Consider the following 144,179-nt stretch of genomic DNA (forward strand, 5'->3'; position numbering starts at 1 on the left):
AAGTTTTCTTTACAAAATTATTTATCTATTTCCAATACTTTATCTATTTTCTAATCTCATTGAATTTCGACAATTTCAATTATTATTATTTCTATTGTTGTTATTATTATTATTATTATTATTATTATTATTATTATTATTATTATTATTATTAAAATTATTATCATTATTATTATTTTTATTATTATTATTACTATTATTCTAATATTTATATTATTATTATTATTATTATTATTATTATTATTATTTTTATTATTATTATTATTATTTCTAATATTATTATTATTGTTTTTTTTCTAGGTGTCCTTTATACCAATGTCCGGTAGGGAAGGAAATCGGTTATGCGAAGGATCGATTTGTAAAGAGGAAGGATCCTGAGGAAATTCTTATACATGATAAGATCCTCTTTTATATCAAATATTTTCCTAAACTAAAAATGTCGCTCTTGTGAACTTAAAAAGATACAAGATCGCCTCTTTTCTGTTATTGAAATTTCGAATTCCGCAAAGATAAATAAATAACATTAGCATTAACTCAACTAAACCATTGTCCGAATTCTCGTTTGCTCGTGAAATTTCGCGAAATTGACGAGAAGTTACGTTTTTCAAAAATACAAAGTAAAATAAAATAAAATTCTTATCTCGAAAAAAAGAGATATTTACTTATAAATAGATAAATTCTAGTTTTTCAGCTCAAATTAACTCAATTGGAGAGTGCTCAAATTTACATTTTCTCTAATATTGTCTTTCATTATCTTTTTATAAAATGTAAAATATAAAATGTATAAGTTTGTGTTGAAATTAATTATTATTAATTTTCGGTAATTTATAAAATAATACATATAGTAATATATGTTGTATAGTAATAATTAATTTCCAGAGAATTGATTTTTAAAAATCAATATCAAAACATGGTACTTTTTACTACAGATTCGAATTGTACGTGAAAAAATAAGAAACTTTTGTATCAAACGTTTTTTCTCAAAGTGCCTCTGTCAATCTTAAAATTGACCTTGAAAGTAACTGTGATAAAATATCAATTTGTCAATCTTAAAGTTGACAATTTCATATTTCATCACAGTTACTTTCAAGGTCAATTTTAAGATTGACAGAGGCACTTTGAGAAAAAACGATTGATACAAAAGTTTCTTATTTTTTCACGTACGATTCGAATCTGTAATAAAAGTACCATGTTCGCCTAAAAAAAATTAACTTCCGATCCGGATGACGTATTTCCGATCGGAATCAAAAGTTGAAAATATCACCATTTGATAAAGCGTACCCGATTAACTTCAAAATTGTTCGCAATTTTTGATAAAAGTCATTTATTTTCATTTTAAAAGGGATATACGGGTGGTCTAAGACACCCTGTATATATATATAGTGTTACGTCCCTGATGTTCGTGATCGTCAAGTCGGCATTGCAAACGAACATCTGATTGTCAAAGCTTGTTAAGAGGAGAAGAACAGCTGAGTCGAGAGATAGCTGTCAAGCTATCCGGACGCGTTTTCATATACGAGCCATTATTGTGTTATTAATCTGTTGTTCGTGTGTGTTCTGTGTTCGCATTAAAGTTCCTGTGTGTTTTCTAAAAGTGTTTACTTATTTAACGCGATCCGCGGCAGCCGTTCTGTTTGGTGCGTGTCTTCGATATTGTCTACGGAGTGGGGGTAGATTTCTATCCCTACTCCTTCTAATAGAGCATCGAGACTCGGGACTCGCTCGTTCTCGAGCCTCTATTCTCGATAACAGCGCTCCCGATAATCTGAGTCTCGAGAATCCAGTCTCGCTGTCGAGAACGAGCGGGAGTGAGAGCAGATTTGCACGCCTCTAATATATATATATATATATATATATATATATATATATATATATATACATATAAATTAATATCAGTTCGCGATAAGTACATCAGAAATAGTAGAGTGAGAAAAACAACTAACTGAGGATTCAACGGGAACCGATTGAGTGCAAACATTTACGAAAAATGCAACTTATGTTTGGAACAATTTTATGTGTTTTATTGAAAGGTTTAGTACTGACAAAGGCAACTATCACGCCGGAGGATTATATCACTTCAAACAACCTCCAGAAAGAAAGTGTTTCCATTTGTCCGAATTTAAATTTCATGCAGGTAAGAGATATTTTTCGCTTGATTAGGAAACAATTGAATGTTATTGCAGTTAGTAGTGTAACTAAAAATGAATGATAATAAATTATATATTCTACTTATAATAAGATAAAACAATTCAATATGAAAGAAAAAAGTATGTACGATGTCGTAAAAAAAAGATGGATAAAGTTTCGAAATTTTGTTTACAAATGGATGTTATATAGTATATTAAATTTAATTAAAACGGTATTTTAAAATTTGACTGTATTATTTTGTCTCCTCTCTCTCTCTCTCTCTCTCTCTCTCTCTCTTTCTATATATATAATAATTATTTCTAAAAATAACAATTTTTAAAATTAATGAAGTTTTCTGTCTACTATCTGCCACATTAATATATACATACGATGGCACTTCAACAGATTTTTATGTCATTTTTCTTCAATTTTTAAAATTTCTTTATTTTTCTAGATATTTATAATAATATTTATTGATATATAGTAAGATTTACTAATGTAGATTTTATTTTATGAAATTAATTTAGAAAGTTAGCATCATTTGTTTGTGTTAAGAATAATTATATAACGGCACAGAGCTACTAAATGTCGAGAGAGAAAATCTGTTTAATAAAAAAGCCATTCATCAAACATTCTTCAAGTTGTATCTATTAACGCTAATATTTCGATCGACAATATATTCAATAACAGTCACTAAAATTTATATTAATTTTCATTGTACAAATATCCATTTATATACAATTATATCCACATATTTTTATGGAGGCATTATCGGTTTATACTATCGGTTTATACTATCATTTCCAGGATTTGTTTGTGTTAAAAATATATCGACATTCGAGAAAAAACTTGACAAGGTAATAAATAAAAGAATTTATATAATTCTATAATTAATATTTAATAACTGTAAAGAAACAATATTTTTAACCTTTTTATTTTTGAAGTACAAACATTAATAAAACTTTAGTAATATCGGCAAATTTTTGAAAAGAAATATGAGTTACGGTAAAATTGAGAAGAGTTAACTAACCTATCGTGAGAAAGAAGCAAATCGTTAGACAAAATTGTTTTAATAATTGCAAAGAGCTACATTTTCGCTTGTACTATTTGCTGAAAGCTGTTATGAATCCTTATTGACTCTCGTTAACCTATTGATTGATTTTATTTTTGACATGAGTTATGTTTGATATACAAGATGTCTTTAAAAAAATAAATAAATAATAGATTTACGATATGAATAAAACTACATCACATTCAATTTATATCATTTAGGAATGGTATATATCAAACCGTGAATTATTAAGCAAACAAAAAACGAATGGCAATTTTTCGTTTAATTTTATAATTTAACATTAAAAGCACCAGAAACAACCGCTTCAACGATATTTACCTAATTCTTTTCGTATATTTATACTTTATGAAGGATATTTCAATGTCTGAGAAAAGTGATTATCATAAACTAAATTTCAAATCTGACCGGAGTCATTCTGATAGTACTGTGAGAAATGAGCGAGAAGTCGATGAAGTTATACTTGCAAATATTTCTATCATCCCAGAATCTATCGGTAAGTTGCAAAAAATTGCATAAAACATTAATAACAAAATTTATGACGAAAAACTGTAAATGTAATTTAAATTGAAGAGAGAGTGGCAATCAAATCTAAAAATATCTTCCAGTAGTGAGAAGAATATAAATTCTAATTCCAGAAAGAAATAGAAAAGCATAATATAAACATAACATTGTACATAAAAATTGTCATAATTTAAGGTAAAGTCAATTTTATTAATTTGATACTTTGTTTTAAAGCAGTCGCAAATGTTATACTTCTGATTTCTTAAGCTATAGGAATTTTTCGAAAAGTACTTGTCACTATATTAAAAGTTATTTATCCGTTCTTGCCATGAATTATCGATTATTTTTCTAAATCTTAAATGACGCAAAAAATTCTTAATTAAATAAAATAATTAATTTTTAAAGGTCAATAATGTGCTAATTTCCATATTTTGTAGTTTACATTTATTTTTTCTCTTTCCTTAATTTTCACATTAAATTGTTTTTTTTTTATTTACTGAGATAATCCACTTAATCTTATATATAATTATGTTAATATGTACGATCTTAAAATCTCTAGAAAGCAATTTGAACAAGCCAACATCTCTCAGAGCATTTGTACAATTCGACAGTCAATTCACAGAAAAAGTAAACGATATTATTGTGACATTGAGGTAAGGAATCTAAATTCTCAGTTTGTATTCTTTCATTTTTCTTTCTTTTTCTTAAATTCAACGACATAAATATATAAAAATATTAATCCTGTTATAATTTTGTTAAATATAAAATGAATAAAATTTTATGTTTTTACAGATGGAACCAACCTGAATTTACCGATGAAATATTACAAGGGTATACAGTGCAATGTTTTTTCATCGAAGACTTAAAAGAGATTCAAACCTGCGACGATAAAAATATCACAACTACAAAATTGGAGCACACGGTGCACAATCTAATATCTAACACGACATATTATTTTCGAGTACGTGCGCATACTAAAATTGTTGCTGGTCCTTACACGGATTTAATCAATGTGTCGACTACACATGAAAATCCAATACCTAAATTATTACTCACAACGAATCTAGGTATGGAAATATTGGACATGGATTTAAACATTACTAATTTCAGAGTAATATCAGAGTACGTATACTGATGAAAAAAAATAGTTTTAATTATCGTAAATTATTTTTAACACTAACTATAAAGTTAAAGTTATTATTATTATGCACAAGTTTATTATTATCAACATTATAGTAGTAATAACTATAAAATTAGAAATCTCAACTATAATTTTTTACTATACAATTATAGTTCCTTTTTTTCCAGATCAGTAATAAAATATACCTCCTTTTTTCAGATCAGTATCACAAGCCGCTTATTCGATACAGGAACATAGAATTTATTGGCTAACAGAAGGAGACCTAATGGCATTGAAGATTAATGAAAATAATATCACAAAAATAGCTAGCTTTGATAATTATACATTTAATTATCCATATGATCTCTGCATTGACTGGGTAGCAAGAAATTTATATTTCAGCTATTACAGGTCAGGCTACTATTATATTCTAAAGTTCGACTTAACAATGTGGGAAAATGGCATAATTAAATTTGATGAGATTTTCAAATCAGAAATTGCTAATTACGGTATAAATATATCACCGTCTATGAGGTACGTTTACTACCGTCCACGTGAAAAAATAATTTACCATTAAAGATTTATGCAAATTTGTACTTTTTATATAATTTTATGTGGTTTTATAATTAAGATCATAAGTAAAAAAAATAATAAGTTATAATACAATTATAAGAATTTCGAATTTTTACTACATACAAGTTTCTGTTTGTGTTAAAATAATGTTTTATAATGAATAAAATAATTATATATTTTTTAGAATTTTATATTCCCTATTATACAATTCGATGAATGATACATGTTATATGATGCAATATCATTTCGATGGAAAAAATGAGCAAATTGTTCAGATAAATTCATCCTTTTGCCTATTTCGTCATACGTTTCTTTTTAGTCATATAATTGATAACATGTATAATGAGGAGCCGTTAATTTACTGGTTTAATGATGAGCACATATTTGTGACAGACATTAACGTTTCCATGTGCAATACGATTTTACACAAGGAAAACATAAGTGATAACGTCCAATTCCAATCTATGACGATTGACAAAACAAACATTTACATTTTAGCAACTTATTATTCGATTCGATATAATGTCTACGTTTTGAAAAAGAAATATGCAAGTCTCAAGAGCGTAAATGCCGAATATGTTGAAAAGATAATAATAGGCTCACCTAAAAAGACGTTTCTTCATAAAATTTACGCTTTTGATAAAACTTTACAACCATATCCTCCAATGAGATGCCTGACACCTGACGAAAAAGTTTACAATTTTGAGAATATGAATGCAACGGCAAACAGCATCATTGTAAATCTTCCGGAGCCGGTTGTAAAGAGTGGATGCAAAAAATATAATTTACCAACTACTATATATACTATCTCCGTAAGCTGTTTAGACAACAATCTCAACAAGTCTGAGAAATTCAATGTGCAGACATACGAGCGATATTACGAAATTCAGAACTTAACACCATTTACAGAGTACAAGTTAAAGTTTACTTTAAGCAATTTTTACTTTAATCAATTATCAATAAATCCATTCGATTCGAATGTGATACCAATAAAAACTAATTCAGGCAAGCTTAATGCACCAGAAAACATAAGTGTTCTAGCTTTGACGTCTACTATAGCAGTAGTTCATTGGATGCCACCCAAGAAGATGAACTGCGTGGCCGTGACCTACGAAGTGCATTGGAAGTCAGTTACGTTAGTGAACGGCACGCAACAAAAGAGCAAAATTATCAATGTGCCGAAACGTATGGCAGACGGCAGATTTTTCACAAAGATTAACTTGTCGCTACCAGTACAAGATTACTTGATATACGTGCGTGTGTATCCAATTAATTTCAGCGATTTGTACAACGAGAAGTTAAGCAAGATCGTTCACATATACTCAGATCCAAACAATATTACTTTGAGCGGGGTGAACATAAATAGCATAAACATTTCATGGATCTCAAACATTAATCTGACGATCTTTTTTACACTAGAGTACAAAGATATTGCAGCAGAAAAGTGGCTAACAATGGATTATATTAAAATGAATTATAACACTGAAGTAATATACCATGTTAAAAATTTACAATCGGAAACTTTATACAAGTTTCGCTTGATATTGAGATACCTCGAATATGAGGAAAATTTTATATGGCCGGCTGATGAAAGATTTATTTTTTCAACACGTGGTAGCAAACGTGGTAAGCAAATGAAAATACCCATACAGCACAAAAAGGTTGCCGATATATTGAAGAATAATTTCATTGAAACATTGCAATATTGCAAATCGATTGCGAAACTCTGCTGAGTTATTGTTATAAGATTGTGATGAAGTTAAGCTGTCCACTTTTTGCAATGAAATATTGTAGCAATATTACAGTGTAATATATTGGAAAGAATACAATGTTATTGCAACCATATTTTTGATTTTGATGGGTGAATATCTTGGAAACATTTGATTAAATTAAAAAGCTTGATATAAATAGAAGTTTGCAATATTTAAGATAATCATATTTAAGATAATATATTGCAATTATTATAATGAAATAAAGGTCCGTTAGATAAAATCAATAAAAAATTAGTTAAAAGGCTACAAGGACCAACGCAATGGTGGAAATATGCAAAAAATAATAAAACGGTTATTACAATAAAATAACCATATGAAAATGTTTATTTAATTTGAACATGACAAACGCCGCGTTTCAATCCAATTCGGATCCTTTTCAATGTCGACTAACAAAGAGAATAATAAACATTAAGATAAAATTAGAATTAACGGTCATAGGAGAAATGTAAATAAGTTTCGGAACAACGCAAAGTCAAAAAATCGGAAGCAAATATATGTACAATAACGGAAAAATTTAAACCGTCAATCACAAAAAAGGAAAGAACGCATCGCATTAACGTATCGTCACAGAAAACCCGAAAGCTCGTACCGCATACCACCAGTATACCGTTAAAAACGAGATGATCCTCTCCAAAAAAACCGGAAGGAAAACCCACATACAGGTCCATGACCATTTCCAAAAGAAAAAACAGTCAAAGATGCATAAATCGATGACCAGTTGGAAACTTGATGGTCCAAATATGTGCGAGTAAAATCTTAAAAATCTGACACTCTAAAAAAGAAAAACAAGACAGAGCAATAATTTAACAAACAATCCGGAAACTACTTAAGAGAAACATTCATATAAAGCAAGAGTAAAGTTAATATAATAAAATCACATACCGGTCTCTAAATTTGAAAGTGATCTCAAATCAAAAAATCGAACACAAAGGGAGAGCAAGTTAAGCACAACTTAACGTTCCAATCAACAGAGTCGAACTGAGGCACATGGGGATCACATATAGCACAGAACGCGAAACATCAAAAAGAGGGGGGGGAAGGGGGAGAGAGAGAGAAGGGAAAGGAAGGAGAGGAACAAAACGTCACAGAAGGAAAGAAGACAGAACGAAGGAAAAACTTCAAATAATTACTGCGAACATTTTTTTATAATGGGCAAATACATCTTATCCAAGAATTCGGTATCGCTCTGAATGTTAAGGCCATGGTTCTGACCAGAGATATGTAACATCTCAGCAATTAGCCTCTTTTTATATCTAGGTTCCTCCTCCAAAATGGAAACATTCTCCCAATCAAACTCATGTCCGTTCAATCTATGAAGAGACACAACTGAGAGAGAACCAGAAGATTTATTAATATCAGAACGATGTTCTTTAATTCTGGTCAGTAACTTCCTTTTAGTTTGCCCCACATATGAAGCATGGTTTCAACAAAAGAATTATAGCTACTAAATGTAAAATTTTTTTCTTGAGGGAATGCAAAAGAGTCAACTTGGTTCCGCAACATTTATTTAAATTTACCGATAACGTGATTTCATTTTTTGATGACAATTCAACTTCTTTATACAAAAACTTTGTGCGTGGTTCTATTAGGCGGTTGTTACAGATTGAAATTTATGACGCGTTCAGATTGTTACGATTTCTACAACATAATGTACTGCGATGCTCTAAGATTCTGTTTAGACGGGTCCCGGTTCGTATTCTTAATGAATTTATCAGGAGACAACGTTCCTCTCTTAATCATTTTAATATTGTGGAAAATAAGAGAATCAATAACAAACTAAAATGGATCGCTAAAAAACAGTCGGATTTCCTTCGTCCTAACGTACCTCTTATCAAATATTTTTGTTCCGTCCCCCCCCATCCTCCCATGAATCCTTACAAGCGAAAGTTAAGATCTTTTACAGGTTCTTGCCCTCATGAACAGCACCCCCTTCCCACATTTTCCTTCTCACCCACTCCTCAACCTCCCTCTCATACTCCTTTTAATGTACATATTAATCCCAAGAATTTTCACATGAAAGATAATTTATCCCTTGTTAATTCGGTTAATAACAATTGGTTTGTAAATTTGTCCAAGACCGATATTCCTCAGGAAGTTCAATCCCTCTTACAATTGGGAGAGAAATTTTGTTTGCGTTCCCTTCCTAATTCGCAACATTTTGTATTCGATTTCATTAAAAATATTGAACATAATATCTCCAGTTTGGATCGGGAAACGGCTAACAATATTAGATGTTTGTCAGTCCAGACTCTTAATAAATGTCTATTATCCCCTCCTCATTTTTCAGATCTGGACTCTCGTTTGCTATCCTTAACTAAAATTACAAAAAAATTCCTTTCCGACCATCCTGACATCATTGTCACAAAAGCCGATAAGGGGAATGTAACTGTTTCTCTTGATAAGACCGAATATTTTGACAAGATGCATGACCTCCTATCAGACCGGAACACGTACATGGTAGTGAACCGCGACCCGACGAATAGAGTCATCTCCCAGTTGAGGGAGTTGTTACAGCGTTGGCGTAAAAATGATTACATCTCTAACGGTACTTATAGAGCGCTATTGAGTACAGATGGGATCTTACCGCGTGCCTACGGACTGCCAAAGATCCATAAGAAAGATTGCCCGTTACGTATCATCATCTCTTGTATTAACAGCCCTCTTTATTCGCTAGCGTCTTTCCTTCACAACATGTTAGACAAAAATTTACCTAATCCGAATAGCCATATTGCGAATAGCTTTGAATTGATTAAAAGACTTAACAATGTGTTCTTAGATGATTGGTACGATTTGGTCTCATTGGATGTGGAGAGTCTTTTCACTAATGTTCCATTAGATTTGGTTATTGGAGGAATTGCTAAAAGATGGCATTTAATTAAAAACAACATCAACATTCCTTATAAAGAATTTTTGATTGCTTTAAATCTTATTATGGACTCCACCTACTTCCAATTTGACAATGTCATATATAAACAGATTTTTGGCACTCCCATGGGATCTCCTCTCTCCCCGATCTTAGCGAATATTATTATGTCTGATTTGGAAGACAGAGCAATTTCATCTCTTCCTGTTTCCCTTCCCTTTTATGTTCGCTACGTTGATGATATTGTTCTTGCTGCTCCTAAACAATACATCCAACATATTTTCCAGGTTTTTAATTCGCTTCACAATAGACTACGGTTTACCATTGAATATTCAAACAACAACAGTATAAATTTCCTGGACACAACTATCATAATCAACAATAACTATATTGAATTTAATTGGTATAGGAAACCGACTTTTTCAGGAAGATTTCTATCATTTTTCTCACACCATCCTCTGTCACATAAAAAAGGAGTTATCATTGGATTGACTGATAGAATTTTTAAACTGTCACATCCACGGTTTCATAATGAGAATTTTTCTTTTATTATTTCGACTTTATTAGGCAATGGTTATCCTATTAAATTTATTTTTCACACTATTTCTCAAAGATTAAAGTTTTTAATCTCTGACGTGAACAATAACGAAACTGCTCTCACTCAATCCTCCTCCTCTCTTATTCCTTTCTTCACCATTCCTTTTTCCTCAAGTTTTCCAAGAGGTTTTGTTTCCAACATCAAGAGTTATGCGAACAGAAGATTGGCATATACAGTCAATAACAAATTAAAATCCCTTATTAGACTGTACAAGGATCCGGTATCTAAATTCCACCACGCGAATGTCATTTATAAAATTAGTTGTTTAGACTGTGATGCTTCATATGTGGGGCAAACTAAAAGGAAGTTACTGACCAGAATTAAAGAACATCGTTCTGATATTAATAAATCTTCTGGTTCTCTCTCAGTTGTGTCTCTTCATAGATTGAACGGACATGAGTTTGATTGGGAGAATGTTTCCATTTTGGAGGAGGAACCTAGATATAAAAAGAGGCTAATTGCTGAGATGTTACATATCTCTGGTCAGAACCATGGCCTTAACATTCAGAGCGATACCGAATTCTTGGATAAGATGTATTTGCCCATTATAAAAAAATGTTCGCAGTAATTATTTGAAATTTTTCCTTCGTTCTGTCTTCTTTCCTTCTGTGACGTTTTGTTCCTCTCCTTCCTTTCCCTTCTCTCTCTCTCCCCCTTCCCCCCCCTCTTTTTGATGTTTCGCGTTCTGTGCTATATGTGATCCCCATGTGCCTCAGTTCGACTCTGTTGATTGGAACGTTAAGTTGTGCTTAACTTGCTCTCCCTTTGTGTTCGATTTTTTGATTTGAGATCACTTTCAAATTTAGAGACCGGTATGTGATTTTATTATATTAACTTTACTCTTGCTTTATATGAATGTTTCTCTTAAGTAGTTTCCGGATTGTTTGTTAAATTATTGCTCTGTCTTGTTTTTCTTTTTTAGAGTGTCAGATTTTTAAGATTTTACTCGCACATATTTGGACCATCAAGTTTCCAACTGGTCATCGATTTATGCATCTTTGACTGTTTTTTCTTTTGGAAATGGTCATGGACCTGTATGTGGGTTTTCCTTCCGGTTTTTTTGGAGAGGATCATCTCGTTTTTAACGGTATACTGGTGGTATGCGGTACGAGCTTTCGGGTTTTCTGTGACGATACGTTAATGCGATGCGTTTTTTCCTTTTTTGTGATTGACGGTTTAAATTTTTCCGTTATTGTACATATATTTGCTTCCGATTTTTTGACTTTGCGTTGTTCCGAAACTTATTTACATTTCTCCTATGACCGTTAATTCTAATTTTATCTTAATGTTTATTATTCTCTTTGTTAGTCGACATTGAAAAGGATCCGAATTGGATTGAAACGCGGCGTTTGTCATGTTCAAATTAAATAAACATTTTCATATGGTTATTTTATTGTAATAACCGTTTTATTATTTTTTGCATATTTCCACCATTGCGTTGGTCCTTGTAGCCTTTTAACTAATTTTTTATTGATAATATATTGCAAAATTATATTTAAAAAATATTATCATATAACATAAAATGTTATATTTTTATACAGAATTACTTTAAACTTTTACTTACGAATCACTTTCTTTATTTTTAATGTTTTTTATACTCTTATAATGGGATATATATATATACAGGGTGTCCGATTCCTAAGTGACCAAACGAAAAGTAGTGGTAGATTGGATCAAATTGAGGAGAAAAGATCTCTACCATTTTGCAAAATTCGCAACAATTATTAAAAAATAAGCAAAAATGTTTCTTTGCATGAGAAGCGCTAGATCGCTCGCAGTGTCCGATTAATGAGTGATCAAACGAAAAGTGGTGGTAGATTGGGTCAAACTGGAAAGACAAGTCCTCTACCATTTTGCAAAATTCGCAATAATTATTAAGTTATAGGGAAAAATGTCTCAGCGCATGAGAAGCGATCTGTCTACCGCTTTTTATACTCTGAGACATTTTTGCCTATAACTTAATAATTATTGCGAATTTTGCAATATGGTAGAGAACTTTTCTTTTCAGTTTGACCCAATCTATCACCACTTTTCGTTTGATCCCTTAATAATCACACACTACAAGCGGTTTACCATTTCTCATGTATCGAGACATTTTTTCTTATTTTTTAATAATTATTGCAAATTTTGCAAAATGGTAGAGGAATTTTCTTCTCAGTTTGACCCAATCTACTACTACTTTTGGTCACTTAGGAATCGGAAACCTGTATATACATATATGTGGAATAGGCCTATGGGGGAAACCACTATAAAAAAAGCGCACCATGCTATCTACCGCAAGGTGGTGTGGAAATGATAGCGCATCATTTTCTCGCCACTAAAAGGACGGGTCATTTTTCGGCGCGGTATTGCGATATATCGCAGGCCACCATCATGTCTCGGAGAGCGATCCCATCGCTTCGCCGCGCCCATCGCTTCGCCGCGCGCCTAGTATAGGATTACAGTAGGACGACTCTCGTCGCCGCGCGCTTCTACTCACGCAGATTGGCCGATATTCTTTATTTAATTTTTCGTTAATTATTGCGAATATCACAGTACAAGTCCTTCCTTCTTAATTTGATCCAATCTACCTCCTTACTTCGTATGGGCTAAAATTTCCATGACGCCCTGTATAGATACTATTATATCTATCATTATATTTTTCTATGCATTTTTATGTATTTCTTTACATGCAAATATATATAATTATAACTGATCTTTAAAATTTTTAAATAAAAATGTAATTAGTAATGTTTAATTAATTCTACAACTGTAATGTTTACATATATACATATATATATATATATATATATATATATGTATATATATATAAATATAAACATTACAGTTATAGAATTAATTAAACATTACTAATTACATTTTTATTTAAAAATTTTAAAGATCCGTTATAATTATATATATTTGCATGTAAAAAAATACATAAAAATGCATAGAAAAATATAATGATAGATATAATAGTATCTATACAGGGCGTCATGGAAATTTTAGCCCATACGAAGTAAGGAGGTAGATTGGCTCAAATTAAGAAGGAAGGACTTGTACTGTTTTGTGATATTCGCAATAATTAACGAAAAATTAAATAAAGAATATCGGCCAATCTGCGTGAGTAGAAGCGCGCGGCGACGAGAGTCGCCCTACTGTAATCCTATACTAGGCGCGCGGCGAAGCGATGGGCGGATCGCTCTCCGAGACATGATGGTGGCCTGCGATATATCGCAATACCGCGCCGAAAAATGACCCGTCCTTTTAGTGGCGAGAAAATGATGCGCTATCATTTCCACACCACCTTGCGGTAGATAGCATGGTGCGCTTTTTTATAGTGGTTTCCCCCATAGGCCTATTCCACTCTCAATTTAAATATTTGTGAAAATTGTTCAAAATGCCGTTACTGTACGCTGAATGTATCGTAAATGTAAAAAATTGATGATGACAGTACATTCGCAAAAATTGATCCGTGGTTGAAAATCCCTCGATAAAATGTGTTGCACACGTTGCTAATGATACGGGCGTAATCCGTTACACGTAAAGCGTGATGTACCGCGTATCGCGAAAAACCAAATTCATGTGCCACAGGACGCACGCTAGTTCCAGGATTTTCATAAAATGCTTCGAGAATCCTTTCTTCATCTCGTACACGAAGACACACTGCTGGACCGGTTATCCCGATATTATGCACGATACCCAGTTTCACATAATTATTAAACAACACGTAAAACTGTACGTCCACTTGGTTTTTGTGCACGCCTGGAAAATCATTCCACGTAAATTACGGCAGCGCGATAAGTATTTTCTCCCGCTAGCCCGTATGCCACAATCATATCCGTATATTCCTGCAGAGTACACTTCGTTTTCACTGTTAATTTACTACGCGAACACAAGTTTTTTACTAAAACTGTCTGAGCTCTCGCAGGCTGTTGCCAGAGTGCATTCGCTAGCAGCACGCAACTACAGCTGAGCGGACATGTGAGTGTAATCATAATGCGCAGGTGCCGAGCTCACACGTACGCTTACACTCGCATGTCCGCTCAGCTGTAGTTGCGTGCGTATGCACTCTGGCAACAGCCTGCGAGAGCTCAGACAGTTTTAGTAAAAAACTTGTGTTCGCGTAGTAAATTAACAGTGAAAATGAAGTGTACTCTGCAGGAATATACGGATATGATTGTTGCATACGGGCTAGCGGGAGAAAATACTTATCGCGCGGCCGCAATTTACGTGGAATGATTTCCCGGGCGTACACGAAAACCAAGTGGACGTACAATATTACGTGTTGTGCAATAATTATGTGAAACTGGGTGTCGTGCATAATATCGGGATAACCGGTCCAGCAGTGCGTCTTCGTGTACGAGATGAAGAAAGGATTTTGGAAGCATTTAATCCTGGAACTAGCGTGCGTCATGTGGCACACGAATTTGGTTTTTCGCGATACGCAGTACATCACGCTTTGTGTGTAATGGATTACGTCCGTATCATTACCAACGTGTGTAACACATTTTATCGAGGGATTTTCAACCACGGATCAATTTTTGTGAAGGTACTGTCATAATCAATTTTTTACATTTACGATACATTCAGCGTACAGTAACGGCATTTTGAACAAATTTTCACAAATATTTAAATTGAGAGTGGAATAGGCCTATGGGGGAAACCACTATAAAAAAAGCGCACCATGCTATCTACGGCAAGGTGGTGTGGAAATGATAGCGCATCATTTTCTCGCCACTAAAAGGACGGGTCATTTTTCGGCGCGGTATTGCGATATATCGCACGCCATCATCATGTCTCGGAGAGCAATCCGACCATCGCTTCGCCACGCGCCTAGTATAAGATTACAGTGGGACGACTCTCGTCGCCGCGCGCTTCTACTCACGCAGATTGGCCGATATTCTTTATTTAATTTTTCGTTAATTATTGCGAATATCACAAAACAGTACAAGTCCTTCCTTCTTAATTTGAGCCAATCTCCCTCCTTACTTCGTATGGATCAAAATTTTCCTGACACCCTGTATTTTAATAAAAAAATAGCAATGCTTATCTTTAGCTTAGAATTATATTTACTCCACTGATATTATTACTGTGCCATTATTTCATTTGACTTCTGCAAAAAAGTAAAATTCATCGGATATATACAAATATAAAAAAATATATTATTACATTATTTCCATAGATAAATTAAAGAGTGTTATAGTTTTAAAATGTTTCTAAAATATAAATATCATATTACTAATGTCTAATTCATACTTTGTTAGTTTATATTTCTACAATGTTTCCGTAATGTTGCATTGCAATTTGTAATATTGCAATATTGTTACAAAGTAATTGTAACGTTCTGTGCTGCATAGATATTATATTATTATTCGCTAATTTTTTTAGATATAAATAGAACAAAAATTTTAAAAAATTAAATTTTGTAATAAAGTTATAAGTAAAAATAAATTTGTAAAAACGTACACACACGAAGATATTAAAATTATATTTTTGCTTAATATAGATATTCCGAGCACTCCTGGAATAATAGCAGAAAAATATTACTTATTATTGATGTTAAGTTTTATCGTTATAGTTACTATAATCTGCGTCTGCTACTTTTATCGTTGTAAGTATATTTGATGTAGATATCGACTTCAATTGTAGATTGTACGTATGTATATATCTGATATAATATCTAAACATTTACTGAAAATAGTAATTTACTTATATAAAACTAAACGAATAAATTTACCAAGAAGCAATAGATTTTATAATACATATTATTACATAATTAACTCGAAATTTTATAACAGTGCATCGCAGAGGTAATAATGAACAACTTTTGTCTTCAACGATGACCGATATGGAACTGGCGATTCTACATGAAGTACCTTACCGAAACGCTCAATTCAATAGGATTTATAATCCTATATTACATTGTAATCCGGATGAATGTGCGATAACTATAATCGCACGTAAACAAATTACATTTACAAAACGTCTTGGTAGCGGCGCATTCGGAATGGTAAAATTAATTTTTTCAAGCAATGTTACAAATTTATTTCTGGATCAACAAAACAGATATGTATTTTCTAATAAAGATATAAATTACATAAATTTTTATAATAGATTATAAGTAATATAAAATTTAGATGAGACAACAATCATGCACTTTATTATACATTTTTCGTTGAATTATTTAATATAAAGTAAAATATAATATTACTTGACATTAAACTATATACATTTTCTAATGAAGTACGCATATAAATTTGTGTGAAATATTTCGCAGGTGTTTCAAGGAAATGTGAAGAACTTAGAAAGATCGGGCACAGAGATATCCGTTGCAATAAAAACGCTTCGGAAAGATGCTTCTTCCCATGAGAAAAAGAAATTGTTAGAGGAAGCCAAGCTTATGAATCATTTTCGACACAAACATATATTAAGATTGTTGGCCGTTTGTTTAGATGGGGATTCTCCGTTACTAGTGTTGGAATTGATGGAAACTGGTGATCTGTTAAAATATTTGAGAGATTGTCGAAATTTGCAAGCGTCAGATTCGCATGCTCTGCGTTTACAAGATTTGCTCGCCATGTGCGAAGATGTTGCGCGAGGTTGTTGCTACTTGGAAGAGTTGCGTTTCGTACATAGAGATCTAGCGTGTCGCAATTGTTTAGTATCTTCGAGAAATCGCGAGAATCGTGTCATTAAAATAGGAGATTTTGGACTAGCTAGAGATATCTACAAGGATGATTATTATCGCGTGGTAAATACAATTATGAAAAAATTTAATGATTAAAAAATGAATTCTTTTGAAAAACTTTCCATTTTTTTATCATAATAGTATCGTGCATTGTTTCTTTAAGTAATATAGAAAATATAAATATTTTTTTTTATATAAAGCAAGAAATAAATGAACGTTTTTGATTTTGCACAAATTCTAAAAATGAACAACTCGAATCAGAAAATTAAATTTTTGTTTAAATCATGTTTTAGAAAGAAGAACGTTGGTTTCCTATTCGCTGGATGGCACCCGAATCTTTGATGATTGAAATATTTACTTCTCAAAGCGATATTTGGTCATTTGGGGTATTAATGTGGGAAATTACATCGTTGGGTGAGAAACCTTATATTGCCAAGACTGATGAAGAAGTGATAAATTATGTACGTGCTGGAGGCAGGTTGCCGATGACTCTTAACTGTCCGTCACCCTTGTACCAGTTGATGCTACGTTGCTGGAGTACAGCGGATGCTAGACCAAATTTCAAATTTTGTCTGAAAAATATTATAGCATTAAGAGAGAACATGGAAGATGCCTTATTGAGTCCAGTCGATACTATTTAGCCAATATAATTACATTAATGTTGATGTTATTTTCCAAACGATTCAATAAATCTTAATGTAGGAAATATATTTCTAGAATATTTCTAAATTGATTCTGTAATTTTCAGATTTAATCTTAATATGAGATTAATCAATAAGAATAAAAGAAATTTTTTAATCTTACCTTCCATAAAATTTTGATTATTATTAAAAAATATTACATCCGTTTTCATGATTGTACAAAATCAAATAATATAATGATATATCTAATTTGTGTTTTTGAGTAATCGAAGCCAAATCTAATGATTGCGATTATATACAGGGTGTCAGTGAAATTTTAGCCCATACGAAGTAAGGAGGTAGATTGGCTCAAATTAAGAAGGAAGGACTTGTACTGTTTTGTGATATTCGTAATAATTAACGAAAAATTAAATAGAGAATATCGGCCAATCTGCGTGAGTAGAAGCGCGCGGCGACGAGAGTCGTCCCACTGTAATCTTATACTAGGCGCGCGGCGAAGCGATGGGCGGATCGCTCTCCGAGACATGATGGTGGCGTGCGATATATCGCAATACCGCGCCGAAAAATGACCCGTTCTTTTAGTGGCGAGAAAATGATGCGCTATCATTTCCACACCACCTTGCGGTAGATAGCATGGTGCGCTTTTTTTATAGTGGTTTCCCCCATAGGCCTATTCCACTCTCAATTTAAATATTTGTGAAAATTTGTTCAAAATGCCGTTACTGTACGCTGAATGTATCGTAAATGTAAAAAATTGATGATGACAGTACCTTCACAAAAATTGATCCGTGGTTGAAAATCCCTCGATAAAATGTATTGCACATGTTGGTAATGATACGGGCGTAATGCGTTACACGTAAAGCGTGATGTACCGCGTATCGCGAAAAACCAAATTCATGTGCCACAGGACGCACGCTAGTTCCAGGATTTTCAAAAAATGCTTCGAGAATCCTTTCTTCATCTCGTACACGAACACACACTGCTGGACCGGTTATCCCGATATTATGCACGATATCCAGTTTCACATAATTATTGCACAACACGTAAAACTGTACGTCCACTTGGTTTTCGTGCACGCCCGGAAAATCATTCCACGTAAATTACGGCCGCGCGATAAGTATTTTCTCCCGCTAGCCCGTATGCCACAATCATATCCGTATATTCCTGCAGAGTACACTTCATTTTCACTGTTAATTTACTGCGCGAACACAAGTTTTTTACTAAAACCGTCTGAGCTCTCGCAGGCTGTTGCCAGAGTGCATTCGCTAGCAGCACGCAACTACATCTGAGCGGACATGTGAGTGTAATCATAATGCGCAGGCGCCGAGCTCACACGTACGCTTACACTCGCATGTCCGCTCAGCTGTAGTTGCGTGCGTATGCACTCTGGCAACAGCCTGCGAGAGCTCAGACAGTTTTAGTAAAAAACTTGTGTTCGCGTAGTAAATTAACAGTGAAAATGAAGTGTACTCTGCAGGAATATACGGATATGATTGTGGCATACGGGCTAGCGGGAGACAATACTTATCGCGCGGCCGTAATTTACGTGGAATGATTTTCCAGGCGTGCACAAAAACCAAGTGGACGTACAGTTTTACGTGTTGTTTAATAATTATGTGAAACTGGGTATCGTGCATAATATCGGGATAACCGGTCCAGCAGTGCGTCTTCGTGTACGAGATGAAGAAAGGATTCTCGAAGCATTTTATGAAAATCCTGGAACTAGCGTGCGTCCTGTGGCACATGAATTTGGTTTTTCACGATACGCGGTACATCACGCTTTACGTTTAACGGATTACGCCCGTATCATTACCAACGTGTGCAACACATTTTATCGAGGGATCTTCAACCACGGATCAATTTTTGTGAATGTACTGTCATCATCAATTTTTTACATTTACGATACATTCAGCGTATAGTAACGGCATTTAGAACAATTTTCACAAATATTTAAATTGAGAGTGGAATAGGCCTATGGGGGAAACCACTATAAAAAAAGCGCACGATGCTATCTACCGCAAGGTGGTGTGGAAATGATAACGCATCATTTTCTCGCCACTAAAAGGACGGGTCATTTTTCGGCGCGGTATTGCGATATATCGCACGCCACCATCATGTCTCGGAGAGCGATCCGCCCACCGCTTCGCCGCGCGCCTAGTATAAGATTACAGTTGGACGACTCTCGTCGCCGCGCGCTTCTACTCACGCAGATTGGCCGATATTCTTTATTTAATTTTTCGTTATTTATTGCGCATATCACAAAACAGTACAAATCCTTCCTTCTTAATTTCAGCCAATCTACCTCCTTACTTTGCGTGAAATTTCCATGACTCCCGGTATATTCAAATTATTTTGATTATAAAAGTATGCAGTTGTAATAATGAACTATACTTATTGCTCTATCTCCACTAACTATATTTAATAAAGCTAATAATGTATAATATTTACACACAATTACGGTCTATCATTTCGAAAGATCACCAAATACTGACAACGTTTTATAGATATGTATGATATTATGCATTATAAAATATATTAAATAACATATGAGATTATATAAACCATTTCATAATCGATACACAGATACAACGATGCAATAATCTGGCGAGCACATTTTGCCGAATAATTCTAATCTTCATACTACAGTATACTAATAATCATATATCCACAAGTTATAAATTTTAAGTAAAAGTAAAGGTGGATAGAATTATTGCACGGAAATCACAAATATTTTAATATTTTAAATAATACTATATATCAAATAAAATAGGAGTACTGCTCATCAGATTCCGCGCCTTATTGGCTGTTATTTGTCAATTTTTAATTATCTTTAATTATAGAATTGTGTAACACATTGCACATGACGAGCTCTAAATCATCGAATCGAAATTGGAAATCGCTGTTGTGAGTACTGTTGTGAAAATTCAAGTTAGTTTATCAATTATAAAGTTTGACTAGTTAAGATTAAGTTGTATTCACAAAAATTTATTGGCACATATATTAAAAAAGAATTCTACATATATATATATATATATATGTGTGTGTATTCTTCTATATTCCAATATATTTTATTTTTTCATAATACAATATTAACATTGCACTTTCAATCTTATAATATCTACAATATCTACAATATGTACAATATCACAATATCCTCATAGAAAATAAGTTAAAAAATTATTTATGTATAATTTTAAAATACGTATATTACAAATCCTAAATTTTGTTGTACACCCTACCGATCAGAAAGTACTTCGTACATAATGGCGATATCAGTTGGATAATTTTTTGACAAGTTTTTGGTTGGTGCGTAACGAGTGCCTTCGAAATGAGAAAAGTATCGTCTCTACATTATTTATCCATTTTGTTGAACAACTTGATACAGTATCTAAAATAAAAAAAATATATTTTATATATTTATGCGCATGCATAGAGATGAAAAATGATATAAAATATATACAGGGTGTTAGAAAAGTCTGGAAACGGTCAAATATCTCGAAAACGAAACGTTTCTGAGAAAAATGTTTCAAACCAAAGTTATAGGATTTCAAAAGGTCTATTTACTGGCGCTATGAGTTTAACCTTGGGTGGCGTCGCCAAGGTCAGAGCAAGGTCACCTAGAATTTTTTAAACGGGACCCCCTATTTTTTATTACTTATTCTTGTAGCTTATCTCGAGAGCTTTCCAAAACACTATAATAAAGTATTTCTTCATTGACTACTTTTCGAGTTATGAGGCTTGAAATAATTTCTTAATTTTATATAAACCATAAAATATCTAGTAAAATATTCATTTTTCGATTATCTTACCTCAATACTTTTATATACTAAATAATGAGAGTAATCAATTGGTGTAAAGAAAAAACATAGTTGTTTTTAAGAAAAAATATGTAATTTGCAATTAACAACTCCATATATTTTCTTAAAAACAACTGTATGTTTTCTTTACAACAATTGATTATTCTCATTATTTTGTACATAAAAGTATTAAGGCAAGATAATCGAAAAATGAATGTTTTACTAGATATTTTATGGTTTATATAAAATTAAGAAATTATTTCAAGCCTCATAACTCGAAAAGTACTCAATGAAGAAATACTTTATTCTAATGTTTTGGAAAGCTCTCGAGATAAGCTACAAGAATAAGTAATAAAAAATAGAGGGTCCCATTTAAAAAATTCTAGGTAACCTTGCTCTGACCTTGGCGACGCCACTGAAGGTTAAACTCATAGCGCCAGTAAATAGATCTTTTGAAATCCTACAACTTTGGTTCGAAACATTTTTCTCAGAAACGTTTCGTTTTCGAGATATTTGATCGTTTCTAGACTTTTCTAACACCCTGTATATAGAGTGTCAGGCAATTTTTGACCTTTACGAAGTAAGAAGGTAGATTGGCTCAAATTAAGAAGGAAGGTACTATACTATTTTGCGATATTCGCAATAATTATCGAAAAATTAATTAAAGAAGATCGGCCAATGCGCGTGGCTAGAAGCACACGACGGCGAAGGCGGTCTAACTGTAACATAATAGCGGCGCGTGGCGAAGCGGTGATTGGGGAGGGGAGGAGCGATGAGTGTGTAAGCGCGTGGCGAAGGCTCCTCCCCTCCCCAATCACCGCTTCGTCGCGCGCCGCCATTATGTTACAGTCAGACCGCCTTCGCCGTCGTGTGCTTCGAGCCACGCGCATTGGCCGATCTTCTTTAATTAATTTTTCGTTAATTATTGCGAATATCGCAAAATAGTATAGTAGCTTCCTTCTTAATTTGAGCCAATCTACCTTCACACTTCGGGACTGTCAAAATTTCCCTGCCACCCTGTGTATATAGAAATAAGATACAATATACAGGGTGTTTCTAAAACTATGTCGGAGATTTTAAGGGCGTATTCTAGGGATCAAAATAAGAAAAAAAGTTCATATAAACATGGGTCCAAAAATGCTTTTCCTCCGAGTTATAGCCTCCTAAAGTTGAGGGAAAAAATCGAAAAATAAAGCATAAAAATAAAGCTCATTATTAATTATTACGCTGTGCAAAACCTTAACGTTCTATGAAAAAGTCTCCGAGAGTTACAATACATTTTTCGATTTTTTCCCTCAACTTTAGGGGGCTATAACTCGGAGGAAAAGCATTTTTGGACCCATGTTTATATGAACTTTTTTCTTATTTTAACCCCTAGAATACATCCTTAAAATCTCCGACATAGTTTTAGAAACACCCTGTATATATGAATATTTTATATCTATTTCTACAATAAAAAGTACATGAGCTAGCATTGTGAGGTTTGGATCAAAAATACATTCCGCATATATTATTGACCCAAACCTTGCAATGCTGGCGATTGTTTTTTTTACCGTAGAAATAAGATAACAATATATATATATATTGCATCTTATTTCTACGGTACTAGAGGGGAGGAACGATATATAAGAGCTGAAGAGATAATTTACAATTTGTCTGATTGTCGCCTTCGCTTCCTGATATTTTTCTAAGCAAGAGACAAGACGATGAAGCTCCACGTGATCTTGTTGCTGGTAGGCGTGTTCGTTCACGCTATACTAAGTAAGTTTGCGATGAACTTGATGATTAAAGAGATATTGGAGAAGAGATGCAAATCCGGATTCCACGAAATTAAAAATATATCGTATTTTACGTGATAGAGCTGCTTAAGATTTCGTGAACGATTTGGAGAAGCGAGATTCTGTCCTTTAAATAAATATTCCGAAAACGAATGTTATAAGGCTAATGATGCTTCCAGCGTATGAGTGAATGATGCCGATTGATGCCGATTGATACGATTTTATTTATTCTAGAATTTTATTTACATAGGTGACTGTCCGTTTGGGAACGAGACTCTAAGTGTGGGTAAACACATTCGTGAATGCTCAACGGTCACTTGTTTTACTGATACTACAATAATGATGATTTTGTGTGTGAGTCCAAGTTTTATTTCTCAAATTATTTCTTCTTCAAATATCTCCTCGTTACACCTATAGAGATACGAGATACTTTGTAATATCCTGAAAGAAAAAAATCGCGTCGCTTTTAATTGATGCTTTCGATCGTTTAATTATCTATTCAAGCAAGCCGATTATTACATAACGATCTTTTGATAACCGGTTATCCCGACCTTCAACTTTGCAATTGATTGCAAATCGATTTTTATGAAATGCGCGACAATAATAATTGATACACGATTGATCATCTAATTTAAAAAAGAAATAAAAAAAAAAAAGCAATCGAGAAGAGTCTACTTGAGTTTGCAATGCAGAGAAAGTACATGATTTCCAGAACATGATTTATTTGCCCACAAATCAAAGAGACTACAGTTTATTTTAGCTATACTGCAATAAGACGGTTATTTACGAAATGTAAGAGATATTTTGTGTATTATTTAATATTTGCAAATTTCACATCTTTTTCTTCTGTGTGGCAATAGATATAATAACACTAATGATATATATCTCTATTATATCTTTAATAATAATTATATCTTTAATAAATATTATACCTTTAATAATAAATAAAATTTTCTTTACAAAATTATTTGTTTATTTTCAATCTTACTTTATTTATTTTCTGATCCCATTGAATTTCGACAGTGTTCAATTATTATTATGTTTTTCCCAGGTGTCCCGTACGTCCATGTCGGGAACAAATCGGTTGGAAATAATTGGATCTCAGCAAGCCTTACCCAGAGTGTTGCGCAGAACCGATTTGTAAGGATGAGCCCCAAGGAAACTCTGATGTATAATATAAGACCCTCTTTTATATCAAATATTCTCGCAAAATAAAAATATCGTTCTCGTCTGAAACCTAAAAAGACACAAGATCGCTCTTTCCTTGCTTGCCTATTATTTATGGAAACTGAAGAAAAGTGCCTCTCGTCGCTTATAATATTTTTAGTTCGCATCATCATCGCATTTCAGATTTTTTGCGATTTCTTCGCGCGACGAGTAACGCAAAAAGACTTTCCTCTTTTTATTTACTCGCAAATTTTGCAAATCTAAATAAAAAACATTAGCTTTAACTCAAATAAACCATTTTCACGAAAGTAAAAAGAAGCTACAGCGTCTTTAAAATAAAAGTAGAATAAAACAAAATGAAAGTCTTGTCTCGAATAAAGAAGGGATATTTATTTATAAGATAGATAAGTTCGGCTTTTTAATTCAAATCAATTGGAGAATATATCGATTTTTACATCGTTTGTATTTTCTCTAGTTGCCTTTCATTCTCTCGGATTGATAACAGTTTCCCCAGCAAGAGAAATTTTGCAGACCGACTGCTTTGCAAAAAAACTAAATGTTGTTAGAGTCACTTTAGATCGAATTTAATCTCTATCAATGTAGCTTCTAGGAATCGTAAGTTTAGTAGAGAAAACATCATCATGTTATTTTTCATGTAATTTAGAATTTATCTGTAATTTTTCCTGAATAAATCCTCGTTAAATGGAACAAAGTAAAACGGTAGCACGATGATCACTGTAGTTCGCTAAATTTAAAATTAATTTGTACATACGTGTTTAGAAAATAATAGTCCATGTGAGAGAGAAATTCAATCGGATTTTGTTATATTAATCAACGCAAAAAGATTCGGAGTTATGTAATCGTAATCGGATCGTCCGATGATTTGTCCGACGCAAATCTATTTCAGGAATTGACGGATCAAAAATTAGTGTGGACGTTCTTTTTGATGAATTCGAATATTACGACACATTTAGCACCGATATTTTATGCACACGTTGCGCAAGAAGTATGCGATGTCAATAAGAGATAATATTATAATATTATAATAGATTTTTTTGTATATCGACTATTTTTTTATTAGAGGACCGAGAGATCGCGGGACAAGGAGATCTCCGAAACTTGGAAAATCTAATCTGGTCATTTATCCATAGCATTAATCCATAGCTACGTGTTTTGCTTCTATAAACTTTTTCTGATGAGAAACTATTTTCTATGGGAGATCCTGCACACAGCGGTTGCACTTTAAAAAAATTAATGACACATGGGATTATCGATACTGGATTTTAGCGATCTTCCTGCTTCATTGTCATAAAATGTCAAAAATGAGTTTGAGTTGAAATTAATTGTTATTAATTTTTGAGAATTTGTAGAATAATATATACTAATAATTAATTTCTAGAGAATTGATTTTTACGAGTAATGAAAATAATATATATACTAGATAATTGAAATATTATATTATAAGATTAAAAATTAAAGTGTCTTTTAAAATTTATCTTGCGATTTTCTCGATTATAGACGAGATGATTATATATATAACATTCTCTTACTAATATAAATCTTATAATCTCCTGAAGTATTTATCTTGATTTGGTAATTAAAGGGATTCTTTTCGAGAATAATTCAAGTTACTAATAATAAATAAAATCGTAAAATTCATCGATCGAAGTATAAGATATTTGTATAATTTGTCAAATTCTAATTACAGGAATGTATCAGATGATCTTCTTTCTCTCTTTCTCGAGAAATTCTATTAAATCGATTGGATGAATTAAAGAAGAGACGCGATGAGGGCAAGCATAGAGAAATTTTTCTTCCTTAGAAATTCTGTCATCCCTCCACATCTTCATTCATCCAATTTATTCACGGGATGAAAAAGAACGATATAGAGAAAAATATATATCTATTGCATGAATAAGGCGAGACTCTCACATAATTATGTTACGAATATAAACTAATTATGTTCGTTGTGTATCGAATAAACGTTGAGAATTAAAATATTGCATATTTTATTGTAATCTTCATCGATGAGTACGATGAAATCTACAGTGTGGCACATAAAAAAAAAGAATAATTAAAATCTAGCTAGTAGAATAATAAATACCGAAAGCAAGAAGCAAAATTCTTCATTTCTTACCAACTGCATACTACCTATCTTATCAATATAAGATTCTTTATGGTTTGTAGAACAATTTTGATATATAATAATAAAATATAAATAAAATTTATATACAGGGTGTCCCAGGTATCGTCCGTCAAAAAAAAACCATAAGTAGAGCTCGCTAAACTAAAAAGTCCTATACCATTTTGCAAACAACCACGTAAAATTTCGAGATATTAATTAAAAAAGATAGGCTAATAAGCGCGCAGTTGGCGTGATTAGGCAGTCGGCCATTTTAGCAAGGACGATGCGAAGTGATCGAATCGTATTTTTATGACATTTCCACGCGGTTTTGTAAGAAATTTTAATCACTTTCTAGTCAAATAATTATTTTTCAAATAAGGACCATATTGATTTTTAAATGGGCCACCCTGTATATATATATATATATATATATATATATATATATATATATATACAAAGTGTCCCAGGTATCGTCCGTCAAAAAAAAACCATAAGTAGAGCTCGCTAAACTGAACTAAAAAGTCCTATACCATTTTGCAAACAATCACGTAAAATTATATATATATATATATATATATATATATATATATACAGGGTGGCCCATTTTAATCCATTCAGTCGAATATCTCGGAAACCAAGCCCGGGAGAGAAAAATATTTCAGACAAAAGTTGTTTGGTTTCGAGGGGGCCGTAAGGTGGTACCATTGGTTTGACCTTGAAGAGTTATTTGAAGGTCACATGAAGGTCACCTTCAATTTCTTAAATGGAACCTACTATTTGTCATTGCATATTCTTGTAGCTTATCTCGAGAGCTTTCCAAAACACTATAATAAAGTATTTCTTCATTGAGTACTTTTCGAGTTATGAGGCTTGAAATAATTTCTTAATTTTACATAAACCGTAAAATATCTTGTAAAATATTCATTTTTCGATTATCTTACCTTCATACTTTTACGTACAAAATAATGAGAGGAATCAATTGGTGTAAAGAAAACACATAGTTGTTTTGAAGAAAAAATATATAATTTGCAATTAACAATTCCATATTTTTTCTTAAAAACAACTATGTGTTTTCTTTACACTTTAATTGATTTCTCTCATTATTTTGTACATAAAAGTATTAAGGTAAGATAATCGAAAAATGAATATTTTACAAGATATTTTACGGTTCATGTAAAATTAAGAAATGATTTCAAGCCTCATAACTCGGAAAGTACTTAATGTAAACTAACTTAATTATAGTGTTTTGGAAAGCTCTCGGGATGAGCTACAAGAATGTGAAAAATATATAGGGTGTTCCATTTAAAAAAATTGAAGTGACCTTCACGTGACCTTCAAATGACTCTTCAAGGTCAAACCAATGGTACCATCTTATGGCCTCCTCGAAACCAAACAACTTTTGTCTGAAACATTTTTCTCTAAAATGCTTAGTTTTTGAAAGAAAAGGGGTGTACGGGTGGTCTAGGACACCCTGTATATATATATATATAAAATAATGCAACACGTTGCAAATAGTTGATAAAGATCATATAATGAGTGATTCTAGTGGGATAATTAAATTCCACATTTATAAGGCAAAGTTCTTTGCATTCTTCGTATTTTCTTGATGTTTAGTATATGTACATTTCCATTTCTTGTTCGACAAGATTAAAGAGATAAAAATACGTTTATGTAAATATTATTGGCTTCTCAACCTTAATAAATTTTCGCTGGAGATGTCATCTCATAAATATAGATAATTATAGCTGTTTTTCAATTAAGCATAATTTCCGTATGTATTCCTCACCCAAGCCTTGCAATGCCTGCACTTGTTCTTTTTTATCAGAGAAATAAAAAACAACATGTTTGTATAGGGTGTTTCTTAAGTGCGAAAAATTTTAGGAGATGATTCTTTGTCAAAAATTAAGGGGGATTTTTCATATAATCATATACTCCTACATCCCTTCCTGTGGAGTTACACTCCTCCAAAAATGGGGGTGAAAATTAGATTTTTATTTTTTTCTCAAATTTGGAACAAGTTAAAGAAACGAAATTAGGTGGATATTTTCTACTAGTAAAAAGATTATTTATTAATAGTTTTTCAGCCTCCGGTATTGTTATAAGGTGATGAAACTAGAAACTCTTATTCAATTTTTTATTAAAACTTTTTAATGGGCCGGAATATAATCATCTAAAAATATGCATTAAAAAGTTTGATTTATTTAGAAACTTTTTTATTTCTTTTATTTTTTTCATAAAATCAGTAGTTTTCAAAAAAAAAAAATAAAGTACGTTATCGTGCACAGCACTATGCTAAATAACATAGGTTTCGAATTATGAGAAGTTAAATTTTAAAATAAAAATAAAATTAGAATAAATGTTGGAAAAATTGGAACAAAAACAAAATTATAATAAAGACTTAGAAACCTAAAAAATAAAAACTTAATTTTTACCCCCATTTTTGGAGGAGTGTAACTCGACAGGGAGGGATGTAGGAGTATATGTTTATATGAAAAATCCCCCTTAATTTTCGACAAGAATTATCTCCTAAAATTTTTCACTTATTATGAAACACCCTGTATATATAGAGGGGAGGGACAATATATAAGAGCTGAACAGATATTTTACAATTAGTCTGATTGTCGCCTCCGCTTCCTGATGTCTTTCTAAGTAAGAAAAAAAAAGATGATAAAGAACCGTTTAACAATCTTGTTGCTGGTATGCGTGTTCGCTTATACCGTGCTGGGTAAGTTTGCGATAATTTGATGATAGAATAATATAATGAAGAAGAGATACTGATCTCCAGATGGGGCGAAATTCTAATTTATAAGTTAATTTATAATTCTAATTTCTAATTTCTAATTAATATGTTGCACGAGTGGACGATGACTTTCTACGATAGGATTTTATTTACATTAACTGTCTGTTTGAGAACAAGACTCTAAGTGTGGGTAAACACATTCGTCGATGCTTACGAATCACTTGCACCGCGCAGGGTACAATATTAATACTCGCGTAACTCCAAGTTTTATCTGTCAAATTAATTCTTCTTAAAATATCTCTCCTCGTTACATCAAGACTTTATGATATCCTGAAAGAAAAAATCGCGTTGCTTTTAATTGATGTTTTCGAGCGTTTATGTCTCTATTCAAGAAACTGATTCTTATATAACGAACTCTTGATAACCGGTTATCCCAACCTTCCACTTTGCAATTGATTGCAAAAATAGATTTCCCCGAAATGCGCGACAACGATAATTGATACACGATTGATCATCTAATTTAAAAAAATTAAAAAAAATATAATCGAGAAGAGTCTACTTGAGATTGCGACGCAGAGAAAGTATATGATTTCTAGAGCACGATTTATTTGTCAATAAATTAAAGAGATTATGGTTTATTTGGTTATACTGCAACAAGATACTCTGTGAAATAAGAGAGATATCTTATATATTATTTAACATTTACAAATTTTACATCTTTCTCTTCTAATAAATATAATAACACTAATGATATCTCTATATTTAATAATAAATAAAGTTTTCTTTACAAAATTATTTATCTATTTCCAATACTTTATCTATTTTCTAATCTCATTGAATTTCGATAATTTCAATTATTATTATTTCTATTAATATTATTATTATTATTATTATTATTATTATTATTATTATTATTATTATTAAAATTATTATTATTATTATTTTTATTTTTATTATTATTATTACTATTATTCTAATATTTATATTATTATTATTATTATTATTATTTCTAATATTATTATTATTGTTTTTTTCCAGGTGTCCTTTATACTAATGTCCGGTAGGGAAGGAAATCGGTTATCGTGACGTGGATCCCAGCAAGCCTTACCCAGAGTGCTACGAAGGACCGATTTGTAAAGAGGAAGGATTCTAAGGAAATTCTTATACATGATAAGATCCTCTTTTATATCAAATATTTTCCTAAACTAAAAATGTCGGTCTTGTAAACTTAAAAAGATACAAGATCGCCTCTTTTCTGTTATTGAAATTGCGAATTCCGTAAAGATAAATAAATAACATTAGCATTAACTCAACTAAACCATTGTCCGAATTCCCGTTTGCTCGTGAAATTTCGCGAAATTGACGAGAAGTTACAACGTTTTTCAAAAATACAAAGTAAAATAAAATAAAATTCTTATCTCGAAAAAAAGAGATATTTACTTATAAATAGATAAATTCTAGTTTTTCAGCTCAAATCAACTCAATTGGAGAGTGCTCAAATTTACATTTTCTCTAATATTGTCTTCCATTATCTTTTTATAAAATGTAAAATATAAAATGTTTAAGTTTGTGTTGAAATTAATTATTATTAATTTTCGGTAATTTATAAAATAATACATATAGTAATATATGTTGTATAGTAATAATTAATTTCCAGAGAATTGATTTTTAAAAATCAATATCAAAACATGGTACTTTTTACTACAGATTCGAATTGTACGTGAAAAAATAAGAAACTTTTGTATCAAACGTTTTTTCTCAAAGTGCCTCTGTCAATCTTAAAATTGACTTTGAAAGTAACTGTGATGAAATATCAATTTGTCAATCTTAAAATTGACAATTTCATATTTCATCACAGTTACCTTCAAGGTTAATTTTAAGATTGACAGAGGCACTTTGAGCAAAAACGTTTGATACAAAAGTTTCTTATTTTTTCACGTACGATTCGAATCTGTAATAAAAAGTACCATGTTCGCCTAAAAAAATTTAACTTCCGATCCGGATGGCGTATTTCCGGTCGGAATCAAAAGTTGAAAATATCACTATTTGATAAAGCGTACCCGATTTACTTCAAAATTGTTTGCAATTTTTGATAAAAGCCATTTATTTTCATTTTAAAAGGGATATACGGGTGGACTGGGACACCCTGTATATATATATAGTGTTACGTCCCTGATGTTCGTGATCATCAAGTCGGCATTGCAAACGAACATCTGATTGTTAAAGGTTGTTAAGAGGAGAAGAACAGATGAGTCGAGAGATAGCTGTCAAGCTATCCGGACGCGTTTTCATATACGAGCCATTATTGTGTTATTAATCTGTTGTTCGTGTGTGTTCTGTGTTCGCATTAAAGTTCTTGTGTGTTTTCTAAAAGTGTTTACTTATTTAACGCGATCCGCGACAGCCGTTCCCTTTGGTGCGTGTCTTCGATATATCTCGAAGTCCTCGCCCCGGACGGAACAATATACACGCACACACGCGCGCGCACACGCACACGCGCACACACACGCGCGCGCACACACACACACACACACACACACACACACAAACACACACACACACACATTTATATATATATATATATATATATATATATATATATATATTGTTACGTCCGGGGCGAGGACTTCGAGATATATCAAAGACGCGCACCAAATGAATATATATATATATATATATATATATATATATATATATATACAGGGTGAGCCATTTTAATTAACGCACGCAATTATTTCGGAAACAAAGCATTTTAGAGAAAAATGTTTCAGACAAAAGTTTTATGGTTTCGAGGGGGCCATAAGATGGTATCATTGATTTGACCTTGAAGAGTTATTTGAAGGTCACATGAAGGTCACCTTCAATTTCTTAAATGGAACCTACTATTTGTCATTGCATATTCTTGTAGCTTATCTCGAGAGCTTTCCAAAACACTATAATTAAATACCTTTTCGTTAAGTACTTTTTGAGTTATGAGGCTTGAAATAATTTCTTAATTTTACATAAACCGTAAAATATCTTGTAAAATATTTATTTTTCGATTATCTTACCTTAATACTTTTATGTACAAAATAATGAGAGGAATCAATTGGTGTAAAGAAAAAACATAGTTGTTTTTAAGAAAAAATATATAATTTCCAATTAACAATTCCATATTTTTTCTTAAAAACAACTATGTGTTTTCTTTACACCAATTGATTCCTCTCATTATTTTGTACATAAAAGTATTAAGATAAGATAATCGAAAAATGAATATTTTACAAGATATTTTACGGTTTATGTAAAATTAAGAAATTATTTCAAGCCTCATAACTCAAAAAGTACTTAACGAAAAGGTACTTAATTATAGTGTTTTGGAAAGCTCTCGAGATAAGCTACAAGAATGTGCAAAAGCATATAGGGTGTCCCATTTAAAAAGTTGGAGGTGACCTTCACATAACCTTGACAACGCTATTCGAGGTCATAATAATGTTGCTGTGTAATGCGCCACATGAAACCCTATAACTTTTGTATGAAACATTTTTTTTTTAAATGCGTATTTTTCGAAATATTAAGGGGTTTCCACACTTTTGCTAAACCCTGTATATATATATATATATATATATATATATATATATATATATATTTATATATACAGGGTGTCCCATGACTGAAGGTCCATACTTTAAGGGCGTATTGCTGATGCCATTTAGAGTAAAAAAGATCTAATAAACATATGTCCGCAAATGCTTACTAACAGAAATACAAGTATTGAAAATTGAATATTTAAAAAGAGAAAGACATTTAGAGAGAAAAGGAAAGAAAGATATTTAATTTAATTTGTTCATTTACAAATTCTGTTCAAAATGACATCCTGCAGATTCAATACAAAGTCTTGCCTAAAAGTGCCCTGCGTAAAAGTGATCTAACAGCTTGCTCCACCATTCCAGGAGAGAACTAGACTAGATTCACTAGACTGATCGAAAGTGTAAACGATACTAAACTAACCGAAAATGTAAACAAAATCAGACCCACAGAAAATGTAAACAATACCAGGCTGATAAAAATGTAAACAATAACAGACTAATAGAAAATGTTTCACATATTTATATTAACTTTCAATGCTTGTATTTCTGTTAGGAAGCATTTGCGGACATATATGTAGGATATTTTGGTGTAAGGATGTAAAATGGAATAGAATACTTTTTAGGGCAAATGACTGTTATTTATTAGTTGGATTACAGGATTAATACGAACAAAGAGATACGCTCGTCTAACGTACGTCTTCGCGCTCTCGCAACGACACAGAGACTACTCGTATCGCGGACCGAAAAATGCTCGGGCGACCTATCTGTTTATACCTAACTCAAGTGCTCGGGTGGTCTATCTGTTTATTTCTAGGAAAATACTCAAGCACTTGGGCAGCCCTACGGATTCACTCTCCTTCACTCGGCCGTCCTGCTCATACATTCGTCCCGAATGTCTCCGTCATCACTGTCTTCACTTTCCGATGAATTAGTGTTGACCCATAGCTTTATATTGTCGGCTGATGTTGACGTTCGTTGGGGACCTTCTCCATCGCCGACTCTCTGTACCACAAATCGTTGATTACGCAGAACTCGAATGATCTCGTAAGGGCCAAGATATTTGTGAACGACTTTTAATCTCGGACCTTGTTGAGTGCGTTTGATGGCGACTAAATCTCCTTCACGATAACTTGAAGCCTGTCGCCTTTTCTTGTTATAAGTGTGTTTATTCTCACGCTGGATTTTTGCTATATTTTCGCTCGCTTGGGCTCGCAGTTCGTCACGCTTGTCTTGGAATGACTCAACCCATTCCTTTTCGAGCCACTCTTTGATATCTGGAAAATCTTTAAGCCGTGGACGTATTCCCAAAAGAAGTTTGAACGGCGACATGCCGATGCTTCGATGTATAGTTGCGTTTAGACATTGCTGAGCAGCATCCAAATATTTATACCACTCATCAGATTTTGGTGCAGCTAATTTTGTCAATAATGATATGAGCGTCCGGTTGAGGCGCTCAACTTGTCCGTTAGCTCTGGGAACTCCCGTCGTTATTAAAGAATGCTCTATATTTTCGTCACGACAATACTCTCTAAATTCATTCGACGTGAATGCTGTACCTCTGTCGGAAATAATCCTTCGTGGATTGCAGAAAATTGCAGCTTGTTTTTTAAGGCGTACAATAACTTCAGCTGTGCCTGTAGATCTGGTAGCATACAGCCATGTGAATTTTGAAAAAGCGTCAATCACAGCAAATATATATTGATATGACTTCTTAGTAGAGGGTAGAGGTCCTAAGTGGTCGATATGCAACGTATCTAAAGGAACAATTCCTTTCTCGATCGGATTTAACAAGCCTTCTTGTTTTCCATGTTTTCTCTCCGCCAGAATGCATGCAACGCAATTTCGTATAACCTTTTCAACTCGTTGTCGCAAATTCGGGATCCAGTAATCAGTACGCACAAGGGCTTCAGTCTTTCCAGCTGAAAAATGTCCGCGCTCGTGAGCTCGTCGTATGAGCTGTGTCTGCATTCTCTTCGGTACTACAAGTTGGACATCACCGCCGGATTCTCTATAAACTAGATCACCTCGTATTATGTAATCTTTCGTTTTGATCTGCATTATTAGATCTCGGAGCTTTCTCACGCTGTCGTCCTCCTCTTGAGCCTTTCGCAAACGAGCCGTCAAACCAGCTTCCGACTCATCGATCACAAAGCAGACCGGAAGTGGATTCCGACTGAGTGCGTCGACGTGTATCATTCTTTTTCCTGGCCGATGCTCTATACAATAATTAAACTCCTCCAAAAGTAACGCCCATCGAGCAACACGCACGCAAAGATCTTTCTTATTCATAGTGAGAGCGAACGCGCGACAATCAGTAACAATCGTAAAAGCGATACCTAATAAGTAAACGCGAAACTTCTTCAACGCCTTTATTATCGCTAAAACTTCCAGTTCGTAACTAGCATATTTCGACTCCGCAGGAGTAGTTTTACCGCTAGAGTAATAAACGGGGTGAAAGTTCTGATCTTCACTACTTCGTTGCAGTAAAATCGCACCGTACCCTAGCGCAGAAGCATCCGTGTGCAACTCCGTCTCCGCTCCACTTCGATACAAATATAACACCGGTTTTTCACTCATTATATTTTTAAGCCGCACGAACGCATTTTTCTCAGCCTCTCCAAAATAAAATTTAGTGTTTGCTCGCAGCAGATTCGTCAAGGGTCGCGCAATAATAGAATACCCAGGGATAAATTTACGAAAGTACCCACTTAACCCAAGAAAACTCTGTACCTGCTTGGCATTCGTAAGATTCGGAAATCGCCGAACCGCTTCTGTTTTACGATCTGAAGGACGGACGCAACCGTTACTAATTACGTGGCCCAAAAACTCGACTGTAGTTTGCATGAAGCAACATTTTTTCCAATTAATTATAAGACCCGCTTCACTAGCTGTCGCTAAAACTTTTTTAAGATTCTTTATGCCGCTCTCAATGTCGTCAGACGGAACAATTAAGTCATCCATATAAGCTAAAACTATTTTTTCTCGTATAAGATCTCTAAATATCATGTTAACGAATCGCTGAAATACTGCCGGCGAATTGCAAAGACCGAAAGGAACTCGCAAGAATTCGTAATGACCGTCCGGTACAATAAACGCAGTATATTTTTGACTCGACTTGTCCATCCGCACATGGAAAAATCCATTTTTGAGGTCGAGTGTACTAAAGACACGAGCGTCCTGCAATAAATCTAACTGGTCCTCGATCAACGGCAACGGATATCTATCTTTAACAATTTTCTTATTCACCATCCGATAGTCAACACATAATCTATAAGAGTCATCTTTTTTTCGAACGAGTACCACTGGACTAGCATAGTCAGAGGTAGATGGCTGAACAATTCCATCCGTAATCCATTGATCAATCTGCGTATTAACTATCTCTTTTTCAGATGCGGATAAACGTCTCGCGGATTGATATACGGGTTCTTCATCTTTAAGTACAAGTTTCATCGTTATGTCCGGCTCACGCGTCTTATTCGGCCTGTAATTACTTACGAGATTTTCTATCGCTAAACGTTGATCGGAATTTTTAACGTGCGAAACGTCTATGAGATCCGCTCGATGCACCTCGTGGTTAGCTACGTCAATCTTTAATACCTCGGGTACGCTATCTTCGCATCCCGCGTCTGCATACGTCGCTTCCGATAACGGACTAATAGTTACTTCTTCGACGCCTTTAAGATTAACATTAGTCATGTTTAAAAAGCTCGTTCCTATCAATAGCTTATACCGGAGCAGATTATTTGAAACTACATGTACGCAAATCGGATATGAATGCCCGTCTACAATGATTTCTGTTTGAAACCCTCCTAACGTCACATTATTGCTCGAACCCACGCCGTCGAAATATATTTCGCCTAAACTTAATCGAGGAGATCCAAGCTTAACATGTTCATCCGCGCGAATTAAGGTAACGTCGCTTGCTGAATCTATCACCGCCTCAATCTCGCAACCGTTAAGCAGAACATTTTTAAAATATTTACAAGGCGAAACCCCCGTCACCGCGCAACTTTCTTTATTCGCGTTCGTCTTCTCGGAGCATTTCGACGCGATATGCCCACGCTCGCCACATTTAAAGCATTTAGCGCCTCGCTCTTTTGTCGGACAGCTTGCACTTACATGATCGCGCTCGCCGCAATTAAAACAACGTACCACTTTAGTCGAATGCTTTTTGTTTCCTCCACCGTTAACAGTCTCTTTTCGCTCGCCTTTATTTTGATTACCATTTCGTTTGTTCGATGTCGATGATCCTGGTGTGCCTGCTCGGTCTCGAAGAGTTACCTTCTCAAATGCTTCTAGCAATCCATCTGTTGTCGTAAATCGTTGTATACGCGCCTGGTTTTGAAGTGCCTCGTCTGGAATGCCTTCAATCACGTACTCAAGTATCTCGCTGTCGTCGATCGGTACTCGGTTGCCCATAATGATTTTCTCATGGAAATATTCGTGGAAAGTCTCGTCTTTCTTCCACATACGTTCTTCAAATTTTCTCCGAATTACCACCTTGCTCTGTCGACGATGAAACATAGCTGTCAGCTCGTCCAGAAGACGATCAAATGTCATCGCAATGTATTCCGGTTTGGAATGTAGCCACTCGAGTGCTTTTCCTTTAAGCCGCATGCCCACAAGTATTTTCGCAGTATCGTCTTCCAATTTATATGTCGCTTTGAGTAGCTTGACTTGCTTTTCCCAAATCTCATAATCACTAGATTGACCGCTGAAATTACTGAGCAAATCCGCTATTGCCGTAATATTTGCTCGCGGCTGACCAGCCAAAACATTGTTGTTCGCGGCAGCAATGCTATGCGTCGATTGTTGTCGACTTTCGTCTTCTGCAACTGGCTCGGTATATACTCCTCGTCGCATTGCTTCTATTTCAAGACGTGCCAATGCTAACTCACGCTCTAACAACTCTCTCTCTCTTCTATATAAATCGATCTCTCGTTGCTGTGGATTAATCGTTAGCTGCGCATTTGACGTGCCAGCTCCTTGTAAAGAATCCCCGACATCTTCATCATCTTCTCGTCTATCGTCCAACCACGCTCCCGATGGATCAGCTTCCATTATGCGCGAGATTAATTCGGTTTTCGTGCCGAAACTGGACAAACCACGCGCTGACAGCAACTCTTTTAAGGCAGCTACCGTGAGTTTATTCAGATCTCTCATCTCTACACTACTCGAACACTTTCTCGTCCTCTATATCTCTCTCTTCCACACAATACAACGCGATATCCCGCGGACACACTGCGGAACCTTCTTGAAGACGATCGAATGCTCGAATATTCTTGTTCGAAAACTCTCTCGCACACTATTCGAAGATCTCTCGTCCTTTGTCTCTCTCTCTTTCGCACAACTCACAACACTGCTCGCGGAAACTTCTCGAAAATGCCCGATTAAATGTTCAAATATTCCATTGACTCGTTATTATCCCGTTATGCACCGTTATTATCCCGTTATTATCCGTTATCATCCCGGCTGAGCCCCCAAATTGTAGGATATTTTGGTGTAAGGATGTAAAATGGAATAGAATACTTTTTAGGGCAAATGACTGTTATTTATTAGTTGGATTATAGGATTAATACGAACAAAGAGATCTCGTCTAACGTACGTCTTCGCGCTCTCGCAACGACACAGAGACTACTCGTATCGCGGACCGAAAAATGCTCGGGCGACCTATCTGTTTATACCTAACTCAAGTGCTCGGGTGGTCTATCTGTTTATTTCTAGGAAAATACTCAAGCACTTGGGCAGCCCTACGGATTCACTCTCCTTCATATATATTGGACTTTTTTACTCCAAATGGCATCAGCAACACGCCCTTAAAGTATGGACCTTCAGACATGGGATACCCTGTATATATATATATATATATATATATATATATATATATATATATATATATATATATAAATTAATATCAGTTCGCGATAAGTACATCAGAATTAGTAGAGTGAGAAAAACAACTAACTGAGGATTCAACGGGAACCGATTGAGTGCAAACGTTTACGAAAAATGCAAATTATGTTTGGAACAATTTTATGTGTTTTATTGAAAGGTTTAGTACTGACAAAGGCAACTATCACGCCGGAGGATTATACCACTTCAAACAACTTCCAGAAAGAAAGTGTTTCCATTTGTCCGAATTTAAATTTCACGCAGGTAAGAGATATTTTTCGCTTGATTAGGAAACAATTGAATGTTATTGCAGTTAGTAGTGTAACTAAAAATGAATGATAATAAATTATATATTCTACTTATAATAAGACAAAACAATTCAGTATGAAAGAAAAAAGTATGTACGATGTCGTAAAAAAAAGATGGATAAAGTTTCGAAATTTTGTTTACAAATGGATGTTATATAGTGTATTAAATTTAATTAAAACGGTATTTTAAAATTTGACTGTATTATTTTGTCTCCTCTCTCTCTCTCTCTCTCTCTCTTTCTCTCTTTCTATATATATAATAATTATTTCTAAAAATAACAATTTTTAAATTAATGAAGTTTTCTGTCTACTATCTGCTACATTAATATATACATACGATGGCACTTCAACAGATTATTATGTCATTTTTCTTCAATTTTTAAAATTTCTTTATTCTTCTAGATATTTATAATAATATTTATTGATATATAGTAAAATTTACTAATGTAGATTTTATTTTATGAAATTAATTTAGAAAGTTAGCATCATTTGTTTGTATTAAGAATAATTATATAACGGCACAGAGCTACTAAATGTCGAGATAGAAAATCTGTCTAATAAAAAGGCCATTCATCAAACATTCTTCAAATTGTATCTATTAACGCTAATATTTCGATCGATAATATATTCAATAACAGTCACTAAAATTTATATTAATTTTCATTGTACATATATCCATTTATATACAATTATATCCACATATTTTTATGGAGGCATTATCGTTTTATACTATCGGTTTATACTATCATTTCCAGGATTTGTTTGTGTTAAAAATATAATGACATTCGAGAAAAAACTTTACAACTTAATAAATAAAAGAATTTATATAATTCTATAATTAATATTTAATAACTGTAAAGAAACAATATTTTTAACCTTTTTATTTTTGAAGTACAAACATTAATAAAACTTTAGTAATATCGGCAAATTTTTGAAAAGAAATATGAGTTACGGTAAAATTGAGAAGAGTTAACTAACCTATCGTGAGAAAGAATCAAATCGTTAGACAAAATTGTTTTAATAATTGCAAAGAGCTACACTTTCGCTTGTACTATTTGCTAAAAGCTGTTATGAATCCTTATTGACTCTCGTTAACCTATTGATTGATTTTATTTTTGACATGAGTTATGTTTGATATACAAGATGTCTTTAAAAAAATAAATAAATAATAGATTTACGATATGAATAAAACTACATCACATTCAATTTATATCATTTAGGAATGGTATATATCAAACCGTGTATTATTAAGCAAACAAAAAACGACTGGCAATTTTTCGTATTTTATAATTTATCATTAAAAGCACCAGAAACAACCGCTTCAACGATATTCATTTAATTCTCTTCGTATGTTATACTTTATGAAGGATATTTCAATGTCCGAGAAAAGTGATCATCATATACTAAATTTCAAATCTGACCGGAGTCATTCTGATAGTATGACTGTGAGGAATAAGCGAGAAGTCGATGAAGTTACACTTGCAAATATTTCTATCATTCCAGAATCTATCGGTAAGTTGCAAAAAAATGCATAAAACATTAATAACAAAATCTATGATGAAAAACTGTAAATGTAATTTAAATTCAAGAGACAGTGGAAATCAGATTTAAAAATATCTTCCAGTAGTGAGAAGAATATAAATTCTATTCCATCCAAAAAGGAAATAGAAAAGCATAATATAAATATAACATTGTACACAAAAATTGTCATAATTTAAGGTAAAGTCAATTTTATTAATTTGCTACTCTGTTTTAAAGCAGTCGCAAATATTATACTTCTAATTTCTTAAGCTGTAGGAATTTTTCGAAAAGTACTTTATTAAAAGTTATTTATTCGTTTTTGCCATGAATTAACGATTACTTTTCTAAAATCATCTTAAATGACGCAAAAAATTCTTATATTATGTTTTTAAAAGTCAATACTGTGCTAATTTCCATATTTTGTACATTTATTTTTTCTCTTTTCTTAATTTTCATATTAAATTGTTCTTTTTCTGATTTACTGAGATAATCCACTTAATCTTATATATAATTATGTTAATATGTATGATCTTCAAATCTCTAGAAAGCAGATTGAGCAAGCCAACATCTCTCAGAGCATTTGTACAATTCGACAGTCAATTCACAGAAAAAGTAAACGACATTTTTGTGACATTGAGGTAAGGAATCTAAATTCTCAGTTTGTATTCTTTCTTTCATTTTTCTCCCTTTTTCTTAAATTCAACGACATAAATATATCAAAATGTTAATTCCGTTATAATTTTGTTAAATATAAAATGACTAAAATTTTATTTTTTTACAGATGGAACCATCCTGAATTTACCGATGAAATAATACAAGGGTACACAGTGCAATGTTTTTTCATCGAGGACTTAAAAGAGATTCAAACCTGCGACGATGAAAATATCACAACTACAAAATTGGAGTACACGGTGCACAATCTAACATCTAACACGACATATTATTTTCGAGTACGTGCGCATACTAAAATTGTTGCTGGTCCTTACACGGATTTAATCAATGTGTCGACTACACATGAAAATCCAATACCTAAATTATTAGTCACAACGGATCTACGAATGGAAATATTGGACGTGGATTTAAACATTACTAATTTCTTAATGTCAGGGTACGTATACTGATAAAAAAAGTAGTTATAATTATCTCATAAATTATTTTTAGCACTAACTATAAAATTAAAGTTATTATTATTATGCACAAGTTCATTATTATCAATATTATAGTAGTAATAACTATAAAATTAGAAATCTCAACTATAAATTTTTTACTATACAATTATAGTTCCTTTTTTTCAGATTTTTAAGAAATGCCGCTTATTCGATAGAAGAACATAGAATTTATTGGTATACCGGAAATGTCCTGAAAACGTTGAAGATTAATGAAAATAAAACCACAATAATAGCTAGCTTTGATCATGATCTACTTGATATCTGCATTGACTGGGTAGCAAGAAATCTATATATAACCTATCAAGACTTAGACGACTACTTTTATATTGTAAAGTTCGACTTAACAATGTGGGAAAATGGCATAATTAAATTTGATGAGATTTTCAAAGCAAAAATTTCTAATTACTATTTAAATGTATCACCGTCTACGGGGTACGTTTACTACCGTTCAGCTGAAAAAAAAATTTTCCATTAAAGATTTACGCAAATTTGTAATTTTTCTATAATTTTACGTGATTTTATAATTAAGATCATAAGTAAAAAAAATAATAAGTTCTTATATAATTATAAGAATTTCGAAATTATACTACATACAAGTTTCTGCTTTTGTTAAAATATTGTTTTATAATGAGTAAAATAATTATATATTTTTTAGAATTTTATATTCCCTATCATACAATGTGATGAATGATACATATGATATGATGCAATATCATCTCGATGGAAAAAATGAGCAAATTGTTCAGATAAATCCATCCTTTTGCCTATTTCATTATATGAATTCTTATCGTGATATGATAATTGATAACATGAATAATGAGGAGCCGTTAATTTATTGGTTAATTGGTAATCACATATTTGTGACAGACATTAACGTTTTTATGTGCAATAGGATTTTACACAAAAAAAACATAAGTGATAACATCCACTTCCAATCTATGACAATTGACAAAACAAACATTTACATTTTAACATATAAATGGGATTATTATCGATATATATACGTTTTGAAAAAGAAATATGTTAGTCTCAAGAGCGTAAATGCAGCCGAATATGTTGAAAAGATAATAATAAACGCAGGTGAATATTTCCTTTATGAAATTTACGCTTTTGATAGATCTTTACAACCATATCCTCCAATGAAATGCCTGACACCTGACGAGTTTTATAATTTTGAGAATGTGAATGCAACGGCAAACAGCATTGTTGTGAATCTTCCGGAGCTGGTTGTAAAGAGTGGATGCAAAAAATATAATTTACCAACTACATTATATACTATCTCCGTAAGCTGTTTAGACAACAATCTCAACAAGTCTGAGAAATTCAATGTGCAGACGTACGAGCGATATTACGAGATTCAGAACTTAACACCATTTACAGAGTACAAGTTGAAGTTTACTTTAAGCAATTTTTACTTTGATCAATTATCAATAAATCCATTCGATTCGAATGTGATACCAATAAAAACTAATTCGGGCAAGCTTAATGCACCAGAAAACGTAAGTGTTCTAGCTTTGACGCCTAGTATAGCAGTAGTTCATTGGATGCCACTCAAGAAAGTGAACTGCGTGGCCGTGACCTACGAAGTGCATTGGAAGTCAGTTACATTAGTGAACGGCACGCAACAAAAGAGCAAAATTATCAATGTGCCGAAACGTATGGCAGACGGCAGATTTTTCACAAAGATTAACTTGTCGCTACCAGTACAAGATTACTTGATGTACGTGCGTGTGTATCCAATTAATTTCAGCGATTTGTACAACGAGAGGTTAAGCAAGATCGTTCACATATACTCAGAACCAAGCAATATTACTTTGAGCGGGGTCAACATAAATAGCATGAACATTTCATGGATCTCAAACATTAATCTGACGATCCTTTTTACACTAGAGTACAAAGATATTGCAGCAGAAAAGTGGCAAACAATGAATTATTTTAAAATGAATTATAACTCTGAAGTAATATACCTTGTCAAAAATTTACATTCGGGAACTTTCTACAAGTTTCGCTTGATATTGAGATACCTCGAATATGAGGAAAATTTTATATGGCCGGCTGATGAAAGATTTATTTTTTCAACACTTGGTAAGCAAACGAAGATACCCATACAGCACAATAAGATTGCAGACATATTGAAGAATAATTTCATTGAAACATTGCAATATTGCAAATCGATTGGGAAACTCTGCTGAGTTATTGTTATAAGATTGTGATAAAGTTAAGCTGTCCACTTTTTGCAATAAAATATTGTAGCAATATTACAGTGTAATATATTGGAAAGAATGCAATGTTATTGCAACCATATTTTTGTTTTTGATGGGTGAATATCTTGGAAACATTTAATTAAATTAAAAAGCTTGATATAAATAGAAGTTTGGAATATTTAAGGTAATCATATATAAGATAATATATTGCAAAATTATATTTAAAGAAAAATTATCATATAACATAAAATGTTATATTTTTATACAAAATTATTTTAAACTTTTAATTAGTCACTTTAACGAGTCACTTTTTTTAATTTAAATGTTTTTTATACTCTTATAATGAGGTACATATAAATATATATATATATATATATATATATATATATATATATATATATATACATAAACATTATAGCTATAGAATTAATTAAACATTACTAATTATATTTTTATTTAAAAATTTTAAAGATCCGTTATAATTATATATATTTGCATGTGAAAAATACATAAAAACGCATAGAAAAATATATAATGATAGATATAATAATAATATCTATTCTTAATATAATAAAAAGATATATTATCTTTGAAGATTAATATCGTATTCATACATGAAGTGAAAATATATCATAAAATATATGGTAACATTGATGTAAAATGTTATCTATATTTTAATAAAGAAATAGCAATACTTATCTTTATCTTAGAATTATATTTACTCGACTGATATTATTACTGTGCCATTATTTCATTTGACTTCTGCAAAAAAGTAAAATTCATCGCATATATACAAATAAAAAAAATATATTATTACATTATTTTTATAGATAAATTGAAGAGTGTTATAGTTTTAAAATGTTTCTAAAATATAAATATCATATTACTAATGTCTAATTCATACTTTGTTAATTTATATTTCTACAATGTTTCCGTAATGTTGCATTGCAATTTGTAATATTGCAATATTGTTGCAAAGTAGTTGTAATATTCTGTGCTGCATAGATATTATATTATTATTCGCTAATTTTTTTAGATATAAATAGGCTTAAAATTTAAAAGAATTAAATTTTGTAATAAAGTTATAAGTAAAAATAAATTTGTAAAAACATACACACGAAGATATTAAAATTATATTTTTGCTTAATATAGATATTCCGAGCACTCCTGGAATAATAGCGAAAAAATATTACTTATTATTCATGTTAAGTTTTATCGTTATAGTTACTATAATCTGCGTCTGCTACTTTTATCGTTGTAAGTATATTTGATGTAGGTATCGACTTGAATTGTAGATTATACATATGTATATATCTGATATAATATCTAAACATTTACTGAAAATAGTAATTTAATTATATAAAACTAAACGAATAAACTTACTAAAAAGCAATAGATTTTATAATACATATTATTACATAATTAACTCGAAATTTTATAACAGTGTATCGTCAATGCAGAGGTAATAACGAACAACTTTTATCTTCAACAATGACCGATGTAGAACTGGCGATTCTACATGAAGTACCTTACCGAAACGCTCAATTCAATAGGATTTACAATCCTATATTACATTGTAATCCGGATGAATGTGCGATAACTAAAATCGCACGTAAACAAATTACATTAACAAAACTTCTTGGTAGCGGCGCATTCGGAATGGTAAAAATTAATTTTTCAAGCAATGTTTCAAATTAATTGTTGGATCAACAAAACAAATATGTATTTTCTAATAAAGATATAAATTACATAAATTTTTATAATAGATTATAAGTAATATAAAATTTAGATGAGACAACAAACATGCACTTTATTATATATTTTTCATTGAATTATTTAATATAAAGTAAAATATAATATTACTTGACATTACACTATGACTTGACTATACATTTTCTAATGAAGTACGCATGTAAATTTGTGTGAAATATTTCGCAGGTGTTTCAAGGAAATGTGAAGAACTTAGAAAGATCGGGCACAGAGATATCCGTTGCAATAAAAACGCTTCGGAAAGATGCTTCTTCCCATGAGAAAAAGAAATTGTTAGAGGAAGCCAAGCTTATGAATCATTTTCGACACAAACATATATTAAGATTGTTGGCCGTTTGTTTAGATGGGGATTCTCCTTTACTAGTGTTGGAATTGATGGAAACTGGTGATCTGTTAAAATATTTGAGAGATTGTCGAAATTTGCAAGCGTCAGATTCGCCTGCTTTGCGTTTGCAGGATTTGCTCGCCATGTGCGAAGATGTTGCGCGAGGTTGTTGCTACTTGGAAGAGTTGCGTTTCGTACATAGAGATCTAGCGTGTCGCAATTGTTTGGTATCTTCGAGAAATCGCGAGAATCGTGTCATCAAAATTGGAGATTTTGGACTAGCTAGAGATATCTACAAGGATGATTATTATCGCATGGTATACAGTTATTTATTATCGCATGGTATACAGTTATTAAAAAAATTAATGATTAAAAAATGAATTCTTTTGAAAATACTTTGCATTTTTTTATCATAATAATATCGTGCATTGTTTCTTTAAGTAATATAGAATATAAATAGTTTTTATTTATATAATGCAAAAGATAAATGAACGTTTTTTTCATTTTGCACATGTTCTAAAATTGAACAACTTGAATCAGAAAATTAAATTTTTGTTTAAATCATGTTTTAGAAAGGAGAACGTTGGTTTCCTATTCGCTGGATGGCACCCGAATCTTTGATGATTAAAATATTTACTTCTCAAAGCGATGTTTGGTCATTTGGTGTATTAATGTGGGAAATTACATCGTTGGGTGAGAAACCTTATATTGCCAAGACTGATAAAGAAGTGATAAATCATGTACGTGCTGGAGGCAGGTTGCCGATGACTCTTAACTGTCCGTCACCATTGTACCAGTTGATGCTACGTTGCTGGAGTACAGCGGATGCTAGACCAAATTTCAAATTTTGTCTGGAAAATATTATAGCATTAAAAAAGAACATGGAAGATGCCTTACTGAGTCCAGTCGATATTATTGAGCCGATATAATTAAATTAATGTTTATCTTTTTTTCCAAACGATTCAATAAATGTAGGAAAAATAATTCTAGAATATTTCTAAATTGATTCTGTTATTTATAGGTTTAATCTTAATATTAGATTTATCAATGAAGGTAAAAGAAATTTTTTAATCTTACCTCCCATAAAATTTTGATTATTAAAAAATATCACATCCGTTTTCATAATTGTAAACAACGTAATATAATGATATATCTAATTTGTGTTTTTGAGTAATGGAAGCGAAACCTAATAATTGCGATTATATATATATATATGTATAAACAATATTTTTTTTAACATGGAAATATAATTAATTTTCGACATTATATATAACCGATAATTACAAACTGATTGTAAAATTTATGAGTGAAAGAGGAAACGCGAGTAATGTCCTCTATAATTAGTTGTGAATATATAAATATAATAATATAATTATTTTTGAATTATTTTATAACAGTTATCATGTATGAATTTTTACATCATTCGGAATAAGTATATATTTATATTTTATCTTTATATTTAATGATTTACTATATATTTAAATTATATTGATGATTGCAAAAGTATGCAGTTGTAAAAATGAACTATACTTATTGCTCTATCTCCACTATATTTAATAAAGCTGATAATGTATAATATTTACACACAATTACGGTCTATCATTTCGAAAAATCACCAAATACTGACAACGTTTTATATATATGTATGATATGCATTATAAATAATATTAAATAACATATGAGATTATATAAACCATTTCATAATCGATGCACAGATACAACGATGCAGTAATCTGGCGAGCACATTTTCTCGAATAATTCTAATCTTTATACTACAGTATATTAATAACCATAAATCCACAAGTTATAAATCTTAAGTAAAAATAAAGATGGATAGAATTATTGCGCGGAAATCACAAACATTTTAATATTTTAAATAATACTACATATTAAATGAAATAGGAGTACCGCTCATCAGATTCCACGCCTTATTGGCTGTTATTTGTCAATTTTTAATTATCTTTAATTATAGAATTATGTAACACATTGCACATGATGAGCACTAAATCATCGAGTCGAAATTGAAAATCGCTGTTGTAAGTACTGTTGTGGAAATTCAAGTTAGTTTATCAATTAAAAAGTTTGACTAGTTAAGATTAAGCTGCATTCACAAAAATTTATTGGCACATATATGAAAAAAGAATTCTTCATATATTATTCTATATTCTAATATATTTCATTTTTTCATAATACAATATTAACATTGCACTTTTAATCTTATAATATCTACAATATCTACAATATGTACAATATCACAATATCCTCATAGAAAAAAAGTTAAAAAATTATTTATGTATAATTTTAAAATACGTATATTACAAATCCTAAATTTTATTGTACACATTACCGATCAGTAAGTACTTCGTGCATAATAGCGATATCAGTTGGATAATTTTTTGACAAGTTTTCGGTTGGTGCTTAATGGGTGCCTTCGAAATGAGAAAAAGTATCGTCCTATCTCTACATTATTTATCCATTTTGGTGGACAACTTGATCTAGTATTTAAAATAAAAAAAATATATTTTATATATTTATGCGCATGCATAAAGAGATGAAAAATGATATAAAATATATATAATTTATATTATTTATAAGAGAGAATGCTACTAATATCTTATACATACCTTGTGGTGCCCTAGACAGCAGACTTTTCATAATATGTTCATAATGAGCTCATTTTTTTGACCTCTTTATGATTTGCGTTAAATGAATTCAAGATGTGATCTAAAAATATTATTTTTTAAGCTCTTGAACACTAAATCATAAGCAGCTGATTATGAGTTCCCATATATGAACCTGTTATAACATTCATACAGTGGTCAGAAAAATATCATTTTGATATCAGAAATGTGGCACCTATTTCTTTGCTTGCCGCTACGCGGCGAGTCACTCTTAATTTAACTCGTATTCAATATTTATCATGAAATGTATATAAAGAACTAGTAATTAACACATAAGATTTAAAGTATATTTTTTCCTTTTATGAGCAGTAATGCCAGAAAGAGGACACACTGCTCACACGCATACAAGCAGAGAGAGCCACATACATGTGCTACGCAGCATAATTGTGTGTGAATCGCATCCTCTTCCTGATATAACTATTTATCAGTTTAATTTCTGACAAACTGAATATAAAATAATTTAAAATAATTTAAAATAATTATAGAAATATTTAGAAAATCATTAAAAACCTATTATAAATTGCATGAATTTTCTTAATTACCGAAATGTTTACAATTTGCAATAATGTGCACAACTAACTTTTCTACGATCTCGTCCTCAGAATAAAAGTTCATAATACTATTCTTAAAGAATCTTAAAGAACTCATTATGACCAGCTCACAAAGTGTCCAGGTGGCGCATAAGATCACAATCCGAGCACCTTAGCATCACTTTTTGAAAAAAATTGAGGAACTCATAAAAATTTATGTAATTCATAAAGAGCTATTATAAGATGTCTCCGTGCTGTCTGGGGCATAACATACTATATTATTTTTCGCAAGAATAATATAGTGCGGTTGATAGATAAATCTGAAATTGTAATAAATCTGATTTGTAAGTATAACATTTGCGGAAGCACGTGTGCCGAGTTTTACAGCATTCGCTGAGATGTGGAGCTACAGATTTTAATTCTTTTTGTACGAACACAGCTTTACATTTGTAATTCCACCCAATTATCACACCAGTATGAGGATTACATTTCTCAGTCAAAGGCAAATATATGGTTTCGGTGAATGCGTTACGATCATAATAGTATGTTTAATTTTTTTCTTTATTTCCGGTTTACTCCTCACGATGTTAAGTCTATCCTGTATATAACAAATATCGTCAGAGAGAAGACTGAGAGATGTCATGGCCTGCTTTTAGGTGCTTCCCTGAAAGCGATACTCTCTCTATGGACATTGAAAACGTGGACATGAACTACAAAGCCAATGTTTATGAATGTTCTCAGAGGGTAATATATAATGTGCACAATTTCTGGTTTTGTTCCGTGCTATGTGCACGAAATGTCGGTAGCACCAGTGCTGTATAACAAGATACTTATGTATGTAAATTGATAGTAAATAAATTATTCAATCGCGAAAGATACTGTAATATTTAAAGATGAAATAAATATTTTTCTATATTCATTGTCATATTTATATCTTTTTATTTACAAAACACAAAATGCCTGCTGTGGGATAAAAACATTTTTAACCGTATTTCTATAAACCTTCTTAATTAACGGTAAACTGATCTTTGATATTTATCAATCATTTTTTTAATTATTTAAAAATTTAATTATTAATACATGTATAGAATTTGTCAAATTAATCACTGATTCTTCTAAAGTTTTTATAATTAAGACTCGAAATATATAGATGTTGCAAAATATTTTAAGTCTCTTCCTTTATATAAAATATAAAGAATTCATATGTTCCATTTTAATATAGCTAACATTATTTTTATATATTTTTATTATAATTTTCATACCAGCATAATATTTTTATGCTTAATACTTTATATAATACAATGTACTAAATTATAAAATTTAATATAATTACAAAATAGTATTACTATTAATAAATAGGTTGTATGCATACTGTCTTTTAGTTTCTAATCATTTCCAATCACTATACATTTCTATCCAATATATTCTCTTCTTCGAGTTCTTGGATTATTATGGTTTTGTATTCCTTTGTGTTAACATCATAAAGATTACCATCACTTGTCATGCTTATTCCTTCCTATGGAGTCCATTGGAATACTTTCTTTGTTCTCAGGTATAGATATTCAAATCACTGTAGTTGCCTTTTTCTATTTTCTCGATTATTGTCTCTTTTTCTTTCATTTTATTCAAAAATATTAAGATAATATAATATATATTTATATAATTTTGGTATTTCTATTAGTCTGACTCTTCCCCTTCGACTTGTCCGGCATGTCTGACCCTACCGGTAACTACGGCCGATATTCATAATTCACTCTTATCTTTAAGATCGTTTTAAGTAAGTTGGAATATAACTATTTTACTAACTAAACAAATGGAATCTTAAAAAGCGATCTAAGATCATACTTAAAATGATCTTAACTATAAGAATAATCTATATGAATATCGGCGTACATTACCACCGGCATAGGTCTCACGAGAGTACTCAAACCTCCCCACCTGGCAAATGCCTTCGTTAAGGTTAGAGAAACATCAAGGAGAAAAATATTTTTTTATTTCTTTTTCATTTTATTTTTATTTTCTTTTAATACAGAGTTTCAAATCAGAAAATATAATACACATATGAAATATATATTACATAATTATAATATATGCAACGTAAATTACAATTAATTTGCAATTACATAAAAAACACATTACAAAATAAATTACAAATTAAATTATTAACTAACATAAAAAATATTAACATAAACATACTAACATAAACATATAAAATTATTAATTAACATAAAAATAATTACATTACAAATATATATATTACAAAATATATGACAAAATATAATACAAATTTAATATAAAATATAATTTGAAATTTAATACAAAATAATTTATTACATGGAATAATTTATTACACGAAAATGTCCAAAATATACGTGTGATATAAAATTTACTAAAAATTTTTACATAGTCTAGACGAGACTGATCAGCAAAGATTAATTACACGACATTTATTATTAATAATGAAGGAGAGTGAGTCCGTAGGGCTGCCCAAGTGCTTGAGTATTTTCCTAGAAATAAACAGATAGACCACCCGAGCACTTGAGTTAGGTATAAACAGATAGGTCGCCCGAGCATTTTTCGGTCCGCGATACGAGTAGTCTCTGTGTCGTTGCGAGAGCGCGAAGACGTACGTTAGACGAGCGTATCTCTTTGTTCGTATTAATCCTGTAATCCAACGAATAAATAACAGTCATTTGCCTTAAAAAGTATTCTATTCCATTTTACATCCTTACACCAAAATATCCTACAATTTGGGGGCTCGTCCGGGATGATAACGGATAATAACGGGATAATAACGGTGCATAACGGGATAATAACGAGTCAATGGAATATTTGAACATTTAATCGGGCATTTTCGAGAAGTTTCCGCGAGCAGTGTTGTGAGTTGTGCGAAAGAGAGAGAGACAAAGGACGAGAGATTTTCGAATAGTGTGCGAGAGAGTTTTCGAACAAGAATATTCGAGCATTCGATCGTCTTCAAGAAGGTTCCGCAGTGTGTCCGCGGGATATCGCGTTGTATTGTGTAGAAGAGAGAGATATAGAGGACGAGAAAGTGTTCGAGTAGTGTAGAGATGAGAGATCTGAATAAACTCACGGTAGCTGCCTTAAAAGAGTTGCTGTCAGCGCGTGGTTTGTCCAGTTTCGGCACGAAAACCGAATTAATCTCGCGCATAATGGAAGCTGATCCATCGGGAGCGTGGTTGGACGATAGACGAGAAGATGATGAAGATGTCGGGGATTCTTTACAAGGAGCTGGCATGTCAAATGCGCAGCTAACGATTAATCCACGGCAACGAGAGATCGATTTATATAGAAGAGAGAGAGAGTTGTTAGAGCGTGAGTTAGCATTGGCACGTCTTGAAATAGAAGCAATGCGACGAGGAGTATATACCGAGCCAGTTGCAGAAGACGAAAGTCGACAACAATCGACGCATAGCATTGCTGCCGCGAACAACAATGTTTTGGTCGGTCAGCCGCGAGCAAATATTATTATATACGGCAATAGCGGATTTGCTCAGTAATTTCAGCGGTCAATCTAGTGATTATGAGATTTGGGAAAAGCAAGTCAAGCTACTCAAAGCGACATATAAATTGGAAGACGATACTGCGAAAATACTTGTGGGCATGCGGCTTAAAGGAAAAGCACTCGAGTGGCTACATTCCAAACCGGAATACATTGCGATGACATTTGATCGTCTTCTGGACGAGCTGAGAGCTATGTTTCATCGTCGACAGAGCAAGGTGGTAATTCGGAAAAAATTTGAAGAACGTATGTGGAAGAAAGACGAGACTTTTCACGAATATTTCCATGAGAAAATCATTATGGGCAACCGAGTACCGATCGACGACAGCGAGATACTTGAGTACGTGATTGAAGGCATTCCAGACGAGGCACTTCAAAACCAGACGCGTATACAACGATTTACGACAACAGATGGATTGCTAGAAGCATTTGAGAAGGTAACTCTTCGAGACCGAGCAGGCACACCAGGATCATCGACATCGAACAAACGAAATGGTAATCAAAATAAAGGCGAGCGAAAAGAGACTGTTAACGGTGGAGGAAACAAAAAGCATTCGACTAAAGTTGTACGTTGTTTTAATTGCGGCGAGCGCGATCATGTAAGTGCAAGCTGTCCGACAAAAGAGCGAGGCGCTAAATGCTTTAAATGTGGCGAGCGTGGGCATATCGCGTCGAAATGCTCCGAGAAGACGAACGCGAATAAAGAAAGTTGCGCGGTGACGGGGGTTTCGCCTTGTAAATATTTTAAAAATGTTCTGCTTAACGGTTGCGAGATTGAGGCGGTGATAGATTCAGCAAGCGACGTTACCTTAATTCGCGCGGATGAACATGTTAAGCTTGGATCTCCTCGATTAAGTTTAGGCGAAATATATTTCGACGGCGTGGGTTCGAGCAATAATGTGACGTTAGGAGGGTTTCAAACAGAAATCATTGTAGACGGGCATTCATATCCGATTTGCGTACATGTAGTTTCAAATAATCTGCTCCGGTATAAGCTATTGATAGGAACGAGCTTTTTAAACATGACTAATGTTAACCTTAAAGGCGTCGAAGAAGTAACTATTAGTCCGTTATCGGAAGCGACGTATGCAGACGCGGGATGCGAAGATAGCGTACCCGAGGTATTAAAAATTGACGTAGCTAACAACGAGGTGCATCGAGCGGATCTCATAGACGTTTCGCACGTTAAAAATTCCGATCAACGTTTAGCGATAGAAAATCTCGTAAGTAATTACAGGCCGAATAAGACGCGTGAGCCGGACATAACGATGAAACTTGTACTTAAAGATGAAGAACCCGTATATCAATCCGCGAGACGTTTATCCGCATCTGAAAAAGAGATAGTTAATACGCAAATTGATCAATGGATTACGAATGGAATTGTTCAGCCATCTACCTCTGACTATGCTAGTCCAGTGGTACTCGTTCGAAAAAAAGATGACTCTTATAGATTATGCGTTGACTATCGGATGGTGAATAAGAAAATTGTTAAAGATAGATATCCGTTGCCGTTGATCGAGGACCAGTTAGATTTATTGCAGGACGCTCGTGTCTTTAGTACACTCGACCTCAAAAATGGATTTTTCCATGTGCGGATGGACAAGTCGAGTCAAAAATATACTGCGTTTATTGTACCGGACGGTCATTACGAATTCTTGCGAGTTCCTTTCGGTCTTTGCAATTCGCCGGCAGTATTTCAGCGATTCGTTAACACGATATTTAGAGATCTTATACGAGAAAAAATAGTTTTAGCTTATATGGATGATTTAATTGTTCCGTCTGACGACATTGAGAGCGGCATAAAGAATCTTAAAAAAGTTTTAGCGACAGCTAGTGAAGCGGGTCTTTTAATTAATTGGAAAAAATGTTGCTTCATGCAAACTACAGTCGAGTTTTTGGGCCACGTAATTAGCAACGGTTGCGTCCGTCCTTCAGATCGTAAAACAGAAGCGGTTCGGCGATTTCCGAATCTTACGAATGCCAAGCAGGTACAGAGTTTTCTTGGGTTAAGTGGGTACTTTCGTAAATTTATCCCTGGGTATTCTACTATTGCGCGACCCTTGACGAATCTGCTGCGAGCAAACACTAAATTTTATTTTGGAGAGGCTGAGAAAAATGCGTTCGTGCGGCTTAAAAATATAATGAGTGAAAAACCGGTGTTATATTTGTATCGAAGTGGAGCGGAGACGGAGTTGCACACGGATGCTTCTGCGCTAGGGTACGGTGCGATTTTACTGCAACGAAGTAGTGAAGATCAGAACTTTCACCCCGTTTATTACTCTAGCGTAAAACTACTCCTGCGGAGTCGAAATATGCTAGTTACGAACTGGAAGTTTTAGCGATAATAAAGGCGTTGAAGAAGTTTCGCGTTTACTTATTAGGTATCGCTTTTACGATTGTTACTGATTGTCGCGCGTTCGCTCTCACTATGAATAAGAAAGATCTTTGCGTGCGTGTTGCTCGATGGGCGTTACTTTTGGAGGAGTTTAATTATTGTATAGAGCATCGGCCAGGAAAAAGAATGATACACGTCGACGCACTCAGTCGGAATCCACTTCCGGTCTGCTTTGTGATCGATGAGTCGGAAGCTGGTCTGACGGCTCGTTTGCGAAAGGCTCAAGAGGAGGACGACAGCGTGGAAAGCTCCGAGATCTAATAATGCAGAACAAAACGAAAGATTACATAATACGAGGTGATCTAGTTTATAGAGAATCCGGCGGTGATGTCCAACTTGTAGTACCGAAGAGAATGCACACAGCTCATACGACGAGCTCACGAGCGCGGACATTTTTCAGCTGGAAAGACTGAAGCCCTTGTGCGTACTGATTACTGGATCCCGAATTTGCGACAACGAGTTGAAAAGGTTATACGAAATTGCGTTGCATGCATTCTGGCGGAGAGAAAACATGGAAAACAAGAAGGCTTGTTAAATCCGATCGAGAAAGGAATTGTTCCTTTAGATACGTTGCATATCGACCACTTAGGACCTCTACCCTCTACTAAGAAGTCATATCAATATATATTTGCTGTGATTGACGCTTTTTCAAAATTCACATGGCTGTATGCTACCAGATCTACAGGCACAGCTGAAGTTATTGTACGCCTTAAAAAACAAGCTGCAATTTTCTGCAATCTACGACGGATTATTTCCGACAGAGGTACAGCATTCACGTCGAATGAATTTAGAAAGTATTGTCGTGACGAAAATATAGAGCATTCTTTAATAACGACGGGAGTTCCCAGAGCTAACGGACAAGTTGCGCGCCTCAACGGACGCTCATACCATTATTGACAAAATTAGCTGCACCAAAATCTGATGAGTGGTATAAATATTTGGATGCTACTCAGCAATGTCTAAACGCAACTATACATCGAAGTATCGGCATGTCGCCGTTCAAACTTCTTTTGGGAATATGTCCACGGCTTAAAGATTTTCCGGATATCAAAGAGTGGCTCGAAAAAGAATGGGTTGAGTCATTCCAAGACAAGCGTGACGAACTGCGAGCCCAAGCGAGCGAGAATATAGCAAAAATCCAGCGTGAGAATAAACACACTTATAACAAAAGGCGACAGGCTTCAAGTTATCGTGAAGGAGATTTGGTCGCCATCAAACGCACTCAACAAGGTCCGAGATTAAAAGTCGTTCACAAATATCTTGGCCCTTACGAGATCATTCGAGTTCTGCGTAATCAACGATTTGTGGTACAGAGAGTCGGCGATGGAGAAGGTCCCCAACGAACGTCAACATCAGCCGACAATATAAAGCTATGGGTCAACACTAATTCATCGGAAAGTGAAGACAGTGATGACGGAGACATTCGGGACGAATGTATGAGCAGGACGGCCGAGTGAAGGAGAGTGAGTCCGTAGGGCTGCCCAAGTGCTTGAGTATTTTCCTAGAAATAAACAGATAGACCACCCGAGCACTTGAGTTAGATATAAACGGATAGGTCGTCCGAGCATTTTTCGGTCCGCGATACGAGTAGTCTCTGTGTCGTTGCGAGAGCGCGAAGACGTACGTTAGACGAGCGTATCTCTTTGTTCGTATTAATCCTGTAATCCAACGAATAAATAACAGTCATTTGCCTTAAAAAGTATTCTATTCCATTTTACATCCTTACACCAAAATATCCTACAATAATAGGTATGCAATAATAGAATTTAATAAGTTTTATGCAACGTAAATTATCGTGATCAAAAGAGTCATTAATAAAATTATTGACCGTTTCTTCGATTGTAAAAGAAAGTATTTGCATTACTGGCGCATTTTGTATAGATTATCAAAGGAAATAATCAAAATGAAAAGATAGAATAAACTTCGAAATCAACAATTAAATTACTAAATAAATCGCGATTTAAAATTCGCGAGAAAACACGACGAATAAATAAATCGACAATAATCAGAATATTCGATTACGAGATACGCATAATTTTTATAATATGATAATCGAAACCATCAATAGATACGCGTGCGATATAATTATTATCACACAAATGATGACAGACGAAGATATTTTGGCAAACATTTGTGATCCGAATTGTTTATGAACATAAAATTCACTGTCCGATTTATTTGCGATTAATACGCGACTTTATACGAATTTCTCGATTGAGAACAAAATATATATCCTATTTCGCGCATGATTAGCTGAATAAGATGAAATGAGCTCTATAAGTTTAAAATATAATTAAAAATCGCGTTGTGGCCACGTTTAATAGAAAATAACGGAACGAATGATTTTCAAAATCATCTATATATATTCAAAGTCTCTCTAATAATCGATGTAATTGTAGAGTTTAATAAGATTTAAATAATGTAAAGAATCACGTTTAAATAAGATTTAAATAATGTAAAGAATCACGTTAAGTCATTAATAAAGTTATCGATCGTCTTTTAAATTATAGAAGAAAATATTTGCACTACCAGCATTTTACACAAACTATTAAAAACAATATTCAAAGACGTGGAAAGGTAAACAAAGCTTCAATGTATAAGTCAACGATTAAATTGTAAGATAAATCGCGATTTAAAATTCCCGAGAAAACGCGAAGAATAAATAAATCGATAATATTCGGAATATCCGATTGTGATATGTATACCTTTTATAATATAATAATCGAAGCGCTTCAATAGACATTATAATCGCGCGCGATATAATTATCACAAAATGCGAAGATATTTTGACAGACAATTTGATGTCTGTAATATTTATGAATACAGTACTCACTGTCCGAGTCAATTGCGAATCTTTATAAGATAAATCGCGACTCGAATTCTCGAGAAAACGCGACGAATAAATAAGTCGATAATATGCGGAATATTTGATCGCAATACGTATAATTTTGATAATATAATAAACGAAGCTCTCTTCAATAGACACGTGCGCGATATAATTATTATCACGTAAATATAGAAAATCGAAAATATTTCGACAAACATTTGAGGTCTGTAATGTTTGGGAATATGCAATTCACCGACCGATTTACTTGCGAATTTTTATAAGATAAATTGCGATTTAAAATTCACGATAAAACGCGACGAATAAATAAATCGATAATATTCAAAATATTCAATTGCAGATACGCGAGTGACATACCGGTAATCCGATAAAAAGAGGAGCGATCTTAAAAATGGAGAACGATTAACATCTTGTTTCTACATCAGATTTCGCAAGATCAATCTGCGAAGAAAGGTTAAGTGATCCATTAAACGTCGAGAACTTCACTGTGGGAGGGAACGAATCCTAGATTATTCCCGATAGCAATGATTTCAGTAATAAATCAACGACAATTATCCCTCGTCATTATCTTCAATTCACGAAATTGATATGCACATCAGAAAACATGGTCTTCCATTATTAAGAAATATATTTCTTTATTGAAAATTAAATGGATATAATGACCTCTTTTATTGAAATGTGATTACGAACGATTATATTTATAAATAATAAAATACATGCATTATTGGAGTTTGTGTTAAATGTGCGAACACATATAATTTGGGGTACCGTTCGCGCGCGCGAGACGAATCGAATACGATCTCAGCAAGATATAAAAAATTTCAATTCGAACAGTGTGCAAAATAAAATAAATCGTTTAAATTAATAATTTCTTTTCTTTTAATTAATATCTTACTGATATAAGAGTACCCATTCGATTCGTCTCGAAATTTTTAAGTATTCGCACATTTTATGTAACATTCATGTATAATTTCGCGTATATATAATATATAATATTAATAAATATTATAAAAATATTTTGTGCATGTATTTTATTATACTTATATATAAAATGGTACATACCTAAAAATTAATATTTCCAAATTAATATTTCCATACCGTGCAGGTATTGGACATCCATCGCCAAAATGGCGATGGATGTCCAATACCTGCACGGTTTCTTAAAAGAAACTAAAAATTAATGTTAATATCCCCAGCACCTAGAAATAATTTTTCAAAAAAGACAAATTATATTAATTAAAAATATATTCGTTCGTAATCATTTTTATCAAAAAGTTAATAAAAACTAATTATAATATGAAATTACTTGAAAAATAGAAATTTATACACAACGCCATATCCATATTTAATCTATTATTAAATATTTCTGGCATTAGGCAATAATAATACCAATCCTAATAATGACATAACATTTTTAACGAAGAAAAGAATAGATGCATTTCTCTCACATCTAAATATATATTATTTAAATTAATTCGACTTTAAAGAAGCGTATGGCGTTCGTCGTCGAATGACTACCGAAGTCATTGCTGTCGGGAAATTGCCAGGAAATCCTGGGATTAATTCCATTCCTACAATAAAAATCCCCAATTTTCAACAGGGCATCGAACTAGACGTCACGAATGGATCTCACAAGAACCGGTGAGAAATAATTCTCCATGATGAAAATCGTTTCGACTCCTCGGCGGTACGAGCCACGCAACTTTCATTCACGTTTATTTAACGGAAGGAACAACGATAACTCTTTTATTAAAACGACAATCTCGTCTAAGAACGCGAAAAGAACGCGGGAAAAACACGGTGATTTCGCAATCGTAATTTATTAATTTATTTATGAATATTTTCCGATACGAAATTCGTAAATACAAATATAACTGAAAAAAACAAATTATTAAATTCATAATAATTAACTCGCGATTCTATAATATCGAAGGTGATCGTTAAATTTTGTAAAACTAATATTTAATCGTTGACTTATCACATCGAATCTTCACACTCTTATTCGATAATTCTTTATATTTAATTAGCAATATTTAGGAATATTATCTGACGAGAAGGACAGCGATAAAATTCTTTTGTTAAAACGGTAATTTTGTATGAGAACTTGTATTAAAAATTTTATATTTGATCGCGCGATGATATACTTAATATGTATAAATTTAATAATTAGAGATTTGGCTCAAGTAATCAAAAAATTAAAAAGAAAATAGCATAAGAGCCAACGCGCGGTAGTTAAAGTGCAGAGAAGCAACAACACTTCTTTCTTTTTTCAATATTAGTTTATTAAAAAACACATTATAATAACAAAAAGCGAACGTTTCGGATCATCTTTTGATCCTTCTTCAGCGCGATGTTAACAATATATATTACAGATAGTGACGCGTTACGTTAAACGAATTTGTTTTCGACGCGTAGGTGACGCTAAATTGCATCCCGCGGAGGTCTAGTGAGCGCTCTGCTTCCAACAATCAATTAAATATACTATAGTTATGCTATGCGACGTCACAGCAGATCTAACAAATCGAGTAAAAATAATAAAATAAATACCGAAAGATATTACACGTGAATAAGCTTTTTTGCTTAAATTAATAGTTAGAAGCATGGCTCACCAGATTCCGCGCTTCTTACAATTAATAATATAGTATGCCACTGTGCGCCTCATGTCGATTCGAGATTCGATGACGAACTGTATAAATATGTCCTCGGTTGTCAGGACTAAAGACAGGTAAACATGGACTCAACCAAGGACATGCGCAGTTGACTCAACGATAACAAACATACCGACGCGTGAACGAACGCCTCATATTTTCGATAAATTATCGATTATCGTCGCAAATGTATGATGCAAGCCCTCTGTATCACTCTGCAAGTTCAAGCTATTATTTTGGCGCTTGATAAACAGCATTTCAGAGACAAGCCTTTTGCCCAACGAGGACTCCCTGTCCAAAATCTTAGATTCTTCCCAATTAAAATCATGACCGAATTCCAGTCTGTGATTAGTTATAACCGAAGGTTGTGACGTATTTCGTCGAATGTGATTTCGGTGTTCAGAAATTCGTTTTTTTAACTGTCTGCTAGTTTGGCCGACATATGACGCATCGCAATCATTGCACGAGACTTTATACACTACATTGTTACACGAATCTTTTGGCATTATGTCTTTATGAACCTTGACAAAATTACGAAGTTTATTTAAGCCAAAATATGATAAGCCTTCCGCTCTCGATTTGGTTGATGGGTGATTCATTAATCTTTCCTCCGCCGACATTCCGGGGAGGTCCAAGGCCTGTTACAACTAGAGGATAATTTTTGCTTACCAATTGGAAGTAATGAAAAGGCAATAGTTGAAATGGTCAAAAATATTGAACATAACATTAGAAGGCTTCCGATTGGTGATCAAATTACTATCAGGAACCCAATAATTAATAAGATAGCTGGCCACTCTTTTGGTGTGTCGGAGGAGGATGAGACACTTATTTGCGCGGCAAACTTTACAAAAAAATTCCTACGGGAAAATCCCAACGGATTTTTACAAGAGCGGATAAGGGAAATATCACGGTTGCCCTTGACAGGGAAATTGATTTAAAAAAGATGACAGATATGTTTAGTGACGAAAGCACCTATTTGATTTTAAGTAAAAATCCGATTAGGAAAATGATTAATGGTCTCCATGAGTTGCTAGTGAGATGGAAAAATCATAACTACATTTTCGATATGACTTACAAGCGTTTGAACTGCACTGATGGTGTGTTACCGAGAGCCTATGGATTACCAAAAGTTCATAAACCGAACTGCCCATTTAGGGTGATTGTCTCCTCAATCAACACTCCCCTATAATTAAAATACCAATTAGCTGCATTTTTACATAACATCATCTATGACGCTATCCCCAGGGCACATAGTCATGTTGCCAATAGCTTTGAATTAGTCAAAAAACTATCAGATGTACAGTTAAATGACCACTTTAAATTACTATCATTGGATGTTGTTTCGCTTTTTACTAACATCCCATTAGATTTAGCGTTGGATAGCGTCTCAGAAAGATGGTGTTTAATAAAAGAAAAGTGTAGCATTCCCCGCGACGAATTCTTGACTGCAGTTTGGTTTATATTAAATTCTACTTTCTTCACTTTTAATGGAAAAATATACCAACAAACATTCGGAACTCCCATGGGCTCTCCCCTATCCCCCATCATTGCCGATATCACTCTGCAAGATTTGGAAAATAAAGCAATTGGACGAGTTCCCTTCAATCTACCATTCTATTATAGGTATGTGGATGATATAGCTTTGGCGGCTCCCTCTTCTATGTTCAATGAGGTCTTGGGTATCTACAACTCTTTTCACCCAAGGCTTCAGTTCACATTGGAGGAGGGAGTTGATAATAAACTTAATTTTCTTGATGTTACGATAATCGTAAACAATAATTTAATTGAATTCGATTGGTATCACAAACCTACTTTTTCCGGGAGATATCTAAATTATAAGTCGAATCATCCACTATGCCATAAGAGGGGAACAATCGTAGGATTGGTGGATCGTGCCTTTTTATTATCGCATCCGAGATTCCATCAAAAAAAGAGCTGATAGTCGGCGTCCTCTTGGACAATTTTACATTTTCCATGTAATACGAGAACGTCTGAAGTTGCTATTGGCCTTGAATCGGACAGGCTTGGAGCCCGACGAGGACCACCCTGAGAAAAGACCCTCTTCATATTTTACAATTCCATACATTCCAACGTTTTCGGAACAATTTAAGCGAGTTCTTCGTAATCATGACACGGGAGTTTCTTATTTTTTGGCTTAAATAAACTTCGTAATTTTATCAAGTCCATAAAGACATAATGCGAAAAGATTCGTGTAACAATGTAGTGTATAAAGTCTCGTGCAATGATTGCGATGCGTCATACGTCGGCCAAACTAGCAAACAGTTAAAAAAACGAATTTCTGAACACCGAAATCACATTCGACGAAATACGTCACAACCTTCGGTTATAACTAATCACAGACTGGAATTCGGTCATGCTTTTAATTGGGAAGAATCAGAGATTTTGGACAGGGAGTCCTCGTTGGGCAAAAGGCTTGTCTCTGAAATGCTGTTTATCAAGCGCCAAAAAAATAGCTTGAACTTGCAGAGTGATACAGAGGGCTTGCATCATACATTTGCGACGATAATCGATAATTTATCGAAAATATGAGGCGTTCGTTCACGCGTCGGTATGTTTGTTATCGTTGAGTCAACTGCGCATGTCCTTGGTTGAGTCCATGTTTACCTGTCTTTAGTCCTGACAACCGAGGACATATTTATACAGTTCGTCATCGAATCTCGAATCGACATGAGGCGCACAGCGGCATACTATATTATTAATTGTAAAAAGCGCGGAATCTGGTGAGCCATGCTTCTAACTATTAATTTAAGCAAAAAAGCTTATTCACGTGTAATATCTTTCGGTATTTATTTTATTATTTTTACTCGATTTGTTAGATCTGCTGTGACGTCGCATAGCATAACTATAGTATATTTAATTGATTGTTGGAAGCAGAGCGCTTACTAGACCTCCGCGGGATGCAATTTAGCGTCACCTACGCGTCGAAAACAAATTCGTTTAATGTAACGCGTCACTATCTGTAATATATATTGTTAACATCGCGTTGAAGAAGGATCAAAAGATGATTCGAAACGTTCGCTTTTTGTTATTATAATGTGTTTTTTAATAAACTAATATTGAAAAAAGAAAGAAGTGTTGTTGCTTCTCTGCGCTCCAACTACCGCGCGTTGGCTCTTATGCCATTTTCTTTTTAATTTTTTATATATTTTTCATTGAATTATTTAATATAAAGTAAAGTATAATATTACTTGACATTTTAAACTATACATTTTCTAATGAAGTGCGCATGTAAATTTGTGTGAAATATTTCGCAGGTGTTTCAAGGAAATTTGAAGAACTTAGAAAAATCGGGCACAGAGATATCCGTTGCAATAAAAACGCTTCGAAAAGATGCTTCTTCCCATGAGAAAAAAAAATGGTTAGAGGAAGCCAAGCTTATGAATCATTTTCGACACAAACATATATTAAGATTGTTGGCCGTTTGTTTAGATGGGGATTCTCCGTTACTAGTGTTAGAATTGATGGAAACTAGTGATCTGTTAAAATATTTGAGAGAATGTCGAAATTTGCAAGCGTCAGATTCGCTTGCTCTGCGTTTGCAAGATTTGCTCGCCATGTGCGAAGATGTTGCGCGAGGTTGTTGCTACTTGGAAGAGTTGCGTTTCGTACATAGAGATCTAGCGTGTCGCAATTGTTTAGTATCTTCGAGAAATCGGGAGAATCGTGTCATCAAAATTGGAGATTTTGGACTATCTAGAGATATCTACAAAAATGATTATTATCGTGTGGTAAATACAATTATGAAAAAAATTTAATGACTAGAAAATGAATTCTTTCGAAAATACTTTCCATTTTTTTATCATAATAGTATCCTGCATTGTTTCTTTAAGTAATATGTTAGGTGTATAACTAAGTTCCCGCCGTCTTTTTACTTGAAAAATACATTTATTTTAATAAGAAAATGAACAAATATATTAATCAAAATGTAATCCTTTGTTTTCTATGACTTTTCCCATCTTTTTTGCAAAAGTTGGATTCCGCGACGATAGAACGACTTGTTTTTTTAAGCAATCCATTGATCGTGTTACGTCTAGACCCTTAAAAAGTCGGGCCGTCTGGAAGGACGCAACCTACTTACTCGGTGACACACTTTTCGGGCGTGTGTATAGATCGGGTCGAGCGCACTGTCAGGGGCCTGGCACAGGTCAGTGACCAGAATGGTCCCTTTAACTCTGTGAGTGTCCTAGGCCGTTACGCTCGTCGGTCCCTTTTCGGTAAGAGAATCGAATCTCTTTTACTCGGGACGGGACCCTGTGCGATTTCGGACTTCAAGGAATGAGAACGGGTAGCAAAATTAAATGAAGGTTTTATTATAAATTATCATTTATTCAATAATTAGTCGTTTGAGCGATATGAAATATGTTTACATAAAAATCCTTACTAAAAATACAAAATATAGTTGAAAATTTTTATATGTGTGTTGTTTTGTATGTGTGAGGGAATTTCCGCGGGTGTTACATTGGTTCGGAGGACGTCAGCCAGGAATAAAAGTGATAAATCTAATCTTAAGTATTAACCCTGGCTGGAGATTATTACAATTTTGTTTCTTTTAATTTAAAATTTGCTATCTAAACAGGTACATTATATGTGGGGAAGAAAAAGGGGAGGGGGGAGCACAAAAGGTCAAGGATTTTCAAATTGGATAGTGGACGGAGGGAATTTCTTCCACAGGGCTTGTATAGGAACTCCTAATGGAAGGTGGGAGCCAGGGAGATGCCAAGCAATTATAGCATCGGGAGGGGCAGTGGTAAGGTAGTGAAGGACCGTGGTCAACAGGACCGGGGCCCACACGGAAAGTTCCTTTGGGAATGGGGAAGTCGATGAGGGGAAACTGTGATAGGAAATAACTTAGAGAGTGAGGAGGGAGAGGTTCAGGAGTTTCAGGGGTGTCAGGATGTTCCGACGGGGAATCGGGAGGGAAGTCGAAATCGGGGGAATCTTGTTCAAGGTCGGGAAGATCTCTCGCTAAATCTCCCAGAGCCTCGCTGAATTCAGAAAACTCCGAGGAGGTGGAAGGGGAAGGAGAGTCTGAGTCGAGGGTGATGACAGGTATGGGAGGGGTACGCTCCCGGACAGGAGGTGAGGGGGAACGAGGAGGTTCGGGAGAAGGCAAAGGAGAGGGTTCGAATACAAGGGTTGATGAAATAGCTGGGGAAGGAGAAAATTCTGGTGGGGTCGGGGTAGGAGATCTGGGGGGTGAACCAGACGACGGCGCGGGGCCTGGAATAGGTGTACCGGGGGAGGTCGAGGAATGCCCTGGGGATGAGATTGGAGAATAATTCGGAATACGTGGTGAGGAAGAGGGGTTAGGTGTGTGTGTGTTAGTGTCGAGTTTATTACTGCTAACGGGCGCGTCAATATTATCTAAGGTATCGCCATTAATAGGTTTAGGTAAAGATTGAGCTTGTATCCGTCTGTTCAGCCGATTCCGCCACCGCAACGCTGCCCGCCGTTTACCGGTGGGAGGCACTAATAATAATTTTGACGCTGAATATCTTACTGATTTGATGTTAGATTAGCTACTATAAAATACACTGTTATCATTGGGAAAAGATGGATAAGCCTTAGGCAAAATGATAATTCGTTCCGAAAGATTTTACTCTTAAGTTTAAATTGGTCATACAAATAAAGAGATAGTTAAGTAATAAATAGAAGGGAAATGAAATGAATTAACGTGACTCGAAAATGGTTTCAAATAAAGGTTTGAAATTTAGGAGAAATTCGGATTAGGATTTGTTCGCGAATCGCCTTGCGGAGATTCCCGGCGAACGGGGAATTGTTCGCGAATCGCCTTGCGGAGATTCCCGGCGAACGAGGAATTGTTCGCGAATCGCCTTGCGGAGATTCCCGGCGAACGAGGGATTGTTCGCGAATCGCCTTGCGGAGATTCCCGGCGAACGAGGAATTGTTCGCGAATCGCCTTGCGGAGATTCCCGGCGAACGGGGAATTGTTCGCGAATCGCCTTGCGGAGATTCCCGGCGAACGAGGGATTATGATGGGTGGATTAGAAAGGGGAGTGGGACAAAGAAAAGTAAAAATGATTATTGACTAAAAAAAAAACTTATTTCTCAAAGCTGGATGTAGAATATTTCTTTCGTTTACCTATCGGTCTAGGATCATTCCCAACGACAACCAGTTACAAAGTTAACACGAAAGGGGGAAGACAATAAAATTAAATTAGACTTACTAATTATAGCGAGCGTTGAAATATGTAAACAAAATTCAGCTCGGCCGGACTTGGAGGCGCAAGTGTCCAATTGCTGGCAGCAGAGGAGGAAGGGCTCGGTTGATCCGCAGTGTACCTCACTCACTTCACTTAATTTATTGTGAGATTTAGCCGCACGTGAACAGTTTGTTTAGAGATCGCACTTTTAGAATATATATATATTCTTTGTTTTTATTGTATGTGAACTGGAGAAAAGTATAACCGGCGAGAGAATCTTTCTAGTAAGACTGTGAGTAAAGACTCTGAACTTGCACTGAAGAGCTGGCGTGATATTTTTTAAAGAATGAACTGTGTACTATGAACTGTAAACTGAAGTGTGTCCGCGTCTTCGGCTCGCGAGTTTTAAGGATTTTACTCCTCCTCCCTTCTGGATGGTGGGGAATCTTTTTAGGCGAATGAAATGATTTCTATTACTCCCTTCCTAAGGTCAAGGAGCTTGATTTTTTAAAAGGAGAGGGGTCTCTTAAGATTTTAATTGGTTAAGCCCTTTGGCTCGAGACTTAGCTCCATCCAGTAGAGAGTGGGAGTGAGCTGATTATCTTATCGCTTGATGATTTGGCAATTCGGAGAACGCTTGAGGGTGGCCTGTCGAACGAGCGCACGTGCACTATCAATTTCGAAAGGTTTTGTCTTACGTTTATTATTTGTCACTCTTCCGAGGACCAGATCTTTATTTTGAAAATTCTTTAGATAGAGAGGCTTGGAACATAAAGCCGTACCAATAGATACGGGACAGTTAGAATTTCTCATAACAACTTTTCATCATATAACTCGTAAATTTATTTAGAGTTTCGTTAACGCTATCTCGACTGGCCATTCTCAGTATTAGATTTGTTAAAGTTTAATGACGATACCCGCGGGTGAGGTTGCGTTCTTCTAAGTGCTATCTTTATTTCTAAGAAGAATCGCTTTGCATTCCGAATGCAAGTCGATCCTTGATTTCCTTCTTCCACGAAATCGTTTCGAGGAAAGAAAAGAATCGTGGAGTCCACCGGACGTAACAATCGTTTGATGATGCATTTTTGGACTTCTTCGTAATTAGAGAAGTGTGTATCGGCGAGCACGTATTGCATTGATAGGAAAAGGTGATAATCCGATGGGGCCAAGTCTGGGGAATAGGCGGTTGCGGGAGAACTTCGCATTCGAGCTCCAATAGTGTTTCTTTTATGAATCTTGCAACATGAAGTCGCGCGTCGTCATGCATAAGAATCACTTTACGTCAATTACTGGCCTTTTTCGCATCAATTCATCATTCAATCAGTATAATTGTTGTTGGTAGCGGTCAGCCGTGACTGTTTCAGAAATCAATCGATGAGCTTCAGCTGCAATTTTATTTAAATCAAAGCAGTGAGGAAGTATATGTCGAAGAAACAACTCATCACGTTTCATTTTAAATCGATTCAAAAAATATCTCTTTCACATAAAATGAATCTTTGCGCACTCAATTTTATTGACAAATGACTAACTTCACTACATTTGCAGCTGGAGCCATTTAATTATGAACGGCGGGAACTTAGTTATACACCTAATAGAATATAAATAATTTTTATTTATATATAGCAAGAGATAAATGAACGTTTTTTATTTTGCACATATTCTAAAAATGAACAACTTGAACCAGAAAATTAAATTTTTGTTAAAATCATGTCCAGAAAGGAGAAGGTTTGTTTCTTATTCGCTGAATGGCGCCCGAATCTTTGATGATCAGAATATTTACTTCTCAAAGCGATGTTTGGTCATTTGGGATATTAATGTGGGAAATTACATCGTTGGGTAAGCAACCTTATATTGCCAAGACTGATGAAGAAGTGATAAATTATGTACTTGCTGGAGGCAGGTTGCCGATAACTCTTAACTGTCCGTCACCATTGTACCAGTTGATGCTACGTTGCTGGAGTGCAGCGGATGCTAGACCAAATTTCAAATTTTATCTGAAAAATATTATAGCATTAAGAAAGAACATAGAAGATGCCTTACTGAGTCCAGTCGATACTATTTAGCTGATATAATTAAATTAATGTTTATCTTATTTTCCAAACGATTCAATAAATCTTAATGTAGAAAAAATATTTCTAGAATATTTCTAAATTGATTCTGTTATTTTTAGGTTTAATCTTAATATTATATATATTAATGAAAATAAATGAAATTTTGTAATCTTACCCTCCATAAAATTTTGATTATTATTAAATAATATCACATCCGTTTTCATGATTGTACAAAATCAAATAATATAAAGATATATCTAATTTGTGTTTTTGAGTAATCGAAGCGAAATTTAATGATTGCGATTATAATATATATGTATAAACAATATTTTTTTCAACATGAGAATATAATTAATTTTCGACATTATATATAACCGATAATTACAAACTGATTGTAAAATTTATGAGTGAAACGCGAATAATATCCTCTATAATTACTTGTGAATATATAAATATAATAATATATTTATTTTTGAATTTATAACAGTTATCATGTATGAATTTTTTACATCATTCGAGATAAGTATATACATATATTTTATCTTTTTATTTAATGACTTACTATATATTCAAATTATATTGATGATTATAAAAGTATGCAGTTGTAAAAATAAACTACATTTATTGTTCTATCTCCAATAACGATTTAATAAAGCTAATAATGTATAAATATATATTCACACACAAGTACGGTCTATCATTTCGAAAAAATTCTTGCACGTACATATATCTTTGTTGGTGAGTAAAAAGTTTTTATAAATTTGTAAAATGTTTGAAAATACATTTATTATTATGCATGAATTTAAAAAGAGACCGTTATATTAATGTTTATATTATTAAAAATATTCTTATGCAGAATGTCTCTTTAACAATATAGAAACATTTTTGAAAATAATAATGTATATCATTTAATATATGAATAGACTAAATATGTCACAAAAGGAGACCGAAGCATCATAGAATTATTTTCAATTATATTTCACGTAATTAAAGTGTTTATCACATTTTTTTGGAAATAATGTAATTGATTTATAGCGGGAGAAAGGGGGAATTTGATTGGATGCACTAACGCACACTGGTGCATAATAAAGACTGTCGTATATAAAATTACAATAGTAGAATTAAAATAATAAAGTAATTAATATTATAAATTTTTTTATTATATTATATTATATATTAATTATATTCTATTCTATAATTCAATATTAACTAAAGTTATATTATATAAGTTATTATATTATAAGATTATTCAATGCCAATAATGATAATAATAGCTTGTACAATTAATTATATTATTTATTTTAATTATATATGTGCTACTGTAAATTTTTACTTATTTATACTAGTACAAAACCGGTGCGGCGTTACGTATCGCTTGATTCAAACTGCATTATGTGAATGTACAGAAAACGTATAAATCATTTTTTTTTATACCCATTATTACTTTTCTTATAATCAGAATACTTTTTTATATAGTAAACATGCCTCTTATGCCAAAGAGAAGATACTCAGAAATAAATTAATATATAAATATAATATATATAATAAATTAATATAAAAAGTTTATAATAAAATTCATTAAACAATTATATATACATATAATTATTTTTATTTATACATAGAATTATTTTTGTTTTATACATATATAACTTTTTTGTTAAACAATTTTTAAAGATTTTAATTCTTTTTAAAATAACGCGAGTATCTCCGCGGAGAAATATACATTACAACGGAAGCAACTAATAAAACGTCATGGCAACACATGATCAGATTGATCATTCGAAGTCAGTTACAATTGTGATCGCTAGCCAAAACGCACTACCGCGTTACTTATTGTTTGATTCAAACTGCATCATATGAATATCACAAAAAATTGTGTACAAATAGTGGATTTTGAAAAGCACACGTAGTAACACAATCGTACGAACGAATTGTCATAATTACATATTTAATAAAACCAAAGATATAATAAATATTTAAGTGAATTCGATTACACGCTGCGTGTGCTTGAATATGGCTGAAAATGTTACAAGAACTATAATTCTATAACTTCTTTGATAGTTTGTAATTTGATTGTGGTTATCTTTTTATCAACGTTTTTCTACTATAATATTAATGAAAAAGGAAAGCTGATAATAATTATATTCCTCTGTTCGCTATACAATCAAATGATCATTTTGTATCATTTTGCATTGTCATTTGTTCTCCTAAAAAAAAATAGAAATTATTTATTTACTAAGAATTCCCTAATTTAATCTTAAGATATATATTGTGATCGCGACCGTAAAGAGAAATCTAAAAGCATAATATTAGAAGATAATAACTTGCGATTTTTTAAAGCTGAATTTTAAGGAATTTATCAAAAATATATGTATATATATGAATTAATATCAATTCGATTAACACATCAGAATTAGTAGAGTGAGAAAAAAACTAATTGAGGATTCAACGGAAACCGATTGAGTGCAAACGTTTACGAAAAATGCAAATTATGTTTGGAACAATTTTATGTGTTTTATTGAAAGGTTTAGTATTGACAAAGGCAACTATCACGTCGAAGGATTATACCACTTCAAATAACCTCCAGAAAGAAAGTGTTTCCATATGTCCGAAGTTAAATTTCACGCAGGTAAGAGATATTTTTCGCTTGATTAAGAAACAGTTGAATGTTATTGCAGTTAGTAGTGTAACTAAAAATGAATGATAATAAATTATATATTCTACGTATAATAAGATAAGATAAAATAAAACAATTCAATATGAAAGAAAAAAGTATGTACGATGTAAAAAAAGGATGGATAAAGTTTCGAAATTTTGATTATAAATGGATATTATATAGTATATTAAGTTTAATTAAAACGGTATTTTAATATTTGACTGTATTATTTTGTCTCTCTCTCCATATATATATATATATATATATATATATATATATATATATATATATATATATATAATTATTATTTCTAAAAATAACAATTTTTACAATTAACGAAGTTTTCTGTCTACTATCTGCTACATTAATATATACATACGATGGCACTTCAACAGATTTTTGTTATTTTTCTTCAATTTTTAAAATTTCTTTATTTTCCTAGATATATATAATAATATTTATTGATATATAGTAAGCTTTATACTAATGTAGATTTTATTTTATGAAATTAATTTAGAAAGTTAGCATCATTTCTTTGTGTTAACGATAATTATATAACGGAACAGAGCTGTTAAATATCGAGATAGAAAATCTGTTTAATAAAAAAATCATTCATCAAACATTCTTGAAATTGTAGGGGAAGTTCCCCTAGCGCCGGACGTCACCTAGTACCGGATATATGTCATATCTATGCGAATAAAAACGCGATTGGGTGATTATTTCGATGATAGGGCGGAAAGAGTATAGTGATCCACGTGCAGGATGCGACACACTCCAGATTTGCATACGCAAGCTAAGAGGACTGTTAATCGATGCATTTGAAGATAAAACGTTGCATTGTATAATTTAGAAACAGATCACACTTATGAAGATTTGTTGTCTACAATACGTTCTTATATTATGAAGTATTTTGATAAATAGTTTTCAAATATCTATGTGCTTTTTGCATAAAGTAAACTAGTTTTTACGAATTCGTTATTTTTTAATACATTTTTTGTCCCCTGGCTCGGACAGAATATTTTGTTCTAACCTTGCCAGACACTAAAAATGTCAGTATTGCATGTCTGTGAAGAAATAAGTTTAAAAAGACGAATCGATCAAAGAAGATAAAGAAAACTAGAACACTAACATCTAAACATACAAATGATACTACCTGTGTAGTTTGCCTAGAGAGCAATGAAAAAAATTGAATTCAATGCTCCAACTGCTAGGAATGGGCTCGCGAGGCATATGCTGATATTCCTGAGTGTTCTGATAATTATATTTGTGATCATTATAAATTATTTTGAAGTTATACGGTGTTTAGGGGATCTATTTTAACCATGTCCGGTACTAGGCGCCACTTCAAGATCGTACAAAATTTTATACCAAAGTTTGACACTGATTTAAATGTTATATTATAGAAAAGTTGATTATTCCGTTCATTTATTCTCATTTCTAATATTGTTAACTAATAATTAATGCAAAATATAAAAGAAATAAAATACATTTTTTAAGTTTATCTACGAAAAATCTTAAGTGTCCGCTACTAGGGGAACTCACCCTATCTATTAACGCTAATATTTCGATCGATAATATATTCAATAACAGTCACTAAAATTTATATTAATTTTCATTGTACATATATCCATTTATATACAATTATATCCACATATTTTTATGGAGGCATTATCGTTTTATACTATCGGTTTATACTATCATTTCCAGAATTTGTTTGTGTTAAAAATATAATGACATGCGAGAAAAAACTTGACAAGGTAATAAATAAAAGAATTTATATAATTCTATAATTAATATTTAATAACTGTAAAGAAACAATATTTTTAACCTTTTTATTTTTGAAGTACAAACATTAATAAAACTTTAGTAATATCGGCAAATTTTTGAAAAGAAATATGAGTTACGGTAAAATTGAGAAGAGTTAACTAACCTATCGTGAGAAAGAATCAAATCGTTAGACAAAATTGTTTTAATAATTGCAAAGAGCTACACTTTCGCTTGTACTATTTGCTAAAAGCTGTTATGAATCCTTATTGACTCTCGTTAACCTATTGATTGATTTTATTTTTGACATGAGTTATGTTTGATATACAAGATCTTTAAAAAAATAAATAAAAAATAGATTTTACGATACGAATAAAACTACATCACATTCAATTTATATTATTTAAGAATAATATATATCAAACCGGTATTATTAAGCAAACAAAAAACGAATGGCAATTTTTCGTTTAATTTTATAATTTATATAATTTATCATTAAAAGCACCAGAAACAACCGCTTCAACAATACTTACTTAATTCTTTTCGTATGTTATACTTTATGAAGGATATTTCAATGTCGGAGAAAAGTGATCATCATATACTAAATTTCAAATCTGACCGGAGTCATTCTGATAGTATGACTGTGAGGAGCGAGAAGTCGATGGAGTTCCACTTGCAAACATTTCTATCATCCCAGAATCTATCGGTAAGTTGCAAAAAAATGCATAAAACATTAATAACAAAATCTATGACGAAAAAGTAAATATAATTTAAATTCAAGAGAGAATGGAAATCAAATCTAAAAATATCTTCCAGTAGTGAGACGAATATAAATTCTATTCCGTCCAAAAAAGAAATGGAAAAGCATAATATAAATATAACAGTGTACATAAAAATTGTCATGATTTAAGGTAAAGTCAATTTTATTAATTTGCTACTTTGTTTCAAAGCAATCGCAAATATTATACTTCTGATTTCTTAAGCTATAGGAATTTATTGAAAAGTCTTTTCTTGTCATTTTATTAAAAGTTATTTATTCGTTTTTGCCATGAATTAACGATTACTTTTCTTAATCTTGAATGACGCAAAAAATTCTTATATTAATTTTTAAAGGTCAAAACTGTGCTAATTTCCATATTTTGTAGTTTACATTTATTTTTTCACTTTCCTTTATTTTCACATTAAATTGTTCTTTCTGATTTACTGATATAATCCACTTAATCTTATATATAATTATGTTAATATGTATGATCTTCAAATCTCTAGAAAGCAGATTGAGCAAGCCAACATCTCTCAGAGCATTTGTACAATTCGACAGTCAATTCACAGAAAAAGTAAATGACATTTTTGTGACATTGAGGTAAGGAATCTAAATTCTCAGTTTGTATTCTTTCATTCATTTTTCTCCCTTTTTCTTAAATTCAACGACATAAATATATCAAAATGTTAATTCCGTTATAATTTTGTTAAATATAAAATGACTAAAATTTTATTTTTTTACAGATGGAACCATCCTGAATTTACCGATGAAATAATACAAGGGTACACAGTGCAATGTTTTTTCATCGAGGACTTAAAAGAGATTCAAACCTGCGACGATGAAAATATCACAACTACAAAATTGGAGTACACGGTGCACAATCTAACATCTAACACGACATATTATTTTCGAGTACGTGCGCATACTAAAATTGTTGCTGGTCCTTACACGGATTTAATCAATGTGTCGACTACACATGAAAATCCAATACCTAAATTATTAGTCACAACGGATCTACGAATGGAAATATTGGACGTGGATTTAAACATTACTAATTTCTTAATGTCAGGGTACGTATACTGATAAAAAAAGTAGTTATAATTATCTCATAAATTATTTTTAGCACTAACTATAAAATTAAAGTTATTATTATTATGTACAAGTTTATTATTATTAACATTATAGTAGTCATAACTATAAAATTAGATCTCAACTATAATTTTTTTACTATACAATTATAGTTGGTTGGTTTTCTTCGACTCAGAAAGAAATGTCGCTTATTCAATACAAGACAATAGAATTTATTGGACTGAAAGAGGAGACCTAAAAACGTTGAAGATTAATGAAAATAAAATCACAATAATAGCTAGCTTTCATTTTGATATACATAATATCTGCATTGATTGGGTAGCAAGAAATTTATATTTCACCTATTACTTGTCAGGCTACACACATATTGTAAAGTTCGACTTAACAATGTGGGAAAATGGCATAATTAAATTTGATGAGATTTTCAAATCAGATTATATTTACCGTTTAATTATATCACCGTCTATGGGGTACGTTTACTACCGTTAACCTGAAAAAATAATGTTCCATTAAAGATTTATGCAAATTTGTAAATTTTCTATAAATTTACATTGTTTTATAATTAATGTCATAAATAAAAAAAATAATTAGTTATTATATAATTATAAGAGTTTCGAAATTTTACTACATACAAGTTTCTGTTTTTGTTAAAATAATGTTTTATAATGAGTAAAATAATTATATATTTTTTAGAATTTTATATCGCATATCATACCATTGGGGGAATAAAAAAACTTATATGATGCAATATGATCTCGATGGAAAAACCGAGCAAATTGTTCAGATAAATGCATCCATTTGCCTATTTAATTATACAGATCCTATTCGTAATATGATAATTGATGACATGAATAATGAGGAGCCGTTAATTTACTGGTTTAATAATAAGCACATATTTGTGACAGACATTAACGTTTCCATGTGCAATACGATTTTACACAAGGAAAACATAAGTTATTTCGTCCAATTCGAATCTATGACGATTGACAAAACAAACATTTACATTTTACCATCTAAATTTGGATATAATTCTCAATATGTATACGTTTTGAAAAAGAAATGTGCAAGTCTCAAGAGCGTAAATGCAGCCGAATATGTTGAAAAGATAATAATAAGATCAGATAAAAGGCTTTATAATATTTACGCTTTTGATAAATATTTACAACCATATCCTCCGATGAGATGTCTGACACCTGACGAAAAAGTTTATAATTTTGAGAATGTGAGTACAACGGCAAACAGCATTGTTGTGAATCTTCCGGAACCGGTTGTAAAGAGTGGATGCAAAAAATATAATTTACCAATTACTGTATATAATATCTCTGTAAGCCATTGTTCGGACAACAATCTCAACAAGTCTGAGAAATTCAATGTGCAGACGTACGAGCGATATTACGAGATTCAGAACTTAACACCATTTACAGAGTACAAGTTGAAGTTTACTTTAAGCAATTTTTACTTTGATCAATTATCAATAAATCCATTGGATTCGAATGTGATACCAATAAAAACTAATTCGGGCAAGCTTAATGCACCAGAAAACATAAGTGTTCTAGCTTTTACGCCTACTATAGCAGTAGTTCATTGGATGCCACCCAAGAAGTTGAACTGCGCGGCCGTGACCTATGAAGTGCATTCAGTTACATTAGTGAACGGCACGCAACAAAAGAGCAAACAATTTATGTATAATGTGCCGAAACGTATGGCAGACGGCAGATTTTTCACAAAGATTAACTTGTCGCTACCAGTACAATATTACTCGATATACGTGCGTGTGTACCCAATTAATTTCAGCGATTTGTATAAGGAGAGTTTAAGCAAGATCGTTCACATATACTCAGAACCAAACAATATTACTTTGAGCGGCGTCAACATAAATAGCATGAACATTTCATGGATCTCAAACATTAATCTGACGATCTTTTACACTAGAGTACAAACATATTGCAGCAGAAAAGTGGCAAACAATGAATTATATTAAAATGAATTATAACAATGAAGTAATATGCCTTGTCCAAAATTTACAATCGGGAACTTTATACATGTTTCGCTTGATATTGAGATACATCGAATATGAGGAAAATTTTATATGGCCGGCTGATGAAAGATTTATTTTTTCAACACTTGGTAAGCAAACGAAGATACCCATACAGTACAATAAGATTACATGGATATATTGCAGAATAATATCATTGAAACATTGCTATATTGCAAATCGATTGTGAAACTCTACTGAGTTATTGTTATAAGATTGTGATGAAGTTAAGATGTCCGCTTTTTGCAATGAAATATTGTAGCAATATTACAGTGTAATATATTGGAAAGTATGCAATGTTATTGCAACCATTTAATAATATTACGTATAAAATATTTTTGTTTTCGATGGATGAATATCTTGGAAACATTTAATTAAATTAAAATTTTGATATAAATAGAAGTTTCCAATGACTAAGATAATCATATTTAAGATAATATATTGCAAAGTTATATTTAAACATAATCATATAACATAAAATGTTATATTTTTATACAAAATTACTTTAAACTTTTATTTACGAATCACTTTTTATTTTAAATGTTCTACATACTCTCATAATGGGTAATACTTTATACACACACACACACACACACACACACACATATATATATATATATATATATATATATATATATTAGTTATAGAATTAATTATACATTACTAATTATATTTTTATTTAAAAATTTAAAAAATCCGTTATAATTATATTTATTTACATGTGAAAAATACATAAAAATGCATAGAAAAATATAATGATAGATATAATAGTATTTATTCTTAATATAATAAAAAGATATATTATCTTTGAAGATTAATATCGTATTCGTACATGAAGTGAAAATATATTTGTAATATTGCAACATTGTTGCGAAGTAGTTGCAACATTCTGTGCTGCATAGATATTATGTGCTAATTTTTTTAGATATGAATAGGCTTAAAATTAAAAAAAATTAAATTTAGTATTAAAGTTATAAGTAAAAATATATTTTTAAACACACACACACACACAAAGATATTAAAATTATATTTTTGCGTAATATAGGTGTTATTTCGAATATTCCTGAAATAACAGATACAAAATATTATCTACCATTGATGTTAAGTTTTATCGTTATAGTTACTATAATCTGCGTCTGTTATTTTTATTATTGTAAGTATATTTGATTTAGGTATCGACTTGAATTGTAGATTATACATATACATATATCTGATATAATATCTAGAGATTTACTGAAAATAGTAATTTACTTATATAAAACTAAACGAATAAATTTACTAAAAAGCAATAGATTTTATAATACATATTATTACATAATTAACTAGAAATTTTATAACAGTGCATCGCAGAGGTAATAATGAACAATTTTTGTCTTCAACAATGACCGATGTAGAATTGGAGATTCTACATGAAGTACCTTACCGAAACATACAATTCAATAGGATTTACAATCCTATGTTACATTGTAATCCGGATGAATGTGCGATAACTATAATCGCACGTAAACAAATTACATTTACAAAACGTCTTGGTAGCGGCGCATTCGGAAAGGTAAAAATTAATTTTTTTATGCATTGTTTCAAATTAATTTCTGGATCAACAAAACAGATATGTATTTTCTAATAAAGATATAAATTACATGAATTTTTATAATAGATTATAAGTAATATAAAATTTAGATGAGACAACATGCATGCACTTTATTACATATTTTTCGTTGAATTATTTAATATAAAGTAAAGTATAATATTGACATTAAACTATACATTTTCTAATGAAGTGCGCATGTAAATTTGTGTGAAATATTTTGCAGGTGTTTCAAGGAAAGGTGAAGAACTTAGAAAAATCGGGCACAGAGATATCCGTTGCAATAAAAACGCTTCGAAAAGATGCTTCTTCCCATGAGAAAAAGAAATTGTTAGAGGAAGCCAAGCTTATGAATCATTTTCGACACAAACATATAATAAGATTGTTGGCCGTTTGTTTAGATGGGGATTCTCCGTTACTAGTGTTGGAATTGATGGAAATTGGTGATCTATTAAAATATTTGAGAGAATGTCGAAATTTGCAAGCGTCAGATTCGCTTGCTCTGCGTTTGCAAGATTTGCTCGCCATGTGCGAAGATGTTGCGCGAGGTTGTTGCTACTTGGAAGAGTTGCGTTTCGTACATAGAGATCTAGCGTGTCGCAATTGTTTAGTATCTTCGAGAAATCGGAAGAATCGGAAGATCGGAGAATCGTGTTATCAAAATTGGAGATTTTGGACTATCTAGAGATATCTACAAAAATGATTATTATCGTGTGGTAAATACAATTATGAAAAAAATTTAATGACTAGGAAATGAATTCTTTCGAAAATACTTTCCATTTTTTTATTATAATAGTATCCTGCATTGTTTCTTTAAGTAATATATTAGGTGTATATCTAAGTTCCCGCCGTTTTTTTACTTGAAAAATACATTTATTTCAATAAGAGAATGAACTAATATATTAATCCTTTGTTTTCTATGACTTCTCCCATCTTTTTTGCAAAAGTTGGATTCCGTGACGATAGAACGACCTGTTTTTTTAAGCAATCCGTTGATCGTTTGATGATGCATTTTTGGACTTCTTCGTAATTGGAGAAGTGTGTATCGGCGAGCACGTGTTGCATTGATAGCAAAAGGTGATAATCCGATGGGGCCAAGTCTGGAGAATAGGCGGGTGCGGGAGAACTTCGTAGTCGAGCTCCAATAGTGTTTCTTTTACGATTCTTGCAACATGAAGTCGCGCGTTGTCATGCAAAAGAATCACTTTACGTCAATTACTAGCCTTTTTCGCATCAATTCATCATTCAATCAGTATAATTGTTGTTGGTAGCGGTCAGCCGTGACTGTTTCAGAAATCAATCGATGAGCTTCAGCTGCAATTTTATTTAAATCAAAACAGTGAAGAAGTATATGTCGAAAAAACAACTCATCACGTTTCATTTAAAATCGATACAAAAAATATCTCTTTCATAAAAAATGATTCTTTGCGCACTCAATTTTATTGGCAAATGACTAACTTCACTACATTTGTAGCTGGAGCCATTTAATTATGAGCGGCGGGAACTTAGTTATACACCTAATAGAATGTAAATAGTTTTTATTTATATATAGCAAGAGATAAATGAACGTTTCTTATTTTGCACATATTCTAAAAATGAACAACTTGAATCAGAAAATTAAATTTTTGTTAAAATCATATTTTAGAAAGGAGAAGGTTTGTTTCCTATTCGCTGGATGGCACCCGAATCTTTGATGATCAGAATATTTACTTCTCAAAGCGATGTTTGGTCATTTGGGATATTAATGTGGGAAATTACATCGTTGGGTGAGCAACCTTATATTGCCAAGACTGATGAAAGAGTGATAAATTATGTACTTGCTGGAGGCAGGTTGCCGATGACTCTTAACTGTCCGTCACCATTGTACCAGTTGATGCTACGTTGCTGGAGTGCAGCGGATGCTAGACCAAATTTCGAATTTTGTCTGAAAATTATTATAGCATTAAGAAAGAACATAGAAGATGCCTTACTGAATCCAGTCGATATTATTTAGCCGATATAATTAAATTAATGTTTCTCTTCTTTTCCGAGCGATTCAATAAATCATAATGTAGAAAAAGTATTTCTAGAATATTTCTAAATTGTTTTTGTTATTTTCAGGTTTAATCTTAATATTAGATTTATCAATGAAGATGAAAGAAATTTTTTAATCTTACCTTCCATAAAATTTTGATTATTAAAAAATATCACATCCGTTTTCATAATTGTAAACAATGTAATATAATGATACATCTAATTTATATTTTTGAGTAATCGAAGCGAAATCTCATAATTGCAATTATATATATATATATATATATATATATATATGTATATATATATATATATATATATATATAATCAATATTTTTTTCAACATGGAAATATAATTAATTTTCGACATTATATATAATAATTACAAATATATATAATAATTACAAACCGATAATTACAAACTGATTGTAAAATTTATGAGTGAAAGAGGAAACGCGAATAATATCCTAATTAGTTGTGAATATATAAATATAATAATATAATTATTTTCGAATTTATAACAGTTATCTTGTATGAATTTCGACATCATTCGAGATAAGTATATACATATATTTTATCTTTATATTTAATGACTTACTTTATATATAAATTATATTGATGATTAGAAAAGTATGCAGTTGTAGAAATGAACTATACTTATTGCTCTATCTCCACTAGCTATATTTAATAAAGCTAATAATGTATAATATTTACAGTCTATCATTTCGAAAGATCACCAAATACTGACAACGTTTTATAGATATGTATAATATTTTGCATTGTTACGTCCAGGCCCTGGAATGGGTGGAAGAACGTAACTTACTTACCCCGTGACACATTTTATTCGGGCGTGTGTATGGATCGGGTCGAACGAATGTGAAGGGCCTGACACAGCTCAGCGACCGAAGGTCTCTTTAACGCTGTGTTTTTAAGCCTATTCGCTCGGTAGTCCCTTTTCGGTAAAGGAATTTAATACTTGTTACGCGGGATGAGACCTAGTGCGATCTCAGGATTTAGGGAAGAGAACGGGTTAAATAATTAAATTATATATTAAATTAAAAATACAATATAATATTTAAAAAGATAAAGAAAGAATGAAAAATACATGTTAGCGCTTATAACTAGGTGTGTGTAAGTATCTGTGTGTATGTATATATTCTCGCGGATGTTACAATCGTTCGGAGGTCATCAGTCAGAATATACAGGGAGGAATTTATATTAAGAATCAAGTTCTGGTTATTACAATAGATATATATATATATATATATATATATATATATATGTTTTATTTCTTATATTATATATATTAGATATATATATATATATATATATATATATATATATATATATATAATTAATATAATATAAGAAATAAAACAAAAATAAAAACCGAATGTGTAATAAGAATATGAATAACGGTTACTCATTAAAGGAAGTATAGTAATCGTCGCTTGCGCACATGTGTTATAATTAGAATTAAAATTTTCTAAATTCGCTGAAACACAGGTCTAAATTAAAATACAATAATAAAATTAAGATAAGAGATTCGCCAAGTCTGAGATTCGCCAAGCTCGAAAATCATTCATCTACTTTAACGGTTTCTTCAAAAGTAATGATAATATAAAGAAAAATAATGTAAAGAAAATAATAATAATAATAATAATAATAATAATAATAATAATAATAATAATAATAATAATAATAATATAAAGGAGATGAGAAATTAAAGAAAAGTGAATGGGAAGAATAGAAATGGAGAGTTAAATATATATAAGGAAAGGCTGAAACGAGGTATAAAGTTAGAAAACTATACAAATTCGCGCCGAATAAATCAGAAAGAACAATTAAAGGAAAATAATTGTTTGTATTTTGTTTCGCTTAAGAAAACTGTGAATTAAAGTTTGTTCTGATATTTGTAATCCAAAAGATTGGCTTAATTCTCCGAATGTAAATGATGCAGAATCAATATTAATATTGGATAAATTGTTTTCAGATATAATATTTTCGATTTTCTCAGTATTCGAAAAACATAAATTAAAATCATCATTTTCTTCTTTCTTGTTATCAAATCCTGTCAATGTTTCAGAGATTGCTTCTGTGTCTTCTGAATTGTTTAGATTTAAAAATTTCCTGGTTGTTGTCATTTTATATTTCACCTCTTCGAAACTCACAGGTTCCGTGTCTCCAATACTGTATTGTTGTTTTTCATTTGAATGTTTTAATCGTAGCAGCTCCATAATCTTCTTGGGTTGATTCTTCTTCATTTCTTCGGCGACTATTAAACATTGGTGCAGTTCACAATTATTGGGATTAATTATTCGATTTTCTATATTTTCCTCTTCTTATGATTTGTGTTTTCGCATAAATTTTTCTATAACTTCTTGTGTTTTAATTTGAGAGGAATAAAGGAGCTTGGAAGAAGGTTTATTTTTGCCTCGAAAATTTTTTGTTTTTAGATTATAAATTTGAGCTCTTTCAACAACGTCATCAGTTGTGACATGAGAAGATTTAAATTTATTCTTGAGATTTCTTGTGGATAAGCCAATCCTTGGAAAATTAATATTTAGAGAGGATATTTGTCTTCTCTCCTTAGAATTTTTAGGTTTGAAACGTGCCGAGTTGCGTGGTGAGGTTTGGTAACTTCCCTCCTTGCAATCGACGGAGCTAGAATTTTCTAAAGAGGTTTGGAAATTTTCCTCCGAAATTCTAGAATTTTTTCTTTTAGAGGGAGCTTGGAAGCTTTCCTCCTTAAGGATTTTTGGATTATTAATATTTTCAGGAGGGGTTTGGTAATTTTCCCCTCCAAGGAACTTGGAGTTATTCAAATTGTTTAGATAATCTTTATTTTTCTTCTCATTTTTATTCATTATTTTGTTTTCACAATTAATTTTGGTTTTATTTTGGGTTTGAGTCTTATTTTTATTCTCTTCTTGATTTAATATTTCTTTCTTATCTTCGTTCCGAGCTTCTTTAGTAATAATATTATCTTGATGATCTTCGTTTTGACGGTTCTTGGTTTTATCTTCAATTTCTACTTTACTTTCACGATCATCGAGCTCATTAAGTATTTTATTAAATACTTCGTGCGTAGCTTCTTCCTTTTTATCCGTTGGTTGTTCCTGATTCCTTAGAACTTCAAAATATTTTTCTTGATTACCAAGTAGATTATTCAAAGTTGTTAGACGTATAATAGGAACGTGTACGTCCATTTCTTCATTCAATGTACTTAGGACGTTTAAATATGCCTTTCCAGCGATGTTTTCCACGATGGTATCTCCTAAATAGATTCCATGTGCTATTTTTAATTTTGGTATATATCCTACTTTTATTTCAGGATTTTCCACTCTTACATAAAATAGTGACTCTGACCGTGGAGGCACTGTGATCATTTCCGGCGTGAAGAAAGGTATATTATTAATTTCAGATACGGCCAGACATCCTTGTGCGTAGTCTAACTTTGAGGAAGTTTGTTTTAAAAAATCATTCCCTAATATTCCAGCTTCTGGGATTGGGAAATCGTGAGATACTATATGAAAAGGCACAGATATCTTAAAAAGATTTAATATGATCTTCCCGAACGTATATACTGGATAATTATTTATGCCATTTAATTGCAATATTTTTGTATAATGAATGTTTATATTTTTAGGTATAAAATTTTCTTTAATTAAATTTGGACTGGTTCCTTTATCTATCATAAAAATGGTTTGAGTGGGTTTATCATTAATGTTAACTTGGACAGTAGGCACCGCGTTTATCAAGATTTATTGTTACAGGCCGTGCGTTTATCACTCGATAATCTACTTGATTCTCTAGGACGGGCTTGAAATCTATTTGAGCTTCCTCTATATCCGACATCGAGAAGTTATTGTAATTTTTCTGATTATTTTTCTCTCGGTAATTATTCGTTGCAATTCGTAATTGACAATTTTTAAGGAGATGACCTTGTTCTTTGCAATATCGACAAAATGAGTTATCTTTAGAGGTTGAAATTTGGCTTACTTTAGAACAACAATTTTTGGCAGTATGTCCAAAATTATTACAAATTTGACGAATAATTTGTTGTTTATCTTTTAAATTATACTCTTCAGTCTGTTTCCTCCAACAATTTTTAGCTAAGTGGCCAGGCCTTTCACACCACTGACAGATTATAGAAATTTTATTAGTTTGATTATTAATATCGTTTTGCAGACACGACTTTGCATCATGACCTGATTTCGAACATAATTGACACGAGATAACTTTCTCTCGTATTATATTTATGGATTGACGGTATCGAAAATTACGTAGGCGACAATTATCAGCGCCATGTCCGCGTTTTTTGCAAATTTGACATATTAATATTTCGGTTTTCAAATTTGTCCCATTGTAAATTTGCGGAGAAAATTGAGTGAGTTTCCTACAGTTATTGGCTATATGTCCCTTTTTAAAACAGATTTGACATGTTTCCTGCAACCACTTAATATAATGTAGCTCGTTTTGACTTGAGTTAGCGCCTTGCTTCTGTCGTAAGTTTACTATCTCTCGAAGTTCTCGTTCAATCCTCAAAGCGTCGGCAATGGTGTCTTCTATGTTTAGATTTCTGGTATTTTTTTGTTCTATGTTAGGCTTTAACCCTCTTATGAAACATTCACACATGTTCTTTTCTAATGACATTTTAATATTTTCATCAGGCAAAACTTTTTCTAGATATTGATATGTTTCTAAGATTTGTTTTCCAAGAGTTTTAATTCTACTAGCATAACTAATTACGTCTTCTTCGTCTTTTTGGTAAATACATCCTAATTCCCCTTGCAATTGATAAACATTTTTCGAAGGACCGTAAATTCGTTTTAAATAGGACGTTAATTGCGATATGCTATTAAAAAATTGATCTTGTATAGTTCGGCGAGCTTCTCCGATTATTCTGGTTCTTACGATTTTAGTAAATTGCAATTCTACTTCTTCAGGTAACATAGATTTTGCTTCTTCACATCCTTCAATGAAATAATTTAGTGGAATGTTATTGCCGTCAAAGAAAGGAACAGCTTCAACAGCGTATTTTAGCGTAGCGAAAGGATTTTGATAAGACATTGTTTTGGAATCACTTCCTATTTCTTTAATACGAATTTAATATAAATTTCTGTAATACAAATTTGATTTAATTTTTTCTTTTTAGTTTTTGATTAATAATTATATCGAGAAAATCATCAGACTTTGGCAAGGATGTATATTGACATTATGAATAAATAAAAAAAAAGTGTTTGTATCTAATATCCACAAACTAAAATAGATTTGTTTTGAAATAGATTTAGGAGTTGCTATCGGAATAGATGTGTATAGTGTATATAATTCAAAGATATAAATCTGATATAAATCTGAATACTATCTGATATAAATTTAGGTTTAAATTTAATTTGAATATATTTTACTCTCAAAGAATTGTCTTTAAAAGGATTTTTTAATTTTTATCGAGATTTTTACATTCCTTCCCATTTCCAAGATCGCACTTTTCAATCCCGGACGAGCCCCCAAAATATATCAGTATGTTACGTCCAGACCCTGGAATGAATGGGTCGTATGGAAGGATGCAACTTACTTACCCCGTGACACACTTTATTCGGGCGTGTGTATGGATCGGGTCGAACGAATGTGAAGAGCCTGAGGTCAGCGACCGAAGGTCTCTTTAACGCTGCGTTTTTAAGCCTTCGTTCGGTGGCCCCTTTTCGGTAAAGGAATTTAATCCTTGTTACGCGGGATGGGACCTAGTGCGATCTCAGGATTTAGGGAAGAGAACGGTTTAAATAATTAAATTATATATTAAATTAAAAATACATATATTATGCAAAAATAAAGAAAGAAAAATACATCTTAGCAGTTGTAGCTATGCGTGAGTAGGTATCTGTGTGTGAATGTATATATCCTCGCGGGTGTTACAATCGTTCGGAGGTCATCAGTCAGAATATACAGGGAAGAATTTACGTTAAGAATTAAATTCTGACTGGTTAATACAATATACATATAATTAATATAATATAAGAAATAAAACAAAATAAAAAGTGAATGTGTAATAAAAAAAATATGAATAACGCTTACTCATTAAGGGAAATATAGAATTCGTCGCCTGCGCATATGTGTTATAGTTAGAATTAAAATTTTCTAAATTCGCTGAAACACAGGTCTAAATTAAAATACAATAATAAAATTAAGATAAGAGATTTGCCAAGTTTAAGTTCGAAAATTATTCATCTATTTCAACGGTTTCTCCCAAAAGTAGTGATAATTCAAAGGAAAATAATATAAAGAGAAAGAGAAAGATAATAATAATAATAATAATATGAGGATGGGAAATTAAAAGAAAACAAAAGGGAGTAAAAAAAAATAGAAATGAAAAGATATATATATATATATATATATATATATATATATATATATATATATATATATATATAGAAGGGCTGAAACGAGATATAAGGATAGAAAACAATATAAATTCTCGCTAAATAAATCAGAAAGAGCTAATAAAGAGAAACAAGGAATTGTTCGCAAACCACCTTGCGGAGATTCCAAGCGAACGGGGAATCGTTCGTGAACCGCCTTGTGGAGATTCTAGACGAACGAGAAATCGTTCGTGAACCGCCTTGAGGAGATTCTAGACGAACGAGAAATCGTTCGTGAACCGCCTTGTGGAGATTCTAGACGAACGGGGAATGATGAGGAAGATGATTAGGAAGAGGTGAGACAAGGATTGATCGATTGATAGTAATTAGTAAAAATTTAATGGCTACTAAACCGTTTGAAATTATTTGTCAGACATAGATTTTAAGATATGAGATAGTAAGATATGGGAAAGGGAGAAAATAAAAATTACTCAATTTTACTCACAACTCGTTGGCATCACAAAAATGAGTGCGTTGATAAAATTGCAATGGCTGAGGTCGGAGGTTTATAACATGAAGAGCTGGGTAATGGAGATGTTCATCAGAAAATTCACACGATGAACAATTAAATGTTAACAAAATCATTTTCACTGTGATAAAACAGATTAATAACTCAATTGCATAATGCAAGAAAAGAGAATCCCCGAGACTATATAATTTTAAAATTGAATGACTGGATCTTGACTGGAACTGTGAACTGAACTGTCAACTGCACTGCTGCTCGTCGGAAGAATTAGCGTACTGAACTGTCAACTGGAGTGTTAATGGCGCGCGTCGCGCGTCGCGCCTTGCGCTTGCATTTTTAAGTTATTACTCCTCCTCTTTTCTGGATAGTGGGAATCCCTTTTGGGCGAATGAGATAATTTCGGTTGCCCCCTTCTTAAGAACAAGGAGGCTGATTTTGGAGGGAAAGGCGGTTCTAAGATTGTAATAGGCTGGTCCTTTGGTTCCAAAATTTGGCTCTATCCAGCAGAAAGTGGGAGCTTAGCGGACAGATTTTATGACTTGCGAGAGTCTTTTCGCGTTTCGGCTAGTGCTTAAGGGTGGCCAGGCGAATTGTTTAGTTTCCCCTTTTTTTTTGATTGCCCGCTTAAGATTCTGCAGCCCTGAAGGGTTTCTGTTTTCATAGCTCCACGTGTGGAGCGCTATAAAATTTTTATTGCGGCTCTGGTTCCGATTTTGTTTAAAATTTTTAAGTTCCAACGACTGAACATCCTTAGCTCTAGCTTTTCTTGTTTATTTTTTGCTTCGAGTCTCTCGGTCTCAGATATCCGCTGCAAGGGTTAGATATACATATGTTTATAGTTGATGCGATTCTTAAGAAGGATCGCTTTGTTACTAGAGTTCCAATGGTTCTAACGGACGTCCCTAAATTCTAGTATTTCTTTCTAAATGGAAATTTTAAATATTATTCATTCAGGAAGATAATTAAAATGTCAAAAATAAACGTTTCTACACTTTATGTGTGCAATATGCATGTGTACAATAATATCATGTGTGCAATGTGCATGTGTACAATAATATCATGTGTGCAATGTGTATGTGCGCAATAATGTCATGTGTGCAATCTGTATGTGTGCAATAATTTCATGTGTGCAATGAGCATGTGTGCAATAAAGTCGTGTGTGGAAAGTGTTAATATGATTTTTTTATTTTATGTGTGCAATAATGTCATGTGTGCAATGTGCATGTGAACAATAATGTCATGTGTGCAATGTGTATGTGTGCAATAATGTCATGTGTGCAATGTGTATGTGCGCAATAATGTCATGTGTGGAATCGTATTTTCATTTCTTTATTTTTTTCGTGTGCAATAATACATGTAGGCAATCGGGATGTAGGCAATCGGGAATGTTGGCAAAAGAAGCTGTCGGCAAAATGTTGTGCGCAAACGAAGCAGTTGGCAATCGGGAATGTAGGCAACTGAAGCCCTCCTATATATATATATATATAATCGCAATCATTAGATTTCGCTTCGATTACTCAAAGACACAAATTAGATATATCGTTATATTATTATATCATTATATTATTATATTATATCATTATATTATTTGATTTTGTACAGTCATTAAAACGGATATAATATTTTTTAATAATAATCAAAATTTTATAGAAGGTAAGATTACAAAATTTCTTTTATCTTCATTGATAAATCTAATATTAAAATTATATCTGAAAATAACAGAATCAATTTAGAAATATTCTAGAAATATTTTTCCTACATTAAGATTTATTGAATCGTACGGAAAAGAAGATAAACATTAATTTAATTATATCGGCTAAATAATATCGACTGGATTCAGTAAAGCATCTTCTATGTTCTTTCTTAATGCTATAATATTTTTCAGAAAAAATTTGAAATTTGGTCTAGCATCCGCTGTACTCCAACAACGTAGCATCAACTGGTACAATGGTGACGGACAGTTAAGAGTCATCGGCAACCTGCCTCCAGCACGTACATAATTTATCACTTCTTCATCAGTTTTAGCAATATAAGGTTGCTCACCCAACGATGTAATTTCCCACATTAATACCCCAAATGACCAAACATCGCTTTGAGAAGTAAATATTTTGATCATCAAAGATTCGGGTGCCATCCAGCGAATGGGAAGCAAACCTTGTCCTTTCTAAAACATGATTTTAACAAAAATTTAATTTTCTGGTTCAAGTTGTTCATTTTTAGAATATGTGCAAAAATGAAAAACGTTCATTTATCTCTTGCTATATATAAATAAAAACTATTTATATTCTATATATATTACTTAAAGAAACAATGCACGATACTATTATGATAAAAAAATGGAAAGTATTTTCAAAAGATTTCATTTTTTAATCATTAATTTTTTTTCATAATTGTATTTACCACGCGATAATAATCATCCTTGTAGATATCTCTAGCTAGTCCAAAATCTCCAATTTTGATGACACGATTCTCGCGACTTCTCGAAGATACTAAACAATTGCGACACGCTAGATCTCTATGTACGAAACGCAACTCTTCCAAGTAGCAACAACCTCGCGCAACATCTTCGCACATGGCGAGCAAATCCTGTAAACGCAAAGCAGGCGAATCTGACGCTTGCAAATTTCGACAATCTCTCAAATATTTTAACAGATCACCAGTTTCCATCAATTCCAACACTAGTAAAGGAGAATCCCCATCTAAACAAACGGCCAACAATCTTATTATATGTTTGTGTCGAAAATGATTCATAAGCTTGGCTTCCTTTAACAAATTCTTTTTCTCATGGGAAGAAGCATCTTTCCGAAGCGTTTTTATTGCAACGGATATCTCTGTGCCCGATCTTTCTAAGTTCTTCACATTTCCTTGAAACACCTGCGAAATATTTCACACAAATTTACATGCGTACTTCATTAGAAAATGTATATAGTTTAATGTCAAGTAATATTATATTTTACTTTATATTAAATAATTCAACGAAAAATGTATAATAAAGTGCATGTTAGTTGTCTCATCTAAATTTTATATTACTTATAATCTATTATAAAAATTTATGTAATTTATATCTTTATTAGAAAATACATATCTGTTTTGTTGATCCAAAAATTAATTTGAAACATTGCTTGAAAAAATTAATTTTTACCATTCCGAATGCGCCGCTACCAATAAGTTTTGTAAATGTAATTTGTTTACGTGCGATTTTAGTTATCGCACATTCATCCGGATTACAATGTAACATAGGATTGTAAGTCATATTGAATTGAGTGTTTTGGTAAGGTACTTCACGTAGAATCGCCAATTCTACATCGGTCATTGTTGAAGACAAAAATTGTTCATTATTACCTCTGCGTTGACGATACACTGTTATAAAATTTCGACTTAATTATATAATATGTATCGACTTAATTATATAATAATATGTTATAAAATCTACTGTTTTTTAGTTAATTTATTCGTTTAGTTTTATATAAGTAAATTACTATTTTCAGTAAATTTGTAGATATTATATCAGATATATATGTATAATCTACAATTCAAGTCGATACCTACATCAAATATACTTACAACGATAAAGGTAACAGACGCAGGTTATAGTAACTATAACGATAAAACTTAACATCAATAATAAGTAATATTTTTTCGCTATTATTTCAGGAGTGCTCAAAATATCTATATTAAGCAAAAATATAATTTTAATATCTTCGTGTGTGTATGCTTTACAAATTTATTTTTACTTATAACTTTATTACAAAAATTTAAATTTTTTAAATTTTAGGCCTATTCATATTTAAAAAAATTAGCACATAATATTTTAATATCTACGCAGCACAGAATGTTACAACTACTTTGCAACAATATTGCAATATTACAAATTGCAATGCAACATTACAGAAACATTGTAGAAATATAAATTAACAAAGTATGAATTAGACATTAGCAATATGATATTTATATTTTAGAAACATTTTAAAACTCTAACCTTCTTTAATTTATCTATAAAAATATTGTAATAATATATTTTTTTATATTTGTATATATGCGATAAATTTTACTTTTTTGCAGAAGTGAAATGAAATAATGACACATAAATAATATCAGTCGAGTAAATATAATTCTAAGCTAAAAATAAACATTGCTATTTTTTTATTAAAATATAGGTAACATTATATATCAATGTTACAATATATTTTATGATATATTTTCACTTCATATACGAATATGATATTAATCTTCAAAGATAATATACCTTTTTATTATATTAAGTATATAGATACTATTATATCTATCATTATATTTTTCTATGCATTTTTATGTATTTTTTATATGCAAATATATATAGTTATGATTATTAAAAATATAAAACTCGAAATATAAAATTAAATAATTCAGTTTTAATGGTAATACGATTCAAGTATCGATCTTATAACACAGTTATTTATTATACAAACAAATAAGTATGGAACAAATGACAATGAAAAGATTGCGAATGTTTCGACCCTATTTTTGGGCCCTCTTCAGCGCAAATGTGATGATAAAAAATAACAAAGGTTTTATCGGAGTGAATTATAAATTGTGCCGTCTAAAGTAAAGATAGATGTTTCGGTATCTCATTATTTTATATATATATATATATATATATATATATATATATATATATATATATAGTTATAACGGATCTTTAAAACTTTTAAATAAAAATATAATTAGTAATGTTTAATTAATTCTATAACTATAATGTTTATATATATATATATATATATATATATATATATATATATTGTTGCGTCCGCGGAACGATATCTATCGATCGCGCGTGACACAAGGATCGGTACCCGCGTACTCGCTCGCGCTCACGCTCGCGCACTCGTAAATAAGAACTCGTATTTAAAAGAGAATACAGGAACTTTAATAACACCAGAATGCAACGGGATAAACAATAATATTAGCTCGGGAAATCAAGACGCGTCCGCGCAGCTTGACAGCTGGGAAACGACTCGACTGTCATACATCTTGTCAACATTCTTCTTGGCAACGCGCTCGAAGACGATCCTCTGCCGAACGTCACGGGTGACCAAATAATCCGCAGGGAAGGAACACAGAGACGCAACACTTCCCCCCGTCTGCTAAGATTGTCGTCCCGACAATCCCAAAATGCCATTGCAGGATTTCGAGTCTTCTTGTTCTAATTCGGCTCCTGCCAAAAGTACCGAACGACTCTGTAGAACCATGGCCAGTATGTCGATTTCCGGAGAATCAGCCGTGCCTTCCTGCCCTAGCCTGAGCTGCTGCTGCAGGGTACTGAGCGACACGCTCTAATCTCCATCGACGTTTCAAATTTACATCTTCCAATTCCCTCGGTTGGTGTCCCGTATTCTTCGGATATGAGGAGGGTAGTCACCGTGGACCCAACGTCCAACAAGGACTCCTCAAATCCCCGCCTCGGCATTTGCCTTTCGTCCCGCGGGAAAACCACAGCTCAAAAACGGGCGAGGCAGTCTTCAATTGTTGACTTCTAACTTCCGTTTTTAATCTGGCCAGATCGCTCCGACGCAACTCTGATGCAACTCAGCATTTCTCTCCCTTAAAATAAAAAAAAAAAAACACCAAACGAGTAACCAGTAACAAAACTTATCCATTAATTGGGTTTCGAATTCCATTGTGTACTAATCAGGTCCCGGATGTGTAACAATATTTCCCTAAAAGAAGTCTACTCTCGTCTTTCAAAATGAGAAGCTAACCTGTCCAAATGAACAATTTTATTTCTATGTCTATTTGATTTCCTAATACAATATACAACATCGTTTAATTTTTTTACGATCTCGTAGAGTCCTTCCCAATTTTGCTTTGTAATTTAGGAGTTTTTCCTTTAGTTCTTCGAGGATTGAACAACCATACCTTCTGTCCGGGTTCGAAACATATTCGACGGGCTTTGCGGTCATACAAAGCTTTCGCTCTTGAAGATTTCATGTTCAACCGTTGCCTGACCTCGCTATGGATTTCATTTAATTTTTGTTTCAATCTTGAAACATAGCTTTCTTCTGAAGAATTTACCCCATTGCCAGGAGGATTACCGCGAAGAAGATCTAGAGGTAATTTTAAATCTCTACCTAAACACAACTCAACTGGAGTTATTCCCGTGGTCTCATGTTTGGCAGACCTATACGCCAGAAGACTCATTCCTATCCAACGATCCCAATCACATTGGTTATCGGAAACATATTTAGCCAAATATTCTGTTAATGTCCGATGTTGTCGCTCCACCATCCCGTTAGATTGCGGATGAAACGAAGTAGTTCGAGTTTTTTAAATTCCTAGTAAATGAGACAACTCATGGAAAACTCGCGAATCAAAATTTCTCCCCTGGTCTGTATGCAACTCCGAGGGCACACCAAATCTTGAAATCACTTGGTTCCAAAGTGCCCTCCAGAAGGGGAGTCGTGAGCCTCCTTTAAGATCTGTGGAACTCTTTTCTGCGGGACTATTGTTTGGAAAATGCAAGTCTTCAAATTTGGAGATTCCCATCTTCTATGAAGAACTCCGTCTTTAAGCACCAGAGAATCCCATTGTGACCAATAAAGTTTACTAGGCCCTTTCGGAAACAATCTTTTTCCAAAGAGGACGTCGGTCCTCCTCCTTTCCGCGAAGAATCTTACCTATCGTCAGATCTTCCAACTGATCTTCTCTCCAATTTTCGCAACTGCCCCCTCCTAGGATTATTCTTCCGACCAACTCCTCTTCCCTAGAATCCATCTTGCTGCAATCTACAACCACTCTCCTTACAAGGTCGCCTAGATAACCCGTCAGCATTTCCATGCAACTTCCCTTTCCGATGAATTATTTCAAAATCGTACTGTTGAATACGCTCCATCCAACGGGCTAATTGACCTTCCAGATTCTTAAACGATAATAACCAACGCAAGGAAATATGATCAGTCCTGATCGTAAACTTATTTCCGTAAAAGTAATGATGGAAACTTCTCAAAGATTCCACCACAGCAAGCAACTCCCGCGTAACACAATAATTCCTTTCCGTCTTGCTGAGAATACGACTAAAATAAGCAATGACTTTCTCCACACCATCTTGAACTTGAGATAATACAGCACCGATCCCATGATTTGAAGCATCGGTGTCGAGGATAAATCGCCCCTCATCCTTGGGAATAGATAAAATTGGAGAAGACATCAAACGTTTTTTCAATTCCCTAAAAGCGGCGTCACATTGCTCCGTCCAAACAAACTTCCTAACATTCTCAGTTAATGAGAATAACTGTTTTGCTATCAGAGAAAATCCCTTGACAAATTTCCTATAATAAGAACAGAATCCCAGGAAGCTGCGGACTTGCTTTTTGGTGCGGGGAATTGGCCAATCCTTAATGGAAGAAATCTTTTCAGGATCCGTTGTAATCCCCCTTTTGGAAATCACATGACCTAAATATTTTACCTCCCTCCTGAAGAAAAAACACTTCTTCGGATTAAATTTCAAATTAGCCACGCGTAATCGCAAGAAGACTTGTCTAAGACGACCCAACATTTCTTCAAAACTGCCATTGAAAATGATAACATCGTCTAGATATACTAGACATATTTTAAATAACAACTGCTGTAATACCTTCTCCATTAAACGTTCAAAAGTGGCAGGAGCGTTACATAAGCCGAAAGGCATAACGGTAAATTGCCACAACCCGTTTCCAATAGAGAATGCCGTTTTTTCTTTATCCTCTGGACGAATCTTAACTTGCCAATATCCACTCTTTAAATCCAGCGAAGAGAACCAAGAGTTTCAGAATAATTGATCAAGCATATCGTCTATCCGTGGTATTGGATATGAATCCTTTGAGGTCACTGAATTTAACTTTCGATAGTCCACGCAAAACCTAATGGAGCCGTTCTTCTTCTTAACCATAACCGCAGGAGAAATCCATGGACTTTGAAACTTCTCGATAACCTTCTGACGCTTCATATCCTCAAGAATCTATTCGACTTCCCTTCTCATCTTCAGAGGGATACGACGGGGAGCCTGCTTAATAGGATTAGAATTACTCACATTAATGGTGTGCTCGCCTACATTACAATTCCCAGCTACTATTCCTTCAGAGAAGATATCCTGGAATTCAGCTAAGAATTGGGCGAAAAGATCTTTCTGCTCCTCCGTTAAATCTTCAGATTCCCTTTTGAAAATCTCTCTTAAAAACTGAGGAACTTCATCGAAGCAACTCATTATTCGCGAACATACAAATTGCTCCTGCTCGCAGAAATCAACTTTTCCAAAGATTGACTCGAAAACATCTTCCTTATTTATTGCTGAAAAGAAATCAGCTCCCAACAAACAATCCTCAACCATATCGGTTACGAAAACAGGATGTTCTACTAAATATTTCCCTATCTCTATTAACACGACCATTTTACATTCAACGGAGACTTCCTCTCCGGTCGGATACTTCAGTCGATCAGAATGATCAAGAGGGATTTGCCTTTTCGGCATTCTAATCAAATCACGTCTAACTAACGAGACATCCGAGCCCGAATCGATCTTAAAAACACAATTCTGCCCATCAACGAAACCCTTAAAATAAAATAATTTTCTACGTCTAGACAAATTATTACAATAATTAACATATTTTTTGTCTGGGGCTCTCCGTTTGCTCGTCGAACTTGCCCCAGTAAGTTCGACTAAACTTAGTTTTTCCCAGTTCCCTTTTTAAGTGACGGACACTCCGCCCGAAAATGGCCTGTGTTACCACATTGCCAACACTGCTGTGCAGACTGAAACCCCTGATTATTCTCCTTGCTATTAAAGCTCTTATTATTCTTGTTGTCTAATTTATTAAAATTTTTCCCATTAAAGTTTTTAAATTTTCTCTCCTTATCTGTCCCTTTAAAATTTCCAAAATTTCTATTGCGTCCCTCAAAATTTCCAAAATTTCTATTGCGTCCCTCAAAATCGCTACGTTTTTCAAAATTATTCTCTTGAATAGTCTTGACCGCCATCGCTCTTTGCACGGCCATTTTCAGGAAGTGATTCCCTCAAGTTGCAGAGTCCTTCTCACGAACCTATTGGACAATGCAGTAATAAACTGCGCGCAGGCAACTTTGTCCCTAACTTGATGCGTACATTCGGGATACGTCAATTGAGACAAATGTTCGATATCGGAATCCAAAGCTGCCTCGTCTTCATTCGATTTTTGCTTCCGGTTCGTACATTGAGAATAATAAGATTGAGACAGATGTGTCTAGTTGTTGATAACTTTCCCCCAACGCAACTCTAGTTTTGATTTTAATTCATCAAAATTCAAACTTTCGATGTCGTACACGCATTCCAAGACCGCACGCGCCTTCCCCCTCAAACACGAGACAAGTGCCACCGTTTTTGTGGCATCACTCCAATGATTGGCCCGCGCAATTAATTCGAATTGAGAGAAAAACTCTCTGAGCGGAACCGACCCGTCAAAAATATCTTGCTTCAATTTATAGCCCAACTCCCTATTTATTGAGTCACGCGCACCGTTATCTAAACAACTAGACACACTAGCAGCTCTACTCTCAAATTCTCTAAAATTAGGGCGACTTAGCTGTTCATTCAGCCGCAACATCCTTTCCTCCATGGCACGGAGCATCTCGTCGCGCTGGCGAAGCTGGGCTTCGAATTCGTTCCGTTCGTGGAGCCGCTCTCCGCGCAATTGTTGGATTTCCCTCATCGCCGCCTGGAACGTGGTCGACTCCAACGTCGGTTCCGAAGCCGCAGCCGGGAGCGGAGTCGCCGATCGCATCCTCTTCCGAGTTGAGACGCCCGTTGTCAAATCTCGTTGGTCGTTGTTCGTCGACATCTTTTTTTTCCACTCGTAAAAATTCACGTCCAAGCACTAAATCACAGTCCGGTTGATCTCGGATGAGCCCCCAAAATGTTGCGTTCGCGGAACGATATTTATCGATCGCGCGCGACACAAGGATCGGCACCGGCGTACTCGCTCGCGCTCACGCTCGCGCACTCGTAAATAAACACTCGTATATGAATAAAGAACACAAGAACTTTAATAAACACAGGGGAACACAGAATGTAACAGGATTTCACACGGAAATATAACACCGAAAGTAAAACGCGTCCGCGCGGCTTGACAGCTCGGAAACGACTCGACTGTCATAAGTCTTGTCAACATTTTTCTTGGCAACGCGCTCGAAGACGATCCCCTGCTGAACGTCACGGGTGACCAAATAATCCGCAGGGAAGGAACACGGGGACGCAACAATATATATATATATATATATATATATATATATATATATATATATACAGGGTATCCTAGACCACCCGTACACCCCTTTTCTTTCAAAAACTAAGCATTTTAGAGAAAAACGTTTTCGACAAAAATTGTATGGTTTTGAGGGGAACATAAGATGGTGTCATTGGTTTGACCTTGGATGACATCGTTAAGGTGAGGTCAAGGACACCTTTAATTTCTTAAATGGAACCACCTATTTTTTATTGCATATTCTTATAGCTTATGTCGTGAGCTTTCCAACACTATAATAAAGTATTTTTTCGTCAAGTACTTTTCGAGTTATAAGGCTTGAAATAATTTCTTAATTATACATAAACCATAAAATATCTAGTAAAATATTCATTTTTCGATTATCTTACCTTAATACTTTTATGTACAAAATAATGAGAGGAATCAATTGGTGTAAAGAAAACACAAAATTGTTTCGAAAAAAAAAATGTAATTTGCAATTAACAATTACATTTTTCTTTTCGAAACAATTATGTGTTTTCTTTACACCAATCGATTCCTCTCATTATTTTGTACATAAAAGTATTAAGGTAAGATAATCGAAAAATGAATATTTTACTAGATATTTTATGGTTTATGTAAAATTAAGAAATTATTTCAAGCCTTATAACTCGAAAAGTACTTGATGAAAAAATACTTTATTATTGTGTTTTGGAAAGCTCTCGACATAAGCTATAAGAATATGCAATAAAAAATAGGTGGTTCCATTTAAGAAATTAAAGGTGTCCTTGATCTCACCTTAACGATGCCATCCAAGGTCAAACCAATGACACCATCTTATGTTCCCCTCGAAACCATACAATTTTTGTCGAAAACGTTTTTCTCTAAAATGCTTAGTTTTTGAAAGAAAAGGGGTGTACGGATGGTCTAGGACACCCTGTATACCTCATTATAAGAGTATAAAAAACATTTAAAATAAAAAAAGTGATTCGTAAAGTAAAAGTTTAAATTAATTTTGTATAAAAATATAATATTTTATTTTATATGATTATGTTTAAATACAATTTTGCAATATATTACCTTAGACATGATTATCTTAGATTTTACAAACTTCTATTTATACCAAGCTTTTTAATTTAATTAAACGTTTCCAAGATATTCATCCATCAAAAACAAAAATATTTTATACGTAATATTGTTAAATGATTGCAATAACATTGCATTCTTTCCAACATATTACACTGTAATATTGCTACAATATTTTATTGCAAAAAGCGGACATCTTAACTTCATCACAATCTTATAACAATAACTCAGCAGAGTTTCACAATCGATTTGTAATATTGCAATGTTTCAATGAAATTATTCTTCAATATATCCATGCAATCTTATTGTACTGTATGGGTATCTTCGTTTGCTTACCAAGTGTTGAAAAAATAAATCTTTCATCAGCCGGCCATGTAAAATTTTCCTCATATTCGGGATATCTCAATATCAAGCGAAACTTGTATAAAGTTCCCGATTGTAAATTTCGGATACGGTATATTATTTCTTTGTTATAATTCATTTTAATATAATTCGTTGTTTGCCACTTTTTTGTTGCATTCTCTTTGTACTCTAGTGTAGGAGAGACCGTCAGATTGATGTTTGAGATCCATGAAATGTCCATGCTATTTATGTCGACCTCGCTCAAAGTAATATTGTTTGGTTCTGAGTATATGTGAACGATCTTGCTTAAACTCTCGTTGTAGAAATCGCTGAAATTAATTGGATACACACGCACGTATATAAAATAATCTTGTACTGGTAGCGACAAGTTAATCTTTGTGAAAAATCTGCCGTCTGCTATACGTTTCGGCACATTGATAAATTGTTTGCCCTTTTGTTGCGTGCCGTTCACTAATGTAACTGAATTCCAATGCACTTCGTAGGTCACGGCCACGCAGTTCACTTTCTTGAGTGGCATCCAATGAACTACTGCTATAGTAGGCGTCAAAGCTAGAACACTTATGTTTTTTGGTGCATTAAGTTTGCCCGAATTAGTTTTTATTGGTATCACATTCGAATCGAATGGATTTATCGATAATTGATCAAAGTAAAAATTGCTTAAAGTAAACTTCAACTTGTACTCTGTAAATGGTGTTAAGTTCTGAATCTCGTAATATCGCTCGTACGTCTGCACATTGAATTTCTCAGACTTGTTGAGATTGTTGTCTAAACAGCTTACGGAGATAGTATATATAGTAGTTGGTAAATTATATTTTTCGCATCCACTCTTTGCAGACGGCTCTGGAAGATTCACAAAGATGGTGTTTGCCGCTGCATACACATTCTCAAAATTATAAACTTTTTCGTCAGGTGTCAGACATCTCATTGGAGGATATGGTTGTAAAGATTTATCAAAAGCGTAAATTTCATAAAACATATTATTATCTGAACTTATTATTATCTTTTCAACATATTCGGCTGCATTTACACTCTTGAGACTTGCATATTTCTTTTTCAAAACGTAGAGTATATATGGAAACGGATTATGTACTAAAATGTAAATGTTTGTTTTGTCAATTGTCATAGATCGGAAGTAAATGGTATAACTTACACTTATGATTTTCTTGTGTAAAATCTCATTGCACATAGAAACGTTAATGTCTGTCACAAATATGATATCATTACTTAACCAGTAAATTAACGGCTCCTCATTATTCATGTCATCAATTATCACATCGCGAATAGAATCTATATAACGAAATTGGCAAAAGGATGCATTTATCTGAACAATTTGCTCGTTTTTTCCATCGAGATAATATTGCATCATACCATATTTTGTATTCATCCAATTGTATGATATAACGTGATATAAAATTCTAAAAAATATATAATTATTTTACTCATTATAAAACATTTCTTAACAAAAACAGAAACTTATATGTAGTGAAAATTCGAAATTATTATAATTATATAATAACTTATTCTTTTTTTTTACTTATGATCTTAATTATAAAACTACATAAAATTATAGAAAAATTACAAATTTGCATAAGTCTTTAATGGAAAATTATTTTTTCAGGTGAACGGTAGTAAACGTACCCCATAGACGGTGATACTCTTAAACCGTAATTAGCAATTTTTGATTTGAAAATCTCATCAAATTTAATTATGTCATTTTTCCACATTGTTAAGTCGAACTTTACAATATAATAGTAGCCTGACTTTATATAGATGAAATATAGATTCCTTGCTACCCAGTCAAGGCAAAGACTATGTAGATCATGATCAAAGCTAGCTATTTTTGTGATATTATTTTCGTTAATCTTCAATGTCATTAGGTCTCTTCCTGTTAGAAAATAGATTCTATGTTCCTGTATCGAATAAACGGCATATATTACTGATCTGAAAAAAGGAGCTATATTCTATTACTGATCTGAAAAAAAGGAACTATAATTGTATAGTAAAAAATTATATTTGATATTTCTAATTTTATAGTTATTACTACTATAATGTTGATAATAATAAACTTGTGCATAATAATAATAACTTTAACTTTATAGTTCGTGTTAAAAATAATTTACGATAATTATAACTTTTTTTATCAGTATACGTACTCTGACATTACGACATTAGTAATGCTTAAATCCACGTCCAATATTACCATATCTAGCTCCGTTGTGACTAATAATTTAGGTATTGGATTTTCATGTGTAGTCGACACATTGATTAAATCCGTGTAAGGACCAGCAACAATTTTAGTATGCGCACGTACTCGAAAATAATATGTCGTGTTAGATATTAGATTGTGCACCGTGTGCTCCAATTTTGTAGTTGTGATATTTTTATCGTCGCAGGTTTGAATCTCTTTTAAGTCCTCGATGAAAAAACATTGCACTGTATACCCTTGTATTATTTCATCGGTAAATTCAGGTTGGTTCCATCTGTAAAGAAATAAAATTTTAGCCATTTTATATTTAACAAAATTATAACATTTTGATATATTTATGTCGTTGAATTTAAGAAAAAGAGAGAAAAATGAAAGAACACAAACTGAGAATTTAGATTCCTTACCTCAATGTCACAAAAATGTCGTTTACTTTTTCTGTGAATTGACTGTCGAATTGTACAAATGCTCTGAGAGATGTTGGCTTGTTCAAACTGCTTCCTAGAGATTTTAAGATCGTACATATTAACATAATTACATATAAGATTAAGTGGATTATCCCAGTAAATCAGAAAGAACAACTTAATGAAAATAAAGAAAAGAGAAAAAATAAATATAAACTACTAAATATGGAAATTAGCACAGTATTCACCTTTAAAAAAGTAATATAAGAATTTTTTGCGTCATTCAAGATTTAGAAAAGTAATCGTTAATTCATGGCAAAAACGAATAAATAACTTTTAATAAAATGACAAGTACTTTTCGATAAATTCCTATAGAAATTAGAAAGAGCTTAAGAAATCAGAAGTATAATATTTGCGATTGTTTTAAAACAAAATAGCAAATTAATAAAATTGACTTTACCTTAAATTATGACAATTTTTATGTACACTGTTTATATTATGCTTTTCTATTTCTTTTTTGGACGGAATTAGAATTTATATTCTTCTCACTGCTGGAAGATATTTTTAGATTTGATTTCCACTCTCTCTTCAATTTAAATTATTTACACTTTTTCGTCATAGATTTTGTTATTAATGTTTTATGCATTTTTTTGCAACTTACCGTTAGGTTCTGGGATGATAGAAATATTTGCAAGTGTAACTTCATCGACTTCTCGCTCATTTCTCGCAGTACTATCAGAATGACTCCGGTCAGATTCGAAATTTAGTATATGATGATCACTTTTCTCGGACATTGAAATATCCTTCATAAAGTATAACATATGAAAAGAATTAAGTGTGTATCGTTGAAGCGGTTGTTTCTGGTGCTTTCAATGGTAAATTATAAAGTTAAACGTAAAATTGCCATTCGTTTTTTGTTTGCTTAATAATACCGGTTTGATATATACCATTCCTAAATGATATAAATTGAATGTGATGTAGTTTTATTCATATCGTAAAATCTATTTTTTATTAATTTTTTTAAGACATCTTGTATATCAAACATAACTCATGTTAAAAATAAAATCAATCACAGGTTAACGAGAATCAATGAGGATTCATAACAGCTTTTAGCAAGTAGTACAAGCGAAAGTGTAGCCTTTGCAATTATTAAAACAATTTTGTCTAACGATTTGATTCTTTCTCACGATAGGTTAGTTAACTCTTCTCAATTTTACCGTAACTCATATTTCTTTTCAAAAATTTGCCGATATTATTAAAGTTTTATTAATGTTTGTACTTCAAGAATAAAAAGGTTAAAAATATTGTTTCCTGGAAATGATAGTATAAACTGATAGTATAAACCGATAATGCCTCGATAAAAATATGTGGATATAATTGTATATAAATGGATATATGTACAATGAAAATTAATATAAATTCTAGCGATAGTTATTGAATATATTGTCGATGGAAATATTGGTGTTAATAGATACAATTTTGAAGAATGTTTGATGAATGATTTTTTTATTAGACAGATTTTCTATCTCGATGTTTAGTAGTTCTGATCCGTTATATAATTATCCTTAACACAAAGAAATGATACTAACTTTCTAAATTAATTTCACAAAATAAAATCTACATTAATATAAAGCTTACTATATATCAATAAATATTATTATAATTAATTAGAAAAATAAAGAAATTTTTAAAATTGATGAAAAATAACAAAAAAATCTGTTGAAGTGCCATGGTATGTATATATTAATGTAACAGATTGTGTAGACAGAAAGCTTCATTCATTTTAAAAACTGTTATTTTTAGAAATAATAATTTTATATGTATATGGAGAGAGAGAGAGAGAGAGAGAGAGAGAGAGAGAGAAAGACAAAATAATACAGTCAAATTTTAAAATACCGTCTTAATTAAATTTAATATACTATATAACATCCATTTGTAAAGAAAATTTCGAAACTTTATCCATCTTTTTTTTTACAACATCGTACATACTTTTTTCTTTCATATTGAATTGTTTTATTTTATCTTATCTTATTATAGGTAGAATATGTAATTTATTATCATTCATTTTTTAGTTACACTACTAACTGCAATAACACTCAATTGTTTCTTAATCAAGCGAAAAATATCTCTTACCTGCGTGAAATTTAAATTCGGACAAATGGAAACACTTTCTTCCTGAAGGCTGTTTGAAGGGATATAATCCTTTGATATAAAAGTGATAGTTGCCTTTGTCAGTACTAAACCTTTCAATAATACACGTAAAATTGTTCCAAACATAATTTGCATTTTTCGTAAATATTTGCACTCAATCGGTTCCTGTTGAATCCTCAGTTAGTTGTTTTTCTCATTCTACTAATTCTGATGTGTTAATCGAATTGATATTAATTCATATATATTATCGATAAATTCCTTAAAACTCAGTTTTAACGAGTCGCAAGTTATTATCTTTTAATATTATGTTTTTAGATTTCTCTTTATGGTCACGATCACAGTATATATTTTAAGATTAAATTAGAGAATTCTTAGTAAGTAAATAATTTCTATTTTTTTAGGAGAACAAATGACAATGCAAAATGATACATATTTACTGGATTGTATCGCGAATACAGGAATATAATTATTATCAGCTTTCCTTTTTCATTAATATTATAGTAGAAAAACGTCGATAAAAAAATAATCACAATCAAATTATAAACGATCAAAGAAGTTATAGAATGATAGATCTTATAACATTTTCAGCCATATTCAAGCACACGCAGCGTGTAATCGAATTCACTTAAATATTTTACTGTATCTTTGGTTTTATTAAATATGTAATTATGACAATTCGTTAGTACGATTGTGTTGCTATATACAATTGTGTTACTACGTATGCTTTTCAAAATCCACTATTTGTACTCAATTTTTTGTGATAATCATATGATGCAGTTTGAATCAAACGATAAGTAACGCGGTAGCGTGTTTTGGCTTGCTCATAATAGTAACTGACTTCGAATGATCAATCTGATCATGTGTTGCCATGACTCAGAAACCGGATCTTGGTGCCGTTTTCCTCACTCCATGTGCATGTTAGCGGCCGAGCGTCGCGAAAAGCAGTACCGTCTAAGCCGGTCTAGTGATGGTAGCAAAGAGGGCACTATCGCGTTAAAAAAGAAAATATAATAATTTATTATATTATTTTATATTTTATATAATATATACATACATATTATTTTATTATATTTTTTTATATATTATGTATAATATTAAATAAACATATATTCTATGTTAATATATACAGGGTAGATCATTTTAATCAATACACGCGAATATCTCAGAAATACTGCATTAAATCGAAAAATGTTTCAGATATAAGTTGTATGGCTTGAAGGGGGACATAAGATGGTACCATTGGTTTGATCTTGGGTGGCGTTGTCAAGGTCAGGGCAAGGTCACTTTGAATTTTTTAAATGGAACTCCTTATTTTTTATTAATATTCTTGTAGCTCATCTCGAGAGCTTTCCAAAACACTATTAAGTTAGTTTTCATTAAGTACTTTCCGAGTTATGAGGCTTAAAATAATTTCTTAATTTTACATAAACCGTAAAATATCTTGTAAAATATTCTTTTTTCGATTATCTTACCTTAATACTTTTATGTACAAAATAATGAGAGGAATCAATTGGTGTAAAGAAAACACATAATTGTTTCGAAAAAAAAAAATGTAATTTGGAATTAACAATTACATTTTTTTTCTTAAAAATAACTATGTGTTTTCTTTACACCAATTGATTCCTCTCATTATTTTGTACATAAAAGTATTAAGATAAAGTAATCGAAAAAAGAATATTTTACTAGATATTTTATGGTTTATGTAAAATTAAGAAATTATTTCAAGCCTCATAACTCGGAAAGTACTTAATGAAAACTAACTTAATTATAGTGTTTTGGAAAGCTCTCGAGATGAGCTACAAGAATATGTAATAAAAAATAGGGAGTTCCATTTAAAAAATCCAAAGTAACCTTGCCCTGTCCTCGACAACGCCACCCAAGGTCAAACTAATGGTACTTTCTTATGTCCCCCTTCAAGTCATATAACTTATATCTGAAACATTTTTCGATTTAATGCAGTGTTTCTGAGATATTCGCGTGTATTGATTAAAATGGTCTACCCTGTATATATTTTTTTTCTACGCGACGGTGCCATCTTTGTTACCATCATTAGACCGGCATAGACGGTATTTCTTTTCGCGGCGTTCGGCCGCTAGCATGCACTTGGAGTGGGGAAAACGACACCAAGATCCGGACTTTGGCCATGACGTCTTATTAGCTGCATTCCGTTGTAATTTATTTTTCTCTACGGAAATACTTGGCGTTATTCCAAAAAGAATTAAAATCTTTAAAAAATGTTTGACAAAAAGATTATATATGTATAAAACAAAAATAATAGTTCTATAAATAAAAATAATTATATGTATATACAGGGTGTCTCAAACCATCCGTACACTCTTTTTAAAATGAAAATAAATGGCTTTTGTCAAAAATCGCGAACAATTTTTAAGTAAATCAGGTACGCTCTATCAAATGGTGATATTTTCAACTTTTCAACTTTTGATTCCGACCGGAAATACGCCATCCGGATTGGAAGTTGAATTTTTTTAGGGGAACATGGTACTTTTTATTACAGATTCGAATTGTACGTGAAAAAATAAGAAACTTTTGTATCAAACGTTTTTTCTGAAAGTGCTTCTGTCAATCTTAAAATTGACCTTGAAAGTAACTGTGATGAACTTTCAATAATTAATATTTCTATTATTATTACAAAAATCGTTACATAGAATAGGATTTCTTTATTTAATTTACTGCGCTCTACCTCCTCACAAGTGCGTGAGCTCATGCTCAGGGACACCCTGTATAATTGTTTAATTTGAATTTTATTAAACTTTTATATTAATTTATTTCTCAATATCTTCTCTTTATCCTAGGAACACGTTTACTATTGTATATAAAAAGATATTCTGATTATGTATATAAAAAGATCTGATTGTATATAAAAAGATATTCTGATTATAAGAAAAATAAGAATGGATTTAAAAAAAGTGGTTTATGCGTTTTCTGTACATTCAGATAATGCAGTTTGAATCAAGCGATACGTAACGCCGTACCGTCTTTGCACTAGTATAAATAAGTACAAATTTACAGTAGCACATACACAACTAAAATAAGTAATATAATTAATTGTACGAGCTATTATTATCACTATTTGCATTGAATAACCTTATAATATAATAACTTATATAATATAACTTTAGTTAATATTAACTTAGTATAATATACTTAATATATATAATATAATATACTAGAAAAATTTATAATATTAATTACTTTATTATTTTAATTCTACTATTGTAATTTTATATACGACAGTCTTTATTTTGCACCAGTGTGCATTAGTGCATTAAATCAAATTCCATCTTTCTCCCGCTATAAATCAATTACTTTATTAAAAAATGGGATAAACACTTTAATTACGTGAAATATAATTGAAAATAATTCTGTGATGCTTCGTTCTCCTTTTGTGACTTATTTAGTCCATCCATATATTAAATGATATACATATTTGTTATTTTCAAAATGTTTTTATATTATTAAAGAGACATTCTGCATAAGAACATTTTTAAAAATTTAAACATTAATATAACGGTCTCTTTTTAAATTTATGCATAATAATAGATGTATTTTCAAATATTTGATAAAATAAAAACTTTTCATTCACCAACAAAGATATATATACGTACGTGTATATGTATATACAGGGTGACCCATTTTAACTTAGGCAGCCAAATAACTCGAAAAATAAGCAAGATAGAGAAAAATGTTTTAGACAAAAGTTGTATGGTTTCGAGGGGGCCATAAGATGGTATCATTGGTTTGACCTTGAAGAGTCATTTGAAGATCACGTGAAGGTCACTTCAATTTTTTTAAATGGAATACCCTATATATTTTTGTACATTCTTGTAGCTTATTTCGAGAGCTTTCCAAAACATTATAATTAAGTACCTTTCCGTTAAGTACTTTTTGAGTTATGATGCTTGAAATAATTTCTTAATTTTACATAAACCGTAAAATATCTTGTAAAATATTCATTTTTCGATTATCTTACCTTAATACTTTTATGTACAAAATAATGAGAGGAATCAATTGGTGTAAAGAAAACACATAGTTGTTTTTAAGAAAAAATATGGAATTGTTAATTGCAAATTACATATTTTTTCTTCGAAACAACTATGTGTTTTCTTTACACCAATTGATTCCTCTCATTATTTTGTACATAAAACTATTAAGGTAAGGTAATCGAAAAATGAATATTTTATAAGATATTTTACGGTTTATGTAAAATTAAGAAATTATTTCAAGCCTCATAACTCAAAAAGTACTTAACGAAAATGTACTTAATTATAGTGTTTTGGAAAGCTCTCGAGATGAGCTACAAGAATGTACAAAAATATATAGGATGTTCCATTTAAAAAAATTGAAGTGACCTTCACGTGACCTTCAAATGACTCTTCAAGGTCAAACCAATGATACCATCTTATGGTCCCCTCGAAACCATACAACTTTTGTCTAAAACATTTTTCTCTATCTTGCTTATTTTTCGAGTTATTTGGCTGCCTAAGTTAAAATGGGTCACCCTGTATATATACGTGCAACAATTTTTTCGAAATGATAGACCGTACTTGTGTGTAAATATCATACATTATTAACTTCATTAAATAGTTAGTGGAAATAGAACAACAAATGTAGTTCATTTTTACAACTGCATACTTTTGTAATCATCAATATAATTTAAATATATAATAAGTCACTAAATATAAAGATAAAATATATGTATATACTTATCTCGAATAATGTAAAAAATTCATATATGATAACTGTCATAAATTCAAAAATAATTATATTATTATATTTATATATTCACAACTAATTATACAGGATGTTATTCGCATTTCATCCTTCACTCATAAATTTTACAATCAGTTTGTAATTATCGGTCATATATAATGTCGAAAATTAATTATATTCCCATGTTGAAAAAAATATTGTTTATACATATATATATAATCGCAATCATTAGATTTCGCTTCGATTACTCAAAAACACAAATTAGATATACCATTATATTATTTGATTTTGTACAATCATGAAAACGGATGTGATATTTTTTAATAATATTCAAAATTTTATGGAAGATAAGATTACAAAATTTCTTTTATTTTCATTGATACATGTAATATTAAGATTAAATCTAAAAATAACAGAATCAATTTAGAAATATTCTAGAAATATTTTTTCTACATTAAGATTTATTAAATCGTTTGGAAAATAAGATAAACATTAATTTAATTATATCGGCTAAATAGTATCGACTGAACTCAGTAAGGCATCTTCCATGTTCTTTCTTAATGCTATAATATTTTTCAGACAAAGTTTAAAATTTGGTCTGGCATCCGCTGTACTCCAGCAACGCAGCATCAACTGGTACAACGTTGACGGACAGTTAAGAGTCATCGGCAACCTGTCTCCAGCACGTACATAATTTATCACTTCTTCATCAGTCTTGGCAATATAAGGTTGCCCAACGATGTAATTTCCCACATTAATACCCCAAATGACCAAACATCGCTTTGAGAAGTAAATATTCCGATCATCAAAGATTCGGGTGCCATCCAGCGAACAGGAAACAAACCTTCTCCTTTCTAAAACATGATTTAAACAAAAATTTAATTTTCTGATTGAAGTTGTTCATTTTTAGAATGTGTGCAAAATCGAAAACGTTCATTTATCTCTTACTATACATATATAAACAAAAACTATTTATATTCTAGATATATTACTTAAAGAAACAATGCACGATACTATTATGATAAAATAAAAAGTATTTTCAAAAGAATTCATTTCTTAATCATTAATTTTTTTTAATAATTGTATTTACCACGCGATAATAATCATGTTTGTGTCGAAAATGATTCATAAGCTTGGCTTCCTTTAAAAATTTCTTTTTCTCATGGGAAGAAGCATCTTTTCGAAGCATTTTTATTGCAACGGATATTTCTATGCCCGATCTTTCTAAGTTCTTCACATTTCCTTGAAACACCTGCGAAATATTTCGCACAAATTTACATGCGTACTTCATTAGAAAATGTATATAGTTTAATGTCAAGTAATATTATATTTTACTTTATATTAAATAATTCAACGAAAAATGTATAAAAATTAATAAATATAAGACTCGAAATATAAAATTAACAAAACAGTTATAATGGCAATACGAGTCTAGTGTCGATGTTACGTATAACACATTTATTTATATTACAATCAAATAAATATTGATATTAAAGCATACAAAGAGAGGATAGCGAACGTTTCGACCCTATTTTTGGGTCATCTTCAGCGCGAAAGTATATAACAAAAGATAATATAATGAAAAAATATAATAACAAAGTGTTTTATATCGGAGTCTGTTACAAAGGGTGCTGTCTAAAGCGATAATAAATGTCTCGGTATCTCATTATCTTGACGATGCCTACGTAAAAACAAAGGACAAAAGTAAAATAAGTTAAATAAATAATGTAATTAATATGAACAAAGAAAGAAAAAGTACTAAATTAAACATGAAATTATGAGATTGAAATGTTAATTTATTAAAAATGATCTAAATATAAACTGAACATAAAGTCAAAGAAATAAATAAATAAGTTATAAATAAGTTAAATAAATAATATGACTAATATGAACATAGAAAGAAAAAAGTACTAAGAATTACATGAAAATTACGAGATTGAAATTATTTTAATGTCAATTTATTAAAAATGATCTAAATAAACTGAACATATAGTCAAGAAATAAAAATTAAAAGGTTAAAGATAAGAAGTTAAAACTACGGAAATAAGACTTACTTCCAGGCATCGAAGATAATGACGCGCCGAGGAGATGAATAGAGACAACTTAACATCTCCGAAGACGAAGATCGACTCGTCTTTAACGGATAAATGTGACTTATATATAAACGGTAAAGAGAGTCAAATAATGTATAAATGTACACATACGCAAAGTCGCAGACCTATTTGTTATGATAGAAACTGTGTTAAATTTTTGGCAAGTTGTTGACAATATTTAAATAAATTTCTGGTAAACGTTCAGTATCCGTTTGCAAATTGAGACCATTTTTTTGCCTCTTGATATATAGCATTTCGGAGATCAATCTTTTACTCAAATATGGTTCTCGATCCAAAACCTGAACGCCATCCCAATCAAAAGTATGATCAAAACCAACCCTGTGATTCGTGATGACTGATTGAGAATTAGTGTTATGTCTAATGTGGCTGCGATGTTCGTTGATTCTGGTATGCAGTTGTCTGCAAGTTTGTCCAACGTAGGACGCATCGCAATCCATGCAGTTCAATTTGTATATGACGTTCAAAGAATTGGAAGTAGGAAGAGGATCCTTATGAGCCCTGATGAAGTTTTTCATTTTATTGATACTGTAATATGAGAGTCGAACATCCAAATCCTTAACGATATGTTATACTCTGGACACTTTCAATTCTTTCCATCCTCGTCTACAATTCACAATGGAAATTGCTGTAGACAATAAAATTAACTTTTTAGATGTGACTTTAATTTCCGACAATAATTTTATAATTTTTGACTGGTACCGTAAAGATACCTTTTCCGGTAGATACCTACACTTCTTATCTCAACATCCTCTCTGCCAAAAAAGAGGCACAGTAATTGGTTTAATAGACAAAGTTTTCCGCTTGTCTCACCCTGTTTTCCATTATAAGAATATTAAATTGGCTATCAACATCCTTTTAAGCAATGGATACCCTTTAAATTTTATTTTCCACACATGTGTTGACCGCCTTAAGAAACACCTTTTCAAACCAAATTCCTTAGTGAATAATACCCAGGTCATAAACACAAATGATCACATCACTTATTTCACGATACCATACGTTCCTTCAATCTCCGGGCGTTTTAAACATATCGTTAAGGATTTGGATGTTCGACTCTCATATTACAGTATCAATAAAATGAAAAACTTCATCAGGGCTCATAAGGCTCCTCTTCCTACTTCCAATTCTTTGAACGTCATATACAAATTGAACTGCATGGATTGCGATGCGTCCTACGTTGGACAAACTTGCAGACAACTGCATACCAGAATCAACGAACATCGCAGCCACATTAGACATAACACTAATTCTCAATCAGTCATCACGAATCACAGGGTTGGTTTTGATCATACTTTTGATTGGGATGGCGTTCAGGTTTTGGATCGAGAACCATATTTGAGTAAAAGATTGATCTCCGAAATGCTATATATCAAGAGGCAAAAAAATGGTCTCAATTTGCAAACGGATACTGAACGTTTACCAGAAATTTATTTAAATATTGTCAACAACTTGCCAAAAATTTAACACAGTTTCTATCATAACAAATAGGTCTGCGACTTTGCGTATGTGTACATTTATACATTATTTGACTCTCTTTACCGTTTATATATAAGTCACATTTATCCGTTAAAGACGAGTCGATCTTCGTCTTCGGAGATGTTAAGTTGTCTCTATTCATCTCCTTGGCGCGTCATTATCTTCGATGCCTGGAAGTAAGTCTTATTTCCGTAGTTTTAACTTCTTATCTTTAACCTTTTAATTTTTATTTCTTGACTATATGTTCAGTTTATTTAGATCATTTTTAATAAATTGACATTAAAATAATTTCAATCTCGTAATTTTCATGTAATTCTTAGTACTTTTTTCTTTCTATGTTCATATTAGTCATATTATTTATTTAACTTATTTATAACTTATTTATTTATTTCTTTGACTTTATGTTCAGTTTATATTTAGATCATTTTTAATAAATTAACATTTCAATCTCATAATTTCATGTTTAATTTAGTACTTTTTCTTTCTTTGTTCATATTAATTACATTATTTATTTAACTTATTTTACTTTTGTCCTTTGTTTTTACGTAGGCATCGTCAAGATAATGAGATACCGAGACATTTATTATCGCTTTAGACAGCACCCTTTGTAACAGACTCCGATATAAAACACTTTGTTATTATATTTTTTCATTATATTATCTTTTGTTATATACTTTCGCGCTGAAGATGACCCAAAAATAGGGTCGAAACGTTCGCTATCCTCTCTTTGTATGCTTTAATATCAATATTTATTTGATTGTAATATAAATAAATGTGTTATAACATCGACACTAGACTCGTATTGCCATTATAACTGTTTTGAAAAATGTATAATAAAGTGCGTTTGTTGTCTGATCTAAATTTTATATTACTTATAATCTATTATAAAAATTCATGTAATTTATATCTTTATTAGAAAATACATATCTGTTTTGTTGAGCCAGAAATTAATTTGAAACGTTGCTTGAAAATTAATTTTTACCATTCCGATTGCGCCGCTACCAAGAAGTATTGTAAATATAATTTGTTTACGTCCGACTATAGTTATCGCACATTCATCCGGATTACAATGTAACATAGGATTGTAAATCATATTGAATTGAGTGTTTCGGTAAGGTACTTCATGTAGAATCGCCAATTCTACATCGGTCATTGTTGAAGATAAAAATTGTTCATTATTACCTCTGCGTTGACGATACACTGTTATAAAATTTCGACTTAATTATGTAATAATATATATTATAAAATCTACTGTTTTTTAGTAAACTTATTCGTTTATTTTTATATAAGTAAATTACTATTTTCAGTGAATTTTTAGATATTAGATTATATCAGATATTATGTATAATCTACAATTCAAGTCGATATCTACATCAAATATACTTACAACAATAAAAGTAGCAGACGCAGATTATAGTAACTATAACGATAAAACTTAACATCAATAATAAGTAATATTTTTTCGCTATTATTTCAGGAGTGCTCGAAATATCTGTATTAAGGAGAAATATAATTTTAATATCTTCGTGTGTGTATGTTTTTACACATTTATTTTTACTTATAACTTTATTAGAAAAATTTAATTTTTTTAAATTTTAGGCCTATTCATATTTAAAAAACTTAGCATATAATATTATAACATCTATGCAGTACAGAATGTTACAACTACTTTGCAACAATATTGCAATATTACAAATTGTAATGCAACATTATGGAAACATTGTAGAAATATAAATTAACAAAGTATGAATTAAACATTAGCAATATGATATTTTAGAAACATTTTAACTATAACACTCTTTAATTTATCTATAAAAATAATGTAATAATATATTTTTTTATATTTGTATGTATGCGATAAATTATTATTTTTTTGCAGAAGTCAAATGAAATAATGACACAGAAATAATATCAGTAGAGTAAATATAATTCTAAGCTAAAGATAAGCATTGCTATTTTCTTATTAAAATATAGATAACGTTTTATATCATTGTTACAATATATGTTATATTATATTACGATATATTTTCACTTCATATACAAATACGATATTATTCTTCAAAGATAATATATCTTTTTATTATATTAAGTATATAGATACTGTTATATCTATCATTATATTTTTCTATGCATTTTTATGTATTTTTCACATGCAAATATATATAATTATAACGGATCTTTAAAATTTTTAAATAAAAATATAATTAGTAATGTTTAATTAATTCTATAACTATAATGTTTATATATATATATATATATATTGCGACGTTTCTCAAATTGATAATTTTATATACAATTCCTTCTCGAGGTGTTAGACAGGAGGATGCTGAAGGAGAGCGAAAACGTCGTCAAAAACGCGAGGCAGATAGAGAATACTCACGCTCGGAGGAACAAGGATGGAGGGTGTTCTCGCGCGAGTCGCGGCGAAGCGAAAGCCGTCTCGAGATCTCGAAGTTGGGCGCCAGATACGGTCTGTCACGTATCAGTTCGCTAAACGCCAGAATAACGCGAAAAACGCTTGCCTGATTCGCCATGGGCCGATTAGCTCACCTAACGGTAGAGGGGTAGGGTCCGTTGAAGAGGATATCAAATTATTTTATACGAGGCTTTTTGGGAATTACGGAAATCGACAAGCACAACGGAATTTAACACTTACGAAAAGCTCAAATAAATTACTCGAGCTTAATATAAAAGAAAATATAACAAATTTACTCAAGAAAAGAAATATATAAAAAATAGAAAGTAAAAGAAATAACGAATTCAAGAAAGAAATAATAATAACATAAATTAGCAAATCTGAACTAACGAAATATAACAGATGTTAACATAACTTCGAAAATTTGAAATAACGGAATATATTACAGATAATTCTTCGATAGCGGTGATAATCATAACAATACGAAATCGAGACCATAAGAAAGCGCTGATATTGGTAGTTCTTCTGGCTCGTTTTTAGGCCAGACTTTGCAAGGCCGAACGGCGTTTCGAAAACGTAACGGAAATTTCGACAATCTCATCGACGACTCATTTTACAGATCTTTTTCCTTTATTCTTTCACTCGCTCATTTAATCGACAGCAATATGTTCGTAAAGAGGTTTAATAATGGAGCGAGAGTAATTGAGTAATTTGCGAAGACGGAAAATCTCGCTTGCGACGAACGCGTTAGATGCAATCGATAATCGACAGCCGTCGGACGCCGCTTACTTTCTTTTCGGCGTAACGCTTTTTAATTACGCGAAGCCCTCGAATTTCGGCAGTTTCTTATTTCGGTATTATCTATTACGCACCGCGACACACTCACACGTACGACAAATATCTCAAAAGAAGCGCAAATCCTACACGTCACGAGCGCGACAAGGACAGCACGATATTCTCGACGTCACGATACGCCACAGTCACACACTCATATACACGCTAATTAATAACGAAAATCGCCCGAAGATCGATTGCGGGGATGTCTTACACGGCTTCGACAACTCTTTTCGACAGCACGGATAGCGAACGCATTCCCCGCGATTTACCGCGCACGTGGTCGATATACGAGAGCCGGTCGCTACGCGTTTTATGACACCTCGAATCCCGGAGAGAGACGAACGATTCCTTATCGACTACGGCCAACGTTACGATCGTCCTTGAGGCCTCGGTCGCTTGTCTCCGGTCGCCCGAAATACACGAAAATTGAAAGCTCGATACAAAGACCGAGCGACAACGAGACACGAAAATGGCGACGGCGACAGAGCGGCCGGTCCGCGGACGGAATCGCGTACGTCGCTTACAATTATGCGATAGGCAACCTCACCGATACTCGTTCCCGTGGACAGGGAATGATCTCGTCCTCTCGACAACCTCGGCTGCGACACACAATAAGCGACAACGACAAAACTTTAATAGACGACTAATCGTTCTGAGCGCCCGCACCAGAGTGAGTCCCTGGATCTCGCGATCCAGGGTTGATAGTGGCGTCAATTCGGCGCGCGGATTCGCGGCCAATAGCGCCGCGACACGTGAGATATTAATGCGCCCCGCGACAACGCCGTATCAGGGGCCGCAACGGCCCCGATAATTCGAAAATCCGAATTTCGGCGACCCTGCTATCGGCGGTCTTCCTTATGCCGATCTCTCGTCCTCCGTCCTCGAAGAGAAGCGCCGACCAGGCCTTGTTATCCGAGTCCAAGACAGCTGTTTCTTTCGGAGATTTTCCCTCTCTTGCTGCTAGGGGCGAATTCCACCCGCGACTCGGCGCTGTCCTGATCCTCGGACGCTATCTCCGCTCTCGAATCGACGACTGGAAACGTCGTGATGGTTGTCGCAGAAGATTCCTCTTCTTTTTTCTTCCGGTGGTTCTCCGACGGGTTACCCGACGTACAAAATAATAACAAAGAAAAAATTACAATTAGAAAAATGCGAAATCACAATAATAGCCCGTCTCTCCGGAGATCACGATACGGCTCTCGCTATCTTTTTCCGGCGCGGCCGCTCGGCTCGCGCCCCGTCAAGATATTTGGGGCGGATGGACCCGCGTCGGGACGGCAATGTCACAATATACAGGATGTCAGGGAAATTTTCGCGGTCACGAAGTAAGGAGGTAGATTGGCTCAAATTAAGAAGGAAGGACTTGTACTGTTTTGTGATATTCGCAATAATTAACGAAAAATTAAATAAAGAATATCGGCCAATCTGCGTGAGTAGAAGCGCGCGGCGACGAGAGTCGTCCCACTGTAATCTTATACTAGGCGCGCGGCGAAGCGATGGGCGGATTGCTCTCCGAGATATGATGGTGGCGTGCGATATATCGCAATACCGCGCCGAAAAATGACCCGTCCTTTTAGTGGCGAGAAAATGATGCGCTATCATTTCCACACCACCTTGCGGTAGATAGCATGGTGCGCTTTTTTTATAGTGGTTTCCCCCATAGGCCTATTCCACACTCAATTTAAATATTTGTGAAAATTGTTCAAAATTTTACTGTACGCTGAATGTATCGTAAATGTAAAAAATTGATGATGACAGTACCTTCACAAAAATTGATTCGTGGTTGAAGATCCCTCGATAAAATGTGTTGCACACGTTGGTAATGATACGAGCGTAATCCGTTACACGTAAAGCGTGATGTACCGCGTATCGCGAAAAACCAAATTCATGTGCCACACGCTCATGTGACGCACGCTAGTTCCAGGATTTTTATAAAATGCTTCAAGAATCTTTTCTTCATCTCGTACACGAAGACGTACTGCTGGACCGGTTATTCCGATATTATGCACGATACCCAGTTTCACATAATTATTGCACAACACGTAAAACCGTACGTCTATTTGGTTTTCGTGCACGCCCGGGAAATCATTCCACGTAAATTGCGGCCGCGCGATAAGTATTTTCTCCCGCTAGCCCGTATGCCACAATCATATCCGTATATTCCTGCAGAGTACACTTCATTTTCACTGTTAATTTACTATGCGAACACAAGATTTTTACTAAAACCGTCTCAGCTCTCGCAGGCTGTTGCCAGAGTGCATACGCCAGCAGCACGCAACTACAGCTGAGCGGACATGTGAGTGTAATCATAATGCGCAGGCGCCGAGCTCACACGTACGCTTACACTCGCATGTCCGCTCAGCTGTAGTTGCGTGCTGCTGGCGTATGCACTCTGGCAACAGCCTGCGAGAGCTCAGACGGTTTTAGTAAAAATCTTGTGTTCGCGTAGTAAATTAATAGTGAAAATGAAGTGTACTCTGCAGGAATATACGGATATGATTGTGGCATACGGGCTAGCGGGAGAAAATACTTATCGCGCGGCCGTAATTTACGTGATGATTTTCCGGGCGTGCACGAAAGCCAAGTGAACGTACAGTTCTACGAGTTGTGCAATAATTATGTGAAACTGGGTATCGTGCATAATATCGGAATAACCGGTCCAGCAGTACGTCTTCGTGTACGAGATGAAGAAAAGATTCTTGAAGCATTTTATAAAAATCCTGGAACTAGCGTGCGTCACATGAGCGTGTGGCACATGAATTTGGTTTTTCGCGATACGCGGTACATCACGCTTTACGTGTAACGGATTACGCTCGTATCATTACCAACGTGTGCAACACATTTTATCGAGGGATCTTCAACCACGAATCAATTTTTGTGAAGGTACTGTCATCATCAATTTTTTACATTTACGATACATTCAGCGTACAGTAAAATTTTGAACAATTTTCACAAATATTTAAATTGAGTGTGGAATAGGCCTATGGGGGAAACCACTATAAAAAAAGCGCACCATGCTATCTACCGCAAGGTGGTGTGGAAATGATAGCGCATCATTTTCTCGCCACTAAAAGGACGGGTCATTTTTCGGCGCGGTATTGCGATATATCGCACGCCACCATCATATCTCGGAGAGCGATCCGCCCATCGCTTCGCCGCGCGCCTAGTATAAGATTACAGTGGGACGACTCTCGTCGCCGCGCGCTTCTACTCACGCAGATTGGCCGATATTCTTTATTTAATTTTTCGTTAATTATTGCGAACATCACAAAACAGTACAAGTCCTTCCTTCTTAATTTGAGCCAATCTACCTCCTTACTTCGTGACCGCGAAAATTTCCCTGACACCCTATATATATATATATATATATATATATATATATATATATATATATGTATACTCCATTATAAGAGTATAAAAAACATTTAAAATAAAAAAAAGTGATTCGTAAGTAAAAGTTTAAAGTAATTTTGTATAAAAATATAATATTTTATGTTATATGATTATGTTTAAATACAATTTTGCAATATATTATCTTAGACATGATTATCTTAGATTTTACAAACTTCTATTTATATCAAGCTTTTTAATTTAATTAAATGTTTCCAAGATATTCATCCATCAAAAACAAAAATATTTTATATGTAATATTATTAAATGGTTGCAATAACATTGCATTCTTTTCAATATATTACATTGTAATACTGCTACAATATTTTATTGCAAAAAGCGGACATCTTAACTTCATCACAATCTTATAACAATAACTCAGCAGAGTTTGACAATCGATTTGCAATATCGCAATGTTTCAATGAAATTATTCTGCAATATATCCATGCAATCTTATTGTACTGTATGGGTATCTTCGTTTGCTTACCAAGTGTTGAAAAAATAAATTTTTCTTCAGCCAGCCATATAAAATTTTCCTCATATTCGGGATATCTCAATATCAAGCGAAACTTGTATAAAGTTCCCGATTGTAAATTTCTGATATGGTATATTATTTCTTTGTTATAATTCATTTTAATATAATTCATTGTTAGCCACTTTTCTGCTGCAATATCTTTGTATTCTAGTGTAAAAAAGATCGTAAGATTAATGTTTGAGATCCAAGAAACTTTCATGCTATTTATGTTGACCCCGCTCAAAGTAATATTGTTTGATTCTGAGTATATGTGAACGATCTTGCTTAAACTCTCGTTGTAGAAATCGCTGAAATTAATTTGATACACGCGCATGTATATAAAATAATCTTGTACTGGTAGCGACAAGTTAATCTTTGTGAAAAATCTGCCGTCTGCCATACGTTTTGGCACATTGATAAATTGTTTTATATATAATTTAATAATTTGCCCTTTTGTTGCGTACCGTTCACTAATGTAACTGACTTCCAATGCACTTCGTAGGTCACGGCCACGCAGTTCACTTTCTTGAGTGGCATCCAATGAACTACTGCTATAGTAGGCGTCAAAGCTAGAACACTTATGTTTTCTGGTGCATTAAGCTTGCCCGAATTAGTTTTTATTGGTATCACATCCGAATCGAATGGATTTATCGATAATCAAAATAAAAATTGCTTAAAGTAAACATCAACTTGTACTCTGTAAATGGTGTTAAGTTCTGAATCTCGTAATATCGCTCGCACGTCACATATTGCAGCACATTGAATTTTTCATACTTGTTGAGGTTGTTGTCTAAACAGTTTACGGAGATAGTATATATAGTAGTTGGTAAATTATATTTTTTGCATCCACTCTTTACAACCGGCTCCGGAAGATTCACAACGATGCTGTTTGCCGTTGCGTTCACATTCTCAAAATTATAAACTTTTTCGTCAGGTGTCAGGCATTTCATTGAAGAATATGGTTGTAAAGATCTATCAAAAGCGTAAATTTTATAAGACAAATTTTTCTTATCTGAGCTTATTATTATCTTTTCAACATATTCGGCTGCATTTACGCTCTTGAGACTTGCATATTTCTTTTTCAAAACGTATATATGTTGAAGATAATGATTCAATTTAAATGCTAAAATGTAGATGTTTGTTTTGTCAATCGTCATAGTTTGGAATTGGATGTTATCCTTGTGTAAAATCTTATTGCACATAGAAACGTTAATGTCACAAATATGTGATCATCACTTAACCAATAAATTAATGGCTCCTCATTATTCATGTCATCAATTATCACGAAAAGAATTCCTACAATGAAATAGGCAAAAGGATGAATTTATCTGAACAATTTACTCATTTTTTCCATCGAGATGATATTGCATCATATCATATATTCTAATTGTATAATAGGGAATATAAAATTCTAAAAAATATATAATTATTTTACTCATTATAAAACATTATTTTAACAAAAACAGAAACTTGTATGTAGTAAAATTTCGAAATTCTTATAATTATATAATAACTTATTATTTTTTTTACTTATGATATTAATTATAAAACGTAAAATTATAGAAAAATTACAAATTTGCGTAAATCTTTAATGGAAAATTATTTTTTCAGGTGAACGGTAGTAAACGTACCCCATAGACGGTGATACATTTAAATAGTTAATAGCAATTTCTACTTTGAAAATCTCATCAAATTTAATTATGCCATTTTCCCACATTGTTAAGTCGAACTTTACAATACAATAGTAGCCTGACCCTTGATAGTAGGTGAAATATAGATTGCTTGCTACCCAGTCAATGCAGAGATTATATGGATAATTATCAAAGCTAGCTATTTTTGTGATATTATTTTCATTAATCTTCAATGTCATTATGACATTTTTGGTATCCCAATAAATTCTATGTTCTTATATCGAATGAGCGACATTTCGTACATATCTGAAAAAAAGGAACCTACTATAATTGTATAGTAAAAAAATTATAGTTGAGATTTCTAATTTTATAGTTATTACTGCTATAATGTTGATAATAATAAACTTGTGCATAATAATAATAACTTTAACTTTATAGTTAATGTTGAAAATAATTTATGATAATTATAACCATTTTTTTATCAGTATACGTACACTAATATTACTCTGAAACTAATAATGTTTAAATCCACGTCCAATATGCCGATACCTATAAGCGTTATGACTAATAATTTAGGTATTGGATTTTCGTGTGTAGTCGACACCTTGATTAAATCCGTGTAAGGACCAGCAACAATTTTAGTATGCGCACGTATTCGAAAATAATATGTCGTGTTAGATATTAGATTGTGCACCGTGTACTCCAATTTTGTGGTTGTGATATTTTTATCGTCGCAGGTTTGAATCTTTTTTAAGTCCTCGATGAAAAAACATTGCATTGTGTACCCTTGTATTATTTCATCGGTAAATTCCGGTTGGTTCCATCTGTAAAAAAATAAAATTTTAGCCATTTTATATTTAACAAAATTATAACATTATGATATATTTATGTCGTTGAATTTAAGAAAAAGAGAAAAATGAAAGAACACAAACTGAGAATTTAGATTCCTTACCTCAATGTCACAAAAATGTCGTTTACTTTTTTTGTGAATTGACTGTCGAATTGTACAAATGCTCATTCAAGATTTAGAAAAGTAATCGTTAATTCATGGCAAAAACGAATAAATAACTTTTAATAAAATGACAAGTACTTTTCGATAAATTCCTATAGCTTAAGAAATCAGAAGTATAATATTTGCGATTGTTTTAAAACAAAATAGCAAATTAATAAAATTGACTTTACCTTAAATTATGACAATTTTTATGTACACTGTTTATATTATGCTTTTCTATTTATTTTTTGGACGGAATTAGAATTTATATTCTTCTCACTACTGGAAGATATTTTTAGATTTGATTTCCACTCTCTCTTCAATTTAAATTATTTACACTTTTTCGTCATAGATTTTGTTATTAATGTTTTATGCATTTTTTTGCAACTTACCGTTAGGTTCTGGGATGATAGAAATATTTGCAAGTGTAACTTCATCGACTTCTCGCTCATTTCTCGCAGTACTATCAGAATGACTCCGGTCAGATTCGAAATTTAGTATATGATGATCACTTTTCTCGGATATTGAAATATCCTTCATAAAGTATAACATACGAAAAGAATTAAGTGTGTATCGTTGAAGCGGTTGTTTCTGGTGCTTTTAATGGTAAATTATAAAATTAAACGTAAAATTGCCATTCGTTTTTTGTTTGCTTAATAATACCGGTTTGATATATACCATTCCTAAATGATATAAATTAAATGTGATGTAGTTTTATTCATATTGTAAAATCTATTTTTTATTTATTTTTTTAAGACATCTTGTATATCAAACATAACTCATGTCAAAAATATAATCAATCAATAGGTTAAAGAGTGACAATGAGGATTCATAACAGCTTTTAGCAAGTAGTACAAGCGAAAGTGTAGCTCTTTGCAATTATTAAAACAATTTTGTCTAACGATTTGATTCTTTCTCACGATAGGTTTGTTAACTCTTCTCAATTTTACCGTAACTCAAATTTCTTTTCAAAAATTTGCCCATATTACTAAAGTTTTATTAATGTTTGTACTTCAAGAATAAAAATTTAAAAATATTGTTTCTTTAGAGTTATTAAATATTAGTCATAAAATTATATAAATTCTTTTATTTATAACCTTGTCAAGTTTTTTCTGGAATATCGTTATATTTTTAACACAAACAAATCCTGGAAATGATAGCATAAACCGATAGTGCCTTGATAAAAATATGTGCATATAATTTTATATAAATGAATATACGTATAATAAAAATTAATATAAATTCTAGTGATTGTTATTGAATATATTGTCGATCGGAATATTAGCGTTAATAGATGCAACTTGAAGAATGTTTGATGAATGGTTTATTTATTAGACAGATTTTCTATCTCGATATTTAGTAGCTCTGTTCCGTTATATAATTATCCTTAACACAAAGAAATGATGCTAACTTTCTAAATTAATTTCATAAAATAAAATCTACATTAGTATAAAGCTTACTATATATCAATATATACTATATATATATATATATATATATATATATATATATATATATATTGTTGTTTTCTTATATTTATATATTTCAATCTTTTAAGTAAAAGCGTACAATCTTAAGAATAGGCAGCGAAAAAGAATATAACAAAGGTACAACGAAACAAAAAAAGGGTAAGAACCGAAAAACTACTTTTAGCGCCACATGCCGGCTTATTATCAATGGTCGAACCAATCAGCAGAGTTCGCTGTCTATTGAAATTAAATAATAAATGTTTAGCCAATAAAAGACTCGAGTCTGTCGCTTTACACAACACTCCATCTCGAGAGATTCGAGCCAAGCCCCATCATATCTCTGAATTTAATGAAAACTCCTTTTGATAGCGCCTTCGTTAATGGATCTGCAAGCTGCTTATCTGTTGGTACATATTCCATCTTAACTCGTCCATCTTCAACTTCATCCTTTATGAAGTAATATTTATTATCAATATGTTTTGTTCTACGATGTTATTCTGTATTTGCGCTGTATTTAATCATTCCTTGATTATCGCATCGAAGTATGACAGAATTTTCTTCGCTTCTTTCAATAGATGCAAGTAGACGACGTAGCCATTTTATCTCTTGTATTGCACTTGCAGCAGCTAAATATTCGCTCTCTAAAGTTGAGACTGCATTTACTCCCTGCTTACGTGATGCCCATGTTATTGGTCCGTTCCCGTACATCATTATATAACCACTTGTACTTTTTCGGTCATCTTGATCATCGGCCCAATCGGCATCGCTGTAGGTAATTAAAGAATTAAAATTATTCTTATTTGAAATGAAACTATAAATGATTCCAAGATCTGCTGTCTTCTTTAAATAACGCAGAATCTTCTTTGCGGCTATCCAATGCTGTTCGCCAGGATTTGACTTAAAGCGACTCAGCATATTAACACCGAATGCGACATCCGGTCTTGTTAGATTTACCAAAAACTGAAGACACCCTAAGAGTTCGTTATATGGCTTGTTCTTCATCTCTCTTTCTTCTTTGCTTGTCGTCGGACTCATTGCTTTTGAATAACGCACATTTGGATCCACCGGTACTGATAACTCTTGTGCGTCATTCATTTGGAATTGGTTAAGTATCTTGTGAACATATTCGAATTGATGTAATCTTAGACTCCTCTTGACTCTGTTACGCTCAATCTCAAAACCGACGAAGTATCGAGGTTCGCTGACTAATCTCAAAAGAGTTCTTCAAATCATCTAGAAAACTATCCAGTACAGACTTCGATTTATTTATCACCAGGCCATCATCGATGTACAATAGTAAATAAATGATTTCGCCATTACGCTGTCCTATATAGAGACAATCATCGGATGGTGAGCGCTCCATTTCAAATCTCTGTGTAACAAAGAATCAAATTTTCGATTCCAACAGTTTAGGCTCTGCTTAAGTAGAGTCCGAAACTTTGCGCATATCACTGTGTTAAAAAGCAGCATTAGGTGTGAGGTCTGGATAGCTCAGTGGTCTAGAGCAGTTGTCCGGAAAGCGAAAGACTCGGGTTCGATTCCCGATCCAGCCACTTGCGCCTCACATATTTTCCTAGTCTGCGAATATTGTTTTCTAGCAATTATTCGTTAGGCTGAAAAATGTGTGAATGCTCTCTCCACAGGATATGCGTCAATGCCGTTGCCACGGATGGATTCTGTCGCTCGTTGATCAAATGGGCGTAAAGACACGTCCGACCTCCTCCCACATACATCCCTATCTTTCTCCAGAGAAAGGAGGATCCTTGATCATCACCTTCCAGAAGAAGTAATTATCGTCACCTGCCAACTTCTCAATCGTTGCAATTTCCGATTGAGCTGCCATGTTTCTAATTTACACTAGTATAGTCCGTTTTTATTAGACTTAACCTTAAATGCACAATGTACTTTTCCTTTAACCATGTTTTACCGTGACGCAGTGATCTCACACAAGCGTTTTTTTAATTTATATACAGGCGCAATAGAAATCGATCTGGGCCCATAACCTGTTGTTTTCGTATATTTATATATTTCAATATTTTATATAAAAGCGTACAATCTTAAGAATAGGCAGCAAAAAAGAATATAACAAAGGTACAACGAAACAAAAAAGGGTATAAACGGAAAAACTACTTTTAGCGCCATATGGCTTATTATCAATGGTCGAACCAATCAGCAGAGTTCGCTGTCTAGTGAGATTAAATAATAAATGTTTAGCCAATAAAAGACTCGAGTCTGTCGCTTTACACAACATATATATATATATATATATATATATATATATATATATGTATGTGAAGGAGAGTGAATCCGTAGGGCTGCCCAAGTGCTTGAGTATTTTCCTAGAAATAAACAGATAGACCACTCGAGCACTTGAGTTAGGTATAAACAGATAGGTCGCCCGAGCATTTTTCGGTCCGCGATATGGGTAGTCTCTGTGTCGTTGCGAGAGCGCGAAGTACGTTAGACGAGCGTATCTCTTTGTTCATATTAATCTTGTAATCCAACAAATAAATATCTCAGTCATTTGCCCTAAAAAGTATTCTATTCCATTTTACATCCTTACACCAAAATATCCTACAATTTGGGGGCCCCTCCGGGATGATAACGGATAATAATGGGATAATAACGGTGCATAACGGGATAATAACGAGTCAATGGAATATTTGAACATTTAATCGGGCATTTTCGAGAAGTTTTCGCGAGCAGTGTTGTGAGTTGTGTGAAGGAGAGAGACAGAGGACGAGAGATCTTCGAGTGGTGTGCGAGAGAGAAGAGAGAGATTTCGAGCAAGAATATTCGAGCATTCGATCGTCTTCAAGAAGGTTCCGCAGTGTGTCCGCGGGATATCGCATTGTGTTGTGTAGAAGAGAGAGATATAGAGGACGAGAAAGTGTTCGAGTAGTGTAGAGATGAGAGATCTGAATAAACTCACGCTAGCTGCCTTAAAAGAGTTGCTGCCAGCGCGTGGTTTGTCCAGTTTCGGCACGAAAACCGAATTAATCTCGCGCATAATGGAAGCTGATCCATCGGGAGCGTGGTTGGACGATAAACGAGAAGATGATGAAGATGTCGGGGATTCTTTACAAGGAGCTGGCACGTCAAATACGCAGCCAACGATTATTCCTCAGCAACGAGAGATCGATTTATATAGAAGAGAGAGAGAGAGTTGTTAGAGCGTGATTTAGCATTGGCACGTCTTGAAATAGGAGCAATGCGACGAGGAGTATATACCGAGCCAGTTGCAGAAGACGAAAATCGACAACAATCGACGCATAGCATTGCTGCCGCGAACAACAATGTTTTGGCCGGTCAGCCGCGAGCAAATATTACGGCAATAGCGGATTTGCTCAGTAATTTCAGCGGTCAATCTAGTAATTATGAGATTTGGGAAAAGCAAGTCAAGCTACTCAAAGCGACATATAAATTGGAAGACGATACTGCGAAAATACTTGTGGGCATGCGGCTTAAAGGAAAATCACTCGAGTGGCTACATTCCAAACCGGAATACATTTCGATGACATTTGATCGTCTTTTGGACGAGCTGAGAGCTATGTTTCATCGTCGACAGAGCAAGGTGGCAATTCGGAAAAAATTTGAAGAACGTATGTGGAAGAAAGACGAGACTTTCCACGAATATTTTCATGAGAAAATTATTATGGGCAACCGAGTACCGATCGACGACAGCGAGATACTTGAGTACGTGATTGAAGGCATTCCAGACGAGGCACTTCAAAACCAGGCGCGTATACAACGATTTACGACAACAGATGGATTGCTAGAAACATTTGAGAAGATAACTCTTCGAGACCGAGCAGGCACACCAGGATCAGCGACATCGAACAAACGAAATGATAATCAAAATAAAAGCGAGCGAAAAGAGACTGTTAACGGTGGAGGAAACAAAAAACATTCGACTAAAGTTGTACGTTGTTTTAATTGCGGCGAGTGCGATCATGTGAGTGCAAACTGTCCGACAAAAGAGCGAGGCGCTAAATGCTTTAAATGTGGCGAGCGTGGGCATATCGCGTCGAAATGTTCCGAGAAGACGAACGCGAATAAAGAAAGTTGCGCGGTGACGGGAGTTTCGCCTTGTAAATATTTTAAAAATGTTCTGCTTAACGGTTGCGAGATTGAGGCGGTGATAGATTCGGCAAGCGATGTTACTTTAATTCGCGCGGATGAACATGTTAAGCTTGGATCTCCTCGATTAAGTTTAGGCGAAATATATTTCGAGGGCGTGGGTTCGAGCAATAACGACGTTAGGAGGGTTTCAAACAGAAATTATTGTAGACGGGCATTCATATCCGATTTGCGTACATGTAGTTTCAAATAATATGCTCCGGTATAAGCTATTGATAGGAACGAGCTTTTTAAATATGACTAATGTTAATCTTAAAGGCGTCGAAGAAGTAACTATTAGTCCGTTATCGGAAGCGACGTATGCAGACGCGGGATGCGAAGATAGCGTACCCGAGGTATTAAAGATTGACGTAGCTAACAACGAGGTGCATCGAGCGGATCTCATAGACGTTTCGCACGTTAAAAATTCCGATCAACGTTTAGCGATAGAAAATCTCGTAAATAATTACAGGCCGAATAAGACGCGTGAGCCGGACATAACGATGAAACTTGTACTTAAAGATGAAGAACCCGTATATCAATCCGCGAGATGTTTATCCGCATCTGAAAAAGAGATAGTTAATACGCAGATTGATCAATGGATTACGGATGGAATTGTTCAGCCATCTACCTCTGATTATGCTAGTCCAGTGGTACGAGCTATTATTATCATTATTTGCATTGAATAACCTTATAATATAATAACTTATATAATATAAATTTAGTTAATATTAACTTAATATAATATACTTAATATATAATATAATATAATATAAAAATTTATATAATTACTTTATTATTTTAATTCTACTATTGTAATTTTATATACGACAGTCTTTATTATGCACCAGTGTGCATTAGTGCATCCAATCAAATTCCCTCTTTCTCCCGCTATAAATCAATTACTTTATTTCCAAAAAAAATGTGATAAACACTTTAATTACTACACTTTAATTATTACACTTTAGTGAAATATAATTGAAAATAATTCTATGATACTTCGGTCTCCTTTTGTGACATATTGAGTCCATTTATATATTAAATGATATAGCGGAGATCGGGAACAAAAGTAACATTTCTTGTATTATAGTATTACTAATTAATTATCGTTAGAGATATAACAAAAAAGATTATATGTTAAAAAACTCCATTTAATGTTCTTTTATTATACCTATTTTCAATCTCAAATGATAAATATTTAAAGAGCTATTATAGCTTTTGGCAAGTACATTGATTGTTACTTTTGTCCTGGGGGCCTAGGACGAAAGTAACATAGTCTGGGGATAAAAGTACCAGTTCTTATTTTCGGGAAAATAAAATAAATATGACTTTTTTCAATTTAAGGCAACTTTTATTATAATCTTTTATTAAGCAAGATAACTTTTATTATAAATTTGTATTATATTATATTAAAATAAAAAATAAAATAAATATTTATTTTTATCATCTTTGAAAAACTTAAAAGAAATAATCTTCGTTAAGCAAAATAATTATAAGTAATATCATAAAATAATTATACTTAATATCACACCAGTTTTGTACTTTTTTAAGTCTAAATAATAGTTTAATTCTAAATAATAATGTAAAAATTGTATGATAACTACTTATACAAAAGAGATTGGTATCTATTCCGAAACACAATTATGGCATACGTAATAAGAATCGCCTTTGGTACAGTTATTATGGGACCAGCCCTTATACTTTAAGCATTGAAACGTGTTACTTTCGTCTACAGAGTGTCGTGTTACTTTTGTCCTCAAACACATTTTTTAGAATAAAAGCATTATAATCTAAATATGATGCAAGACTTAGCCAAATCAACTATAAAAACTTATGAATACATTTTAGAAGAATACACCGGCAAATAATTACGTCAATATATAAACTTTAATTAGGCATAGATACAGAAAAACTAAAACAAGAAATACTTAGGTGAATAATGCAAATACACTAATTTCACTCCTGCATGTGCAATCGGCGTGATCGTTCTACAATAATTAGCTGAAAAGGGAGAGAATCGGGGCGTACGCGTTTGGCTATATAGTACAAATTATTCAACATATTGTGTAGTTTATTACGAAGCTTGTTACTTTCATGACATTGTTACTTTTGTTCCCGGTCTCCCCTATTTAGAAAGTTATATTCCAAATTAAAAAAGGTACTATTAAAAAAATTCTACTACTAAAAAAATAAGAAGATAGAAATTTATCCATAGAAAATTTCATTAAAAAGAAAAGAAAGAAGAAATTTTTTTTCATGAACTTTTGTTCTTTGTATTCGTGTAATAAAACCATTAAAAATGGCGTGCGTTTCATTAAAGATATTTGCATATTAATAAGCGATAGAGAAAAAATCGAAGTAGCTAGGGAAAAATGAGAATCTCCGAAGACGGATAATCTGGATTAAATTGGATGAATGAAGATGTGGGCAGAATCAGAAAGAAATTTCTCTACGTTTGCCCTCACCGTATCTCTTCTTTGATTCACGCTTTGATCGATTTGCTAGAATTCTCGAAAGAAAAAAAGGATCATCCGATATATTCTTGTAATTAGAACTTGACAAATTATACAAAAATAGATTTACATCGGACAAATCATCGAACGATCCGATTACGATTACATAACTAAGAATTTTTCTGCATTGATATAGCGAAATTCGATTCGTTTTCCCTCTCACATGGACTATTATTTTCTAAACACGTGATATGTACAAATTAATTTAAAATTTAGCGAACTATAATGGTCATCGTGCTACTGTTTTACTTTGTTCCATTTAACGAGGATTTATTGAAGGAAAATTATAATTGCCAGAGGAAAAGTACAATCAGTCCCACAAGAGAATTATATGTATTATGTAATAAATCTAACATAAGCTTTTTCTCAAAACATGGTCTGTGAAATTTCTATTCCTCGACTGTTATCTGTCAACTTCGAGAGAATGGAAGGCAAGTAGGAAAAATGTAAATAATGTAAAAGTCGATGTACTCTCCTACTGATTTGAATTAAAAAGACGAGAATTTATCTATATAAATAAATATGAATATCTCTTTTATCCGAGATTTTTAGAATTTTAATTTATTTTTTAAAAAATTTTTTATTTTATTTTTAAAAAGCGCTGTAGCTTCTCATTAATTTCGCGAAATTTTACGAGCGAACGAGAATTCGGACAATGGTTTATTTGCATTAAAGCTAATGTTTTTTATTTATATTTGCGGAATTTACAAGTAAATAAAGAGAGGAAGGTCTTTTTGCATTACTCGTCGCGCGAAGGAATTGTAAAGAATCGTCAACTGACGAAATACGATGATGATGCAAACTAAAAATAGTATAAATGACGAGAGGTACTAGCATGAAAGTAGATAAATTCAGTTTTAACAGTATTGTGCATGCGCAACTCATCGCATCGATTTTTCTTCAATTTCGATAAATAACAGCCAAGCAAGGAAAGAGGCGATCTTTTTATGTTCAGACGAAAGCTATATTTTTATTTTGCGAAAATATTTGATATAAAAAAGAAGGTCTTAAATATATTATATTATATTATATTATATTATATTATATTATATTATATTATATTATATTATATTATATTATATTATATTATATTATATTATATTATATTATATTATATTATATTATATTATATTATATTAATATTAATATTATATTATATTATATTATATTATATTATATTATATTAATATTAATATTATATTATATATAGGAATTCCATTAGGATTCCGCACAAATCGGTCCGGGCAACACTCTGGGTAAGGCTTGCTGAGATCCACTTCGCGATAACCCATTTGCTTCCCTTCCGGACATATGTCTAAAGGACATCTGGAAAGAAACATAACAATAATTGAATTGTCGAAATTCAACGGAATCAGAAAATAAATAAAGTAAAATTCAAAAAGGATAAATAATTTTGTAGAGAAAATTTTATTTATTATTAAATAAACAGAAATATCAGCGTTATCAGAAATAATAGCGTTATTATATCTATTGCCACATGGAAGAGAATGATATGAAATTTGTAATGTTAAGTAATACACAAGATATCTCTCTTTTCATAGAGTATCTTGTTGCAATATAACTAAAATAAACCGTATAAATTCTTTGATTTATTGGCAAGTAAATCATGTTTTATAAATCATACTTTCTCTGCATCGCAATCTCAAGTAGACTCCTCTCGATTGTTCCTTTTTTTTAATTTTTTTGAATTAGATGATCAATCGTATCAATTATCATTGTCGCACATTTCGTGAAAATCGATTTGCAATCAATTGCAAAGTCCAAGGTCGGGATAACTGGTTATTCAAACGCTCGTTAATAACTGATTTCTTGAATAGAGAATTAATAAACGATCGAAAGCGTCAATTAAAAGCGACGCGATATTTTTCTTTCAGGATATCACAAAGTCTCTACATCAGGAATAATGAAGACATTTTAAAAAGGGTTAATTTGAGAAATAAAACGAACTTACGACTCCATTCTCATTTTATTATCACCAAAACAATTGATCCACGAGCATTGACGAATGTGTACACCAACACTTAAAGTCTCATTTTCAAACACACAGTCACCTATGTAAATAAAATTCTAGAATAAATAAAATCATATCATCAGATATCAATCGGCATCAATCGGCATCATTCACTCATACGCTGGAAGCGTCATTAGCCCTATAACATTCGTTTTCGGAAGATTTATTTAAAGGACAGAATCTCCCTTCTTCAAATCGTTCGCGAAATCTTAAGCAGCTCCACCACGATATATTTTTAATTTCGCGGCATCCGGATTTGCATCTCTTCTTCAATATATTTGGTAAATGTTTACTTTAGGTTACACAGCTCGATAAATTTGTATTTTCACATATGTTGTAGAGGATACATTCCTAAGTAATACACCGTTTGAATTTTGCGGCGGTCTCTTTTCGTTTCTGAAATATGCACTTTTGAAGTTTCAGTACTTTTATGTCATCTTTTCGTTATATCCTATTTATATATTTACATTTTTTGTTTACATTTGTTCATCACGGTTTCATATTATGTTTTACTTGTTTATATTTTTTTGTTTACGTTTGCTATCTCTAATTAATATTCTAATATAAATATTCTAATAAGCGAGGTCCACCTTGCCTAAGGCCCCCCTTGCACCCCCCCGCGCGCGCGCGTGTGTGTACACATACATTTGATATTTTTTAATTGTATTAAATTGTATTAAATTCTATATAAATTTAAATTGTTGGGACCATTTTATGCATAATTACCTATATTCTCTCTTCTTAAACATACATGATGTGGTAAAATTATATTCTATTCATGAAACTTATTTTGTTAATAACTATTTAATAAATAACAAACGGCTAAAACCTTTTGAAAGCTATTCAGAAAGATGACCTCGGTAAATGTAAACAGAAAAATATAAACATATTTAGAATGTAACGAAAAGATGATACAAGTAAGTATAAAATTTTAAAATCGCATATCTCAGGAACGAAGAGAGACCGCCGCAAAATTCAAACGGTGTATTACTTAGGAATGTATCCTCTACAATATATGTGAAAATAAAAATTTTTCGAGCTGTGTAACCCAAAGTAAACATTTACCATATATTTTTTTAATCACCAAGTTATCGTAAACTTAGCTAGTGTAGCGTGAATGAACGCGCATACTAGCAACAAGATCACCAAATGGATCTTCATCGTCTTTTCTCTTGCTTCGAAAAATATCAGGAAGCGAAGGCGACAATCAGACAAATTGTAAATTATCTCTTCAGCTCTTATATATCGTTCCTTCCCTCTAGTACCGTAGAAATAAGATGCAATATATACAGTGGGTGTAAAAAGTATTCGTACACTAGGAATTTTCACAAAAAATGGTTTATTTCTATGTAACAATAAATAATAAACAAATAATTATTTGTTTATATTATAAATTCTTCTTTTCTTAATAACATTTCAAAAAAAACTCATAAATTATAACATTTTATATTTCAAAACAATAAAATAACAAAATATAGCGATTTTCGAAAGTACAAAAAGTATTCGTACACTCTAATTGTTGAATAATAGAAACAAAATTAATACTTTGTCGGGTATTCCTTAGAGTCGATCAGCTGCAGTCTTCTTGGCATCGAATCAACAAGATTTTTTGTAACGGCAGGTGAAATTTCATCCCATTCTTGTTATAAAATTTAATAAACTCTGCACGATTCGATGCTTGTCTTTTTCTCATTGCATTTTCAAGAATACTCCACAAATGTTCAATGGGATTCAAGTCCGGTGATTGTGGGGGAGTATGTAATTGTTGGGGTACATTATATAACAGCCAATTTTTGGTATTATAGGCTGTATGCTTCGGGTCGTTGTCCTGTTAAAAGATGAATTTATTTTCGAGTCCAAGTTTTTCCGCACTGACGGCTAGATTATTTTTCAAAATGTCAATATACATTTTGTGATTCATTGTACCTTCAATAAAATGTAATTTTCCAATCCCTTCAGTACTCATACAGCCCCACACCATCACCGAACCATCGCCGTGTTTCACAGTGAGTAACAAATTATTCGAATTTAATTCACAATTTTTTTTTCGCCACACTGTGCGTCTTCCATTTAAATCAAAAATATTAAATTTACTCTCATCTGAGAATATGACTTTATTCCAAAAATAACTATCCTTATTGACGTATTTTTTCGAATTGAAGTCGTTTTTTCCGATTAGTCTCATTGACCCAAAATTTCTTTCTTATTACTCGACCGTGATAACCGTTCTTGCGCAACATATTATGAACAGTACTGATTGAAACATATACACCTCGTTTTTCCATTGTAGTCACAATCGTCGGAGCCGAAATTTTGGAATCATTTTTGATAAGACGCACGATAAATCTTTTATCGGTCTTTGAAAGAATGTGTGGTCGACCACTTCTGGGCGCATTTTTTACGGTTTTCTGTATACAAAATCGATCAATAATAAATTGAATCGTTGAGCGGGCTCGACCAACAGTCCTCGAAATTTGCGCGAGACTTTTACATTGATTGTGCAGCCTAATAATAATTTTTCATTCTTCCTCGCTTCCTTTTCGACCCATTTTTATAAAACAGAGAACAACGACTGAATGAAACTATAAAATTTTACGTCAATACATAAGGGGGAGGTCAATGAAAAATATGTAAACAAACATACAAACTATGTTTCCTACCTAAGATCAGTTGTTGTCATTGATATCATAATTGTCACGTTCTGGTAACTTCGATTAGTTGGTTCCGTGAGACAGGATCTTCCAACAGTTTTACGAGTTCGGCAGAATGTCTTAGTTGTAGGTTCTTCTTGCGGTTAAGGGGGTAAAACCCCAGGATAATTAATTGCTTTAAGTTGGGTTTTCTGCACTGATGATGATTAAAGAAGTATACTCTTGTTTAAAATTTGAATTCTTTATTCTGAATTGACTTGATCTAGCGTTTTACAGTGCGAGTAAGAATCTGAGTGAGTCTAAGTCTAGAGTGAATCTATGAGAATGCCCCGCTCTTCCGTTGTTGGAAGTATTTTTATACATTTTTGAAATTGAGTGGTAGGGCTAATTTATGACAGAGTTTTAAGAACAAATTTCTTCGCTTATTCTATGAAAGAGATTTTTGCGAACTTCTTGGGTGGTCTTTAAGAGAAAGTTTTCTAGGAATACGTATTAACTGATTCTCTGAATGCATTGCTTGCAAGGTTGTGTCCTACATACATTATAGTAGTTATAATAAATTACGATAAATGACCTTTTTCAAAGATTTACAATAATTGATTATTTAAAATATTGGTCATTTATCATGATTTTTACATAAATAAATTCTCCTTAATCTTTTAGACATATTTTACATTATTTTTATATATTTTGTATAATAAAAGGAGTTCATATTTAAAAGGATTTCCTTATATCGGTCCTTGTCTTTTGTAAGTATTACATATAAGTCTATCTCGCTCGTATAGATGATTCATATATGTCTCTCTCTCTCAAATTCGCATTTTATTATAGGTGACATATAAGTGTGTCTCTCTTAGTTTCATGTTAGTTTGTGCTTGTAGCTTATTGGATGGAAGATAGTGAGAAAAGAAAAAATTCCTGCTAAATCTAGGGGTCGCCAGACGTGACATCTCCCCCGTTGGAGAAATTCGGTCCCCGAATTTAAAATACGACTTCTTATAAGAAATGCTTTTAAATAATGAATATTTCATTAGTTGAAGAAATGCTAGTAATTTTATTAATATAAGATATGTATGTTAGATAAGGAGACCAGAAAAGGGATTGATAATGAGAACAATAATAATAATTGTTAGTTAATATGAATAATGGATGTATTTGAGTTTTGTATATATATATGGTGCTTCCTGTTAAATATAGGAAACAGAGGCATGTTAAATTTTAGATGCTTAATATTATTTTTATTACTTTTTTTTTCTTTTCTTTTTGACCATTCTATATAGTAAATGTAATATATCTTATATATTAAAAATTTTCTTTTCCCCTTTTCTTTTATTTTTAAAGGAATGAGAGAGAGATATAATAATTGTATATTTATTACTACATAATTTTTCCTAAAACAAAAGTTGAAACGAAAACTCGTTATTCCTAAATTACGATTATTTAGTTCGTTCAAATGCTTGAATTACGATACAATTTGCCAATATAAAACGCAAATACATTAGTGTAGTCGGTATTGAAATATATATTTTTACGCATATGTGAAGGATGTTGAATTTTATAATATTCAGCGCAATATTATTTATTAAAAATTCTATAAGTATTGCTTCCTCTTATATATATATATATATATATATATATATATATATATATATATATATATTGTATTACGCTTATGAGCTATATCGTCTGTCGCAGGTACGGGACAAGGAGTTGGCCTTGGACGATCGTAGATAGGCTCCCTTTACATAGGTGGTTGCTCGGATCTATTATAAACTTCAGGATCCGTCGGCTCGGTAGTGACTGAGTCTGAATTTATGAGGAAGATCTTAATTATAAGATATATTAAAGATATTGCATACCTCATAAATACTTTCTGCCATGTCCATTGAGGCTTGTATGAGTCGTATAAGTCTTTGCCGGGATTGATATTCACCCAAAAAACAAAATGCTTTTAATTCTTACTGTTGTCTGCCAGAACTACTTTCATAGACACTGGTCGCATTTGACTGAACGTGGGGCGATTCTTCGCTAATATTTATAGAGTGCATATCTCTCTGTCCTAGATTCCTCATGGGTGAGCTATTCTCTTGTCTTTTGCTTAACTGTTCTATGATGCGCGTCCACCAAGGACTTAGCAGGAAAAAATAAGCGATAGTGAAGAGAGTACTCCGGTGAAGAGAGAAGTCCGGTAACATAAAATAAAGTATAATGAACAGTAGTTCTCCATTGTTGCATCTTTCTATTTTTTATTTGTTCAGCTTTCTTAATGATGTCATCGAATGTAGCTTCTATTTGGCTATGATTCAATTGCCATAATTCATGTGCAGCTTCTTTCAATTCGACATTATATTTTTCATATGTAGGTTGATATAAATTTAATATACTGAGATTGCTGATAGGCGTATAATATTGCAAGACTTTTGTTTCTTGTACAGATGGATGAGTTATAGCAGTGGTCCTCGTATTAATTTTACAGCCACGTTGTATTGTAATGATTCCAGAATTACTGATCATGACTTGCTTCACATTATTCGGACATTCTATTGATATAGTTTCTTCCGTCGGGGTCGAATAAATCCAAGTTCCGGTGGTTGTAAGAGTTTTCCAATAAATACTTTTTAATTCTTTCATTATTATTTTACAATAATTTGGCTTTATTCGGTGGTTTAAAAGAAGTTCGACGTTGCAATTAGGCGTTTCTCGCAATTTATTTAAAGGGAAGGTCGTTGGGCAGATAAAAGTTGCATCATGTGCAATACATTCTTCTAGCTCTCTTCCTTGAAATAGATAAAAATTATCAGCGTTTTCATTCAGCCCGATATATTTTACGTTAGGTTCAATGATGGCGAATTTTGTTGCATCGAATTCTTGCTTTACTGGTAATGGTATCGGTCTGTATAAAGTATATTTTCCTGATGTAAGCAATGGTATGTGTAAAATATAAATTAAACGATTGTGAGCATAGGCGACTTGTAAATGTGATATTTTTATTAATTTATCTATTTCTCCTTCGTTAATTGAAATAAGAAATTCTGTATGGTATTTGTTCTCTTATGAGTTTGAGATTTTGAATTAAATGTTGTGGGGATATCATTCTTGGATGTATCAGTCCTTGCTTTCCAAAAAGGATGCCATCTATTAAAATATTTAAATCTATTTCGTGTTCTATTAAAGCATGGTCAATACTTTCGATTATTTCCTCGAATTGCCAGTGAATATTGTTTCGAATGAGTTGTTCTTTTATTTTGCTGATATTGTCCCTTACATGTTGATTAAGATTAGATAATCTCATTTGTATCTTCGAACTAGCTTCGTATAATTCTCCGAAATGAATTCGCGTTGCAGATGTTTGATTAATCAACAACGAGGCAAGGTCATTGGTTTTATTTTCTACATGCTGTATGGCAGAGTTGATATGATAAGCGTCTTCGGTTGTCATTGTCCCGAATAATACTTTACTGATTTGTCCAATAAATTCAAAAGGTGCTCTTTTTATTCGATGGTCTCCGATAAGCTCGCGAATGTGGTTTTGATATTGGACGATTTTATGTAATTTTGCAAGTAATAGGACGAGTTATTTTTGTGCTATGCATATTTCTGAAATATTATCGCATTGTTGTATGGTTAATTCTATTTTCTTCTGAATTTTTCCTAAGATGTTAAAAATATCGGTTATATCTATATAGGTAATCATTTTCCAATAGATTTTAGTCGTGCATAATTTACCGATGGTTTCGTAGAATATCCCAGGGTTATCACTTAACGGCGTTATAGTGTATTCGTTCTTGGTCATCCCGGGTCTGTAATTTGAGCAGGTTTTATACGATTTATGTGTTATTTTCGTCTTATTTTGCGCAATTAAAATTTTTATATTATTATTGTCTAATAATTCTATGATTTCGTATGGTCCGGTATACTCGTCATCAAACTTGTGTTTCTTAGTCATTTTTAATAAATAAACAAAGTCGCCGATTTTGTAATCTTGTATTTTTAATTTCTTATCGTAATAGTATTTATACCGATCTTTCGCGTTTATAAGATTTGAAACGGCTAGTTTTCTTAATTCTGTTAGTTTGCCAACGAGTTCGGTTACATAATCGTTGTATGTTTCTAAAGAATCGTTTAATTCTAATTGCGAAGGTAACCGAGCTATTCTACCCTATACTAGTTCGAAAGAAGTAAATTTTGTTCCTTCGTGTATGCTAGTATTATATGAAAACATGGCATGCTCGAGCCAATTGTCCCAGTCGCATTCATTTGTAATATAATGTTTTAAATATTCGGTTAATATATGATGACTTCTTTCTAAAGAACTATTGGATTGAAGATGAAAAGCCGTTGTACGATATTGTTTTATTTTAAAATATTTTGCAAATCTTTTTATTACAATACTAGTGAAGTTTGTCCCTTGATCTGTTAGGATTGCTTTAGGACTTCCAAATTGACATATGAATCGTCGGGTAAATGCCTTTGCGGTCTCTTCTGAATTTGCTTGGATTAGCGGTACTGCAACTGAATATTTTGTTAACTGGTCTTGTATTGTTAGTATATATTTGTTATCAGAATTTGTCACAGGTAATGGTCCAAAAATATTCATAGAAACTTTGTAAAATGCATCAAGTGGTGTATCGGTGATAACCATAGGTTGTTTTGTTTTTATTCGAACTAATTTTTTCTTTTGGCAATTACTGCATGTACGAATAAAATTTTCGATTTGTGTTTTCATATTATCCCAATAATATTTATGACGTATGCGTGTCATGGTTTTAGTTATATCTTTATGTCCTCCTATACTTGATTCATGATGTTCGCGAATAATTCGTAGTCTATCTTCGTGCTTAGGTATGCATACTCGGCCTTAACGTATAGTTATCTGTAGATTAGTTCTCAGAAATGCAAGGCATATCATATTGCGGATTTTAAACCAGGATATATTTATATTACTTTTGTTTTCAGATATGTTAGCATGTAGTATATTGAATCGTCTCATTTTATTTTTCAATTCTTTGAATCCTCGTATTATGATTTCTTCAGATATTTCTTGTTTTAATTCTTCTTTAATAATTATGCCGAAAGTTCTTTTATTAGGTTTGCCTGCGGTAAATACATGTCCTAGAGTACCCTTAAAATTTTCAGGTATTTGACAGATATTTCTACATATCAATTCTTTTCCAATTTCGTCTACTGGATTGCCTTTTGTGTCTATAAAATATATTATATGATCCTTCTTCATCCAATTATGATCGCGTGTATATAAAATATTAGTGAGAATTTTTCTTTCTTTTTCAATTCTTGGCACTTGCAAAGATGAGCTACTCCTTTTCATTAGTTTTTTAGTTTGTTTTTTAGGAGATTTAGGTTTTAAGTTTGTTTGTTTTTTTCGTTTTCTATTAGTAAGGGGAGTTTTTATTTTTGTTTTACCTTTAGTCATTTCTATTAATTTGGGATTCATTCCATGAAAGGGTGAAGAAGCATGAAAGGGTTTCGGTGCTGCTTCCAATTGAGGTACTTTCAGGTTTTTTCTGTTCACGATACTTTAAAGGACTGTAATTTATTTCATAATCCATTTTTTCTTCTTGATCTATTTTCATAACTTCCATTTTTTCCTTCTTTGGAATATCCTTTGGAATATCCTTTTCTATGACTTGAATTGTATCTACGTTATCAGGGATTTTTTGCGATGTTTGTACATTTTCTAGATTTTGCGGTGTTCTCACAGAACCATAAGGTACGTGAATTTGTGCTTCCACGTTAATATTAGTTTCAGCTTTAAAACTATCGTCAGATAAAAGTATTTCCATCGGCTTTTGTTCCATATTATGTAATTCTATATGCTGATAATTTTGTTTGCTTTCGAAATCTTCATTTCCTATTTTCTTATGTGGATGTTCAACAGGAGATGCTATTTCTATAGGCGATGTTCCAGGTGTGGTATCGAGATTAACGCATTTTTCGGTTGATGAATTTGATTTTTCGACGTTTTTATGCATTTTCCTTCAATTTTTTCGTTTTACGCGTTGCCCTTGACCAGATGAGCTTCTTTCGTGTTTTCTTTTTTGTTTTTTGGAATTTATCTCAGAATTATCGTCGCTATCAATATCGGTGTCATAATAATAAGATACGGTACTGCTGTCACTGTCTGACAATGCTTCATGCAACTCGACTTGCTCTTCCTTGTTCGAATCGTTGTAAGTTGGTACATCATCAGTTCTTATCTTTTTATATAGTGCCGGGTTACCAGATCCGTAGCTATCCGTCGTTAACTGTCTTTTGGAAATAGGATGTGACGTTTTGATCTTCTTATGATCTTTTTCTGCTGACGTATCACTAGATGTAGAGAATGCGCGTTTAGCATGTAGTGGATATATATTTTTTATATCCTCGATAGGATTTCGAGATAAAGCATCCGCATTTTTATTTTTCTTTCCAGGTTTATATTTTATTTCATACTCATATTCCGCGAGTTTTAGTCGCCATCTCATTAATCGCGATGTAGGATCTGATACTGAGTTTAACCATTCTAAAGGTTTATGATCCATAATAAGTGTAAATTTACGACCATAAATGTAAGGACGAAAATGTTTGACTGCATACACAAGAGTCAATAATTCTCTTTCGATAGGTGAATATCTAGTTTCGGCGTTATTTAATACTCGAGATGCGTAAACTATAGGGAGATCAAATCCTATTTTTCCTTGACTCAAAATTGCTCCGATTGCATATCCGGATGCATCTGTCGTTATAATAAACGGCATTAAAATTTAGATATTGTAATATGAGTTCTGAACACAAAACTTCTCGCAGTTTATCAAAAGCCTCTTGTTGTTCTTCCTTCCATTCAAACGTATTTGATTGTTTGGTTAAATTTGATAATGGCTTGGCTATTTTAGAAAAGTTTTCTATAAATCTTCGGTAGTATCCGGCAAGTCCAAGAAATTGCTTAATATTTTTCCTGGTTTTTGGTGTTGGAAAATTTTTTATGGCCATTATTTTTTTTGGATCTGGTCGTATTCCATTTTCGATTATTATATGTCCAAGATATGCTACTTCTCTTTTCAAAAATTCACATTTATCTGGTTGTAGGAATAGATTTGCTTCTGATAGACGTTTCATTAATCGTCGAAATTTTATTTCATGCTCCTCAAGCGATCGTGCGTATATAACAATGTCGTCTACATAAACAAATAATTCGATTCCCTGCAATCCCGTTAGTACTTGATCTATTAATCTTTGAAACGTAGCAGGGGCATTCTTTAATCCGAATGGCATGCGATTATATTCAAAATGTCCGTAAGGCGTCGAAAAAGCTGTTTTATGTTTGTCATCTTTATTCATTAAATTTTGATGAAATCCAGATGCTAAATCAAATATTGAAAAATATTTTGCACTTCCCAATTGATCGAGTATATCTACAATATTTGGTAATGGATATGCATCATCGACTGTTTTTTCATTTAAGACACGAAAATCTATGACTAAACGCCATTTTTTATTGCCTAACGAATCATCTTTCTTTGGAACAATCCACAAAGGAGAATTATAAGGTGAACTTGATGGTTCTATAACACCTTTTTCTAACATTTCCCCAATCTGTCGTTGTATCTCTTCCTTATGCACTTGAGGATATCGATACTGTTTGACATTAATTGGACGGTCATCGTTAGTAAATATACGGTGTTTTAACACGTTAGTCGCTCCTAAAGCTTCTCCTGGTAAACGGAATCTTTCCGCATTTTTCGTCACCAAGTTAATGACATTTATCCTTTCTTCTTCGTTTAAGTGATCGAGACGTAGTAACTGCAATACCTTATTGACTCGTGATTCTAAGTTCCTTGACTCAGATTCGTTGATTTTGTTTATTTCATTGTTATTCTTTGTTTCTTCAAACGGATATAATTTTACTGTAGGGATCGCTAACTTTATATCCTCATCTGATGAATTTATAGCATATAGATATGCAATTCCGTGATGATTGGATACGACGGCGTTACCTAAGTACACCTGCGGCCCTGCATTTAATTTCGGAACATATCCGCTTTTTATTAGCTACTCGTATGAAAATTTGTTTTCGTGTTCGTTCTGGAATCATGATAGTTTCATCATTATGAAAATAATATGGGATTCCGTTTACAACTAGACTAGCCCTCGGGTAGTCGATAGTTGCTCGTTGATTTTTGAAGAATTCTGTGCCCAGGATTCCGTTCTGTTGAATCGGAAAGCCGTCTGGAACTACATGAAATAACGTGTCGGTGCCGAAAATGCGTATTTTAACTACGCCTAACGTGCGAATTCGACCTTTTGTTATTCCGCTTAATTCAAATACGACATTATTATCAATAAGCACTTTCTCATGAAGAGAATTCTTCTTTATCAAATTTATATCAGAACCAGTATCTATCATAAAATTAGCACGTTCCTCTATCAAATCTTTGCTGGGTAGAATGACGGAAGGTGGTTTACCGATTTTGTTACACGCGAGGTTTATTCTTACGCTTCTTCGTGAGTTTGTTCGGGAGTCACTAGGCGCACTCGCGGGTGTTCATTCAGCGCTGCGCCATTTCGCTGCACCCGCTCCCTGTTTCCCTGACTTTCTCTGATTCGAGTTTCTTGATTGTTAGATCGGGTTAGTTGATTTCGTGGATCGTTATTATATTGTCTTTTCCTGCATTGTTCAATGCTATGTTCTGGTATTTTACAATAACGACATACTAAATTAAAATTTCTGGAAGCTGTATGATTTTGTCGATTTACTTGATTATAATTCATATTTCGATTCATATTGTTTATCGGGGTGTTTCGATAATTTAGGCCTCTTAATTGAAGGGTTCTGCATTCTGCACGTGTATGTCCTGGATTTTTACATAATGTATAAACTTTAGGTTGCCACTGGACATGAGTTACTTGGGCCAGTGGAT

General features: G+C 32.6%; 5 protein-coding genes, 1 long non-coding RNA gene and 3 pseudogenes across 12 annotated transcripts; 7 read left to right on the top strand and 2 right to left on the bottom strand.

Annotated features, from left to right (window-relative positions):
• The first annotated feature begins 1,145 nt into the window (after positions 1-1,145).
• On the top strand, positions 1,146-18,299 carry LOC145965726 (proto-oncogene tyrosine-protein kinase ROS-like). 3 transcript variants are annotated; one of them, XM_083089395.1, is made up of 12 exons: positions 1,146-1,637; positions 1,897-2,134; positions 2,935-2,984; positions 3,551-3,692; positions 4,260-4,353; positions 4,493-4,822; positions 5,040-5,354; positions 5,578-7,019; positions 16,115-16,219; positions 16,407-16,618; positions 16,886-17,359; positions 17,590-18,299. In XM_083089395.1, the coding sequence occupies exons 2-12, from the start codon at positions 2,014-2,016 to the stop codon at positions 17,935-17,937; spliced, it is 3,633 nt and encodes a 1,210-aa protein (XP_082945521.1). In that variant the 5' UTR covers positions 1,146-1,637; positions 1,897-2,013; the 3' UTR covers positions 17,938-18,299. The 3 variants fall into 3 exon arrangements, with proteins under 3 accessions (XP_082945521.1, XP_082945522.1, XP_082945523.1); XM_083089396.1 differs by having other exon boundaries at positions 1,916-2,134; XM_083089397.1 differs by lacking the exon at positions 2,935-2,984 and having other exon boundaries at positions 1,146-2,134.
• Positions 9,008-11,748, top strand: LOC145965415 (uncharacterized). Its single transcript, XM_083088949.1, has 2 exons — positions 9,008-11,438; positions 11,549-11,748. The coding sequence occupies exon 1, from the start codon at positions 9,032-9,034 to the stop codon at positions 11,192-11,194; it is 2,163 nt and encodes a 720-aa protein (XP_082945075.1). The 5' UTR covers positions 9,008-9,031; the 3' UTR covers positions 11,195-11,438; positions 11,549-11,748.
• A 4,411-nt stretch (positions 18,300-22,710) lies between the features above and the next one.
• On the top strand, positions 22,711-24,748 carry LOC145965416 (uncharacterized). Its single transcript, XR_014436703.1, has 2 exons — positions 22,711-23,866; positions 24,564-24,748. It is a non-coding gene; the product is annotated as an uncharacterized LOC145965416 (long non-coding RNA).
• A 6,710-nt stretch (positions 24,749-31,458) lies between these two features.
• On the top strand, positions 31,459-47,840 carry LOC145965732 (proto-oncogene tyrosine-protein kinase ROS-like). Of its 2 annotated transcripts, XM_083089406.1 has the most exons (11): positions 31,459-31,960; positions 39,163-39,266; positions 40,678-40,822; positions 41,376-41,469; positions 41,613-41,939; positions 42,127-42,432; positions 42,656-44,085; positions 45,357-45,461; positions 45,649-45,866; positions 46,143-46,616; positions 46,872-47,840. In XM_083089406.1, exons 3-11 carry the CDS (start codon positions 40,687-40,689, stop codon positions 47,226-47,228), a joined length of 3,447 nt encoding a protein of 1,148 aa, XP_082945532.1. In that variant the 5' UTR covers positions 31,459-31,960; positions 39,163-39,266; positions 40,678-40,686; the 3' UTR covers positions 47,229-47,840. The 2 variants fall into 2 exon arrangements, with proteins under 2 accessions (XP_082945532.1, XP_082945530.1); XM_083089404.1 differs by lacking the exon at positions 31,459-31,960 and having other exon boundaries at positions 38,708-39,266.
• A 4,741-nt stretch (positions 47,841-52,581) lies between these two features.
• Positions 52,582-55,689, top strand: LOC145965651 (uncharacterized). The gene is made up of 3 exons (XM_083089307.1): positions 52,582-52,740; positions 52,877-55,021; positions 55,318-55,689. Exons 1-3 carry the CDS (start codon positions 52,582-52,584, stop codon positions 55,687-55,689), a joined length of 2,676 nt encoding a protein of 891 aa, XP_082945433.1.
• A 15,835-nt stretch (positions 55,690-71,524) lies between these two features.
• LOC145965752 (proto-oncogene tyrosine-protein kinase ROS-like) lies at positions 71,525-75,445 on the top strand (annotated as a pseudogene). Its single transcript, XR_014436789.1, has 4 exons — positions 71,525-71,786; positions 74,143-74,283; positions 74,844-74,937; positions 75,081-75,445. The product of XR_014436789.1 is annotated as a proto-oncogene tyrosine-protein kinase ROS-like (transcript).
• A 224-nt stretch (positions 75,446-75,669) lies between these two features.
• LOC145965744 (proto-oncogene tyrosine-protein kinase ROS-like) lies at positions 75,670-81,102 on the top strand (annotated as a pseudogene).
• An 8,498-nt stretch (positions 81,103-89,600) lies between these two features.
• On the bottom strand, positions 89,601-104,999 carry LOC145965728 (proto-oncogene tyrosine-protein kinase ROS-like). 3 transcript variants are annotated; one of them, XM_083089399.1, is made up of 11 exons: positions 104,363-104,999; positions 102,891-103,032; positions 102,233-102,326; positions 101,776-102,102; positions 101,261-101,563; positions 100,991-101,037; positions 99,596-100,909; positions 91,512-91,616; positions 91,090-91,307; positions 90,348-90,821; positions 89,601-90,111 (listed from the first exon to the last, which is right to left on the bottom strand). In XM_083089399.1, exons 1-11 carry the CDS (start codon positions 104,513-104,515, stop codon positions 89,764-89,766), a joined length of 3,525 nt encoding a protein of 1,174 aa, XP_082945525.1. In that variant the 5' UTR covers positions 104,516-104,999; the 3' UTR covers positions 89,601-89,763. The 3 variants fall into 3 exon arrangements, with proteins under 3 accessions (XP_082945525.1, XP_082945524.1, XP_082945526.1); XM_083089398.1 differs by having other exon boundaries at positions 99,596-101,037; XM_083089400.1 differs by lacking the exons at positions 102,233-102,326; positions 102,891-103,032; positions 104,363-104,999 and having other exon boundaries at positions 99,596-101,037; positions 101,261-101,532; positions 101,776-101,853.
• Positions 105,000-131,799: 26,800 nt separating this feature from the next.
• On the bottom strand, positions 131,800-133,774 carry LOC145965652 (uncharacterized; annotated as a pseudogene).
• Between the last annotated feature and the right edge of the window lie 10,405 nt (positions 133,775-144,179).

This window comes from Camponotus vicinus, unplaced genomic scaffold (genome assembly GCF_025532165.1).
Source record: "Camponotus vicinus isolate PSW18456_S1 unplaced genomic scaffold, iyCamVici1.0 SCAF_14, whole genome shotgun sequence".
NCBI classification, from domain to species: Eukaryota; Metazoa; Arthropoda; class Insecta; order Hymenoptera; family Formicidae; genus Camponotus; species Camponotus vicinus.

Excerpts from the sequence above, each read along its gene's own strand:
- LOC145965726 (XM_083089395.1), top strand. The coding sequence starts at position 2,014 with ATGTGTTTTATTGAAAGGTTTAGTACTGACAAAGGCAACTATCACGCC. Across the intron at positions 2,985-3,550 it reads TCGAGAAAAAACTTGACAAG|GATATTTCAATGTCTGAGAA; the intron begins GTAATAAATAAA and ends TACTTTATGAAG. Across the intron at positions 16,619-16,885 it reads GTAGCGGCGCATTCGGAATG|GTGTTTCAAGGAAATGTGAA; the intron begins GTAAAATTAATT and ends AATATTTCGCAG.
- LOC145965415 (XM_083088949.1), top strand. The coding sequence starts at position 9,032 with ATGAATCCTTACAAGCGAAAGTTAAGATCTTTTACAGGTTCTTGCCCT.
- LOC145965732 (XM_083089404.1), top strand. The coding sequence starts at position 39,120 with ATGCAAATTATGTTTGGAACAATTTTATGTGTTTTATTGAAAGGTTTA. Across the intron at positions 41,470-41,612 it reads GACATTTTTGTGACATTGAG|ATGGAACCATCCTGAATTTA; the intron begins GTAAGGAATCTA and ends ATTTTTTTACAG. Across the intron at positions 41,940-42,126 it reads ACTAATTTCTTAATGTCAGG|ATTTTTAAGAAATGCCGCTT; the intron begins GTACGTATACTG and ends CCTTTTTTTCAG.
- LOC145965651 (XM_083089307.1), top strand. The coding sequence starts at position 52,582 with ATGAGAGATCTGAATAAACTCACGGTAGCTGCCTTAAAAGAGTTGCTG. Across the intron at positions 52,741-52,876 it reads GACGAGAAGATGATGAAGAT|AAGCAATGCGACGAGGAGTA; the intron begins GTCGGGGATTCT and ends GTCTTGAAATAG. Across the intron at positions 55,022-55,317 it reads ATCTTACGAATGCCAAGCAG|CGTAAAACTACTCCTGCGGA; the intron begins GTACAGAGTTTT and ends TTATTACTCTAG.
- LOC145965728 (XM_083089398.1), bottom strand. The coding sequence starts at position 104,515 with ATGCAAATTATGTTTGGAACAATTTTACGTGTATTATTGAAAGGTTTA. Across the intron at positions 102,327-102,890 it reads TATCATCCCAGAACCTAACG|GAAGCAGTTTGAACAAGCCA; the intron begins GTAAGTTGCAAA and ends TAAAATCTCTAG. Across the intron at positions 90,822-91,089 it reads GTAGCGGCGCATTCGGAATG|GTGTTTCAAGGAAATGTGAA; the intron begins GTAAAAATTAAT and ends AATATTTCGCAG.